Raw genomic sequence first — 141772 nt, forward strand, 5'->3', positions numbered from 1 at the left:
CAGGCCAGTCACTCCTACCTCCATGAAGGCTCTCCTCCGAGGTCCTGGGGTCCAATGATCCAGTGCTGTCCACTGCTCCACCTGCTGTAGGTGGAAAGTCCAAGACCAAAGCGCTGGCAGACTCCATGTCTGGTGAGACCCTACTTCCCTTTTCTTTTTTTTTAAAGATTTTATTTCTTTATTTGAGAGAGAGAAAGAGAGAGAGACAGCAGGAGTAGGAGGGGCAGAGGGAGACAGAGAGAGAGAGAATCTCAAGCAGACTCCATGCTGAGCCTGGAGCTTGACACAGGGCTCAATCCCAGGACCCCCGGATCATGACCTGAGCCGAAACCATGAGTCAGAGGTTCAACCGACTGAGCCACCCAGGCGTCCCCTCGAGACCCTACTTCCTGGTTCACAGCCTGCCATTCTCCTGTGCTCTGAGGCTTCTCTTTAAGGGCACTAGTCCTCTTCATGAGGGCTTCACCCTCACAACCAAAGTTCCTTCTACGCGCCCCACCTCCACCATCCACTGGGGGAATGAGGTTTCCATATAGAAATGGGGGTTGGATATAAACCTTCAGTGTATGGTCTACATAGCACTTATCCTGCTTGAATTGTCAGGGTGTTCTGCATTTGTTGTTCGGTATATTTCATCCTTCTGGAAAATTCTCAGACCACATTAAACATTGCATTTTATTGTTGTAAGATACACAGAACATATACTTGACTAGCTTACCTAGTAATAGAGGCAACTGTACAATGTGTGGTATGGAATACATTCACACTATCGGGCAACCCTCCCCACCATCCATCTCCAAAGTCCTCCTCTTGCAAACCCGGAACTCAGCACCCAGTAAACAATTTCTCCCCATTCCCTTCAGCAGCCTTGGGATACCCCAGTCTCTTCTCTGGCTTTTACGACTTTCCATTACCTGATTAACCATTTCCTTGTGCTAAATTATCTTTGTCAAAATAACTGTCATGGGGCCCGTGGTGTCTCAGTTGGTGAAGTGTCTGCCTTTGGCTCAGGTCATGATCCTGGGATCCTGGGATCGAGCCCCAAGTTGGCTCCCTGCTCATTGGTGAGTCTGCTTCTCCCTCTCCTTCTGCCCCTCCCCCTGCTTGTTCTCTCTCCCCGCCCCCCCCCCCCCAATAAATAGATAAAATCTTAAAAGAAAAAATAAAAGCAACTTGTAATTTCTGCTTTCTTGGCTGGAACTTGACTGACATCACTTGGTACTGAGAGTGGTCCCAGGACACAGACCCTTGAAGAAGGTACCCTAGGACTGATGTGGCCACATCCTCCTTCCTCGTGACAGTGCCAGCTGGATGGGATCTCAGCAGGGCTGGGCTGAACTGGGCTCCTTCCAGCTGGCAAGAGCCAATGGTGCACATCACTTCTCAACTATGTCCAGTGACATCCCATACATAAGCAGCTTAAAATCAGTCATGGTGGGAGTGTTTATACCACAGAAATCTGAAACAAGTACAAATCAGAGTTCATCTTTTTTCCAGAGGGCTAGTTTAGCACAGCAAAGTTTCCAAGGGGTCTCCAAGTAATACATGGGGGCATCACTACTCGTTACGTTATCATCCGCATTGGATGGTGACACGGTGCCCACAGAAGGCCTTGAAGAGCTGAGTGGCTGCTATGCCTTCTTAGTTGTGAGGACAGAGGACTGTGGCATGGGGTGGGGGTGGGGAGGCTGTGTCCGAATTCACTGGACTACTACAGAAAGAAAGGGACAAGCTCTTTAAACATGTAGCTTCTTAACTCACCGTCTTTGATTTCTAGCAGCTTTGGTTTTCACCCTTGCTGGAAATCATGCCCCAAATTTAATTAGGCAGGTTGCAGAATTATGACCTTCATAGATTTTCCAATGCACTTCATAGATTTTCCAAAATCTCAAGCGGTACATTTGGATGTCTACTTTGTCTGGCTGAGCTGTGACCTGAGAGCACAAATGTACCCTCACCAGCAGCTGGGGGCCAGGGACACACATGGCGGAACTGGGCTGGGGGAGAAGGAGGTATGGGAGGGACGTGGATGCTTCTCAGTGAGATAATACCTGCGTCCCATGTGAACGCCCACTCCAGTGCGTCCTTGGGAGCAGCGACTCTCAGTGCTCAAGTGGACCAGGTGACACAGTTTGCCGATGACAGTCCTTTTCCCCAGCTATGCCACTGCTCACTCACTGGGTTTATTTATGAAGTGGCCATGGTATCAGATGTGATTCTCGGCGTGGGCCTGAGAACACGGACTTCCCTCCTCCAGCAGACCTGGCCACTGTCATTGCCGAGTGCCCCAGGTGACCACCGTGGAGACCAGCCCTCACACCTCAAATGGCACCATTTCCTGGCGGAGGGACGGAAGCTAAAGCCAGCGTTAGAAATGGCCAACGTGACCACTGAGACATGCTAACAAATCAAAACAAAACAAAACCAGAACAAAACAAAATAGGACTAATAGACTTATAAAAACAAAAGCAAAAACAAAAAAACAAAAACTGAAATGAAAAATTCCTGGAACAGGTTTATCAGGAGCCTAAAGGAAAATGAGTGACTGGAGAGGAGGTCTGAAGAAATATCCGTGATACGGGATATAAAAATGAGAGATCCAGCTATGACAGAGAAGTAAAGAGATACGGAGAATGATATGTTTTACAGACTTCTCTCTGTTTCTCTTTCTCTCTCTCTTTACCACAGCCCATGGTAATAAATGCACTTTATTTGTGACTCGCTACGCAGATATATGTATAAGTATGTTAATAAATACAACTGAAAGAAAAGTTTTATGAAATAATACAACACGGTCTGATGTCTGCTATTTATTTTCTTTCTCAGTGCTGGTAACAACCTACTAAATTGATTTTATAAGTCACTCTTGGGAAACAACCTAGAGTTTGAATAACATGGGTTCAATAAACTACTAGTCAGACTTCCAGAAGAAAAGAGAAAGAATGAGGCTGGGGCAATATTTAAAAAAGATGTTGTCACACATACTCCAGTATGGATGAACCTGGAGGACGTTATGTTAAGTGAAATTCGGCAGATACAAAAGGACAAATAAATACGGTATGATTCCACTTCTGTGAGGTTTCTAGAATACTCAAATTCACAAAGTCAGAAGGTAGAGTAACCCCTGGTTACTAGGGGTTGCAGGAAGGTGGAATGGGGAGATATTGTTTACTGGGTGTGGAGTTCCAGATTTGCAAGAGGAAGACTTCTGGAGATGGATGGTGGGGAGGGTTGCCCGATAGTGTGAATGTATTCCATACCACACTGGGTAAGGTTACCTCTGTTACTAGGTAAGCTAGTCAAGTATATATTCTGCGTATCTTACAACAATAAAATGCAATGTTTAATGTGGTCTGAGAATTTTCCAGAAGGATGAAATATACCGAACAACAAATGCAGAACACCCTGACAATTCAAGCAGGCTAAGTGCTATGTAGACTATAGACTGAAGGTTTATATTCCCCTGCTCATTCCTATATGGAAACCTCATTCCCCCAGTGGAAGGTGTTGGGAGGTGGGGCGCGTAGGAGAAACTTTAGTCATGAGGGTGAAGCCCTCATGAAGAGGACTAAAGCCCTTGGAGAGAAACCCCAGAGCACAGGAGAATGGCAGGCTGTGAACCAGGATGTAGGGTCTCACCAGACATGGAGTCTGCCAGTGCTTTGGTCTTGGACTTCCTGGTCTCCCGAACCGTGAGAAATAAATGCTGTTACTTAAGCTATCCATTCCATGGCGTTTTGTTACAGCAGCCTGAATGGGCGAAGGCAATAAGTAAAAGCACACATCATGGTAAAACTGCAGAACCCCAGAATAGGTGGGAAAACAGATTATCCTTGAAGGTATGATGGGGAGATCGTGTCTGAATCTCCAGTAACAATGGTAGCTGGAAATGAGTGAGTGAATGGTATCTTTGGGGTGTTGAGAGAGACCTGTCGGCTTTAGTAAACTAGCCAAGGGCAAAATAAAGTGATTTTCACATTAACAAAAACTGAGAGAGTTTGGCCCAGCAAACCCTCAATGAAATAGAATTTAAAGAATGTACACATTCTTCAGGCACATGGAATGTGATCCTAGTTGTTCTGAGATGCAAGGAGAAAAGATGGACAAAGAAATTGGTAACTATGTGGTTGCGTTTAAACTAACATCAATTATATAAAACAATATAATAATGACTCATGAGATGAAAAGATTAAACCTGAAATACACCATAATTAAGGCATATAATTTGGGGGATGGGTGTTTAGAGGTAAAGAGTCCCAAAGTCCTTGTATTTTAAAGAAGCATGGTAAAGACATTTTAAAAATCGGATTTTCATAAGTACATCGCAGTTTCTATGGTAATCATGAAAACAACAGAGATAGTGTCTAAGAGGAAGAGAAGAGAATGAGGGGGGAAAAAATCAGCCCTAAGGAAGAAAGGCGAGGAAAAAGAAAAAAAAAAGACATGGCAAATAGCACAAAATAAGGTGGTAGAAATAAATGCAGACATATTAGTAAATATAATAAGTGTAAATGTACCAAATGCTCTAGCTAAAAGACAAAGATTATCTTTAAGAAAACTTATTCATTATGAAAAAATTCAAGTATACCGAAAAGTAGAAAGAATAGGACATAGAATACCCAGATGCCAACCACCGTAGAGTCAACATTAACTACCTGCTGTTTGTTTTCTCTCTGTAGATGTAGGAGATGATTAGAGCACATGTATTTTTTAAAAGATTTATTTATTTATTTGAAGGAAAGAGAGAGAGAGCAAGCGAGAGCACGAAAACACACGAACACACACTAGGTGGGGGGAGGCGCAAGGGAGTCAGACTGTGTGTGAGCGGGGGCTTTGTGTCATGGCTCTGAGATACCATCTGCGCTGAAATCAAGAGTTGGTCACTTCACCACTGAGCCACCCAGACTCCCCTTAATAATACATACTTTACAAACATTACATAATGACATACTATTTAAGCAGCAATAATGAGGTAATGTTCACTCCGGAGGCCAAGCAGATTTGGGTTCCCAGCAATTTTTAATTACAGTTTATTTGTGTGGTTATTTTTTCAGAGGCTGGCTCCCCAGCAGGCTCTAGGGAGAGGATCGGAACCAGGTCCATTTCTCTGATCATTGTATTTGTAAATGTTTGTTGCGTGGATGAGTAAAGGATGCAGCATAGTGCTTGCTACATAGTAAACATTTGATAGAGAGTAGCTTTCATTACATTCCATGGTGCTATTACTGAAAGTGTTCAGCAGAGTGGCACAAAAGCAGCAAGAAATAATTGGTAGCTTCCTGTGTATTTATTGTTTGAACACGTCACGTTGCCTAGCACACATCATTCACTTATAAACATGCTTATGATAAAACTTTGTCTCACAGTCTCTGCCAGTGCCTGGCAGTACGTAAGCAAGGGCAAAGTGGAATTTTCTTCTTTTTATTATTATTGACTAAAGCACTTTAACAACGGCTGGCCCGCATGGCCATGAGTAAATAACCTTCGCGACGCCTGTCCTCGCTTTTGAGCATCCCAGACGGCCCCGCCTCCAGACCTGCACGACGCCCCGCCCCCTGCCACCCGGTAGCCCCGCCCTTCGGCCCGCGCCGCGCCTGCGCAGAGCTCCGGGAGGGAGCTCCGCGCGCGCAGCTTCCCGCCGCCCGAGCGCGCGCAGGGCCGAGCCGGTCAGCCCGCTGCGTGCGTGCGTGCGTGCGTCGCTGCGTGCGTGCGTGCGTGCCGTGCGCTCGCCGGGCACCGCGGCCTCGCCCTCGCCCTCCGCCCCTGCGCCTGCACCGCGTAGGCCGTCCCCCCCCCCGCGCGCGCACCCCGTAGACGACCCCCGCCCGCGTCCCGGCCGGCCCCCCCTTTCTAGATTTAAAGGGGGCGCAGCATTAACGCCTCCTGCCTCAGGTGACCTCTCAGGGGGTCCCCCGGCAGAGGTGCCCCGCCGCTGAGGAACATGGCGAAGGTGGAGCAGGTCCTGAGCCTCGAGCCGCAGCACGAGCTCAAATTCCGAGGTAAGCCGGAGGCCCGCCATGTTCGGCCGCGGGCCCGGCCCGATCGCCCCGCGCCCCCGCCCGCGCTCGCAGGCACCGGCGGCGCGGCGGTGACGTGGGTGCCCGCCCGGCCCGCGGTCCCCGCCCCGCCCCGCCCGACGGCGCGCCCGCCCCGCGCTCCGAGCCCGTCGGGTCGCCGGGCGTCCCGGGCCCGCGCCTCGCCCCCAGGCTCCCCGCGCGCGCGCGCGCCGGGCCCTCGAGGCCCTGGGAGCGGTCACCGTCCAGCGGGGGGGTGGGGTGGGGTGGGTCCTCGGGCCGAGCTCACGCCGCCCTCCGCGGGGCCGCCCCGGGGCCGCCGCCTCCGGGGGGCGGGCGGCGGACACCTGCAGTCGTCCCCCGTCACACCTGCGTTCCGCGGCGGCGGGGCGCTCACGCCGCTCAAAGGACCGTTTTACGCACTTGTTTACTGCGTTCCTGCAGGAGAAGGGAAGCTCCATGAGGACAGGACCTGGCCGCTGGTCTGCCGGGCGCCCAGCGCGCTTCAGGAGCCCAGTGAACATCTGCTGCGCAAGCGAATGGAAGCGCTCCCGCAGCTGTGCTGGGACAGGGCTTTGCTTGCCTTCTGCTGGCCTCCTGCTGCCCGTGGCCCACTTTCGTGCGGCCGGGGCATGCGGGGGGCCGCCGGGGCGGAGGTCCTTCCCCCTGCCAGAGCAGCCTGGACCCAGAGTCAGGGCAGGCCCAGTGTGCCACCTGTGCTGGTGGCAAGCCAGGGCCCTCCGGGAAGTGCAGTTTTATACTTTTTATGGTTTTCTCCCCTGTCTTCCCCACTGAAGTGCCAGCGTCAAGGGGCAGTGGGGACCACGTCAGACTTTCCCAGTCCTTTAAAAACATGTTGAGTAACCGTGTAGTAGGTATGTGCTTGGCACTGGAGAGACAAGGAACGACTAAGAGACAAGTCCCCTGGCATCATAGAGCTTACCTTCTCCTGGGGGAGGCTGGGCGGCGGGCAGATCCGCAAACGAGAATATTTCAGGTAGTGGTAAGTTCAGTGAAGGAAGTACACCAGCTGATGTGATGAGAGTATTCTTAGCGTGGGATGGCCGGGTCTGCAGGGACCGGGGGCACTTGGCCCTCGGCAGGTGCTCGGTAGATGTCTGTGGGATGAGTGCTGGCCAGAGTTTATATGTATTGGCAGGAGTAGTATAGGGTGACTTACCCAAAGTTACCCAGTTGGCAACGTGGCACATTGGAACTCAGATTTTAGGGCTCACACTCTTCAACACTTAAGCTGTCTGACCCCTGGGACATAATCCAGAACTGTGGCTGTCACTTTGCCTCCTGAAGTAACAATGTGAAATGCCTCCAAATGGTATAAAGAACTAAAGGTTTTCCAGTGAAAACAAACAAAAAACCCCCACAGACCTAACCAGATTGTAGTTCTATGACCGTACTTTGGCTTGGGTGATGCTCTCATGGCCTTCTCGTAGAGCAGCCAGCCTGGGAAAGGAATCCAGGTAGCGAAAGTGAGGGTGGAGGGCGACGGTTTCCACTTGAATTACCCAAAGTTCTCTACCCCAGAAGCATGGTTGAGCCACTCCTGAGTACTGGCAGCTTTCATTCATTTAGTTCACAAACATTTACTGAGTGCCTGTTCCACGTGTCCGATACTAGGGAAGACGGATTACATTCTCCCTCAACCCTCCACCCCAGAACTTAAGTGTCAGGAAGGAGGCACGTGACAGAATCCTCCAGGACAGTGCAGCAGTGATAGAGGGTAATCACAGTGCTTGGAGAGCAGTAAGGTCAGTTCCTAAAAAGGTGTCATTTGAGCTGAGTTTAAAAGTCAAAGGAAACGGACTAAAAGAAGAAATGGTGGGGAGTATGTCAGGCAGAGGAAATCCCACGGCTAGAGGCAAGAAGACTGAGATGACTGATGCCACTAGTGGTTCTGAACGACAGCAGCAAAGAGCCTTTGTTGGGGTTGCAAGGCAAGGTAGGAGGTGAGGCCAGCTAGCAGATAGGAGTATGATCCCAGGCCTTCTGGGCACAGATACAACCAATATCCAAGTTCAAATTGTTTCTTTTCCTTAGCTAGTCTTTCCTTCATTGATACCCACCCGCCAGTACATATACTCCTCTAATATTATTTTATGGGAAGAGGTACTGACTTGAGAAAACTAAAGTTTTGGTACCAGTTCTTTCATGTTTGACTTAGGGCTGACAGCTTCATTCCTCAAGGTCGGATCATTCTTCAGTCCATGGCGATGGAACTTGCATCTGCCTTGCCCCCTGTAGGAAGTTTTGTAGGAGTGATAGTGTGTGGCTGTTCAGCAGCTTTGTAAATGCACAGTATTAGACAGAAATTGGTGGTTGTATTTAGACAGCTGGTTTCATCATTCAGCTCCTTTACCTGAGGGGTAAAGCAGAGAATTGTGATCTTGCTGTCACTGGGTTGGCCAAAATAATGATGGCCAAAGTCACTGGATATTTTTGCTAGGGAAGTGGTCCAAGAGAAGTCATGGTGTCAAACTGTTGAAAGCTGTTGGCTCCTGACTTGAGAAGAGGCCTCTGCAGGCATATGTAAACTGCTTTATGAGATGGTTTATTTGTTTCAAACTGAGCGCTAAGACAAAGCAGAATAGAGGCTCAGTACTCTGGCTTGCTGTGTAGAGTTCATTCATTTTAGGATGAGAGCTGCCACGTTTAACTGATCTCTTCCAAGTTACTCATGGTGACGACTCTGACTTCAGGTAGTTCACTTAGATGAATCAAACCTGCGAGCTAACTTGGTAAGAAGACAATAATTAAAACGTCTAAAATAATGCAACTTACCATCTAAAGGAAAAAACTTAATTGTGTTTTAAAGGGAAAAAAAAGAAGCATCTTCCAAATGCAGCTAAAGATGATATGGGGTTCTATATGTTGGATTCTTTTTCATCTTGGGCATATGGTGTGCTTGTGTTGAAGTCAAGGATGTCACGGAGAAAAAGCGAACGCAGACTTATGTGACTTTGTTCGGACTGCTAGAAGGTGCCAGGCTGTATTGTGTTAAGTATCAGAAAAGAAGCATGACACCGTGACATGTGGCCTGGTGAAATAGTACTAGCTCTTCAGGGGGCGGGGTGCTTCTGAAAGAGTTAAAGGTCTTTGGAAACCTTTGAAAAGTTTGTTTGCCGGCGTTACTCTTCCTGTTGCTCTCACGTCTTCCAAGGCCTAGCCCTTGCTTTCCCTTGCATCTTCTGACCTTGAGGTTCTACTTGTTGCCCAGCTCAAAGACCGCGTTCTGAGTGAGTCACTTTCAGCGCATTTTGTGTCTGTTCTGTTCTTTCTCCTCTCTGTCCGCTCCTATTAGAGTCCGTCTGTGGTAAATAGTATGTCTTGTGTTTTTTTTGGTCGTTGTCTGAGACCCAATCCTTCTTCACGTTCTAGCACCTCCTTTCTGCCCATGAGGCAGTCACGTGACTGCTCGTCAGGTGAGAGTGGCGTGTCAGCATCCTCATGAGCTGATTCGTTGAGGTTTAAACCCACCGTGGACCTTTGCTTTATTTTGAGACGAACCCAGTGACCTTCAGGACGTCTTACTGTTGGTCAGTAGGGATAGCACCAATGGATTGGTGTGGTTGATGACCAGTTTGGGGAGAAAATAGGAACTCGGGTGCTGAAGACGGAGGTCAGGTTAGTGACACTCTCTTGTGTGTGAGGAAAGCATGCTTGGAATCATTAGTTCACTCCCTTAAGTTAATGTGTAATTTAATATTGTCTAGGAAGCTAAAAAATATAAAACCCTACAGATAGAGTCCGTTCTGTGCAGTAATTATCTTTCAGATGCTAAGTACAGCATTAATTCTTTAGCTTTAGTATAGCACTGATTTCCTTAACATTTCATGAGCACATAGAACAGACTGTGTTTTACAGCACAACAAAATGTCAGCAGTGTGCTTAAGATTCTTTATGGTAGTGGTTTAAATCCATCCTGAATAGATTATCTTCATTTATTTAATTATTAACCAGCTTGCTCATCAAAAGCAAGTGGCATTAAATTTACTAAGCTTTAATCAAACTTAAATCTTCTTAGATTGTCCTGTTTACTTCTGAGTTTATGTTCCTGGGGAAAATGAATCAAAAGTTAATAAAAGTTTCTTTTATAAATTAAATAAATAAATAAATAAATAATAAAAGTGAATAAAAGTTTCTTTTATTCACTCGCTTACTTCTCTTCTTCACAGTTAACTCCTTAGGGGGAGAAATGGGTGGATGTGGCCATGGGCTGTTCCAGAAACATCTGGAACAGATGTTCCTTGACAAGTATGATTGTGACATGTACCATAGTTCTCTTCATGATTGCCTGGTAGTAGCTTTGCATCCGTGTGTGGCTTTATTAAAATAAGTCTGAATGGATGCTCATCAAAGGGGTGAATTCTTAAATATTATTAACACTGTCCTTTATTTATTAAAATTATATAGCGTTCTTTTTTCCAGTGCTGAGGAGAAAATACTGAGAACTTTGACCCTGCAGTATCACCACTTGGTAGTTGAAAATTAGGGAGGAGTCAAGGGAGTAAACTCTTCTGGTTATCAACTTAAGTACTACCCTTAGACTCAAATTTTAAGACCTGAAACTTGAATTTTTACATAAGGGATTACTTCCGAGATTGGTTCATCCATCCCCTGTTTGTATTTGAAAAATTTGCCGTCTGAAGGATGACCATGATTTGGAACAAACGAGCACAGCTTTCAGCAAGATGACAAGAAAGATGAACACAAGGAGCGCTGAGTTCCATTAGTCCAGACAAGGCTGCCGTAGAGTGTCTTTAATAAAATAAAATAAAAGCCTTCTGCGCAGTTATTTTGCAGCAGGGATTGTGTTAAAAACAAAGTCACATTATGGTTTCCAGACTGGCTTCCTCGTTTTCTGTCATTTTCGGCCCCTTTCAGGCTGTCATCAGCTTAGCACATCTAGGATTGCTTTGGCCCTTGCTCAGTGGATCTGTGCTGCCTTTGAAGTTTTTACCTGAGACCTGGGCTGCTGGCTTTACAAAAACAAAGAGTTGTTTAAAGAGCTTTGTTTATGGAAACAAAGTTACTGAACTTGACAGACATTTTAAGATTAGTTTAAAAAAAATCAGTGTGGCAAAAAAGTATATCTAGACTATCTCTTTTTCAAAATGTTAAATGTGTTAACAGAAGCCGTTGATGTCTAGGTACAATGCCTTAAAGTGCTTTAGCATTTTCTTCCTTACATGGAAAAGAAAAATCATTGAGAAAATGCCATAGTCCCATGGGAAACAGTCTTGAAGTGCTTTCTTTTAATAACATTTTAGCATTAATTGCACAAAAGTGTAAAGCTCTGGAAACTCCTGCTTAGAATTTTCCTTTATCCTTTCGGAGGGTTGTCGTCGGGTTTTGACTGGTGGCTTAGTATTTCTTTTCATTAGTGTTAGATAATGTCTGCAGTTAGACCTCTGGCTTGTGTGTTTGTGTACATGGCCATCTGGGTACCTCAAGTATGGCCCGTGGGTACACATTCCTACCCATAACTCATTGTGTGTTTGAATTAGTATGCATGGGCAGTTCGGCAAGCTCCTACAACATTAGCCTATCTGCGAAGGGTGGTTAGGGAAATAAATAATTTGGAGGAGAGAGAGACTGTTGTTTGTGTCTTTTGGATTGTACTTTAAGGCAGTGGAGTGGACCCCTGGACCATTTGCCTAGATTTGAATTGCTTGTGGTGTGGCTTGGGACCTTTAGAGCTGAGCTGCTCAGGTTGTCTCTACAGGCTGGAGGGCGCGCAGAGAATGGAGTGGAATAGAAAGCTGAACCTAGGGAGTGGGAGCGGAGGGTTTAGTTGTAAGGGGCCAAGTGGTAGACTCCCCCTGGGTTGGATCTGGAGCTCAGAGCAGCAACTGTGGTAGTGTGTTGAGGTTCATTTGGAAAGAAGAGGTAGGGAAGAATGAACATTTCTAGAAGATAGATGTTTACCCAGACGGTAGTCCACAAAGTGTAGGGACTGTTGTAGATGCTTTTTGTTCTTTACCTTGTTTATTAACCTATGGCATAATCTGGTAAGGTCAGTTACTCAGTCGTTAGACAACTGGCCCCTGAGTGAGGTTATAGTGGCACATGGGGGTGCGTGGGTTTAACCCTGGTGTCTAGCACCAAAGCCCATTTCTTTCCGGTATATCGCTGTCATTTCTTCAGTGTAAACTTACAAAGGGGTTCATTCTTGGAGGACGAAGGCAGAAAATTCATAAGTATTAGATGCTGTCATTAATTAATTAATTTAAAAGATTTTATTTATTTATTTGAGAGAGAACGCGTGCATGCATGTGCTGTGGGGAGGGGCAAAGGGAGAGGGAGAAGCAGACTCCCCCCTGATCATGCCTGATGTAGGGCATGATCCCCGGACCCTGAGATAATGACCTGAGCTGAAGGTAGACGCTTGACTGACCAAGCCACCCAAGCGTTCCTCTTTGTGGATTTTTTTTTAAATGAGGGATTTTGTACCATATTCTTAAAAAAGTTCATATTGATGACGAATGCTTTGGAAGCATTCTTTGGTTTACCTTGTGAATGTTCACTTTTTATATCAGATTTTGATGGTGTTTCATGATTCTGTATATTTAGAAAACATTAGCTTTCAAGTAATTTGCAGTCTGTTATTGAGTCTTTGGATGGTGGTGTGAAATGTACGTGTGATAGGGATGTCACAGGTTTGCAGGTTTGTGAGGGGGGAATTAGAGAAGTTCAAAGGGTGTTTATGAAGGTAGGAGTATCTAACATAAATGACCTTTATAGATGCCACCTTAAACTTTACAGGTAGGGCTGCAAAACCCTTAGTCCAGAGTTTTTCTGATAGGCCCCTTTCTTCAGCAGGAAGCAAACAGCATAAGTTAATATATTACGAGGGATTTCTCAAGTGCTGGAAGAGACTAACCCAAGGTGTGTAACAAAAAGTGCTCTTTTATTCTGTATGAGGTAGTCTGGACGACCCTGTTCCCCCAGGGGTAACCTGCAAAACTTACGAATCCGACTGGAGGGGGTTTAGAGACAGTCATAGACATGGTGATTGTGTGCATAACAGAAGGTCATCCAATTGTGAATATTTTGGGTTCCTTCTTCCTTTTCCACAACTCATCCTTTGAGGTTTTCTTAATGGACAGACAACCCCTTCTTGTCCAGTGGAATAAACATGACTGATTCCGGGTTGGTTCTGTTACCGCCTACCGAAAGTTTCCTCTGGGCCAGGCATTGGGTTAGGGACTGGGGCGGAGTCCTGGCTGTGAAAGCACCCAGCTACTAGGTGGTAGAGGGGAAGGAGACAGTGGGGACGGGACACTTATGTGTTGTCCCCAGTTGGGGGCCTAGAAAAAGCTGTGTTCTTTGGGATTTCAATCTCATGGAAAGGAGATGTGAGATGTTATGACTCAGTGGGCTTATGCTGTGTGCTAGGCATTTTTCTAAACTTGCTCATTTATTTAATTCTAACGACAGGCCTAGGGAGTAGACAGTTAGATTCAGGTTCATAAACCTGCCTTAGAGGTGGAGCTGGGTTTGGAACCAAGGTCTGTCTGACTACAAAGCGCATGTCCGTTATCACCATGTTGGCACCATTTCTTCCCTTAAACCATGTGTGGGGGCATGGCTGACTATGAAGGCCCTAGATTTTCTGATTTATTATGTTGTTAGGAAGATGAAAGAAGGACTGGAAATAGGACAGTGGGAATCCAGAATAAGTGAAAGAGAAATGAGGGGAAAAGAAAGGAATGATACTGGACCGTAATTGTAATCCAGTAATGACTTCCGTGGCATCTCTGATAGGGCTGCCACAGAGTACAGGGCTGTTCTGTAACTTGAGAGCGACTGACTTTCCTGACTCTACCACTTCTTTTTTCCCTTAAGAACTTCTGTTCTAACTTGATGACTTCTGATTGTGTCATTAATTTATTGGTGTTGAAAATTATGTGCTAATGTCGCTGTACCTTCCCTTTTGCCTACTAGAAGTCCTTTATTTTCTTAGTGCCTGGAGACCCCAGATGATGTCACTTGACTAGGGGACAAGTGTAGCCTTTTGTTTCACCATTCAGCAGTAGAGAGAAGGTAAGGAAAGGAATGGTACCTATCTCAGAAATCCTATTATCACCGTCTCCGGTTTATTTTTTATTATTTTTTTAAAGATTTATTTATTCATTGCGGGGGGAGGGAGGAAGGTCAGAGGCTTATTTGAGGGAGAGAAAGAGAATCTCAAACAGCTCCATGCTAGCACAGAACCAGAAGGTCTCAATCCCACGACTCTGAAATCATGTCCTGAGCTGAAACCAAGAGTCATACACTTAACTGACTGCCCCAGCTAGGCGCCCCACCATCTCTGGCTTAGAATTGAGAGAACGTAGGCCCCAGACTTGGCGAAAGGTGTAATTTGTACTGAAGTCTTTCAGCCTGCAAAGCATGTGTGCCCGTTATTACAAAGGGAGACTTTGTGCCTGCCCTTGCTGTCACTTGGAGACACTCAGCTGGGATCACTGGCTTTGATTTCATCTTCTGTTGGGGGAGGATGCTTGAACTGAACATCTCTTGGTGTTCCTTTCAGCTCTAGCCTTGAGAATGTGCGATTAAAGTTTATTTTAGCTGAAGAAAAGAGTTGGAAAGCTCCTTGAAGGCAGAAACTGGGGCTTGTATTTCCCATAGAATCCACCAGTGCTTTGTACTGTCAGGCACCTGAATATTTAATTAACAAACCCTCTTTTTCTGTTTAAAAGCTCATTCCATTGACCTTTCCTGAGTATTCTTGGGGATAGTCTTATCTAGTTTTTTCTGCTCTCCTCAAATTGTGTATCATTTGCATATTTTGTTTATGCCTTACTCTTGGGTGCTTCATTTTTTAAATGTTTTATTTTTTCTTCTAGAATGCAAACTCCTTTAGGTTCTGTTTCTTTAGTTTTTCCCAGTAGTGACTAACAGAATGTGTCTTCTTTTTTTCCAGGTACTTTTTAAGGACCACCCGCCCCCAGTTTTGGGGAGCAGTTTTAGACTCACAGTAAAATAAACAGTAAGGTAGAGGTTTTGGCTATACCCTTTGTTCCCACGTGCATAGCCTCCCCGGGTGTCAGTGTCCCCTAGCAGAATGGTACATCTGTTATGACTGATGACCCATCATTGTCACCCACAGCACGCCGTGGTCAGTAGGGTTCGCTCTCAGTGTCAGCTGCCTTTGGGTTTGGACACATGCATGGTGACAAGTGTCCACCATCATCATATCATACAGAGTATTTTTGCTGCCCTCAAAATCCTGTTCTCCACCTAGTCACCCCTCTCTCCTCTACAATCCCTGGCAACTACAGATCTTTTTACTGTCCCCGTAGTTTTTTTTCTTCAGAACGCCATAGAGTTGGAATTGGCCAGACTGTAGCCTTTTCAGACGAATATCTTTCACTTAGTAATGAATGTATTCTTTTCTTATCCTTTTCTTCTGCTAACTCCAAAGAAAGGATACAACCGTGGACATGGTCATCTTTTAGTGTTTGGTATGACCGTTTGAAATAAAAGCATACGTAAGAATAAAAAGAGTGATCTGCTGAAAAAAACCAGAGGTTTGTCCTTGTGGAGGCTTATTTGAATTCTCATTCTGCTGGTTGAATTGATTTGTCGGCATATAAATGTATCCTGCTGGGCTGCTCGGAGATCTAGATCCGTGCTTTTTGACCTTTTTAAAGTCAGACGCTGCTTTACTAATTGGATGAAGGAAAGCCATGAATCACTCCTTAGAGAATCTGCAGGTGTCTTCATTCAGAACTTCCTCCTGTGATTTGGGGACAGAAGGATCACAGTTACCGTGGGTGTCTAGCTGACCTCTAATCTCACTCAGAACAGCAGAGGTGGAAAGAACATGAGAGGTAATTTAGAGAAGTCCTGAGAAAACTTCCAACGTTCATTTGAGTCGTCTTATTTTATATTGTCACTAGGTGTTAAATGACTGCCTGTGCTGCCTTTTCCCTTCAAAAGCAAGATCATTTCTTTTTTTTCTGTACATATCCCGCTCGCTGGTCCTGAGCGCAGAGCCCGGCCAGTCAGCGGTCATCAGTAAGCCTCTGACCTTGGACTGCTTCCGGAGTCCTGACTGCCCTCTCTCCACACTCCCTTCTCGTTCCCTCGGGTCCGGACAGGCTTCTGGAGATCGCACTCTTCCTACCTCTTCTGACCCACCCCTGGCTCCTGCTGTTGGTGCCTACGACCCTCCTTACCACGGAGCGCCCACGCCTGTCGTCTGTCTCCGGGTCCCTGGCTTCCGGGCACCCTGTGGCGCTGACTGGTGCTACCCCGCCTCTGATGCTTTTCCTTCCCATCCCTCGTCCGTGGGGGCTCTCTCTGCCTTGCTGGCCCCTTTCGCCCACCCCTCAGGGAGTCCTTTGGTAGTGCAGAGGGCTACAGGGTTTCCTTCTCTGCCTCTCCTCACTTTTCTTTCTCAGGTTCCCTCCCTCTGTCTTCACTTTTCCCCGTTGGGGGTCTCTTCTGCTGGCATTTACAGATGACCCCAGGCCTGGCCTGAGCCCATACACAGGGCTGTGGGGCCCTCAAGTGCAGCAGGCCCCGTAGCACCCTCCCCGCTCCCTTCGCTTTTCCCCTTCCCGTCTCTTCCGCAGCGTCTCTGTGAGCAGGGCCCACGGCCACACAGTGGACCAGTTCAGTGACTCAGAGAGCCCGTGACTCAAATCTGCCCCTTCTTCCCTGTCCCCTCTGTGGCTGCCTCATTTCCCCCTGGATGACTGTAATAGCCTCTTGACTGGCCTTGCTGTGTGAGTCCTCTCTCTTCTCTCCATAACAACGAGTTTCAAATATGCAAATCTGAGCTCAGCTCTTGCTTGCTTAAAATCGTTAAATGTCTCTCCATTGTCAAAAGAAAGAAGTTTAAATTTTTTTAAAGATTTATTTATTTATTTTAGAGAGAGAGGAGGGGAGAGAAGAAGTGGGGGGAAGGGCCGATGGAGAGAGAGAAGCAGACTCCCCGCTGAGCACAGAGCCCAATGCTCGATCCCGGGCTCGATCCCACAACCCTGTGATCATGAGCTGAGCTGAAACCATCCAGATGCTCAACCAATGGAGCCACCCAGGCGCCCCTAACAAAATTTTTTTTTAAGATTTTATTTTTAAGTAAACTCTACACCCAACGTGGGGCTGGGACCTACAATCCTGTGTGTGGTCAAGAGTTGTGTACTCCACTGACTGAGCTGGCCAGGTGCCCCTGAAGTTTGAATTTTTAAACAAGACCTGGAAAATCACTTGTGCCTGTTGCCTTTGATCACCAGCATCGTCTTTGCTTCGCCTGTGTTCCAGCCTTTCTTCCTTCCTAGTCCTAGTGCTGCGTAGAGGTGTCCGCCACATAGAACAAGTGTGTTCCTCCTCCTGTCTGCTGCTCCTCCCACTTCCCTTCAGGGCTCAACCCCGCTTCATTCAGTTCTTGAGGTCGATGTCCTGTTGCTCTCTCCACTCTCATGTGTCTGGGTCCATACCGCCTCACCTTTCTTAGTAAGGTGTGGTTGGTTTCTTTTTTTTTTAATAAGATTTTTTAAATTTTTATTTATTTATTCGACAGACAGAGACCACAAATAGGCAGAGAGGCAGGCAGAGAGAGAGAGAGAGGAGGAAGCAGGCTCCCCGCTGAGCAGAGAGCCCGATGTGGGACTCGGTCCCAGGACCCTGAGATCATGACCTGAGCCGAAGGCTGAGGCTTAACACACTGAGCCACCCAGGCGCCCGTGGTTGCTTTCTTGACTCCCTTCCTCATTAATCAAGAAGACCTTTGCCTTTTTTGGACCATGTCTTTTGTCCCCAGATTCCCGTGCCTTGCACTGTGCATGGCACATGGCAGAGTCTCCGGTCATTCATAGTGTCTGGGTGGAAGAAGACTGAGTGAGGAGGGAAGTGGAAAAGAGAGGCGGGGACTCTGTGTGGAGAGGAACGGAGACCCACAGGACAGCGGGAACAGCTGATCCGTGTGGACACAGCGCCTTCCACTTGGAAATACGTAAGGGTTTTCTACCCCGTGCGGGCACTTGGCTCTCTGCTGCAGACTTCTCTTCTCACCCATCCGTGCCTCCTGTTTCGGAGCCAGACCGGCTTCTCACCCTGCGTTCTTGACCCATTCCTTTCCCATCACATACGGTATCTCGCTCCACTAGTCAGCCTGCGGTGGGGTCTCAGATTTCTCTTCTGCTTCACTCCCGCCCTGTGCCTACAGATAGACTGGTTTCCCCTTCCTGAAAAGAAACCGCATGCCCCTAGACCTTCCCCCACTGAAGGGAATGCCCAGTCTTCCATCACAACTACGTTTCTGGAAACAGTGAGTCTCAGTTACTGGTTTACATCTTCACTGTCCTTGGAGTTCTCAGGCCTCACCCTCCGCGGACACCATTCGTAGTTCAGCGGGTTTCTGTCTGCGACACTTACTGTTGACTCCCCTGGTGAACTGCCCACCTCTTTATCATTTATTTTATTGGGTGTTGACATTGCCTAGGCTCTGTCCTCCGTCTTCCCCATTGAAGTGCCATTCTCTTCACGGTTTCTCACTCACAGTGCCTTCAGCTGTCACTTCTGCAGAGAGAATTTCCAAGTCTGTATCTCTGAGCAGGTCTTTTGATCCCTGCCTGTCTGGTTGTCATGAAAGCACCTCAGACTCCGCATTGTCCATACTGCTCCAGGATTCATCCTCAGTTCCCACGGAATGTGCCTTTTCTATCTTGGGAATGGCCCTTGCTCTGTGCTCGGTTGTCCGGAAGTCCCAGACTCATCTCTCACTCCCCCTTCTGCACCTCGGTACCCTCTGCACCCCTGGGCTGCTTTTATCCCCACTGCCCTGTCCTGCAGGTAGGCCCTGTCACGGTCACTGCCCGTCTCCCTGCCCGTTTCTGCTCCTGCCTTCTTCCCCCGCCTTTCAGGATCTCCTGTGTACAATATTCAGAGCTGTTTTTCTAAAACAGAAGTTTGATCATGTCATTTCTTTATTTTAAAGCATCCATTGGCTTCCTAGATCTTACAGGTTAGCGTTCAGAATTCCTAGGCCAGGATCAAAGCCTTTCAAAATTGGGCCACACTTTTTCTTTTTTAAACAGTGTCAACTTTCGTTTTCCATCTTAAACGACTGTAGTATTTATAAGCTGTTTAGAGTAAGAAAGGCATGTGCAAATATGTCTTGTTTCTGGTTTTTACTACATGTGGTCAGTGCTGTGGAGGCAATGGCTGTTTTCAGAACCCACGTCGGAAAAGAGAGACCTGTTTTTGTTTTTTTTAATCTCACACCTATCTTCCTAGAACTATTTTTAATATTTTTCCTTTCATTTCCTCATGCTTCTGTGCATTTTTCAGCTTCATTCACTTCCCTAGTATCCCTCTGTGCCCCTGTGATGTCCCCTGTGAAGGCCCCACTTTGATCACACCACACACACCACATGAAGCTCTCAACGGGGCTTCCCTGCAGCTCAAAAGGCGCTCCTTCATCTTTTCAGACTCCAGGACTTCCTTCAGTGTTCAGGCCCCCACCCTCCCTGCCCTCCTGTTTGACACAAAGCATTCTGTATTCATTTTAATGCAGCATTCAGTACAATGAAGAGGTAGTGTGTAGCCCGCCAGTTCAGAGCTGAGCTCGGGGTCAGACTGGTTGGATGTGAATCCTGGACCCGTGACCTGAAAGTCACGTGACCTTGGATAAAGTCTGAAACTTCTCTGTGCCTCACAGTCTTCACTATGGGACATGTTAGCGTTAAATGAGTTAACACATGTGAAGTGCTTAGAATAGAAGATCTGGCACAATTTTTAAAAAGATTTTGTTTTTCACTTTCATTTGTGTAGTCTCTACCCACAACATGAGGCTCAAACTCATGCCTCTGAGATCAAGAGTCATATGCTGCACTGACTGAGCGAGCCAGGCGTCCCAGACCTGGCACGATTAAATGTTGGCGAATGTCACTATCTTTGGTAATTTCTCTCTCTCTCTCTCTTCTTTTTCTTCCCAAAATATATCATCTTAGAGCCTCAATCCCAGATTCTTATTTCTTAATTCTGGATGGGTCCTGGAGTCATCTCTGTAGCTGGAGGGCTTAGCACAGCACCTGGACAGTTCATTCATCAGTTACTTATGGAATGCCGGCAGTGTGCTCCAGTACTCTTCTGGATACTTGAGAGACCAAGGTGAAAAACTGAAAAAACCTTTGCCTTACTGAGCTCATCTCCTGGGGGAGAAGATGGCACGAAATAAAAAACCAGGAAATATATATAACATGGATAATAAAAAACCAGGAAATATATATAACATGGTGCTGGCCAACGGGACAGTGGAAGGGGAGGGTAGGTATTGGGCACAGCGTAGAGGGGTTTGGCGGTTCTGTATTAAAGAGGGTGATTAGAGAAGGCCGTTGTCCCTGAGAAGGTGATCTTTGAACTGAGACCTGTATCGAATGAGTGTGCAAGCCATACACACATTTGGGGGAAGAGCATCCCAGGCAGGGAGGGACAGGTGCCAGGCCTCAAGGTGGCATAGAGTTGGTGTGTTCAGGGACCAACAAGATCGTTGAGCCTGTGGAGGAGTGATGGAGTAGTTCAGGAGATGGACTCAGAAGGAATTTTCCTGGTGGGCCAGCCACAGGACAGACTTGGGATTTTGTTGTGCGATAAGAAGCCATGGAAGATTCAGAGCAGGAGTCCCTTTTTAAAAGACCACGGTGTGGGTTTAGGGAGAGTAGGCTCTGAGAGGTGTGAGATGCGTGGGTAATGGTATGTGTGCACGCTGTAAGGCTACTGCAAGTCTAGGCCCAGAGTGTGCGAGAGACTGCGGCGGTGGAGAGAATGTGGTGAGAAGTGCTCTGATTCCAGATCTCTTCTGAAGGTAGGTGTGGAGTGGGGAAGGAAGAGAGGAGTCTAGGATAACTGCTTTTGGCCCAAGCACCTTAGTGAGTGGTGGTTCCTTTTCCTGAGATGGGAATTGTGGGTTTGGGGAAGGGGAGTGGGATCTAAGAGTGTTGCTGGGGCTTCAGATGTTTAATACACCTGCAAGCCATGATTATGGAAGAGGAAGGACCAGGCACGGATATATATTTGGTTACCATTAGCCTGTTAGGATACAGTATTAGAGGGAATACTTTTTTTTAATTGAGAGATTAGGTAAGCCTTTCCAAAAAAGGCGTTTGAGCAGAACTTTGGAGAATGAGTATGATTTCTAAAGGCAGAAAAAGAGGGAAATGGAAGATATTTTTCATCTCTCACAGCCTTTCTCCTTGGTCCCTGGTTGAATTTGTTTAAGCTGCTGACCTGGTTGAGACTCTCTTTTCACTGATATAGCCACTTAGGTTCTCTATTGAAAAGGAAACCAGAGCAGATTACATACTGACCGATAAACCACATTCTGCTCTTCCTTGCTGTTCACAACCTGAAAATGTAGGGGAACCATAGAGGAGCAGAATGCGAAATGCGTTCTGCTTCACTCCGTGTGTCTGCTGTGAATTGGGATGTGTAGATTTTGATGTGGAAGCTTTTCATGTGCCTTCATCCTCACTAAAGATTGAACATTTGGGGGCAGTTTTTACTTCTACCGACCTTATGTCCTTAACTTGAGCTGCTAGTTTGTAACTCAGTCAAGTTAAAGCCGCAGCTACAACCATGAGGAACCGGGACCCCTTGCTGTGTTAACTGCTCGTACCCCTCACTTGGGCATAATGTCTGTCTTGACTCATCTTGCTTTGTGTGGAAAAAAAATGAGCCCTGTTTTGCCACTTTCCTGTCTAGGTGGGATTTTATTTGGATTGTGCATTGAAGGGCACCTGGGTGGCACAGTGGGTTAAAGCCTCTGCTTTCGGCTCGGGTCATGATCTCAGGGTCCTGGGATCGAGTCCTGCGTTGGGCTCTCTGCTCAGGGGGGAGCTTGCTTCCCCTCTCTCTCTGCCTGCCTTTCTGCCTACTTGTGATCTTTCTCTGCATGTCAAATAAATAAGTAATATCTTAAAAGAAAAAAAAGATTGTGCATTGAAAAAATTCAGGTTACTAAATGGTACAAGATGCTTTTAGAACTGAAAGATGAAATTCATACTAGTCAGGTGTACTATTACCTTAAAATAATCTTCAGCTGTTGACTCTGTCTAGTGCTGAGTATAGATAGGGTTATGCAGTTTTAGCCCCTCCGTAGTACTCGTAGCTATTTTTCTATTTAGAAAAAAACGTATTGCATTAAAGAAAAGTAGCCATAGTGTTTCTCTCTAGAGGGGTAAAGACTTCTAGTCTTCACAGTTCTAAAATAGACTTTGTCAAAAATTTTAGTTTTGGGTTTTTGTCTTAAATTAATGAGACCACTGTTACTTTAAACATGTTTTTGAATGATAGCCTTGGTTTTTATAAATTACACAAGAAAGGCTGTTGATGTAGCTGTACTGGCTTTAACAACTCCACAATTCAGGATTCCGGTATTTTAATATATATACAGGGCATTCTGGTTAAGAAAATGACCTCAGACATTGCCTGGGTCTGACATCAGCTACAGGTAGCTTTCTTTATGTGGGAAAACACTTAAGTGCAGAAAAATACAGATAATATAATAAATACCCAAATACAGAATTACTGGATGTTAATAATTTTGTTAAACTTGTTTTAAATCTTTCTTTAATAAGTACATTGCACTAAGAATGTGAAGGCATGTCTGCCCATTCACCCTCCTCTTTCCTTCACTCCCCAGAGGGTTTCGGGGGGGAACCGCTTCCACTGTTGTTAGACTTCGTGCGCTGTTAGAGCCTACGTGTCCCGTAACATGCGTTTGAGACCCATCTCCTGTAGAAATAAAGGTCTGGCTAATTCTTTTCAATTGTATAGTATTCCTTCGTAAGAATATGGCATATTTGTTTTGAACAATAATTTCTTTGTGTAGTCCAAATAATAAGTGCTTATCTGTTAACACAAGTTACAAAGAGCTTTCAGTTCAAAGCTGTCTTTTTCGGGTAGCTTTCCTGCGTTTGACCTTAGGCCGTGCACAGTACTGCTGTCTATTGAATTCTCAGAGTACAGTAGAGTGCTTTGTGGTCTAGCTTTCTCACCCATGGAGTTGGTGGCTGACTGACTTTTATTTCTTTCTGCTCCAAAGGAGCTAGAAGACTCAAGAGTTGAATAAACAGCCTGAAAGCTTGGTAGAGTCTGTGTCGGTGGCGCTGGCTTCTGGTGCGCCTTTGGGATCACCAGTGAGTGTTCCTGGTGTTGATTCTCCTGCTCCAGTAATGGGTATGACGTGTCTGTCTCCTGTGGGTATTTTATTTACTTTATTAATTTAAAGATTATTTTATTAATTGAGAGCACTTTGCATTCTAAGATTTCTTCAGGAACAGGATGTGTCTACGTAGGGTTCTTTATGTGCTGTTATTTCAAAATAGAGGTACGCAGTTAGGCTTTCTGTTGAAATATTGGAATCCAATGTCTGCCATTAAAAACACATTGGTTGCAAAGGTTTATTTTTGTTTCTAAAGCATTGATCTAATGTGTGAGCTAACAATTCAATCAAGAAAATAGATTTAAAAAAAAAACCACAACAACTTCTCCCAGTGTCCTTACTCTTGAATTCATTGTTATTTAAGAGCTCACCCTCTTTGACTGTCTGTTACTGTGATGTTTTTTTCATTTTTTTAGAGGGGGACGACTTTAAACAAAATTATCATAGAATAGTAATGATGAAAATATTATTGACTCAAGTGAACATTTTTAATACCTTCAGCCTGTATATGAACAGCATGAGTTTATCATGACTTCAGATCCCAGTAATGGAGTAAGCATCTGTTTACAGGAAATGTGCCAGAATCAGAGTTGAGTTGCCTCTAAGGAAGTCTGGCATTCATTGACGCTGTACACACTTACTGAGCCCCTTTACTGCTTAGGGTTGAGTGTTGTGGGCTCAGGGCCTCCAGTGATGAACAGGACAGGCACAGCTTCCTCTCACATGCGGGTTTACTCTAGGGGGGGCAGCAGGAGAGGAACCTATGAGGTGTCAGGTGACTGAAGTCCTGTGCTGAAGGTAGAAAGGGTGAGAGTGCTGGGGAGGGGGGCGGCAGCAGTCTCAGGCCTCCATTCCCCTGGCGCCCTGGTTGTGCATACAGGGGAGATGTGCATGAAGAGTAAAACCTTTGCTTGAAATAGCTAGGATCACGGTATGGCCATTCATTCATTCATTCAGAAAATTCACTGAGTATTTTGCTTTGTGTCTGGAAGAATTCTAGACGCTCATGATTAGTAGTGAACAAGAGGGACAGAAATGTCTGTTTTCGTGGAGTTTCAGTTTTGGAAGGGGAACACTTACATAAACAAGGGGAAAAAATGTGAGGATTGGTGCATTGCAGATGGTTAGGAAAAGCAGGAGGATACTGTAATGGAAATAGCCTGCCCAGGGATAAATTGTAAAGACATCTGTGAGATATCCAACAGACTTGACTCATGGTGTCCGCTTCTCCCTTTCCTATATACTTTTCCCACGCACAGGATCTGTTGTATTGATACCTCCAGCGTGATTTTATTGTCATCATTAGTCCTAGGGTGCTAGAGACAGATTATTACTTTCCCAGAAGGTACTCTTTTCAGAATTGAAGTGAAATATGGTTAAGTTATTTTTTGGAAGTGTTGAAGAAAGGAGAGATGCTGTACCTAAATTGTGTTTGCAAAAATATAAAGGAATGCAGCTCTTTTTATGCAGAGGGAGAAAAGCTATTGTGGAGCTACTAACTTGACGTTTCTATCTGGAAAGCTGAGACGTGATAGATTATGTATCAATTTGGTATATAAGTTATTTGGTAACACATATAGTTTTGAGTTTCAGAGTATTGTAACCATGTGAAGAACATATTACAAACGAAGGATGTGTATTTATTTCTAACACCAGAATTTCATGAACTCCAGATAAAGGAAAAAAAGCAATTTCTTTGCAAAGCAAAGCATCTTTCTTCATGTATATGTATGTGTGTGTGTATATGTATATTATGTTTACATGTATAAAATACATAAATACTTCAGAATTAATGTTTAGTATCAGAAATGTTGGGGGTGCTACCGGAACTTACTAATACAAAGTCCAAATATTTTTTTTCTCCTATTTTTGGGGGAAAAAAAAAAAAAAGCTCTGTCTTTTAAAGCAGTTTCAAGTTCACAGCAAAATTAAGCAGAAGGTAGAGATCCCATATACCCCAGCCTCCATAGGGGCCCGGCCTTCCCCACTGTCAGCATTCAGCAGCAGAGAGGTGCATCTCTTAAAACTGATAAGCCTGTATAAATAACATCATTATCCCCCGAAGTCCATAGTCTGCCTTAGGTCAGTCTTGGTGTTGTCCGTCCTGTGGGTTTTGACAAATAGATACAGAGATATGTGCCTGCCATTGTAGTATCCGACAGAAGAGTTTCACTGCCGCGACAGTCCCCCGTACTCCACCCCTTCAGTCCTTTTTCTCCCCTCAAGTCTGGGCAACCACTGGTCTTTTTCAGTTTCCATAGTTTTGCCTATTCTGGAATGTTATATAATTGAAATCATATGGGATATAGCCTTTTCAGATTGGCTTCTTTCACTTAGTAATATGCATTTAAGACTCCTCCATATCTGAATTATGGTATGATAGCTCATTTTAGCACAGAATAGTATTCCATTGTCTAGATGGACAAATTTATCCATTCACTTACTGAAGGACATCTTCGTTTCTTCCAAGTTTGACAAGGATGAATAAGCTGCTGTGAACGCTGATGATGTGCAGGCTTTTGTGTGCACATGAGTTTTTGGCTCGTTTTAGTGAATACCAAGGCGTTCAGTTGCTGGATTGTGTGGCAGGAGTATGTGTAGTTTTGTTTTTTTAAGAAGCAGACAGACTGTTCCATAGTGGCTGTGCCATTTTGTATTCCCAGCAGGAAGGAAGGAGAACTCCTGCTGCCCCACACCCTGGCCAGTGTTTGAGGGTGTCACTGCTGCAGATTTTGGCCCTCTTGGTGTGTGTTGATATCTCACTGTTTCATTATTACTTTAATGTGCAGTTTCCTAATTGACGTATGTTGAACATCTTTTCATTTGTATTTTTTTCCCGTTTATCTTATTTTCCATCTATATATCTTCTTTGGTGAGGTATCTCTTCAGATCTTCTGCATGTTTTTGTGTTGTTCCTTTTCTTACCGAGTTTTAAGAGTTCTTTGTATATTTGGATCACAGTCCTTTATCAGATACATCTTCCGCAAATATTTCCTCCCGGTCTGTGGCCTGCTTGTCTGCTTGTTCTCTGGACAGTGCCCATTGCAAAGCAGATGTTCATTTTAATGAAGTCCAGCTTGGGGTTACTGCTTTCATGGATGGTGCCTTTGGTGTTGTCTCTGAAAAGTCACCACCAAACCCAAGGCCATCTAGCTTTCTTCCATGTTATCTTCTGGGAGTCTTACAGTTTCTTGTTCTGTATGAGTGTCTGTGTGTTTCTATTCATTCTAGTTAAGCTGAATTGCTGAGTAAAAATGAAATGATGTATTTACCCCGTAAAAACTTCTGTCCTGCTTTCTGCCATGAGGTGATAAGATGTGCTTGAGGCCACACTGATGAGCAAGGCTAAGATGGAATTTTGAGCTCACTTGGCAGTTTTCCCTCTTACCTTGTACAGTCACTGGGACCTGAGCTCTTAACTTCCTCTTTTGTAAAAGTCCTATTTGCATTTCCTGAAAGGAAGACTGTTGTTGGTCTTTTTCTCTCTGGGTCTCTGAGTGAACTAATGAATGGTCACAGAAAAGAGGTACAATACTTGCACTGTGCATAGATTGGTGAAATGCTTAAGGATTTAATGGAATACTTTTTCCTACAAAGCGCTCTTGTGTTTCCTGCCTGGTAAGTTTATCCAGCCATTTTTGATGACATTTGCAGTACTTGGAACCTGACCTCTTCCCGTTGAGAAGTTTGCTGGATTGTGACCTTCTCTCCTTGGCCTTTAAACCAGCACTTTATGATTCCAAGGCTCCATGTTTGCAAGACTGAATCAATTAACTGTTCCTCCTTTCACTTCTGCTGGCTTTGTAGTCTCTGTATTCTTTGCTTTTAAGACAGGTGAGTTCCAGATCTTACTGTCTGAAAATACACACTTCAGAATGACAGCAAGTCACGCCATGGTGGAGAAAATAGTTTTTACTGTGCTTACTAGCTTTATCTAAATTCCATTTAGAGCATGTCAGGAAGACCATACCCAAGTTAGTCGTTGCTATTTGTGAGCAGCTACAAACTCAAGAATTTTCAAGATGAGTAGTGTAGTATAGGGCATAAAGAATATTACTCAAATTGTTAAGGCAAAAAATTAAAATGTTGGGCACCTGGGTGGCTCAGTGGGTTAAGCCGCTGCCTTCGGCTCAGGTCATGATCTCGGGGTCCCGGGATCGAGTCCCGCATCGGGCTCTCTGCTCGGCGGAGAGCCTGCTTCCTCCTCTCTCTCTCTCTCTCTGCCTGCCTCTCTGCCTACTTGTGATTTCTCTCTGTCAAATAAATAAATAAAATCTTTAAAAAAAAAAAAATTAAAATGTTAAGGACTATTCCCAATTTCTCCCAAGTTCATATTGCTGCATTTTTTTGGCCTTCATTTCATAGTTGAGATCCTTAGTTCCTAGTTTTTTAAAAAAATTATCTGAAATAAGGAAGAGAAAATTGGAAAGAAAAATGATTAAAAGTATGTGCTGTGGTTCTAGAGGTTCCAAATCATTTTTTCATTTCTTGGAGGGAAAAAGTCTAACTTTTGAAGGAGATTTCATTTATAAAATTGACTCTGTACTTTATAAGCAATGTTTAAATTCATTGGTGATAAATATGCATGTTGGTATAGTAAAATCCCATTTTTTACATAATGCTTTAATGGAAATGGCAGTTTTATGAAATGAAAGTGACTAGTAAAAATCAGAATGATGCCCATAAGCTCTTACATCATTTTTATTGAGGTTTTTGTATATTCTAATTCATTAATACAGGGGAAAAGGAGATCACTAACATGGTTTATTTCCTATAATTACTCAAATCGAATATAATTTATTTTCAATAAAATTCTTAGAGTACATTGCCCAGGGTGGGGAGAAGAGGGCTGGCCTGTTTTTACAAAATGTCTAGATTTTAACTCATGAGACTTCGCTGTTTTAACATTGTAGTTCACTTGCATGTGTTTTCAGTAAGTTTCCTCTAGATTTTTCCATGTAAAACTGTGTAAGTGCAAGAAATCCCAAACACTTAAAGGCCAGGATTGAGTGTTGAGGGAGAAATCTGGGTTATTTATTTATCCTGCTTATTACTACAAATATTGTTTGTCTTTTAATAATTTAGACTACTTTTTTTTTTGGTGATTCAAAATGTCAAACATTATTAAAATTACTGTGTAATAAATTAATTGGGGGGGATTTCCAAAGTCCACTTAGTATTTACAGTTAAATTTGGCTTATTTTGGGGGAATACCTAGAAGAACAGGTCAGTGTAAGGGGTAAACAGAACACCTAATTTTGGTGCACCCCCACCCCCAACTTCTTGAGGTGAGGCGAGGAGGAAGAGCACTACCAACTGAGTTGGAAACAAGTAAATATTTTCAACCTCATCACAGTGAAATCTTGCCAACAACCTGATTTTCTGCTCAGTATACTTCAGACCACCTTAGGAAAATCTGTATTTTTTTGGATGTGGTTGTGGACTATTACGAATTCTTGGCATTCCGATCTGAAGATGCTTCCATGTTCTTGAGACAGAATTTTGTTGAAACTAATAACTTTAAGTTTATATCTGGAAAACGTTAAGGCCTAATAGTTTTATAAATCTCCATCAAATGGTAAGTACCTGCTCTCCCAGGCCCCGCTCCCAGGGCTTACATGGGAAAGCCCACCCCTTTTCAGGTGTCTCTTTGTGTAAACACATGGTTTGTCTGTTTTCTTCTCTTTTGTCCCAGCAGTGTAGAGTTATTTGAGCTGGAGTTGTGCGTAGGTGGAGTTCTTGTGATTGGTAGTTGTTCTGTAAAGGCCAGAGAATGTGTACATGTGTGGTGTGTGTGCCTTTGTGCATGCGTGTGTGTGTGTGTGGGTGTGCGTGTTTGCTGTCTTTGACCCCAGAAAATCAGAGTTGTGTTTAGCTGTTCTTTTTTTCCTTTTATCACTGCTGAAGTGATCTCCACTCTTCAGCAAGTGAAGAGTCTTCCTGGGGGGTAAGTCAGACGGTGTGCTTTGTGGAGAGTGGAAAAGGGTAGAGTCACAGGGAGCTGCTGCCTTCATAATCTCTCAAACACCATTTTAGCATGAAGGATACTGTTTCTCCCTTGATGCCAAAAACTTGATACAAGGATGGAGTGTTGTCAGCATGTGGCTCACCCTCATCTTAGCTGAAACTCTTCTTAGGCCACAGAGTACCTGCCCTCTTGGGTAAGCTTTTGGTTCTCAGTAAGGAGATGACTTCGAGTGTAGTGAGAGGGTCGTTTGTGATGGGCGTCAGTAGGTGAGATGCACTGTCCAAGATGCTTTTACCCACATCTGGCTACAACTGCACCTACAAAATGCCGGATCCCAGAGGGCCAGAGGCAGGACTTACCAGAAGGATAACCAAATGGAAACACTCTCTTTAGGCATGTTATTCTTGAAGGTGCCATTGCCTGTGGAATGAGAAGAAATTCTAGTGTAAGTAACTTCATACGATAGATGACTCAGTGGTACCGTTGATTGTGCTATAATGCAACAACATATGCTTTCCTAAAAATCACCAGGCCACATAAAATAGCGTGATGAACACTGTAGGGCTTGCAAGAGGGAGGTGAACTTATAAGCGCACAACGTTCATAAACTTTGTCGATAAACTTTGTTGGTCCTCTGCATGCACAGACAGGAACCTGATTGTGGTTTTACACATATTAAATGGGTGGGAAACACAGTGTTGTATTTCAGTAAACATGGCACTTCACCTTGAAGAAGACGTGAAGTTCGCCTGTGGAGGTGTCGTTCGTGGGTCACTGTCCGGTGGGGGACGAGGGCGGGTGGTGACGCTGGGTGTGGGGGCGTGTGGCTGCCCGCCCGTAGGGAGCTGCGGTAGCTCATGGGGGTTGAGGTGTGTGTAGAGGGTGTAATTTGTGTATTTCTAGGCAGCTTGGTTCAGCTGCATGCACTTTTCCATGTTCACCTAGCATTTCTTGCAGATGAAATCATGCATAAGCAAATGTGAAATTTGTTTTATGCTCAGATTGTCCCCCTAATATGCACATCAATCACATTGGAACAAATTCACGAATTCAGACTCAGCTTTGTGGCAGAACTGGTCGTAGTTTATTTGATTTTGGAACTGAGTCCTTTTTCCTTTCTTCCTTTGCATCTTTATTGATTTCTTAATTTATATTTAAGTAAAACCCACATCAGATTGATTTTTTTTATACTCTGAGCACTTCTGAAGGTGAGAAAGTAGCGTGAGATTTTAATTTTGCTAGTGCTTATCCACCAGGTAGTTTCCTTCCTGCTTGTCTGTCTGTCTGTCATCGTCAATGTATTCTGGAGATACAAAAACTGGTAAGGTATCATCTTTACCTTAAGAAGCTTAGAGTTTCGTTGAAAAACTTTCAAGGCGCAGATTTGAATGTCTTTGTTGGGTTTCCTTAGGGAACAGATGAACCAACATTAGGTATTTCTTGGTTTGTGAACATAGCAGCACAGACCTTCCCACCCCGCCACTTATTTCTTTGTAAATGTAGAGATAGTAGTAAAGCGCTTGTGTGGAGGAAACACAGAGATACCACTGATTTACATGCTGAAAAGATGTCAGTTTGAAAAGAGGTTGAAAAGGACCTAGAAGGTCTTATAGTCAGCCCTCCCACTGACTCCTTAATAAATCTAGTGGTCAGGTATCCACAGTAGAGTGGTAAGTGGAAAAAAAGCAGGTTTCAGAGTAACCTGAATAGTGTGATCCCATTTGTTGTCTCCCTCCTCGTGTGTGTGTGTGTGTGTGTGCGTGCGTGTGCTGTTTGTAAAAGCATAGATGATGTGAGAAGATCTCCCCCGTTAGACCTCAGGGGACAAGGGAAAGCTTATTAACTTCCTCTTTATACATCTCTTATTGTTTGGCTTGTCTTAAGAAGCGTGTTTTACTTTTTTAATTAAAAAATCTAATAAAGTAGAAAATGAATAAATAATAATAATAAAAAATACCCTCAGGGCACTGAGCTTTGTTTCAGTCTTTCCAGTCGCCTGCATAGTTATAAAACCGAATGTGACGTTTCAGGTGTGGGCTGCCTAGCAGGACTCTGAACTTGCTCTGGTTAACGCCATGGCAGCAATACCATATTGTGTGTTCCTTGGCGGGGGGTGGGGGTGGATTCTGTGTTTATAGACCATTAAGACCTCAAAGTCTTTATTACATCTGCTACTCTTGGCACCCTCTACCCTTGATAATTTTGGGACCTAAGTTTAATCCTTCAGATTCTCCCTGGTAGAGTTTATCTTATTGTGGAAATCAGTATTAAATGTAGGTTAAGAACTGGTCTTAGATTCAGGCTGCCTGGTTCAGTTCCTAACTACCCACCACTAACTAGCATGAGTACTTAGACAAGAAACACATATTCTTGAGGCTCTGTTTTCTTTTAAATTTTTTTTTCTCCCTTTCTTTCCTCCTCCTCCTCCTCCTTCTTCTTTTTTTGAAATTATTGAGCGATAGTTTATTGAGCGATAGTTTATTGAGAGATAGTTTATTGAGAGATAGTTTATTGAGAGATAGTTATTGAGAGATTAGTTTAAAGCTCCTGAAGAGGGAGGGGACCTGAAAGGGTTGCCCAAGCCTCCATTTTCTTATTGGTAAAATGACAGTAACCATGAAGTTGTGAGGTTGCAAGGAAAGACTGGGCATTCGAGCGCCGACCTAGGTAGCCCGGTGCTGTGGGGAGAGCATGGTGACCTATTATGCTGCTGTTCGTGCGTTCACGTCAATGCCTTTCTCCCATCCGGGATAGGGAGCAACCTCCCCCGAACCCCATACTGTATCCCTCCCCACCCCAGAACGTAAATCAGTCAGTCTTCTAAACTTTCCTCACAAGGTGTCCAGTCAGTCTCTGCCTCGTTCCACAGGTCCCTTCACCGATGTCGTCACCACCAACCTAAAGCTCGGCAACCCAACAGACCGAAACGTGTGTTTTAAAGTGAAGACCACAGCACCACGTAGGTACTGCGTGAGACCCAACAGTGGGATCATCGATGCGGGGGCCTCCGTCAACGTGTCTGGTAAGTCCTGGAGCTGGAGGCCAAGGAGGGGGCTAAAAAGTGCCCCCTAGAGCCAGTAAGATTTCTTAAAATTTGCATTTGGTATAACAAAATAAGACAGTAGACGCCTCCCTTGTCCCCCACCCTCTGATTGAAAAGTTTCGTGGGTCCCACTCCTCTGTTGGTTTCCATTATTAATGCCTCTTTGGTTTAATGCTTACAGCCTTCTGCGCCTCGATAGTTAAAGCAAAAGTAAAGTGGTAACTTCAGACTTTGCTTCAGAATGAGTTTGGTTTTCACTCCCTTGAAATTAAATCTGCCCTTTGGCAATAAATAAAAAAGGGCTAAACAAACTTAATTTTACTTTGTGGTAGAACGCTAAATGGAGTTATTTTCTTATTTAAGCTAAATGGTTTCTGACATTAGGCTCATGTCATTCCCAATGATTGGTAACTGCGCTTTACTGGTGGTGGAAAGCTCGGGGAGGTGAGGACAGAGGAGACAGGAATATATCCAAGGGTGAAAGTTCTGTGCGCGTCTGATGGGTTTTCCCCTTTCTGTCTGAGAATGCATCTATTTTCCAAAGTCCAGCTTTTGAAAAGATGCTGGTGAAGTGCCCAGATTGAGAATTGGATTTTAGAATTAAGGAGATGTAAGTGATGGGTTTGAGTTTCAATGTTTTTTTTAGAAATGGAATAAACTTTCAGCTCATTAGAACTTCTGGATCCAAGATGCCTTTTGTATTTGTGGAGGAGCTGTGGGGGAGTGTGTGTTTATCCTGTAAAAATCAGGAGACTGTGTGTCACAGAGGGTTCTGCATCATTAGAAGCTACTACTCATTGAAATGGGTACCTGACTGGCTTTTTCCATGACAGATTTTGATTGTGATGCATTTGGCTATTCATTTGACACGTAAGAGAAAATGATTCATCTCTTTGGAAAGATATAAGGTGTTTCATTATCTGATCATTTCTGCAAATTCTTACTCCCCACATCCATTGGTTTCTCTCATTATGGTGCTCCCTCACCAGCTCTCCCCCGTGTGCTTCTCTCAGAGGCTGCGAGAGCTGATCAGGACTCTTGAATTGGGTTGTTATTCAGGAAGTCAGGAGAATGAGAGCCAGATTCCATCGAGGGTGTCCTTTATGCTGAACCAGCACACGCATTATCTCCAGTAGTTTCTGTCGTTTGGCCTGTGAGGATGCATCGTTACCTGCCCCGCACTGAGGAGGAGACCAGTGGCTGTGGGCTTACAGAGCCGGCAAGTGACCCCGCCTGGATGGGGGTCGCTGGGTCTGGCTCCGAAGCCCAGACTAAAGGCAGTGTGCTGGCTCAGGGAAGGGGTCTGAGGGGTTGGCATTTCTGTGCCTCTTGGATCCATATGGTTTCCATTTGGCTATTGTAATCAAGGGCACCTGAAATCTTTATTCCCTTCTTTTACTGACTTTGGTTTTCCTCTTGATTTCTTTGCCCATATCAGATTTGAGCAAGGTTGTCAGTAGATGAGGATTACCAATTTTCATGGTAAATAAGAGGGCAGCAACATCATTTCTGAATAAAATGGCCTCAACAGGCAGTTGTACAGTATAGGTATACTTTCCAGTATGAAATATAAATGCGTGTCTCTTTCAGAAAGATTCATCCCTCCCCCCATCATAGGAATGTTTTTTAAGATTTTATTTATTCATTTCTTTGAGGGAGAGAGAGAAAGAGAATCTGAAGTAGACTTCCTGTTGAGCACGGAGCCTGATGTGGGGCTTGATCTCATGACCCCGAGATCATGACGTGAGCTGAAACCAAGACTCAGATGCTTCACTGACGGAGCTACCCAAGTGCCCCTATTTCAATTTCTTTTAATTAAAAAAATTTTTTTTGGAATTTTTTTGAGGTAACGACCCTGGGCATTTGGTTTGATTTATAATTCCCAACTTAAGGAACACGAAGATTGTGTGGCTGCGGCGCTTCTTCTGCAGATAAGGACGGGGGCACAGAGAGTGGGTGTCATCATCTCGAGTCGCATGAGTGATTAGTGGCAGAGCTGGTACTTGAAGCCAGTTCTGCTCCTGCCTCGGTGGCTCTTTGGTGATATGAAGCTGCCTCACCATTGGTTATGGTGGCCCCCATTCATTTACAATGCATGTGAAATACAAAGTAGCGTGGTTCTCGAAATGTTATGTACTTGGGGGAAAGTAATTGAATAATAGAATGCCCATGTGTCTGCAGGCCTTACTCCTGCATGTTTGCACATGAGACAGGGCTCCCTTGTTTCTGTTTGGTGTGTACTTACCTCACTGCACGAGGTGCACCACTTGCATTTCCGGGCCGGCATCACCAGCTGGCAAAGGAGGCTGCCACGCATTTTTGTAGTTTTCTGTGCAGAGGGACCATTGTATCATTGGTTAGACATTCCTATCTTGAGGTGGAAAGCGCTGGGGTTTTCAGGGTCCTCTTCAAACGCAGCGGTATGATGACATCGTGGTGAGTACGTAGAGTTTCTAGGTTCTTCTGGGAGAGAAGCCTCAGGGAGCCTCAGGACACGAAAGACACCAGCAGACAGGCAGTGCCGATTGTCCAAAGGCCAGGTGTGTACATGGCCACGTTTGCTGTCGCCCGCTCTCCTCAGAGATCACTAGCTGTGGGGTCTGGAGCCTGAATGGGGAGCTTAGTTGTGCTGTTTAACCTGCTGGGTGATCTTTGTTTGGCCGATTCATTCATGTCTCTAGGTTCTAGTTTTCTCATCCGTCAAATGGAAGAAGTAGTATCTGCCTCACGGAGTACTCTCCAGTGCCGTGTTAACTGAACGCATGGCACAGGATGGGATTATGTTATTTTCCCACTAGCTTTGACAAAAACTGGCTAGTTTTTGTTGAATGTAGATTGTACAGAATTGAATTGCCTTTTTAGAAAAAATTAATTCCATACATATTATTAATTGACTTTTTCTAATTTTAAGAAGAAATATATACCTTTTTCTTTCTAGGATATGCATTTCTTTTCTGGTGAAAAGCCACTAGTGAATTTTCAAATGTAATTTACAAAAAGGTGGCCATCAAATCAACTTAAAATACTACCAGCATTGCCCTGTCTACCACACAGAATGTCACGGCATACTCGCAAAGGACATGCCTAGTACATTATTTCTCTCCCATTTCTGAACACCCTTGGGATGTGCTAGCTGTTAGGGAAGGTTATAAATCATCCTTTGACAGAAGGGAGCAGGGAGGGAGGGGAGGAGGAGGAGGAGGAGGAGGAGGAGGAGGAGGAGGAGGTCCGCCCACATAGCTGGCCCGGGGCACTGAGGTTTGGAAGGCACACAAATCAGGGTCGTGCGGGTGGGGACTCAGGGAGGCTTTGTAGCTGTCAGATACCTTTCTGACACACCCTCCGAGACTCTTCTTGGCTTTCAAGGGAGCTTTTGTTGTGCTTCAGAAGTCCAGACACTGGCCTATCGTGTTATTTTCTCCAGAAGGTGGCAAATTACTTATTGAGTCCTTAAAAAATAACAGCTCTGTTTTAAAAACTTAGGTGGTAAAGTAATGGTTAGAAACAGGCATAACCTAAACTTTTTGTGTCTGTAGGTGAAAATGTGTGGATTTCCCAAAGGGATGGTTTGGGGTCCAGTCCCCTGGGTCTACGACGGGCGTCCTTTTCTTTGTCCTTCATGGGGGCGCCCGTCTGTCTCGTCCCCTCTCGTTCTTTGAGCGGCTCCCTCTGCAGTCTACCTACTGGAGGAGGCATTGTAGTAGGTGACGGGGTGCGGAGTGCTTTTTCTTTGCATTGATTGGCCCAGAATGCCATGGTTTTGGCCTTTGCTCCTTGGTACACCCCATCTACTAGAGATGGTTTTGAATTATTCCATTCTGGACCTCGGCAAAATAGCTACACTTAAATGGAGATTGGAGAAGAGGAGATTGGATTTCCCCCGAGATTTTAAATGCAAGGGAAATAGAACTTTCTGAATTAATGAATTGTTTGAAGCAGTGAGGGGGGCTCCCCATTTGTTCTACCTTTACAAAATTAAATCTATTTTCTGAACTGTCTGGTGGGAAAATATTTTTAAGGTAGATAATTTCTGAAAATGTCTTCGTGGTAAGCTGTTAGTGGTTGTAGGGTTGTTTTCTTTTTTTTAATACTGCAGTTTAATAATGAGGGAGTTTTCCATTAATATTCCAAACCATGTTTGCCAGCAGATACAGCAGGTGAAGTGGTAAAATTATGGGCCCATCAAAAATACTTATGCTTCCTGTAATATGATATTAAGTTTAATATTTTTATAACCTTCACTGAATTCTAATTTCACTAAAGTAGCAAGCGTGCTTCCATTTGCAGTTCAATTATGCACATTGGTTGCCTTTGTACCAGGCAAATTAGAAATGCAAAATCTCTGTGTGGGGGGGCATTGGAAAGAGTCATTAAAGATACCAATATTTAGGTACAGATACACTTTACTAAGTGAACCCTGGGAATTGAAAATGGATGAAAGACAAACACACACCAATCTGCTAGTGTCTGAATCAGTATTTTAAATTAAAATTCAGAGAATTAAGGAGCAGTGTTCGCTTCTGACGCACAACCCTTTCCAGCACTCCTTTCAATCACGTTAAAGCCTAAAGTTCTTCCAGTAAAATCCTGAGGACAGAGAATGCATATCAGCAGCTCTTCTTGGATGGAAACATTGGTCAATTAATGTAATTGGGTAGTATTGCAATTGATAATTAATCCTTTTAAGATTTTGCTGACTCAGTTTAATGGAGCTGCTTGCCTGCCCTGGATCAGTCAACCTTGGGCTGAGCTTTTAGGTGATTAGCACCAGCGTGTAAGTGCACTGCCCGTAGAGAAAGAAGCCAGGCATTCGCCTGTCAAGTGCTGATAGCAGGAGCTCAATTTGAGGGGTTTGGGCATTTTAACAGCAACATTGTTCTTTGTTTGATCATTTGCTTTGGAAGTCACTGATAAGGGAAACCTTTTTATAAATGGTTTTCATGAACCAAGTTTAATCTTCTCATATAAGAACAACTTACATTCATACCTAAAAGACATCTTTAGTCTTTATTACCACATAAATGAGAAATTGTTTTTTTACAAAAGGAAATTAATTAAAATTCAGGCTAATTATGCTTTTTAAAGATTTTTTAAAAAGTTTACTGTGATATTCAAGTTTCTTACGACTCCCGTGTTTTACTTTTTAGGAGTATGACACTATTTATTTATTTGGGGCACTGGGGTGGCTCAGTTGGTAATTGGTTAAGTGGCTGCCTTCTGCTCAGGTCATGATCCCAGGGTCCTGGGATAGAGCCCCGAGTCTAAGTCCGGCTTCCTGCTCAGTGGGGAGTCAGCTTCTCACTCTCAGTAAATAAGAGAGCATAAGCATGGGGAGTAGTAGAGTGAGAGGGAGAAGCAGACTCCCCCACTGAGCAGGAAGCCCCTCCTGAGGCTCGAGTCCTGGGATTGTGACCCAAGCCAAAAGCAGATGCATAACCAACTAAGGCACCCAGGCACCCCTATTCTTTATATTTTCAAAGATCATGATCAAGAGGACTTATCAGGTACACTGAACATCTCACTTAGTGAATGGTAACTTCAGCTTTCTGCAGAAATTAAGCTCAATTTCGAGCAGCCAAGAGTTATGTTCTTTTCTCTCATTATAGCATCTTGCATATTTATATTGTTTGAGAGAGGGAAAAAGAGAGAGAGAAGACACAGAGAGAGGGGGAGGGAGAAGCAGACTCCCAGTTGAGCAGAGAACCTGACGTGGGGCTCGATCCCAGGACCCTGAGACCTGAGCTATAGGCAGAGACGTAACCGAGTGAGCCACCCAGGTGCCCCAGTTTCTTGCATATGTAAACACTTGAGCTCCTCATCTTGACTCTCTTGTTTACTCTTGCTTTATTTTTGAAATTGAAAAAAAATTTTTTTAAAGAGTTTATTTATTTTTGAGAAAGAGCACATGAGCACACTTGGGGGAGGGGTAGAAGGAGAAACTGGTTCCCCGCTGAGCAGGGAGCCCAGAGTGGGACTCGATCCCAGGATTTAGGGATCATGACCTGAGCTGAAGGCAGATGCTTAACTGTCTGAACCACCCAGGGGCCCTTTTTTAAAAATATTTTATTTTTTTTGGGAATCTTTACACCCAGTGTGGGGCTTAAACTTAAAACTCTGAGATCAAGAGTCACATGCTCCCCCGACTGAGTCAGCCAGGCACCGCTTCTCTTACTTTTGCCTCACTGTTAGCCTTGTCCTGGTGTTCTGCCCATCACAGGTCAGGATGAAGTGAAAGGGCTTGAGAGATAGCCACAGTGAGGGACTGGATAGGAACGCCACGAAGGGTGAGTGGGGAGAATGTTCAGAAGTAACCGAGGGACCTGGAATTATGTAAGCCTCAGGGCAGCCTGTTCTCGGTATTTCGGTTCATCGGTCCCAAGAGCCATGGCTTGTAGGTCTTTCTAAGAGAGAATGTAATGTGTGTTCATAATCCCAAGAGTTAATCAGGAAAAGGCTGTGTCGTGTCATTCCATTTACATTATAAAATATTATAGGAAACAGGAAAGTGTGTTGGAATTTTTAAAAAGATGTATGTTTTAAATACATTTATAAAAAGGAGTGAGTGAGGTCTGTTCTTTGGTCAGTGCTTTGCATCTGGCACATCTCATCTTCCAGTGACACCGAGGTACGTTTGCACTGGTCTCTGCATGAGGAAGTCAGCCGGACGAGGAGGAGTTCACCATCTAAAATGGGCCGTACTGAATTGGAAAATCCCATAGCGAACACAGAGATAATTCAGTGTTAACTTACTTATAAGTAGATACAGTCATTTGCCTGCTAGACTCGTAGTTTCATCCGTAGGTATCTGTAGGCAGAGTCCCAGGAAGCAGTTGTATTTTCAGCATTTTGAGAATCCTAAAAGAAGTATTGAGTTTACTCATGATGAGGGTACACAGCCCACAGTGCTGAGCTGCTTTGCTTTCGGCTAGAATTACTTCACCTCAGTGTGGTAATGACATTGGTCTTTTAAGCTGATCAGGTTCTGTCTTGTTTCTGGTCACCTTAAAAAACTAGAGCAGGAACTACATTACTCTGCCATGAATGCAGTGTGGTAGAGAAGAGCCTTTTGATTATTACATATAGAAATTATATGGAGGGGACAGTTGTGAACCTACCTGAACCTATGGGTGGGAGAGAGTGGCTCTGGGAGAGAGGACAGAAGGGAAGCCACATGGGTAAGGGTAAAAGAAGGCCTCCTCTCTTTGTGCTACCCCAAGGAGTTTTTTAGAGGGAGCATGCTTCAAGAGTTCTTCGAATGTTGGGAGGGAAGAAGGTACCCATCTGCCAAGCAGTTAAAAACTAGTACCCAGAATGTGAACTATCAAAGCATGAAGTTCTGGTCTCAGTCTCAGTCGGATTGGGTCGAAGGGCAGACGTGTGGAGAGAAGCTTAGGCATTTCCGTGTCAGCAGGTGTCCACCAGCAGAGTCCAGTGCCCAAAGAAGAACGAGGGTGTGGGGTAGCGTCCTGGTGGCGGCCGCAGCGTTTGGGGATACACTGAATGTGCCTTCTCCGGGAGTGGTCCCCGGGCTGGCAACATCAGTGTTGTGTTAGAAATACATGTTCTCAGCCCCACCCCACCCCAGATGTTTGAATCGGAAACCCTGGAGGTGGGATCCCATCACCTGTGTTTTAACAAGAACTTCAGGTGATCCCGATGCGCGCCGGACTTTGAGACGCCCCTCATTACCAAGTCGGATTAGGGGATGAAGTTCTGAAAGGTTGGTATATTGAGATGTGAGTAGGGCAGGAGGACCGGGAGAGACGTGCCAACACGACCAGACCAACATGATGGGAAGAGACCTCGGTGATGCCAGAGCACCCTGGGACTGGGGGTGTGGCCAGCGTGTGTGGACCTGTTCTGGGGCCATACCAGGAAAGCTGAGGAGACTGGGAAGAGTTGAACGGATCGTCTTTTACTTGGGAAAAGGGCTTTTTTTTTTTGAGGGGGCTTTTGGTCAGGAATGTGGTGAAGGTGAGTAGGGCACGCAGGGGAAAGCAGACTGACAGGGTCTGCGTCGGAGCTGTGCGGGGTGATCTGACGGGAGAGTCACTGGGAGCAAGAGCTAGTTGGACGAAGCGAGGTGTCAGTGGGGCCTGAGCTGTGATTGCGGCCGTGGAAATCGAGGAGAGGGACATCCCGAAGGTAAGATTCTGAGACCAAACAAATCCTAACGCACGTGCTATGCTGCTTGTTAGCCTTGCACACCTTTGCTCTGCTCACACTGCTGCACGTGGAAGGGCGGGGGCCTGCCTGGGTTCTCCTGGGGAGCCACTGTGCTCCCCAGAAATGAGGTCATCATTTCTCTGAGGGGGGCTGTTTAGGAACATATATTCTGCATTTCCTCTCTTTTGAAGAAAGTCTGATCTTACTGACCTACCGTTTTATTACCCCCCAAAGACCCTTTCCTAACAGGACCCCACTTTTGCCGTCTGACACGGCAGACACTGACTCACGAGGCATTAACGCTGGCGAATGGTGAGCGGTCTCCTGGTAACCGGCTGCTTTTTAATGTAGTATCAGCAGATATGTTTTAAAAGTAGGATAGATGGTTTGTTTAAGAGGGTTTTATCATCAGTGTCTCTGATATTCAAGTGAAATAAATTAAGTTAATGGGAAGCTCTTTTATAGCCTGTCACGGAAAAAAGTACATAATTTCTGTCACAATTTGCATGTGTGGAGCCGCAAGAACAAACGATGAACAACATTTTTTCTGTCATGTCCTCGTAAAGTTCTAGCCAATCGGGTACAGCAGATCGAATTGGACAGGGGATGATAGTAGCTGAGAAACACAGACTTTTCGACCTGAGTTGGGGGCAGAGGAGGATGTGGATACTGAGGCCCAGCGAGGGTTCGTGAAGGCTCTCGGGGTCTGGGTGGCCACTTGATTCGCTCACTCTTGCTTGCCGATGGGGAGCCCCCGCGGAAGGAGAGCTGATGGGTGCAAAGCCTTCCTTGCCACTCGCTGCTGCAGCTGCCGGGAGAGTGGCTGCGGTGGGGGAGGGGCCGAGGCCACCCCAGAGCCTGCGGGAGCTTCCTGGAGGTTCACCGGCAGACCACGGTGGTCACTCCCAGTTTCACGTGTTCAGCTCGCCAGCCTCATGCTTGTTTATATTTCACAAGCCCCGGCCTCTGGCTGTGTCCAGCGTTCTTGTAAGGTGGTCTGATAGCTGTCAGTAGCCGCTGCTTTGTGTCTCCGCATTCTTGTCGAACCCAAAGGTCCACGTGTAAGTGATAAACTTGCAGCTGTCCTTCCAGATCTGCACCGTGGCAGCGTGGGAGGTAGGCAGCTCTCTTAGGCCTGCAGCTGTGTGGGTGACCCCTGCGACACCCAGCGGCGCCTGTGGACCCCCACAGCCCTCTGCAGAGGTGGAGCAGGCCGCTGCCGGGTGGTTGGGTAGAGGAGCACAGGGAACCCTAGACCCCTTCCTGTAGCAGATACGCGTGCGTGCCTGCGCGTGTGCTTTTGTCTCTACCCCAGGCCTGGATGCATGCCGTCCATGCAGACTCAGGCTTTGTATGAAGTTGCTTTCTCCTTTATTTATTTATCTGTTCGTTTAAAGATTATGTTTTTAAGTAATCTCTATACCCAACATGGGGCTCGAACTTACAACCCGGAGATCAAGAGTTGCAGGCACTATCCACCGACTGAGCAAGCCAGGTACCCGGTTGCTTTCTCTTTTAAACTGTGCTTTCTCCCAAGAGGCACTACACAAAGCCGATGCCTTAACTTGAATTATTTAGCCACTTTATTTTTCTCCTGGAGGGGCTCAGGCTTTTGGTCTCAAGACCCCCTTTATACTCGAAATTGTAGACCCAAAGAACCTTTTCATTTGGGGGTTATATCAATATTTATCATGTTGTAAGTTAAACTGGGAAATTTAAGGAGTATTAGTTCACTTAATAACATTAGTAAGTCAATTACATGCTAAAAAGTGACATTTTTAATGAAAAATAACTTCAAAAATTCAGTGAGAAGATGGGCATTATGTGACATGTTTTGCAAATCTCTTGTATCGTCTGGCTTAGAAGATAGGTTGGATTCTCTTGTTCTGCTTTTACACTTGTTCAGTCTGTTACAAGGTGTTATTTTAGCCATTTTGCCTCACCATTGTAGTTGGGAAAGGGGAGAGTTTTCAGTAGCTTTTTCAGATAATTGTGGACATGATACTTTGATAACACACCAAAACTTAACAAGTGGCGCTTTTCTTAAAGTTTAGTACAATGTGGAATCTTGAAACCATGATGGTGAACTGTTTGAACTTTGTTTCACTAAAATGCACTGGGCTCCCTTGCACTCTGAATGGGTTTTGCGATACTATATGTTAGTGGAGTTATGTAGATCTGCCAAATGTTGACACATTTTATGACACAATATCCGAAACATCACTGATCTCATCAGAAAAGTCTTCAAGTATTTGGGAAACTGAGCTCTTGAGGTCAGATAGATGTTTTTCAAGGGTCTCCTTTTGGTAGAAAGCCTGGATTTTATCACTGGCAACAACTACTTTAAGTTGTTTCCCTTGAAATACAGGTGCGGTTCATTCCTTTTTTTTAAAAGATTTTATTTATTTTATTTGACAGAGAGAAATCACAAGTAGGCAGAGAGGCAGGCAGAGACAGAGGGGGAAGCAGGCTCCCCGCTGAGCAGAGAGCCCGATTCGGGCCTCGATCCCAGGACACTGAGATCATGACCTAAGCTGAAGGCAGCGGCTTAACCTACTGGGCCACCCAGGCGCCCCGGTTCATTCCTTTTTGAGCAGATACCTGCCATCTGCTTAGCTCTGCATAACCATTGTTTGTCTGTCCATTGTTCTTTCTAGTAACTGGTGTTCCAGGAGAAGCCTTCTAGTTCAGCTCACCGTCTAAACGTGGGGGAGCCGCCTTTCCCAAGACAGTGGAGCACTTCATGTGTGTCTGCATTTCCTCACACAGAGTGATAAGATGTGTTGTCAAGGGTTGAAGTTTGGCAGAATGAATCCTTTTTGTTTCTTCTCCAGGATATTAAAAGCGAAAATGGTCTTTTAAAAAAAGCTGCAAGTGTGTAGCGATGCCTGATGAGGTGACCCTGCCTCGCAGCACAGAGTTTTACTTTGGCTCTGCACCAGCCATCACCGTAGAGCTCGGCACCAGCAGAGGGACAGAATGTCGTGGTGTTCTCATGTCCGTGCTGTTGACTTTATGGATCAACTCATGGGGGGACCCTTGGGGTCTGTGGGTAGTACCTTGAGAACCTGGGTGTGGAATCTGACTCTGGAAGCAAAGCCAGTGTGGGGCTCTAGCTCTGTCTTCTAATATGTTGGCCGTGGGGTCTGAGTGAGACTGGGCTGCTTTGGTGGATTGTTGTGAAGACTGGATGGGAGATGCAGTGCAAGCGTGCCTTCTCTGGTGCCTGTACGTAGTCAGCACTAGTCAGGTCCTGTTCCTTTCCTTCCTGGGGCGCTGTGAAGGTACTGCGGATTGGGAGACTTGGCTGGGGTGGAGAGGTGGAAAGGGTCAGTTTTGCCTTAGTGCATGCCTGGTATCCACAGGATAGTCTCTTGGCTCTTTTTTCTTACGTGCACTGCAGGGGTTTGCAGGGGGAAGAGCAGATCTTTCTGAGGCTGTTTGCAGGTGGAGGGGGCTTTGGTTCTCTGGACCTGTTGGTTGTCTGTGTGTGTCCCAATGTAGTTTGAGTTACAGAGCCCACTCTGAAAATTAACGACGACTTCTGATTACTGTCCTCTCCTGTGCGCTGGGTGCTTTTTACAGATAATGCTGGTTCAGTCCAAGAGCTCTCCATGGTGGCAGACCCTAGGGGGCCTTTCACGGCTGGAAAAATAAACTCAAGGATGAGGCGGTTGTGCTTCTAGAGCTTGTGTGCTGCTGGGGGTCTGAGTGTCGTCTAAGGCAGAGTTCTCTTTTTTCCTGTACTAAACAAATACCAGGGCAGGGTTTTATCACAGCCAAGTGAAATCTGAAATTCTCAAAACCTAATTCACATTAATTTTTAAAACTAACATTAATCTAGGATTAATGGTTGGTTGGGGACTGCCTTCGGCTCGGGTCTGGGGTCCTGGGACGGGGCCCTGTGTCTGTGTCCCTGCTCGGCGGGGGTCTGCTTCTCCTCTTACTCCCTGCCATCCACTCGTGCTGGCTCTCTCATTCTCTCACAGAAAAGTTGTAAAGAAAGGAACATTCATCAGACAGTAGTTGGAACACCGTGACCCAACTTCAAAAAAGGTTGTCAGTCCCTGTCCAAGAAAGATCACAGCACATGTGAAGGCATTGGCCCTCTAGTTTATCAGGTGTATTTTCCCTGTTGCATTATTCCTGGAGGTGGACAAAGCGCGATGGCAGTTTAGCTTTCAGGAGAAGAGTCTGTGGGGCTGACCTGCTCGTCTGCTCATTTGTTCCCAGGGTTAAGTGTTGAGCCCACGTGTGTAACAATGCCCCAGGTCTGTCCACAGGAGAGCTCTTGCTAACTTGGTGGTGCCAGAAAGGGCAATAGTTGTGTTCCAGGTCCAAAGCCACCAGCAAGAACTGCTTTTTTGGGAGGGAGCTGTGCTTCTCTACCTGGAAGAGTGAAATTCCAGGTGGAGTGATCTTGGGTTTTAAATGACCTTTTGTTCTCTCTGCTGATGGTTTCACTTAGGATTTGGGGTACTCAGAATATCTCTGTTGCTATTTAGACTTGATGTCTTGTGTGTATAAGTCCTGAATTTTTTCTTTTAAAGATTTATTTGTTTTAGAGAGCTCACTCCCGATGGGAGGACGGACAGAGGGAGGGAGAAGCCCACTTAGCTGTGAGTGTGGAGCCTGACGCAGGGCTTGATCTAATGACCCTGAGATCGTGATCTGAGCTGAATCAGGAGTTGAATGTGCAACTGACTGACAGGTCGAGTGCCCCGTAGAAAGCCCGAATTGAAGAATGTTTGTAGATATACTGATTTTTGTCCTGAAGGAGTCTCCCCGTAGAGTGCCGTAGCTGAGAGCACATGACATGGATGGTGTGGGTGGCAGAACTGCCCGGATGACTGCGTATACCGAAACCCCGAAGTCCGCTGTGGTATGGGATTGTGGTAGACTTTCTCTGTCCCCAGGGTCGAGGGGACACTCGCATTCTGTGCCGTGTCATGTATACTTTTATAAGATGTGATGGGGAAAGTGAATTTACAGAATGTGCCTCTGTCTCTTATTGGAGTGACCAGTGTGTGGCGGAAGGGTGCTGGGCTGCCCTTGGCTCTTTCTTGAAGTTTTGCTGCTTGAGCAAGTCACGTCACTTCATTTCGCCTCAGGTTCTTCATTTGTGAACTGGCGTTCAGGACAAACTGAGGTTTAGGACACGTGCCCTTTATCTCCCGCAGCGGGTAGTTGATGGTGAAGCTTTGGGGGAAGCCGTGAGATGGGGCTCAGAGGCCAGAGAACCCTGGTTGGGTGCCCTGCACGAAAGGTGCTGGAGAGGGGCGCCTGGGTGGCTCAGTGGGTTAAGCCGCTGCCTTCGGCTCGGGTCATGATCTCGGGGTCCTGGGATCGAGTCCCACATCGGGCTCTCTGCTCGGCGGGGAGCCTGCTTCCTCCTCTCTCTCTCTCTGCCTGCCTCTCCGACTACTTGTGATTTCTCTCTGTCAAATAAATAAATAAAATCTTTAAAAAAAAAAAATGATTAAAAAAAAAAAAAAAAAAAAAGAAAGGTGCTGGAGAAGGACAGCACTTGGACTGGTAGAGCACAGGGAAGTCCCTCATGGCGGGCCACCCACAGGTGAGCAGCCCCTTTCGTGGTGTGAGCTGGGGCAACTTAGTTAACCGTCCCGTGCTCCGGATTGCTTGCCTGAAAACAAACCGGCGTTAAAATAACCTCCACAGCAGTACCTACCTCTTCAAGTTTAGATGTGGTCCTAACAGACGTGCCGTCTGTGGCCAGGTTTCTGGCTCACGGGGATGCTGAATCCGTGTTCACGCTTTTCATGGTCGGGGTGATAGGAGCCTTTTCCTGTGTGAGAAGAAGGTGTGTGTCAGGGAGCTTAACCGGATGTGTGCTTTTGCCTGCGCCTTGCAGCAGGTCGCGCATCTTAAAGGAGCCGCCATTTAACAAGGGTGGTCGTTTCTTTTTTTTTTTTTTTTAAGATTTTATTTATTTATTTGACAGACAGAGACCACAAGTAGGCAGTGAGGCAGAGAGAGAGTGAGGAGGATGCATGCTCCCTGCTGAGCAGAGAGCCTGATGTGGGGCTCGATCCCAGGACCCTGAGACCATGACCTGAGCCGAAGGCAGAGGCTTAACCCACTGAGCCACCCAGGTGCCCCAGGGTGGTGGTTTCTAAGGAAGCCAGTAGGAGCGGGGAGGCGCCTCAGTGCAGTGGGCGTGACTTGTCTGCGGGAGCTTTTCGGTGCCATTCCTCTCGGTTCTTGGGGAGGAAAGGTGGGGTGTACGCTGGTGGTGTTTTTCCTATGCTGTGAGTGTGCTGGTTGTGAAAATTTCCCAACATTGCATGGGCGAAATTGTATTTGAAGCAGTAAAGAATACTTTGATAAGGGAAATGGACAAAGAAAACTAAAATGATACCATCACATGTCTTGGATTATTCTAGTTCACTTAAGAAATCATTTCGCTCTGTTGTCTTGAGCAAAAAGGCATGTGATGTTTACACCTGGTTTACCTGGTCTGTAGGCCCTGTGGCCGACCTCTGTGTCAGGCGGGCGGTGGTGAAAGACCCCGGGGCTAGGAATCAGAAGACCCGAATTCCAAACCCACGTCCCAGCTCTGCCACTACCTACTGTTTGACTTGCGGCAAGTCCCCCGACTTCCCAGGATCTCAGGTTTGAGACCTGAAAAGCGGAGAAGATGCCGGGCACCTTGCCCTGCTGGCCTCACCCGGGTCGTTGTAAGGCTCAGATGAGAATCCTGGTAAACTGCTGTACAACCGAGATACAAGTTTTAACATAAATGGCTGCTGGTAACCAAGCTCTGACCCACCTAATGAAATATTTTCTTTCTCAGTGATGTTACAGCCTTTCGATTATGACCCCAATGAGAAAAGTAAACACAAGTTTATGGTTCAGTCTATGTTTGCTCCGACTGACACTTCTGATATGGAAGCAGTAGTAAGTACTGAATGCTTCTTACTTTCTTTTAGTAATTAAAATGATTAGGTACAGAATTTTGGGTGCATGCATTTCAAGATATGTCAAAATTGTTTTAAAAGGGGAATGGTGTTTGCAAGGAGGTTTGTACTTTGACTACCTTTATGGTTTTTCTCAAACTTTGATTTTAACATTGTATGTGACTTAACAGAACACTACTGTTTCCTGACGTCTACCTCTCAGTTCGCTTCAGCAGCTGCTTGTTCTGATGGGTTGTGTCTGGAATAGTTTCAGGATTCCTTCCTTCCCTTTATAACCCCTTCCATCTCCCATAGAAAAGGGTGTTTCTTAGTCTAGGGAATGCCTTGACCATGTCTCCCTGCGCCCACCCCCATCCCCAAGAGCCCGGATGTGAGGGAGTGGGATGCTCAATGTCCTGCAGCGCTTGAGGGTTTGCTTTTCACTTGGTTCTGCTAAGCAGGATTTTTTTTTCCCCTTCCCTTTCCCCCCCCCCCCCCCCCCCCCCCCCCCCCCCCCCGCCCTGCTTAAATACATGTTTAACTCTGTCTCTTGATTTTGGTAAAAATAAGATAACTTTGTTTTTATAAAATAAATGATATTATATTATTGTTTTTACTGGGAAAAGATTGTAATGGAAATTCTCCTTAAAGTGAGCTTTTTTTTTTTTTTTTAAACATTTGAATGAATCAGCTGGCATTCTGGTGTCTGCGGGAATCACACTGTACAGATAAACCTTACCTTGCACAGTCCCAGCGAGGACAGCATGGCCAGCCCTCAAGCGTACAGATAGGAAAAAGAAGGCGGGGCTCCCTCAACACCCCACATCGCTTTGCCGCTTGCCGGTCCAAGCTAGGGGACCGGCCCCCCGGGGAGCACCTGCACATGGGAGTCAGCCGTGGCTCGCGAGGCACTATGGTTTTTCTCTTTCAAAAGTTTTATGCGAGGGGCTTTCTATGCACTGCTTCCCTTCACATCCCAATGTCACCACTCAGCCTTTTCTGTTAGTGTTAGAAAAGCATTAAATGACCATCTTTGTGGATGTTCAAGTTTGGGGCAGGAGATGAGGGCGAGCTGGATACTTGGAGATTTGAGAGAGATGAGTGACCATAGGGGACCTTCCCCTTTCATAAGAATGATTATTGAGGCATTTACTACTTTCTCTTTTGTTTCCCAGAACATGGGTGTCCCTTCATGTTAATTTGTGTGAGCAAGGAAATGTATGGCAAATACAAAATTTGGAATATCCAAGATTGTGTTCTGCTTGGCTTTTGCTGCATGGCTTAGCAACAAGAGCACGGGCTTGGCGTCTCGGGCGTGGGACTGAGCTCTGCCTTGTACTAATGTTGTGGCCTTGGGCAGTTTTCATTAACTCTCTGTAGGGTTGGGTCAGCTGTAAAAGGGGTTTAAAAACCTGGTTCACACATTGTTGTGGGAATTAGTGTGCTCTGGGTGTCAAGCACCTGGCACAGTGTCCAGAGCCGCTGATCTGAGTGCTGCTGTGGTCCAGGCCTCTGTATCCAATAAAGATGAATTTCTCTCCTTTTATGATAGTTTGTGTAACAGTTAAAATCTTTTATATAAACGTACATTGGAAGAGATTTTGGAGATACACAAATAAGCAAAAATAAAACTAAAAGTGACCTATAATTTGTTTATACTAGACCTAACCATTGTCGTTAGAGCCTCGTGCTATTTTTTTTTATTTTAAACTATTTTTTGGTATTTTGATACACAGAAAGCAGAAAAAATTACACAGTGATCAGGTCTGTGACCTTCACGTAGACTCGCCATTGAGCACTTCGCCGCATTTGCTTCATTTCTGCCGTAAATTGTTTTTGCCCGACCACTTAACTCTTAAGACACAGACTTCATGGCACTCACTCCTACTCCCTTCAGCACAAGGACAGTGTCTTACATCGTCCCAGCACTGTCCTCATACCTGGGAAAGTTGACATTCATCCAGTCATACTATCTAACAGAGAAACCTATATGTAGCATTTTCTAGTTGCTTCAAAATGACCATAGTTGTTACTCTATTGAAGTATAATACCCTCAAGGCTTGTGTTTTTCATGACTTTGAATATTTGAGTCCAGGCCAGTTCTGGGATTGTCTGGTTATTTCTTCATGATTAAATTGAGGTTAAATGTTTTTGGCAAGAACATTCCATAAGTAATGTCATTGTATGCATCTCATCAGAAGGCATTAAGTACTGGGTTGTCCCTCTATTGACGATGCTAAGTTGGATTACTTGGTTAAGATGGTGACTGCCAACTTTCTGGTATCAAGGCGCAACTGCCCCTTGTGGTTAATAGGTCATCTGTGACACTCCGGAGTGATGGGATACTCGGAGAGCACGTGAATGTCCTGCTCACCAGCGGTCGCACCTGGTGGTTTTGGTCTGGTGATGAGCCTTGCTTACTGCCCTTTCGACACAAGCACACAGGCACACGTGTGCTCGTGTGTGTGTGTCCATAGAACAGACTAAAATATAGTCTGTGGCTTCCTTCCTTACGATTCTGTGCATTTTCCCTATGTACTGTTCAGTCTCATTGGAGTGGCCTGCTAGTCCACTGAAGGGGTCTCCTGGGGCTTATTTGGCAGTTCCTGTTGTTCGCCACACACACGGTCTCCTGGTTTTGGCTCTTGGTACCTGTGTTGCGCTAGCTGCCTCCTGCATGGTCCTGGGGCAAGGGTGGAAGAGTTTATTCTTGTTTTCCATACTATAACCTTCCTGCTGTGCTGGTCTGCCCTCCACTGCCCAGAGGAGGATTAAGCCAAGAGTACGTGCTCCTGGAGCCTGGAGTTAGCCAGGAAGGACTCCCCACTAGCAGGCTGGAGGGATTGGGGGTCAGCCCAGACAGCGGCATGCTCCTGAATGTGCCCCGTTAGTAGTTGGCAGTGAAGTTCTCAAACCACTCCCCCGTGGTATACACTTACTCTAAGAGGGGTGCCCCCTGCAGAGTAAGTTTTATTTTCCTAAGGAGAGCCAGAGTTACCTCTGACCGCTCAGACATAATTTAGAAAATTCCTCTTCCTTCAGCGGTGGTTGTCTCTGTTCCATGTGCTTCCCACAGACTAGCAACAGGAGCAGCACTGGTTGGCTTGGAGGAATCAGCAGCAGGGCTGGGGTTCGTGAAGTGTAATAAATATTCAGGAAAGCTACTGTATTTAATCTTGTCCTGTTAAAAATACTGAAATCTCAGCAGACGTAAGTTCTTTATTTGATATACACCCGGGCTTTCTCATTAAGAATATTTTTTTGAAATTGTCAGTTATAGGAAGAAAATTATTCTTCCAGCAGCTTTATAATATCCTGATTATTAAATTTAAATTGTTTTAGTGGAAGGAGGCAAAACCGGAAGACCTTATGGATTCAAAACTTAGATGTGTGTTTGAATTGCCAGCAGAAAATGATAAACCAGTAAGTATGTTTATCGTTAACAATAATTGAATGTTGCAAGCTGATACTCATTTGCATACCATCTCCTGCAAAACCAAGATTTAAGTTGGCAAATTATTTTCCTACTTCTGATGTCTGATGAAAAAAATAAGCTGAAGTCAACAAATAAGGGGCCTTCATGAAATCAGCCTCTGAGAGACTGGTGGAAAGACAACTAATTGAAACAATTTTTTTTCTTGGGAAGTGCAACCTGTTGGCTGGTGAAATGTCATAAATCCTAAAGAGCTTCTCTGACTTGGCAAAGTTATAGTTTGCTGTAAAGAGTGGGTAGGTCCCCAGCAGGGAGTGATTTGCCGTTTATCATGGGGCTCGACGGACAGGTGGTAAGCTCTCGGGTTCTCTGGTTTCACAGACTACTGTCCTAGGTCTCCTGTCTGCTCTTTCCCTGAACGCCACCTCGCCACCCCCTTAACCCTCCTGCCTCTTTCGTTAAACCTGCTTTTAGATTTAGGGTTTCTCAACCTCAGCACTGTTAACACTGGGGCCGTCTCGGGCCATGTGGGATGTTGAGCAGCAACCCTGGCCTCTCCTCACCGGATAACCGGTCTTCACTCATCTTGCGTGACAACCAAAACTGTCCCCAGACGTTGCCCGGGATGCACTGGTGGGGGCAGAACCGCCTCCCGCTGGGAGGCCCCCCCCACCCCCATGCTGCGGGAGGGGGCGATGGCAAGAACTAGCTGCCCCCGAGCTATCCGCTCGTTTTTCTCTGTGAAGCCATGGGGCAGACCTCTCGTGGCCCTTGCTCATGCCCTGTTGAGAGAGCAGACTGTGTCTGAAATGCAGATTTGGACCTTCCTTCAGCCTAGTCAGAGGAGCTTAAATTGTTTCAAAAACCACCCTACAGAAAATCTCACTACCCCGGCCATTAGTCGCAGGAGTTGGGGAGTCGAGAAGCTCACATTCTGTGAGCTTGGTCCGTAGCGGTCTGCAGGCTCACCGCTGGCGTGGGCCTCTGCTACTCAGTGTTTCCTTCCTGCTCGGCCACTGACCGCCGTCCTGATCCCGCCTCTTTGAATGGGTAATGGGAGTTTTTTGTTGTCGATTTTGTCTCTACCCATTGCATATTTTGTCCCGGGAAGATCATTTTGGGAACCTGTGAGACCTGTGCTCTGTTCCTGGCTCTTTGCGGTACCAGCTCTGTAGATGGGGGCCTCGCCCTTTGCGGGGCTCCCGTCTTCTCATCTGGAAGAGGAAGGGTCAAGCCCAAGAGTACGATAGGGAGAGCCGGTCGTTTTCTGTGAGCGGCGTGGAACCCCCAGGCCAGTGATCCCCAGCACACCTGACCACCCCCGTGCCCTCCCGGGTACCGGCTCCTCCTCGCTCACTCTCCAGAGACGGTCATAACTGTCTTGGAAGCGAAGTGGGGGGATGTGCGGCTCCCCTCAATTGAAATATTGCAGACAAGGAGCTAGTTTCACCTTCAGCCCAGCTCCAAGTTCTGACTTGGTGAAATAAATCGCCCTCTGTGTAATGTCCTCCCTGGCTTCCCACCTCCCCCGTCCAGGCCCATCCTGGGGATGTTGAGGTCTTCCTGGTGACAGTAATTTGTGGCTAATAACTCCTGAGCTTGCACGATTATGATATGCTAATTTTTGCATGGCAGGAATTTGATAGTGCGGTATGCACAGCCCTTTTTCTCTTCCTTTGAAGTATTAGTCTCAGCCGGACTTCATTATTTGCTCTTATCCATAACTTCTGGGGCCCAGTCGCTCTAGATTATTAAGATACTAGATAAAGTGATCCATTTTTAAAATAAATGTGACATGTTACAGTGTGGATGAAACGCTACCACGTGTGGTGTTTGCTGAGAACTACTTTACTTTGCATAAAAAAGTCCTTTATTACATAGTTGGTGACACTTGGGCTTTCATTTATTTCTGAACAGCATGATGTAGAAATAAATAAAATTTTACCCACAACTGCATCAAAGACAGAAACACCAGCGGTGTCTAAAGCTCTGAGCTCTTCTTTGGACGACAGCGAAGTGAAGAAGGTGCTGGAGGAGTGTAAGAGGCTGCAGGGGGAGGTGCAGAGGCTCCGGGACGAGAACAAGCAGTTCAAGGTAATGGCGTCTTTTCTTTCCTTTAAGATTTTATTCTTTCAAGTAACCTCCACGCCGAGCACGGGGCTTGAACTCACAAGCCCAACAGCAAGAGTCACATGCTGTACAGACCGGGCCAGCCAGGCGCCCGCGGTGGCGTTTCATTTCCTGCTCCTCTACCGAAAACAAGGGCTATTCCGCTGTGATCTTGTGTCGGGAAGTTGACCCATCCCTGGTTTTTTGAATTGTTTTGTATTTACATATTCTTTCCCTAGAGAGAAATTTCTGTGGCTTTCATCAAGTTCTGAAAGAGCTCTGATGCGTGTCCCCCAAGTTTCTCAACTATTCAAATTCTTGTTCGCTGGTACTTGACATGTTATAATTCATTTAATCTTCTAAACCCTTCTGTGAGGTAGGGTTTTTACCATCCCCAGCTTACAGATGAAGACACTGAGGAACAGGGAGGTTAAGTGACTGGCAGGTCACACTTGCCGTGGGACCTGAACCCAGGCTTTGTGTCTCAGAGTCCACATCCGTCCTGTTCTCCTCCGCAGTGTGCAGGCTCTCGTCCTCTTGTAAGGAAACAAAGCCCCTCTTGCCCTCCCATGAGTATAAACTGAAGACAAACTCTGAGATTAAACACAAAAGAGCAGTGGTTACCTTGAATTCACAGTGTCAAACCCTGCTCCATCCCGGGTGGGTGAGAATCTTTCCTCAGTAGAGGAAATAGGTAAACACCGACCTGTACTCCTTTAACACGGGCATAATTCTGGTCTTTGAAGATTCTAGGTGGGTCTGGGCAGTAGGGTCTCCTCAGACTGGACACATGATGATGAGACTGGAGATGGGGAGTCGGTGCAGTCGACAGGTGGAGATTATAGAAGGAGAAATGCGAGTCTCCAGCTTGTGGCTGTTGACGAGGTAGCTGGCGTTGGTGTTAGAAGGTCAGGTCGCACTGGGCGGTGAAGGCAAGCGGGCTGCACTTCATTTGGCCTTGGCGGCCTGAGATGTTGTGCCGGTGACTGCCCACACTTGACTGGCTTTGAGTCTGTGGTGGTCACAGCATCTCCCGGCCTCTGCTCGCAAAACATGTTGAAGGCCCCTTTCAGCTTTAAAAGTATGTCTGTTTCTGACAAGGTCTTGAAGAGAATGTTTCCGAACATCTAGTCATAGGAACTTCTGTTGCCGCTTAACTCTGAGGCTGGTCTGGTCCCTTCTTCTCGATCATGCCACTCACCCATGCCCTAGGCTTTTGCTCTTTAACCACCAAAGCAGCAGACACACGTAATAATCCATCCCATTCAGGTGACTTCTTCTTGTATTCTGACAGTGCCGTCAATACAGGAAAATCAACAGTGCCTGGAGAATGGCATCATTTTCTTTCTTTGCAGTAATCTTAATTTGCCTCCTTCAGTAACTTCTTTTAGTATGGAGTAAATTATGAAGCTGACACTTTACTTTTTGGCTAAAAATCCAAGATATGCCTAAAGCTTCTCCTTGAGTGTATTTCTCTTCAGAAACAGAGTCCTGTGCTGTTTAAAGTGATAAATAGGTAGAAATAGCTTCTATATAAACCCAATAAAATAAATGCTGTATTTTGCTCTGCCCATTTTTTTTGGGGGAAGTTAATCGAATAACATCGGTCGTTTATCACTATGCAGCGATATTGGCCATGCCCCATGAGCAGAATATCTTTAAAATATTATCAGACTAGTCTTGACAATAGAAGATTCTTTATCCTGCCAAACACTGATTTCTTGTTTCGTGTTGTTTCATTCTTTCATTTGGCCAACACATTTCCCAAGGCCCTCCCATGTTCCCGGTGCTGTGGGCGCGAACACGAGCTGTCCCTGCCGCTGAGGAGCTCTTTGCTGACTAGGGTCACTGGGGACGCAAATACTGATGACCCAAGTAATGAGTGGCCCCACAGAGACGGCCACAAGTGCCATGGAGACTCAGCTCAACGGGCTGGCTGGCTGCCTGTTGTTTGCAGGACTGACAAGTGTGGGGACGAGTAGATGAGGTAGTTAGCCCCTGAGCCCGAGAAGGGAGGCCTTGCTGCGCGCCATGTTGAGGAGTGTGGACTTGGCCTTGGGAGCAGTAAAGGAGGAAAAGGCCCCTATTCCGTGCATTAAGTAGGCAATGTCCGAGATGCATAGATCAGCTTCGGTCACATTTTAATATTCCACTTACCATGTCTTCTGCACAGCAGTCTGCACGTAACTCACCGATACAGAGCTCTGCGTTTGAAAGCTTCTGGGCCTCCCATTTTGTAGCTTCTTGTGATCTTTATGTTTGTGCTTTGGGAAGTACCTGTCATTTGAAAACCTTTGGTTTGGTTAGGGAGGCCTGCTCAGTAGAGGAAAGGAAGACAGAGGGTTGGAGTGATGTAGGAGAGGGGCTGGGAGGCGTGGCCAGGGCGGTGTGGGTGGTCCCAGGGTGCCAAGGACCTGGCTGACCCTCTCAAGGGGAAAGCGATGGGGAGCCAGGGCGAGCCTGTTCAGATGCCTGGTGTAAAAAGGTGCCTGGCCGTGTCGTGTGGGTGGGTGGCAGGGAAGAGGGGCTTCTGGTAATGTTTTCTCAGTGGCCTCACGCCAGTGCCTTCTCCGTGGGATTCACTTCTCCCTTTGAAAACTGAGGAGGCCGGCCCACACCATGAGGTTCAGGTCTGCTTACAAGCGCACCCTGCGAAGCTGGACGCTTGACTGCTGCTCCTGGTCTGTTGGGTTGTCTTTGAAATGTGCATTTGCTCCCGTAGGAAGAAGATGGACTTCGGATGCGGAAGACCGTGCAGAGCAACAGCCCCGTTCCTGCGTTCGCTGCGGCTGGGAAGGAGGAGGGCCCCAGTGCCCGGCTCCTGGCGCTCGTGGTGTTGTTCTTCATCGTTGGCGTCATCATAGGGAAGATCGCCTTGTAGAGGCGGCCGGCGGAGGGTGGCTTTACTGGATTGATGGCCCGCCATACCGTGGGCTTTGAATTGATCATAACCATGTGTAAAAAGAAGTTAATGTGTGATGACATCTCACAGGTCTTGCCTTTAAATTACCCCCTCCCTGCGCGTGCGCACGCGTGCACATACACACACACACACAATTATAATGTAACAATCTTTTAGAAAGTGAAAAATGTATAGTAAATGATGGGGGAAAGACTGGTCTTTATTAATGACGAGGGAAACCGTGATTAAATCGTAATGGCATGTCGTAAGTGTCACTTTAAACATTTGTAGCCTTGGTACCTGTGGCTGGGTTGATTACCTCTCTCAGAACAAGACACTCTTCCTGCCTGTTGGTGCTGGCCCTTGGGGAGCGGGAGCCCAGTGCGGTGGGAGGGCCGTCCCCTCCACGTAGCAACCCCCGCCCCTGCTCACTCACCCCTGGGCTGGGCTGCTGCTCCATGTCCTGCTCTGCTCTGCCCCTGGCCGTGGTTCCCTGGGACTGATGAACGGGGTCAGAAGCCAATGGCGTTGTGCTGTGGCAGCGTTGGATATGCCCGTCGGGAGTGGGAGGCGGATGCTGACCGACTAGCCCAACACTTTGGAAATCAAAGTCAATGCTTTGTTCTCTTAAAGGGACCAAGCTAAATTACTGTGGGTTCATGTAGCGAGATTCACTTGTTATTCAGAGATGTTTAATGCATATTTAACTTATTTCATGTATCTCATCTCATGTTTCCTTATTGCCACAAGATTATAATTACTGCTGTGGGCTACACATCACCTGTGCCCCTTGGTGCCGGTGGGAGCTGCTGGCATTGCGGCTGGAGAGCTGTGGGCTCCTCTCGGGAGGTTCTCCGGGCCCTGCGTACATGTGGAGGGGTGGTTTGTCTGACTGTGGGAGAAGAGCTGCCAGGAAGGTTTGTCTGTGTGAATAGAGGACAGCCGTCCGAGAGGGGAGGTTCTTAGTGGCAGCAGTCAGCTCTGTTCCCCTTCGAGTGGAGAAGACTGGCCGGGCTTCTGTGTTGTTCCTCATTGCCCCTCCGCTTCCTGTGCTCCCTCCAGCACACGTGCCCCTCGTCTGGTACTGACCTCTCCCGTGTGGCCCTCGCTAGGAGTGGGGCGGCAGGGGCGGCCGCAGACAGGGAACCAGTGGGGTGGGGGCGGGGAGAGGGGTGAGAGTCTCTTCAGGTAATCGTCAAGTAGTGATTGAGAGTTTGACTGTAAATTAATTTTATGCCATAAAAGACCAATCCAATTCTGTTTGACTATGTAGCATCTTAAAAAGGAAAAAAAAAAAATAAAGCCCCAGAACTAAGAGTTCTTTTGTCATTTTGTCACACTTGCTATGGGGGGGATTATTATTCTTATGATCTTTGTTATTGTTTTGTCACTGAAAGGTTGGTTCTAAAATGAGCCCTATCAGTGAGCAATCTGTATGTTTAATGATGGAATATATATAATCGTGTGTGTGTGTGTGTGTGTGTGTGTGTGTGTGGTTGGCTTCAACGGAGAGCATAAAAATAAAACTGCTGAAAATCTTAAGCAGCTGGTCACCCTTGCCCTTCCATTGCTTTGCCCCTGGGTAGAAAGAACTCTCTTCTCTGGGTCAAGAAACCGAGCAGAAGAGACGAGGGACAAGTGTGCTGAGCGTGGCTGCGGGGAGCAGGTGGGTTTGAAAAGACAGAGCCATCAAAAGGAAGACAGTTCTTAGAAGTCGTCCGCTTGACTCATTCCTCCTGAGCTTGGCTGGGGCGGGAGGGCCTTGGTTCTGGCCCTGAGGATCTGGTCAGGGACCTAGAGCCTGGGAGCTGGGCATCTGCGTCCAAGTAAGTAGCTTCTGTCTTCGTGTGCGGTTCCTGGGTCCCGAGTGCTCGCGGTTCCGGGACGTGGAGCGGACCTAGTTCGCAGCCACACACCTGGTGCTCGGACGGCGTTGAGTGCGTGCATGGGGTGGGCGGCCCAGTAGAAGTTAGGCTCCGGTATTCTCTTGTCCTCGTGGATCCAGGGACTTACGGAACGGGGTGGAAAGATGGTGCCTTCTGGCATTGATTTTCTGTGAGTGGACTGCGGTCTTCCCAGGTGTGGGAGCTGCAGCGAACCGGTCCTGGTAGCTTCCAGCCTCTCACAGCCTCGAAAGGACCAGGGTTGGGTAGGTCTCGGACTGTTCCTCGGAGTGCGGCACGGTCCCGTTTCTCTGGAGCAGGACTCCCCAGGCATTTTCTCAAGGGGTGTGGCTGTGTGTTCCCATAAAACCCGATGCGCAGGAACAGCTGGTGGCATTTGGCGCAGGACGCCCGAGCTTGCCTGCGCTTGCACTGGGGCGACCGAGTTCTTAAAGACGGCGCCTCGGATATCTGTTCTGTTCTCGAACCTGGCAAGGTACTTTGTGTTTTGTGTATATGCAGGAGACGGCATTCAGCTTCTCAGAAGATGTGGACCTTTTGTTTGTAGCTGAAAATGAGAATTTAAAACCCACCGTTGCCTTCTTTCTCACTAATCATCCTGTAAGATCTCTCGCTCCTTTAGAGGTTGAGATTCAGCGAACGCAGGTTAGTTTACAGGGCTTTTTGACTGAGCAGAAGAAGGGAGCTCCCCAGGGAGAGAAGGAAGGCAGTGCCGGGAAGATTGGATATTATGTAAATCATCCAGGCAGTAAAGAGCGAGCCGGGAGAGGGAGCGTGCGGCACAGCACGGCTAAGGGTCAGGGACCGTTTGAAGAGCCACAAACACTCAAAATCTCAAACGTGGGCAGGGATGCACCTTTTGAGTGTCTTTCTTGGAATGACAGGAAAGGAAGCATGAGAGTCAGGCAGAGAGGTAGATGCACGGTCCCTCCCATGGCCTGGCCTGGCCGAGGAGGAAACGAGTCAAAGAATCAGAACAAACTGGCCCAGCCTGAGCAGGGCTGACTAAGTGAGCCCTCCCGCCTCCTGCCTGCCGCTCGGGCACCCCTTGACAGCAGCTCGGAGAGCGGTGCCTTTGTTTCAGAAATCTGCCACCGAGCCCACAAATACATAAGGAGGCGTAAGCAATAACAGGGTCCTGTAAATTTTTATGGATTGAATTTTTTAATTGATAATTTAAGCTCCCTCCGCACAATACAGAATGCTTCTTAAAGTACAAATTCTTATTAAAATACAAAGTACTTCTTAAAATACAAACTACTTCTTAAAGGCAGCAGGATGTATTATTTGTAGGTATGAGGACCCGGCTTTATTATTTTTTATCCTTCTAGTTTGCATGTTTTCCTTCTCTCGTCTTCTAAATTGCCTGCACCAGCAGTAATAAATACTGATAAAATCAAAATTGATTTTTAGCAGTGGACAGTTTATGCCTAGAGAGACGGCTTATACCTACATAACACAGAAGTGGGAAAAATGAGGAACCGCCAGTGATCCGTGAAAACCTAAACGCTTTCGAACAAATCCCAGGAACAGAACTGCTATCCACTGATATCAGTGCCGTCTTGCAGGCTCTGCTGGGTCAGATACAACTGAATGCAGTGATAGCTCAGAGCTAAATAGCCTTTCAAATTAATTTGAAAACAAACTGTGTGTGTGTGTGTGTGTGTGTGTAGCATATGTATCATATGTAAGTAGCTTAACATTTTTCAAATGGTGCCTCTATTTTTTGCACACACAAATCTTTATATTTGCAAACTCAGAAATCCATGCCAAAACACAATACCGTTTGTCATTTTCAGTCCCTCCTCTAAACTGGACCATTCACAAGTTTCTGGTTACGGTTTGTGGAATTCTTGGTTTGAAAGGCAAAAACAGGGAGTGAGATGGGGCCCAGGCGTCCCTGTCCCCTTGAGCGTGGATCTGCCAGTCCCCCCCGCCCTGGGAGCCTGCCTCAGGTGACGAGGCCGCTGCGCCCTCTGCTGGCGGTGGCCGCTCCCTGAGGGCATCTCGCGGGCTCGGGGGTCCAGGGCGGCCTCCCCTGTCCCTGTCCGCGATCCGTCTGGCTAGAGGAGGAGCAGAACGAGGTCCAGCTCCGGAGTTACGAAGTGACCACCGCGAGGTGTCCGCCTGCAGTTAAGCGCGGGCTCCCCTGCCCTTGGTGCGAGCACTGGTGGGAGGTCGCCGGGACGGGACCTGTCCTGAGAAAGTCCCCTGACGCACAGACGGGGGGTGGCTCCGGTTCCCACGCACAGATCTGCTAGGGCCTGTGGTCACCACAGGTGCCACACGTCGAGAGGGGCCCCTCGGGGTGTCCGTGGCCCGACTGGCTTTGTGGACGGCTCGTTTCCTTTTTTAACCTTCCTCCGGTGGAACTGCGTTGATAGGAACCTCTCGGGGAAAGTAGCTGCTGTTCCAGTGCTGCCTCGGCCTTGTGCAGAGCCCTTCCAGAACGTTCCAGAACGTTTGCTCAAACAGCTGCGATGGGAGGGCGGGGCTGCAGGATGAGGGCTTTGTTTCGAAAGGGAGGAAATGAAGTCTCCAAGAGGCTACACTGAGCAACTTCTCAGAGCCTCTCATTAGGAACGAATTGGGTCTCAGGGAGCCCACGGGGAGGCCGGCATGGCCACGGCGGGGTCTGGCCCGTGGTCCCACACAGACGGGCCGTGCGGAGGCTCTGCTGAGTGAGCTCGCGGGCTCGGGCGCTCCCACCGCTTGTGCCCTCACGTGTCTGTCTTCCTACCTCACGCAGTTGCCCTGAAGATCCAGTGGACAGAAGCCGGACACTGAGATGCTTTTTTTTTCTTTTTGAAACCAAACACGCTCAGACAGGGAGGGACAGGTCTGCTTTCCATTTTCTCGTTGCCTGAAGAGCTCTGCCTGATGCTCGTGGGGGGTGAATTGGGGGGAAGGAGATGCCCAGTCCGTCTCGGCGAGCGGGGCACGAGGCTGCTCTCTGCGGGGCTTGGCATAGCTCGTAAATTCAGTGTGAAGCGAGGGCAGTCCATTGAGGTTGGCGTCACAGCAGTGGCCTGCGGGGTTTCAGAACAGCCAAGCTTCTGGGTGCGGACCTCTCCCCGAGTTAGCGCTGCCTTTCTCTGGGAGAGCCTGGGAGGAAGCAAGTCCCAGGGCCCAGAGGCGGGCTCGGGAGGCCGTGAAAAATGGGCCTCCAGCAAGACTTCCAACCCTCTCACTCCAGTAGCTGAGTCCCGTCTGCCACACGCACAGTCCACAGGCTCAACCTCCCTAGAATGTCAGTTTGGGTGCACGAGAGCCCCCCCCCCCCCGCACCGACCCCTGCAGCGGGATCCAGACCTCCCTCTGCGGGGTGTTAGTGACGTCATCTAGGCCACCGAGAAGTTTTCGTCTTACTACTTTTCATTACAGGGGTATTTTGGAAAATGTAGAAGACATGAACACACACGAATGGTTGTGTATAATAGTTGCAAGTGAAACCCGCAGAGGTAGATGAGAGGTTGTCTTGGGTAAGATAATTACTTGAGATTTTTTTCCTAATGGAATTAATTCATTAGAAAATATCTGCATTGACTCGGTAGAAGAGGAGGAAAAGCTAGCAACAAGAGCATAGCTGTTACCCGACTTGCCGTGGATATTCACAGTTGCGATACTTTGGAATGTTGCCACAATATGGATTGCTTTGATTAAAAGATGCCAGTTGCATAAAACAGGACCATGGGGTAATAGTTTTCTGCCGCTAGATAAATGCTAATGTTCATTTTTAAACCAGGAAACACTGATCCTGTGACAACGCCCTATTAGAATTACTTCATTAGACCACAGGGTTGATGTCTATTTAATCATTCGGCTAACGGACGTGGGTGCGGGACCACCGTGTGCCCACTGCGTCCCGCTGGGCCCCGGAGTGTCCATGTCCCTCCTGCCCAGCGCCGCAGCCGGCCCCAGTGGATCCCATCTACTTCTTGTTTCCCTTCAGTCCATGCCAAATAGGGTAGACAGATCTGATGATCTGTCAGATCAGTTTCCTTAAGGCTTAGTGCTCGCAAGGATGCATAGCTTTTTGTGACTTAAAACACTAATAAACTAGCATGCTTGCTTCTCATGTCAACTCAGTGGCTTTCCGTGTGATACGAAGAGGTCTGGTTGTTTCTGTGAACTGGACACCTGCATTACCGTCTTTCTTTTGTACTTACGAAGTCAACTACATTCAGCTGTGACCTTCCACTGCGGCATTCTTTTAAAACGAGGCTTTTCCCTTGACTCTTGTAGTTGGATTCAGAGGTCAGAATTTATTGTCTGTAATCCCGAGACCATGAGTGCAAGAACCGCTTGCCTTCAACGTTCCTGTGTTTAGCAAACATTTTATCGGTTTACCTTCGGTATGTTAGATACTGGAGGAGACGCTGAGGAATTAATCAACAGGAGTGATCTGTTTTTGTGCGTTTCATTCGTAAGCACCCTCAGTAAAGTGCTCCAAGCTTACGTGTAGAGAGCCGACTGCAAAGTACATTGGGTTCTCATGTCTGCTGCTTACTTTTTAAAGAATTTATAAACTGCTGCCGTTGGGAACTTCTCTAAGAAACTTAGAATGATCTATTTAAATGACCCCTTTACCACCTCTCTCCTTTGTGAGAAAAGAAGTCATTTCAGTGGCGCACGCTGTCCCCTCTGCTTTACAGCTTTCTTCCTGTGTCGGGGAAAAAAAAAAAATCTCTGCAGTTTATAGTGTGTGTTTTCATTCTGACTTCAATGTACATTAACATTTTGGGGGATCGCGTCTTTTAAGAGCTGTCTTACAATGCTATTGTTTCCATAATTTTTCTTTTCTGTATTTTGAGTTGTATTTCCTGTTTTGACTGAGAATTCATTTAAAAAGTTGGTGCAGGAAAGGACTCTACCATCATCCATTCTGGTTATCTGATACGTAATAAATTCATGGTTTTATGGCTGACTTTCCATTTCCCAGAGGGAAGGAGATGTATTTCTGCAGTGTCCAGATCGAAAGAGCTGTTCAGAGCGTGTTCTCACATGTTCTGCCGTGTCGGCCTGATGAAGCCCGCCCTGCGAAGGCGTAAACTTTTGTACTAGCTGTCTCCGCATTCTGGTCAATAAATTCTGTGCTCTGAATATGTTTAAAGGATGCTTCGGTGTAAAATTATTTCGAAGAGATGGCTTAAGAGCATTTGGATATGCTTTAGAGAAAACACCAGAGCCCATCGCCTTGCTCTGCCACTGAGTCTTAGGAACATAAAATCGGTTTAAAATGAAAAATCTTAGATATCTCGTGTGACGGAAACAGACCGAAGGGAACTTCCTCATTTTACTGATGAGGAAACTTTTGCCCAGTGTGGGAGCCAGGCACGTATTCTCGTCCTTCCTGCCTGTTGGGGGTGGGTGGGGAGGATTCGTCATGGACTGACAGAGCCCTGGCTGGTGGATGTTGCTAGCAAGTCTGCAAGGTGGGGCAGCCTCTGGCTTTAAGCGGTGGTGGGCAGCTCTCCATCATATGGTGTTATCCGGGTGAAGCGTGAGTGACAACATTTCCATTTCTTTTGAAGAAGCGACACGCAAACGTTAAGACTTAACACCGGTCCAAGAGACAGCATGAAGATCCACCGGCTCCCCTGCCCCTGCCACCAACCAGCCCACACACCCACTGCTCTTCTCCAGAAACTCCTGAATGTCCCATTTCCCGTTTGCCTCTTTCCGGAGATCCTCTCCGCACATGTGTCTGAGCACACACCAGCCCGTGTCCCCTTCCTTACACACAGAGGGCAGCACACGGAGACTGCCCTGTCATGACTGTTTTTTGACTTTGTCACATGTTGGAGATCATTTCCTGTCCACACACATTTTCTTGATGGCTCTGTCGTTTTTCTCTGTGATGTGCCCATAATTGACTGAACCAGTCCTCCACAGAGGTGCACGTCTCCTGTTGCTAGTCTTGGCTGCTACAAACACAGCTACAGCGGGACCCCTGCCCACGAGCGGGAATAATGGGGCACAGTTCCTTGGGGTGCCTGCATTTAAAATTTGATCCCGTGACTTCCCCACCGGGTTTCGTGGAGGACATGCCAGCTTCTGTTCCAGCACCGTCTGCCCGTCCCCCGCCCACTGCTAGCACGTTGCCATGTCAGATTTTTGCCTTTCTTTGCTCATCAGGAAAGGGCACACGGTTTCTTGGCTTCAGTCCCCATTTCTTTGCATGAGGTTGAGCCGCTTGTTCGTGTAAAGGTGGTTTGACCACACACGTGATGATCAGGAATGAAGGACGTTCAAAGGAAGGGGAGTCTTAACCACGGAAAGGGCCAGGGCTGAAACAGCAGAAATGCAATTGTAAAGGGGTACATTTACGAATGTGGAAATAGGAATGTACAGTATTTTGGTCCTGGGAAGAGCACTTGCCGCAGAGGATATAGAAATGGATTGGGCGGGGGGCGGGGGTGATAACACTTTATTGCCAACTGATCAGGCTCTCGTTCCTGACCTCTGCTAGCGACGTCCTGATGGCGTTAGTCTAATGAGCCTGTCGTCTTGCTGCCCAGGGGTCCTTATCACAGAGGCCATAAGTGAGGCACATTTCAGTGTTCCAGACCCCAGGGGGTTCTGGAAGAGGGACTAGAGATGGTGGTCATTCTTAAAGCTGTGAAATAGAGGTGTTTTCTGCTCAGCAGTCACAGGAGCTGTTCTGGCATTATCTGTCGTGAGCATCTCGTTATTAGCGCATCAGGAAGACAGACACTGTCTGGGAAGTTGCCAGGGTCCTGTGATTGGGGGGAGATGTGCCCTGCCAGAAACAGATCCCCCCGCCACCGAATCTGCACTGAGAGTGGAGGCTTTCCCTTGTCCAAGTAGAACTTCTCTTTGTTTTCTTAGCAATGCTTGACCACTAAAAGAAAAAAAAGAGTAAAAATGTCGAGAAACACATAAGTGCTACAGACTTTTCGAAGAACGGACCTTTATGCTACTTCAAAAACATTACGAGAATGTGTACGGCAGGCAGGAGGCTTTTGAAAGTCAAGCCAAGACCCATTGTTCTATCTTGACCCCAGCCTTGCAGTCGCAGTGCCCGACCTCAGTGCAGCTCCAAAGCACAGGAAGTGTTTCCCGTTCGTAATGGTAAAACCACCCAAGGGTATCTCTCCACTCGCTGAGAGCTCACGGCTGGTGCTTTGGGCATTTTCTCCCTTGTTTCCTTCAGTCTCAGACTCTGAGGATGAGTCTGATTTGTACAAACTCAGCTGCTCCCTCTCCCCCACCCTGGGATGCCTGCTCCACCAGCCCTGTCCCCCAAAGCATTTTGATGCCTCTCTTGCCATAGTCTGTCCATACTGGATTGAAAGCAATTTGAAGGGAAGTTCTAGGTTTTGTTGTTGGATTTGGTTTTGCATTTTTTAAAAAGTTTTTTATTGAAAGTCCAGCTAGCCAACATGCAGTGTTACGTTAGCGTCTGCTGTTAATACGGAGACTCAGCACTCCCATTCATCGCCCGGCACTCATCACAAGTGTGCGTCTTCATCCCCATGCCCCCCGCCTCCTGCCCCTTGAGAACCGCCTTTGTGTTCTCTGTAGTTAAGAATCTGTTTCTTGGTTTTTCCTCTCTCTTTTTTACCCCTGTTGTTCATTGTTTCTTAAGTTCCACATATGAGTGACATGATATGGTATTCGTCTTCCCCTGAAATACGTTGTCGAGCACAATATTCTCTAGCTCCATCTTTGTCACTGCAAGTGGCAAGATTTCACACTTTTTTGTGGCTGAGTAACGTTCCCGCATATGCATACACCACATTTTCTTTATCCGCTCCTCTGTTGGTGAACGCTTGGGCTACATTCACAATTTGACTATTGTAAGTAGTGCTGCTGTAGGCATCGGGGTGCACGTGTCCCTCTGGATTCGTGTTTTGGTGTTCTTTGGGTAAAAACCGAGTATTGCAGTTGCTGGGTCCTAGGGAAGCTCTATTTAACTTCCTGAGGCACCTCCGTGCTGTTTTCCACAGTCGCTGCACCAGTGTGCATTCCCACCCACCGTGCATGAGGGTTCCTTTTTCTCCACGTCCTCGCCAACACGTCTTTTTTCTTGGGTATTGTTGAGTTTAGCTGTTCTGACAGGTGTGAGGTGGCATCTCGTTGTGGTTTTGACTTGCGTTTTCCTGGTGTTGAGTGATGCAGAGCCATCTTTTCATGTGTGATGTGTTTTGCAGCATTTTTCATTTTACCTTCTACCAAAGCATTTCATGTGCGTCGTATAAAATGCCAGATAGTTCTAACAGGCTCATAGTGAAAACCAGCAGACCCTCCTGGCCCTGTGCTTCCATTTCTGGGAGGAAGCATTTTAGCACTTTCTGTCTTCTCGTATTAACATCTATATTTCTCAGTTGTGTGCTTATATTACCTTTTCTTTCACTTCTAGATCTTATCTGTTGATTTCCTTCTAAGGAAGGTAAGGAAGTGGCTCCAGCAACCTTTCTCTCCACCCTTGTCTGAAACACAGTCTCCTTCCCCTCCCCCTCAGAGTGTTATGTCATGATTTTTGGCTATGTCAGTATCCTTTTGCTTGATGGAGACTTAAATATTGTTCACAGCAAGGTATTGTCTGTTCTGTGATTTTATTTCCTTTTTATACTTAATCCTGCACCTCTCCACTGCTTACTTTCTTACATATCTTTCATTAATTCAGCCCCAGACTCTGACAGACGTGTAAGAGCATTTACACATTTGGTATACTATGATTCTTATGTATTTTCTCAGGAAGGTCCCTCCTAGAGAGCACCCTGTTCTCTTGTTACTCTGTGGACTGACTGGCCTCCAGAGCTGCTGCCTGACTTTTATCCCAGGAAGGCCCTTTCTTCACCATCATCTGGGGAATTCCCTGTGTTCTCTTCTGGGTGGATCTCCTGTTTCCTGGATCTCTAGCGTCTTCATTCTTGTTTTACCTCCTGGTTGCGGTGGAATACATCCTCAGGCTGGTTTCTGAGAAAGGAGCATGTGGGTGATAACTTTTCTGAGAAGGTTACATATCTGAACATGTTCCATTCAGCCCTTTCACTAAACTGATAGTTGTACTGGGTATAAAAATCATGTTCAGGATCCCAAAAATGTTTGCTGATTGCCAGCTTCCAGTGTTGGCCTTAAGAAGGTTAATGCCATTAACTCCTGATCCTTTTTTTTAAAATTTCTAGAGAAATTCAGCTTTAATTTCCAACTTTCTCTTGCTTTGTCTGTCATCATATTCATAATTTTCAAGAATTCTTTCCTTTCTAAATACTAGTATTTGTTTTTTAACAACCTGCTTTTGCTAGATAGTTTATATTCTTTTCACTAAGGATGTTCTAGTTCCTTTTTTTTTTTTTGTTCTTTTTCTGTAAATAGGAGGGACTGAAAAATGTTGATGGTCTTTAAAAGGTTAGCATTGTTTTCACCCAGGGTGGTATAGGTCTTTTTGTTGTTCTGTCCTCTGCATTATCTGCTTCTTACTGGTTACTTTGAGTGTTCTTTAAGTTCATTTATTTATTTTTCAGTAATCTCTACACCCAGTATGGGGCTCTTACTAGTCTCTTTGGGTTGGGTTTTCGTCTCTAGCATTTTGGAGGCTTTCCTTAAATGCCTGGTAACCCTTTTATGTCCTTTAATGTATTTATGAGTGAGGCCCTGAAGAGCTATGTTTGTGTAGGTGGGATTTGCTGGGTTTTGGGTCTCTGTGCAAGCGAAGGGCCTGGGGACCACTCAGGCGCCTCCTTGGGGGAACTTCCAGCTGTCAGTATCTGCAGTTAGTTCAGTATGGGCTCGTTTCTTGGGAATCTTCCTGTCTCCTGCCTGGCAACAGAAGACTGGCCGCTATGTCTCAAGGAGAAGGAGGCTGTGCAACCCAGCCATTTAATGGGTAGAATTTTCTTTGATATCTCTATTTTTAGTGTGACACCTTGCTCTGGATGGTCTCCCAAGTCCAGACATCTGTTTGACCTTCTGGTTTCATACAGGGGTTGGGAAGAGGATCTGGGGATAAAACTCCTTTGTAGACTTTTGCATAGTCCTGTTTTCAGCCCCAGTGCTCTCCTACCCTCAGACTTCCTTGGACCACTGCTTCCTAAGACTTTGGGGGCATGAGTGGACTTGCTTCTGACCCCTGCTCCGAAACTGGCCAGGCAGCACCTTTCTCCCTGCTCTCTGTCACCTCTCAGCTTCTTGCCCATGAGCCCTCCAGACTCTGGAAGTTTGCTACCATCTCTTCTTGACTCTTCTCCTTTCCTGTGTATCTGTGTGCCCTTGTGCCTCTATTCCTTTCCCAGAATTTACTGGGGGCTTCAGAAAGAAGTAGATGTGAAAGTGTGTGCTCCCCCTGGCCTGTGCCGGGTACTCAGTACCTACGTGGAATTCTTAATAAACTGACTGTTGATGTTAACAGCGCTAATGACCAAGAAAAATAAGTTTTCTGTTAATTATTTTTCTCTTGTGGGATTGAAAAAATACCAAGTGTAGGAGTGAGAGTAGCAGATTATTAATTAATAACTCTTAGGAAGTAAACACGGCATTGCTGGGAGAAGACCCATCCTCCCAGAGAGTTTTGTTTCAAGCCATTCCTCTTATAAAAGGACATTGCTGCTTCGTGAATCTCCTGCCAGGCGTGGACCTTCCAGGTGTTCGAGTTCATTTTCCTGGTGAGGAAACTGCAGCCGGGTGCTCCGTAGCTAAGGACGTAAAGTCTTAGGTGCCTGCACAAGGCTGAGGGTCTCCCTGTCTCCATGACCTTTATACATGTGAAACCTGAGGGGGGCTGTCAGGATCCTGCCGATGTCAGGCTGTGTGGCCCCCTATTCTGGGACAGCAGCTGGCCCCAGTACCCTTCCTAGGAAGAGCCTGGGTAGGAGAAAACAGATTTGCTCAAGTTCATAGCTCTGGGCTCTGCTCTGCCAATCTTATAATAATAATGATGATGATAATCAGTGTCAAAAATTCCAAGCCAGATTTAGACAGAGTATGTGGCTGTCCTCTGGCTGCTTGAGTTCATAGCCTCCAGTCAGCCTTCAGAGGGTTTACTCCCCCAGCCCGTGTTTACTGAGCTCCCGCTGTGTGTCAGGCGCTGTCCACGTGCTGGGGGCGTGGTGGGCGACAAGATGGACAAGGGCGAGCCGTCAAGGGACACCTAGAGGCGAGAGGCCAATGATGAGGAAGTGAAGCTCAGGGTCCTCCATGGTGACTGGTGAGACTAAGGTGCTGAAGCTTTCCAGGCAGCGGGGGGTTTAAGAGAAGGCCCTGACGGGGGGGGGGGCAGGTTAGCCCTCGGTCCTCACACCCGGCTAGTGGGGTTTGTGTGAGGGGGATCAGCTTCCAGGCGCTCAGGCCAAGCTCAACCCCACGGAGCGGAAACAGCCCCCCAAGCCCTCCTGGGGCCCCACTGATGGCCCTGATGCACCTCCCCACTCCTCTGCATCAGGAGCTGCCGCTCCCCCCACCGCCCCGGTCCTCTCCAGCCTCCCTAACGCCTGAGTCACCAAGGCCCCATGAGACCGGCCTGAGTGCGGCAGAGCCCGCGTCACTGCAAGCTGCTCTTTCTCAGGCCGGGAGCACCATGGGGAGATTAAACACATTCGCTTAGAAGAAGCAAAGAAATAGCTTCTTTTGATAACCAGCATCTGTTAGTTAATGGGCCTCCGAGAGCTGTATACAATTTAAACTTTTTATTAAAAAAAAAAAAAAAGCAAGCCTCATTTACTCTCCTGGGAGCTTGCACTATGAAATTATAAACTGCACGGGTTTTTTTTTCCCTTCCCTTTTAAACGTGACTGAACACGGAATGGAGAACATTAATTTTGTTTTTGTTTTGTTTTGAACTAGAAGTATGGGTTTTACTTTCCCCTCTGTTGATTAAAGCTATCTTGGGTTTTATGTGGAGGGTTCTCCAAGGAGCCAAGAAAGGGGCCAGAAGGCTGGTGTCTGCGGGCTTCTCCCCCAAACCCCTCGGCCCCCTGGGTCCTCAGATGACGCCTTCTGGTTTCAGCCCAAGGGGAAAGAGATTGTTGTCCTTTCTCTAGCCGTGATTCTTTCTGTCGGCGTCCACTGCTGCAGAACCAAGAGGCCCGGGGAGGGAGGGCATCTCGGTCCTGTCAGGAAGACTTGAATTTGAAACGACTCATGCTTTGTCCCATGAAGCAGCTCTGACTTCCTTTCCCCAAATGCAGTCAAGGAGTCCTACCCCTATGAAGAGAACTAGAACCCTGGAAGGACACCCCAGGACAGATGTGCAGCCCTCGGGGTCTGGGGCCCGGCTGCTGGCGACCTTGGGCAAAGCCCATTCTCCTCTGTGAGCCTTCAGCATCCCCAAGAGCAGATACACCCCTCACCTTGTGGGGTGCCCACCCACCCGCCCTGCTGCGCCTGGAGGGGTTATGCCAGCCATGTGCCTGTGTCCTCGTCGTGGGTCTTGGTGTGAGGATTAACTGGGACCGTAAACATTTGTTTCCTCGATTGTGGTTCTGAGCATGTGCAAGCTCTGCTGGAGAAGATGGCAGAGACTGACTTGGTCCTTCCCTGTTGCACCGAGCCTACGGGTGTGGTAGAGGAGGCGGAGAATAAGCAAGAACCGATGAGGTCATCTCCGACAGTGAGCAGTAAGCGTTAGAAAGAAGGGTCCTCATGATGGGATGGGTGGACAGACAGAAGGACAGAAGGGGAAGGGAGGCTGCCATTTGGGGGTACTGATGGCTGACATCCCTAAGCAGGTGGCATCTGGTCTGAGACTTGAAAAGGTCAAGCTTCTGAGCATCTGGGGGATGAGAAGCAGCAGTGACATGCAAAGGCCCCGAGGTAGGGAAATAGTTTGTTGTAATCCAGAGCCAGAAGGGAGGCCGGTGTGGCCTGTGTGTGGGGGAGGCACTGCTGGACCTTGCAGACAGCACTGACCCAGGAGCAGGGATTTTCTTCCCAGTGCATTGGAAGTTTCCAGAGAATTTGCAACAGGGGAGGGCAGTCCCCTGAACCGAAGGGGCGTAACAGAGAGCCGGGGTTTACCTCCACTGGTTTTATTCTCTTTCACACATTCCCTTGAAGACACTTCACTTCCTTTCTTTAGAACCGTAATCCCCTTGGTTGACTTTAATAACCGGCAAGAACATTTTTCAGGCTGTTTAATTTTATTAAAAGATTCAAATTTGATGACAAATGGCGTCACGGTCGCCTGGAGCCTCAGACACGAGACTTGCCGAGCCACGGCCACACCACCACCCCCAGCCTCAGCCCCACCGGGAACTGCACCCCCGCCCGCGCAGTCGGAGACCGTAAATAATCTAATTATTTCTTGTACTTCGGTAAATACTCCGGAAACACACGTAGCTCTCTGAGACCTACAGAGAATATTAACTTGGTGGGTCTTTCTTCTTTTCAAGAACAACGGGTAGATAAGTTGGAGCCATTTCAGTGGGCTGATGGAACCCCACACAGTCTAACGGAGGACCAGGGCTTCCCTCTGAAAGCCCCGTTAACCTCACAGACAGTTGTTCAAGATCAGTGATAAGAGCCAGAGATAGGGATCGGGGGAGAAAGGAGGGGCGAGTCCTAGGCACAGAGTCCCCCAAACCCTCAAGCCCATGAGGATCCCAGTCAATTTCGCAGCGTGCAGATGAGGCCTCGGGAACACGGGCAGGGTCCCTGCAGAGGCACAGACTGTCCCCCACCTGGATGACAGCCCCCTCCTAGCAGAGGAGGACGTCGGCACCTCAGCACAGGGGCGAGCAGGCTGTGTCCCCCTCCAGAGGTTGCCATGCAGCCTGGTGACCCCAACCTCTCCTTAGGGTGGTTCCAAAGACCCGTTCAGAGGTCTCTGCCTCCTCGTCAGTTGAATGCAAAGAATCCTGAAAACAGAGGACGCCTGTACAAGGCTGATTACGGAGCACCTTAGTGTCACCGCTGTCGTTAGTATTAATTACTTTCTGAAGGCGGCAGGTGCTGTGCTCCTCCACAGACCTGCCCCCAGCAGCCAGCCGGGTGTGGGCGAGGCGGGCGCCCTTGTGGGCCCCAACGGGCGGCTTCCTTCGCATCCTGGCCCGGGAGGGCCGGATTCAGCTGCATGCGGTGTCGACAGCTCCGGGCTTGACTCACCGACGCACAGTCAAACCCAGGAAAGCCGAGTCGCCCCAAAGAGACAGGCGCTCTTCCAGAAAGCCGCCAAGCACCGAAAGCCCGAAGCAGCATCTTTAATTCATAGCCCTGGTTTGAGTTTGTATTGCTAAATTCAAATTAATAAACTTTAAAATAAGAATCCACAGGCTCAGCAGAGCGGCGGTGGCCTCCCCGTGCAGGGCCTCACTCCCGTCCCCAAAACGCCAAGGACGGGGTGGGAGAAGGGCCTGCTGTCCTCCAACCGCCCCGGAAAACCAGGAGCTCGCATTTAGAGCCATAGAGCCCTGGCCATGGCCACGCCCACGCCCAGGTGCACGGCCAGTTCTCGAGGGCAGACCTTGCAGGTGCCGTGGGACTCGGGGGCTGAGCACTGTGGGGCCCAAGGCTGGTGGACAGCAGTAGGCGGGGAGGATCCGCAGTCGAGCGGAGGTTAGAGCGGGCCCTTCTCGCCGACGCAAGAGGAGTCTGTGCCTGGAGGGAGGCCACGGAGCACCTAGTGTCCCAAGCAGCGGTCTAGAGCTCAGAGACCGATTTCAGAGCCCCTTGAGGAAGGCCAGCCCTAGAGCCAGGGGCAGGACTGGGAGAGGGGCCGCTGGAGGACATGGCCCCCCACCACGGAAGGGCTTCGGCAGAGGTCTGTGCTGCAGGGGTCCGGACACCGCCTCGGCCACCCCGTCGCAGAGCACCAGGGGCGCTTGGTAGGACGTGGGGCGCTTCTCTGGGGTGTCGGGACTTGACCCGTCCGTGGGCCTTTGTCCGATGAAGAGCAGGCTTTGCCCGAGGGGGTCTAGCTCCATCTTGAAAAGCTCGTACTCCACGTGGGGGAGCCTGATGCCCAGCGGAAGACACCCGTTGGTGGCTGTGACGTCCCGCTCGGTCCCCAGGGACCAGGCCCCCGGGCCCCCGCAGCTGCTTGGTTCAGAGAAGTTGAGCATGGCCGTGGTGACCTGGTCCATGGGAGTCACTCGGGCCCGGGTGACCTGAAACACCAGTTCGGTGCCGCCGAGGACCTTGCTGGAGGGCCTGCCCCTGGTGTAGTGGCCCGCAGCGTAGACCGTGAAGGTGGGCTGGCGGCAGGCGGGGTCTGAGAAGTGGCGGTAATACCCTTCCCAGGAGCGGTTGTGCCCGTGGAACGTGAAGAGCCTGGTGAGGAAGAGCACGGCGGGGCGCACCTCGCACCCGGGGCTGACCCACCGGCCCCCCAGGCGCAGGGGCAGGGCCGCCTGGGGGGGCAGCACGGGCGGGTGGTGCTCGTCCGAGCGCGCGATGAGGCTGCACGCGGGGCAGGGGCGGGCGTGGTGCTGGCAGGAGACAAACAGAAACAGGACAGCGATCGTCCGAGCTGCGGGAGCAGTCGGGGTGCGGCCGGGGGTGGGGGTATCGCGGGGTCCCGCCTGTGGGTCACTCCCCGCCTCCCACCGCAGTGGCCACTTCGCTCTTGTTGGATCTCAGGGAAGTCCTCCCTCTTCTGGGCCTGTGCACCTGCTGGCCCTCTACCTGGAAATCCCCCCACATGGGGCCTGGTGGGCTGCTTCTGGTCTGGGTCTCGGCTCAGTGAGGTCTTAGCGAGAGCTCTGCAGGTCACGGACCTGTCCCTTCCTGCCTCCTTCCTGTCCGCCCCTCTGCCTCGCTGGATGGTAGGCTCCCCAAGCCGGGGGGTCCCTGTGGCTACTTCTTCCAGCCCCTGGGCCTGGCACAGGGCCTAGCTCATAGTAGCCCCATGCTGATGGGATGAATGGGTGGACGGATGAAGGAGAAAGGCCTTGGGGTTTGGAAGGGACCTTTTCCACACCTATCCGGCTTGGTCCTGGGATTCGACTGTTCAAGTTTATCTCCCTTCTCCTGGCTCACTGTGACTCCCCCTTCCCCTGAGCCCAAGCGCCAGGTGTTGGGCTCAGCCCTCCTCAGGCAGGTGTTACGTGTCCGGGCCGAAGATGCCGGGCTTCAGTGGACCTGGCAGCCTGCCGCGTCTCCAGCCCGAAGTGGTGGACACAGGCTAGAACGTGCCTCCTGGTGCCCCTTCCGCATCCCCTCCATACTGAGAGCTTCCGTGCTCTCACAGAGGTGCCTTCCCCACCTTGGGTGGAGAGGCTCTTCTAGCTCCAAGAACCTCTCCCGGGGAAGGCGAGCATCGTTCCCTCACTGCCTTGGAGAGTGCACATGGTAACAGGGACAAAGTCCCATTTAAATACCCCTGCAGGTGTGCCTGCCCCCGCTAGAGTCTGCCCTGAGGAGGTCGTGGGAAAGAGATGGCGCGCAGAGGTGTTCACTGTAGTGTTATTTATAATGGGGGAAACCAGCCGCCCTCCAGTGGCCAGCTGGACCTTGGTCCCCGTTGTCCCAGGCTGTGCATTGCTTTGCCTTCTCTGTGGCCTCATTTACAGTTGTCCGTGCGTTCCGGAGTCATGGAGCTGGGCTCACCGTGAAGCACGTCAACGGGGAACAGATGCCAAACCGAAGTGTGTGGGCGTGGTCACTCTGCATTTTGGAGGGAAAAAGCTCAACGGAGGGTCAAAAAGGAACCAGATAGAGACACCTTGGTGGGGTTTTTTTGTTTTGTTTGTTTTTGTTTTGTTTTATTTTGTGTTTTGAAAGGGAGCTCTTGCCCAGAGTTCAGTCCAGAGCATCACTCTGAAAGGTAAACACCCTGGGAACAATGGCTTGTCTAAGCAAGGTTGATGCGGGTACTAGCAGGCGTCCCCTGCTTTTGCCATTCGAGAAGGAAACCTCAGGCCAGGGGCGCAGGCAGGACGGACAAGGACGAAGAGGGGCATTTGGAGAGCCCAGCTGGGAAACAGCTCCGTTTTTTCTTTTCCTTGCAAAAAAAAGAAGATTTCTGCAGGTTGCTGTTGGGTGAGTTTTATGCCAGACAAGTGGCGTTCAGGACTTATTGTCTAGAAAGGAACTATCGGAGGACTAAGAAACTATTTGTGTTCTTTTTCAGTTTGTCACATATTCAGCTCTTATTTGTGTCTGTGATAAACCTAAACTTGCCTTGATCTCCATAATATGGAAGATTATATTATTTTTGGTTTGGGGGATTTTGACTCGAGGACAGAGGCCTCGAAGGCACTTGGAAATGCTAGTAAATGGGTCCAAAAGTGTGATGGGAAGAAATGAGCCGGCTGGGTGGTAAGCTGGAGTGCTGGTAATTGGAAGTCCGGCTGATCGGAGTCTAATTTAGGCATTTTAACCCACATTCCGACTGTTGTCACGCTGATGTGTATTGACAGAGCAGAAAGCCTTACATCAAAATACCAGGGCTGTCTTCCCCGCCTCGCCCTCTCCTGCAGGCAGGACATTTGAAATCCTAGTTGGTCGTTGGGGCAGGGCAAGTGGCTTTCTGCATAACAGAAACAAACTGAGAGCTAGTGAGCCATTCAGGTGAGAGATGCGAGAACAGGCATCTCCTCCAGTTTCAAAGGGGATGAAAACCAGCCCCTTCTGGCGTCATTCTGCAGGGGTCCGGAGATGCATGTGTTAATAAGCAAGGCCCCAGCCAGCAGAATTCACACTTGCGAGGGAGCCAAACTCTTACTGGTTCAAACCTGTTACATAAAGTTATTTCTCGAACAGCACATAACAGTTTCTAATTAACCCCCAGAGGTGACACCAGGCTTAGATGATTTTGGTTGAGTGTTGGCTGATTGATTAGGATTCTACATCCAGGCAATGAATTTGGGGATCAAATTGGTTTTAAATTAACTTCTAAAAATGTTCATGTGTACCATCTGGTTTGGGTCATGGACAAGGCTCAGACCCTGGAGAGCATAAGGTAACGACTGATTCGTTACTTGGGGGTTTATATGCAGCATTTTCTTCTTTGAAATTGTGTCTCTCTCTCTCCTTTTTTTTTTCCCCCGGGTGGGGCGGGGGCAGTTGCTGAGCAGGTATTTGATTTAAGGTGCGCACATCTGGCACGGCTCGTCTCTGCTCACATTCCGGCTCTGCGGCGCGATCACGGGCTGGGCTGTGTCAGCCGTGCTGGCTGGTGAGGCAGCAGGAGCGCAGAGGTCTCCAGCCCCACAGCCCTGCCTGGGGAGACAGGACAACTGTCATCTGCTGTGCCCCAGGGGGCCATCCTGTCCATGTTCTGAGCAGTTTGCCCTCCTAATGGGGGGGGGGGTGCCTGTCATCACCCCGCTGCCGGCACCTTCTCCTAAGTAGGATTAACGTCAGACCAGCCTAGAATGCTGGTTGCCAAAGAGAGCATAATTTTGAGGTCATGGAAAGAACTCAGGCTGATTTTCTGATTATGAGGACTTCTGTGCTTCTTCTCTGCTCCCCAGAGGAGGGGGTGGGGGAGGAGAGGGCAGTGGGGCTCATTCCTAGGACGCTTCTTTGGGGTCCTTTGACAAGTAGCTGCTCCCAGAGGTGAGAAATTGCCCATCTGGTTTAGTTCCTTGAGTACTGAGTACACAGTAGGCACTCAATACTTGCTGAATGACCTGAGGGTTGCCCAAGGGCTCACTTGATAGGGGCTCCTGAACTCATGCCTCCAGTCTCTTCATTCTCACTTTTGAAAAATATTCCTGGGTTACGTAGTAGAGACATTCTCCTCATGGCATCCTACCTTGACTTCAGTTTCAAGAAACCCCAACTGATAAAAGTTAACTTGTAATTGTGGGTGTAGACAAGGGAGCCCTGCAATTTCTGGAACCTCTGGCTTTGTTTCCTGTCTCCTAGTAACAATGTTGCAGATACTGGGAACATGTTTACACTCAATTAGGGAGAATAAAGGTTCCTGTGTCACAAATTAATGCTGTAAGACTTGGGTAGCTATTTTAATAGAATTGGTTTCTGTCTAAATTCGCTATTTGATGCTTCTGCAAACATTTTCCTGGGGGTGGGGGTGGTGTGGTGGTCCCAAGTCGTCAACCAGCTGCACTGGAGAAGTCCTGAGCCTCCATGCCTTGAGGGCCAGGCTCTATGCCACGTGCCCAGAGTACATCTCACACACAAGAAGAGCGGATTCTTTCTGCCTGTGTGCTCATCAGGCAGAGAAGGGCTACCAGGTCTCCCCCAAATGGGGGCAGTGTGCTGTGATCACTTAATTTAAAATCTAGGTTAAGGACCTCAAGTGAAATTCACACTGGAGCTGGGTTGGGGGAAGTACATCTCCCTTCACAGGGCAGCCTTCTGCCCAGAGGGCAGTCCGTGGGCCATCTGGGAGCCTGTTGGAAATGCAGAGTCCCAGGCCCCACCCCAGACCCCCCCCCCCCCCCAGGACCTGACCCTGCATTCTCAGAAGATGCCCAGGTAATGGCATCTTGAGAACAGGGGCTGAGGAGTGCTGCTTTACCCGGCATTAGTGTGAATGGGTACACTCAGCATCTCTGGCTCCAGACACCAAAGAGGTGCACGTGGGGCTCTTGGGGTCACCTTCTCTGGGTTCTGTGGCCGTCCAGCAGAGCCTTGGAGAAGGGACTGACCTCTCCTGCATTCATTCACTAAGCTTTATTGGCCCCCACTGTGTGCCAGACCCTGGGCCGTGTGCAGGGACCCAGGAGAGGACAGGGCCCCACCCATGCAGAGTCTACTGCTAGAGAAAGTGGCAGTTAACAAGTAAACAAACCATGCAGCCCCGGGAAGCTGAGTGCTGGAAAATGTGCAGAGTGGGGATCGGTGGGAACAGCTGATCTGAGAACTGAGACACACTTGCCCAAGTGCCCAGCACGAGCAGAAGAGGACCCTGTGGGGACCACAAGAAGGATGTCAGGAGGACCAGGCACAGACAAGCTGAGCAGTGGTTCCTTTGGAAAAAGCCAGCCCTGTACAGACCTGTCTCAAGCAAAGGGAACAGCATGTGCAAATGCCCTGAGGCCAGCAGGCCAGCAAGGGGGTACGGAGAGGGTCTGAGGCAGGGACCAGACCGTAGAGGGCCCACTGGGTTGGGGCCCGGAGCTCGCCCTCCCAGGGCCCCAGACTCACCAGGGCACTCTGCAGCGGGCGCTGGTAGCCTGTCGGCCGGTAGTGCCACCTCTCCCCTCGGTCGGTGTGGATGTCCCCCAGGTAGAGCTCCTCCACCAGCCGGGGCCCAGCCCGAGGCTGCGGCTGCAGGTGCCGCAGCATGCGGACCAGGCTGAGCTCGTGCATGGTGAAGCCCAGGGCTTCTGTGCAGTCCTGCTTGGCCCGGGCGCTCAGCAGCTCGTACAGGGCCCCGGGCAGCCAGGCCCGGGCTGGGGGCAGCCGCTGGGCACAGTCCTGGCCCACCCGGGTCTGGTTGAGACTCCCGGTGACATCGAGCAGGCCATGGCGGCTGTGAAAGACGATGCCCACCTTGTGCAGGTGGTAGTCGGCCTCAGTGGCCCCTCTCGTGACCCAGGAGGCCCGACGCAGGCGGACTTTGCCCTTGATGAGCAGGGAGTGGGCAGGCTCCCGGCAGAAAGGGTCTCTGTAGTAGAACTGGTAGGCTCGGAAGAGGCGGTTAGGGTAGAAGGTGTAGGAGCGGGTGAGGAACTCAGGTCCCGGGCGCACCTCACAGCTGTCAGAGAGAGAGAGAGAGAGAGAGACGGGGGTTGGGCAGAGCAGGGAGAGCCTACACGGTGAGCCCCTCTCCCTCCAGGTTGGACTCTGCTCCCACAGCCTCTATTTCAGACCTCAGTCCAGAGCTGGGCCCTGACAAGCCTCGGTTTCCCTAATTGGTCTCAGCCACCCCCTTTGGGGCCGAGGGCCTTTCACTTGCCTTGTGGCCTCCACAAAAGCCTCCTCTGCTTCCTCCAATCCTCACTGCCTCCTTTGGCTGTCAGCCTCCCTCACGGCATGGGTCCTCATACCTGTGGATACTTGGGCCTCTTGTGGCCCAAGAAGTACGCAGACTCTGCAGCCAGAGGGCCCAGGTTCAAATCCCATTCCTGTCCCTCAGCGGCTGGGGATAATGCACAGCTCCTTCCTCTGTGACACGGAGGCGTCAGACCCGCAGTCAGGGTCTCCAGGAAACATGAAGAATGGTGGTGGTGCCCAGGAGGTGCTTAGGAAACGGGCTCTTTTGCATCATTTGGGGGGCCCCATGCCATGAGCCCCAGCAGGCAGTGGCCTCCTTGTTCTTGGTCGAGTAGATCCTTGACCCCTGGCTCAGAGCAGACCCTCCCCAGGGCCTCATGGAGGGAATCGTGGCTAATGCGCAGTCACTTCCGGTCTCCCCTTCGGTTGACTTCCCTGACCAAGTTCCATTCGTGCCTGTGACAGGTTTGTCGATCTAAACCAGGGATCACCAAGCTTTTTCTGTAAAGGGTCAGGTAATAAGTATTTCTGTTTGGGTGCGTGAGCCGGTCTCTAGCACTAAAGCAGCCAGGGTCAATAAGTAAGTGGGGTGAGGTGGGGCATAGCTGTGTGCCAATAAAACTTTATTTACAAAACAGGTGGTGGGCCAGACCTGGCCCCCAGGATCACTTCTGCTGGTGGTAAAGCAAGCACGTGGGGTTGGGCACAAAGGGAAGCTGAATGACTCCTAGATCCACGGCCACAGCCGGGTTTGGGGGCAGGGGAGCCTCTGAGACTGCGTTGAGGGTGCAGACAGGGGGGCGGCTGGGTGAGTTCTAGGGGGAAACAGCGGGCAGGGCCCCCTTCACACGCTGCTGAGAACTCTCATAGTAGTTTTCATAGCAAGACGGATGGAGCGAAAGAAACATGTTCTTACCCAGCACGAAAACAGTTCCTTTTTCTTTTCTTCCAATCTTTCTGATTATGTTAAGGAGAAAGTCTCTGTTGGAGCTAACGTGTCTGTAACTCCCACCTCCCTTCTCTCCCCGAGAAAGCGGACTCGGGGCCCAAGGCAGGCAACGAATCTAGTGAGAATCTAATTATGTTGTTTTGTTTTCATTGACTTTCTTTTTTACAGTTGCCTCCTATTTATGGCAGGTGGTTCTGCCCTCCCTCTCCGGGATGATACTACGCTTCCTTTAAAAATAATTGCAGTACGCTGTAAAGGCGTACAGTTTACTGTTTACCAATTATGCCTCAGTAAAGCTGGAAAAATAAATGAATATATTTCGGTAAGCGAAAGCAAGCCGGTGTAAAGAAAAATGGTAAAGAATTGCCAGGACAGGAGGTTGTTGAACACGGAGAGAGGTGACTCACACACATGAGCGGGGTGCCGTAGTCCTGTCCTCACCTGCGTCTCGGACAGGGCCGGGGGCAAGAGATTTGCCTAACGGGACGCAGCAGGTCACAGTGAACAACCTCAGTGGGCCCCGCACTCTAGATCATTCCCTGCATTGCCTCCAGGAAGCAGCAAAGCCTGTCTGGAGAACATGAGGAGGAACTTTCTAGGAAGACAGTTCTAGAAGTTTCTAGAAGAACTGTCCTGGAACGCTGTTATCTCAGGGCAAAAGGAGCCTGGACCCAGTTCTGACCTTCCCCACAGCCCAGTTCTGTCTTGGGGTGACCCACACCAGTGGCGCCTGGATCTCACCTGGACTGGGGAGTCAGGATGGGGACAGAGCCTGGGAATGCATCCAAAGTGGCTTAGGAGCGCTCACGTCCCCTCCCTCACCAACAGAGTGCTAACAGATGTTTGGCAGTTGAGTTTCTGCCTGACCCCAGGAGGTACATGGAGGACGTGGAGAGGCCAGTCCCTGACTGCAGAAGAGGACGGGCCCGCAGGGGGTGGCGGGGGAGGAAAGGGTGTACTAGGTGTGGAGGAGGCCACGGCCACCCTTCGCCGTCTCCCAGGAGGGAGGACTTAGACAGCTGTTGTAGCGTCTGTGCCCCATGGTTGAGGGTTAGAGCACAAATCCCATTGGCCGGAACAGCTAACAGGGCCTCTGAAATGTCAGGCAAGCCTGTCCGGTTAGGAAGAAAATTCGACAGACAAGCGGGATGCCTGGACCCTCTCCACCCTCTCCTCTGCCTCGTCCTGCCTCAGGACCTTTGCGCCAGCTTCTCCCTCTGCCTGGCTCCTCCCCTGGGCCTCTGGATAGCTGATTCTTCTTTCAGCTCTCAGTGGAACATTGCCACCTCCGAGAAGCCCCCCCGGGTTGCTGGCTCTCACATCCGTGGCTCCATGTCCTTTGTGGCAGAGCTTAGCACCATCTCAGGCTCACCACACTTACTTTTGGGTCCGCATGTCTGCTGCCTGTTCCCACAGTGGCTCCCCCGTCCCTAGTGGGCACTCAGTAAGTCCTGTAGCCTGGGTGCTCAGTATGTCGCACACATGGATTTCATCCATGGCCGCGTGCGACTAGGACACATTCCACATTCCGCCCACCGGGCTCGTGCTGTGGAGGGGGGTCAGCAGGGCCACACGTTTGGCAGGTAGCAGGCATCTTGGACGACCAGTTGAATCGGGTTGTGTGGACACTGAGGCCCAGAGTGTGTGCAGTTTCCCTGCCCAGGGGCCTGTGATCAGGGTGACCTCAGGGTCTTACCCGGTAGAGACCCAGGGCCCGTCGAGGCGTGGGGGCAGCAGCACAGTGACGGGGGCTCTGCTGGGCGCGGGCTGTTGGCAGCGGGGTTCCCAGTGTAGACGGCCACCCCTGGCGGTCCCAGTCGCCTCTGTGGTGCGGGCTGCAAAGCAGACAGAGAGGAGTTAGGGGTCCTGACATGCTCCAGAAACTCTGCCTGCCCTCCCCAGCCATCCTGGGCCACAGCGGAGTCAGAGGCCAGCTGGGGTCTGCCTCCCCCTGCACCGTGGCCCTGCCCTGGGCATCCAGCTCCGCCTCAGCCACACCTGAGTCTGGGTGCCTGGGTCAGCGCCTGGAATTGTCACCTGTGTCTCCACCATGGAGGGGCATGACCCCAGGCTCCTGAGCTGCTGTGCAGCCAGGCACTGGCATGTGGTGACTGAAGGACTCCACACTCCGGGACAAGGGGCCTCTAGACTCAGCCCAAGGTGCTGGGGCAGTGGGACTCCTCCCCGCCCCCCACCGCCCCAAAGAGCCTAGGTTCTCCTTGACCTCTGCCCTGCGGAACAGACCAGAACTGCCGCCAGCCTCTGGAGGCCGCTCGTGGAACGGTCCCTCCTTGGTGCCAGGCCCGTGTGTTGCCCGCCTGCGCAGCACGGGCCCCAGGCAGGTGCCCGGGAAGCGTGTGGTGGGTAGCAGGGCTGATGCGTGCAGCTGGCGGGGGGCGGGGGACAGGGAGGACTCGGAGGCTCAGGGAGGACGGCCGTGAGCAGCCGGGGCCTCACACCCTCCTGAGTGACCCCCATGTGCTCATCTCATGGAGACAAGCCAGGCACGGCCTTGGGAGTACGCCCGGTCTCTTCTACGTGTTGCCCCAAGGCGAGAGCACCAGGGCCTTCAGCTGCTAAAGAGCAGCGATTTCCCCAGAAACCGTCATCTCCACTCAGAGGGCTGGGCTTGACAGAGCCCAGATGGCGGGATGTGTGGGAAGCCTGGCGGCCAGCGAGGTCCAAATATTACAGCAACAGGCTGTGCTGAGGGGCGGCCTTGACCTGCTGGCCGCCCCCGCCGCAGGCCTGCCAAAGACACTTCCTCCCGCCGAACCTGTGGGCCAAGTGCTTGGGGGCCGGCTTGGTGACACAGGCCCAGAGGGGCCCCGGGGGACACCCAGGAAGCTTGTGGGCTGCATGGAGAAGCACGTGAAAGGTACACTCTGCCCCCTTCTCCACCGCACACCGCAGCTTCCCGGCGCCACCAGAGAAGGCCTGGGGAGGCCTGAGGTCCCCACACTGTCCCTCGGCAGCTGTCTGATGGGGCGGGTGGCCCCGGACAGCTTCTCCAAAAAATGAGACAGAGTAGATCCCTCCCCTCCTGGAGGCCTGGAGGCTCCTGTGGAGACTCAGGGGGTCCCCAGAGACCCACAGACACAGAGAAAGCGCAGGTGGGACCTGCCACAGCAGGCACGGCAGCCACTGGTCCTGTAAACCGTGTATCCATCCCACGGGGTTTTGCGGCCTCCTGATCTTCGCGACGACACTTGGAGACGGCCGTGAGCGTTCGCTTCCTTTCTGGGACAGAGAGACAGCCTGGGGGACCCCAGATGCTGCTCAGATGTGACAAAGGACAAAGCTCAGATGGTCAGATCGGCCTGATGGTTCCACCGTTGGCCGTCTTCCATCACAGCCAGGGGGAAGGGGCTTTTTTCAAGACTTGTGGGGGATGAATTTGCTGAATGAATGAATGAATGAATGAGCAAGCAGACGTGCTGGTGCAGCTCAGGGTCCTTGCTGTATTCCTGCTTTGTCCTCCCTGGTTTTAACCAGCCAAATAGGAGAAACGAAAACCACCAGCCAGTCAGCCGGGGCTGGTCTGGCCCCAGACGACACAGGGCCACTCTGCGGGGAGCTCACGGGGAGCACGTGGCGAGGGGAGTCTTGAGAAAGAAGCTTGCGGATAGTTCCGCAGTATCTTGGGCACATCTCATTTCTTGAGGACCAGAAGCAGGACCTTGTGGCATGTGGGCAGGCACTGAAATCAGGCCAGATGGCCAGCATGGCCCTGTCAGGGAACCCGAGCCAGGGCCGCCTCCGAGTCAGCTTCTCCAACCTTCTCGTGCTCCTGCAAGCCCCCTCCTCGGGAGACACGGGGTCCCCTGGATTCAGTTCTGCGGGTTCACGCGAACACCATCAGTGTCAAGGAGACCTATCCGAATGTTTCGATTTGGGGAATGTTGATTCGGAGAAGCACAGGGAAGAAAAGGACCAAAAGGGTCAGCGTTACTTGCCTGGTCGGAAGATCGAGATTGTATCTCAGGAAAAAAGAGCAAACGGGCCCTGAAAATTATATTGACATTGTTTCCACAAAGCTCTGTTTCTTGAGGAAATGTTTTCTGTTGAAAGCAAAACAGGCCTTCTCCCCTGTACTCCCTGAAGCACCGAGAAAGCCCTAGATACTGCTTTTTTGCTTTGAATTCTCAGATGGCATGTTCCTGCGGAGGGTGTTTCAGTCTGTTTTGTTTTTCAGTGAGAAACTGGGATTTAATGAAGTCAGGAGACGACGCGAAATCTCGCTGTATCCACAACAGACACACAAAATGCAAAACCCAACTGGAGGCCTTTGTGGAAGGACCGGAGCGGAGCCGGCCTTGGCCTCGTGGCCGTTTGCAGAGCTTCAATTTAAAGGTTGCAAAAATTAAATTAATTACAAATGAACCCGGGCAAGTTGTTCTGTTGTAGCTTTTGAAGTAGCTTTTTAATTTTTTTCTTTCCCTCCCCTTTTCTTAACCCCCCCCAGCTGGCCCCCCTCCCCCGCCCCAAACAGTCTCTGCTAAAGGAACATCTGAAAGCAGATGGTACCGCAGGCCAATTGCACAACTTTTCACAGGGACCTGTTAGACTGAGTTCAAAGCACGGGCCAAATTGATTTTTATCAACCATGGATTTTTAATTAACAGCAGTGTCCACTTACCGCCATCCATTATTTACTGTTTACCCACTAATTAAAAATTATGCTGCTTTTGCACTCGTAAGAGCAGGGACATTTGAAATTAGATAGCCTCGTTCAAATTACCTGCAGAATTACATCCAGAGCGCCCAACTGCTCAGAGCGAGCTTCTGGGGTTTAAAATATGATCTGCTCCAACCTTTACGTGTTACCGTGAGTCAGGATGCCAGAGACAGCCCACACAGGCCCGCACCGTAGGGAGCCTGCCTGGGATCTTAAGGGGGAAGGATGCTTGATTTTCTCGGCTGAGCGCAGACACCCAGCGGAGACCATCTCCAGATCAGTGGCTGCTGAGTCCTTGTAGCAATCCCAGAGGGAGCGGCCTGTCTGTGCCTTCCATGTGCCCATCATGTCTGTGGACCAGCAGGCGTGGTCTCACTACTACCCAGGGCATAGGTTCTGTCCATGCCCCCATTCTGCAGATGAGGAAACAGGTTCAGAGAGTGGAGATAACTTGGCTGGTGTCACTTACCCCAGGCAGACGCTTCTTATCCAATTAAAAAATAAATTTTGGCGAAATAAACCCAACGTACAACTCGTTGTTTTAACCCTTGTAAAGCCTACAGGTTAAAATTCAGTAGCATGTAGGCCATTCCCCAGGCCGTGCAGCTCTTACCACTGTCTGGCTCCAGAATGTTCTTATCACCCCAAAAGGAGGCTCTGTACGCATCAGTGGTCACTCTCCATTCTCTCCTCTCAAACCCCAGCAACCACTAATCTGCTTTCTATCCCCGTGGATGGGCCTATTCTGGGTTTTTCCTAGAAATGGCATTACAAATAGGTGCCCTTCTCATATCTAGCCTTTCGAGCACGTCTGTTCGGTGGATGTGGTGATCCTCATTTTAGAGATGAAAATGAAGGCTTAGAGAGGTTCACACCCCGCTCCACGATGAGTGTTTTTTTTAAAGATCACGACAAATATGGGGCCGAGAGACAAGGGGAGGAGGTAGAGAGAGACACGGGGTGCCTAGGCAGCAAAACATTAGGTCTTTGGAGGTCATTCTTTTGGGGACAAAAAAGCAACAGAAAAGCAGTCATATCTCCTATCCTAATTGGCTTGTGCCGGGGTCCCAGGAGGTGAGCCCGGTGATTTGGGGGCGGCGGCGAGCACTCAGCCGGCTGGTTTTGCACCGATTTCAGAGGGTGTTAAAAAGCAGCCACAGTTCCCATAGCAAACTTGGGCTGCACGGTCCACATTGCTGAGGACAAGACTGAATTTTAAAAGGGGCTTGGTCTGTGCTTGATTTGAAAATATTAAAGAGTGCTTTACGTGAATAATCCCTAATGAGTAAATGCATAAGTGACTCGTCTATAGCGCAAGGGGCACACAGAACGAGGGGGGACGGGCGTGAGGTTCACTCATCACTGCACACCAGCCATGCAGAAGGGCAGTGGCTGTGTGTCCTAGAGCAGCTCTTTCAAAAGACCCAAGTGGGGTGACCTAAACAACACGACTTCATTCTGTCAAAGCCGGCAGACTGGAGGTCTGAAATCAAGGTGTGGGCAGGGCCATGCTCTCCTGAGGCCGTAGGGGAGGATTGTTCTGGTATCTTCTGGCTTCTGATGGCTCCAGCCATTCCTTGGCTTGGAGGTGCATCGCTCTGGGTTCTGTCTCCGTCGACACATGGACTTCTTTCCTGTCTTTCCAGCATCATCCGACACATCCCATCATAGTTCTTTATGGAGTGTTCCTAGGGAAGGACAGGGATGAAACTTTCCTGCCTCAGGGCTGTTGTTCATGCTGTTCCTTGGGCAGAGCACTGTTCTTCTGCTTAGTGCTGTGTTCTCCCTCTGTGCGGAGGTCTGAGGATACATGGCAGTTCCCAGCAGGTTGACATCGGACACTCCCTTCTGCTATTTTCTGCTCCCTTTTTGTTCTGTGCGGCACTCACTGCAGCTGACAATTATTTTTTTTTGCTTTCTGTCTTTTATGTACTTTTATTTTTTGACTTTTCCATTTGAAATCATTTCAGACTTACGAAAATGTTGCAAAAGTAATAGAAAGTTCTAGCAAACTTCCTCCAGTTCTCCAAATGTCACTATCACCCACAGACATGGTACTTGATCAAAACTCGGACACTGACATTGGTAAGGTGTTACTAAGTAACCTACAAGCCCTAGGCAGGTTTCACCAACTCCCCCATGAGTTTCTCCTTTTTTGGTGTAGGATCCAGTTCAGGATCACACAGCACATTTATTTTTCACGTCTCTAGTCTCCTTTAACCAAGAACTTCCTTGGTCTTTGTCTTTCACAACCTTGACACCTTTTGAAGACCTCTGGCCTTGTATTTTGTAGTGTGTTTTCCAACTTGGGCTTGTCTGATGTTTCTTTATGATTCAATTCAGCTTTTGCAGTTTTGGTAAGAATGTTATGGAGGTGATGTGTGACTCTCAGGACAACATCTCAGGAAGCACACGGTCTCACTTTATCCCAATACTGGTGATGTTCACTTTGGTCAGTTGCTTTAGGAGGTGTCTGCCACGTTTCTCCACACTGTTAAATTACTACATTTCTCTTTATAATTAACAATTATCTTATGGGGATAGACTTAGATAATGTAAATGGTTTGTTTCTCATTATACGTTCCCCCCACTAATTTTAGCATCTGTTGATGACCATTGATGATTCTTGCCTACAACAGTTATTCCTGCAGTGTTTTCCAAATGGGCGTTCCCGAATTCCGTCATCTTTTCTGAATGTACTGATTGGAATTGTGCTGTAAGGAAGCACTTTCTTTTCTCCTACACATCTCTTTGTTTAATTGTTATTTGCATTAGTATGAACCCAGATATATATGTTTTATAGGTTATGACCCTTTGCTATCATCTATTCACTTTGTTGCTGAATTGTCCCTGACTTGGTTTTAGGCGATCATTCAACTTAGCTCTTATGTAACTTCCTACATGACTTTGTCATTTTTTGTGAGCACTTCCTTATTTTCTGGTACTGAAAGACCTTCTAGGCTCATTGCTCTGGAATCAACCATTTCTTCAAGCAGTCCTGGTTCTTTTTCTTTTTTTGGAGGATGGTGTTTAGAAACCAAGATCTGGGTGCTAGGTGTGCTCGCTGCTGCTGGGGTGTCCCTCTAGGTTCCTCAATTTTTTCTTTCCTTCCTTCCTTCCCTCTCTCCCTCTCTTTCTTTTTTTTTTTTTTTCTTCTCTTTCCCTTTCTTTCTTTCCCTTTCCTCTTTTCTTCCTTCCTTTCTCTCATTGTCTTCCCACTAATCTGCCTGTTCATGAGGACAGGTCTTTATCTCTCTTGCTTTCTGCTGATTCTTCAGCACCTAGCATAGTGCCTGATGGATGCTCAATTCATATTTTTTGTCATGGCATGAAAGCACTTAGAATAACATCTGTACATCGTAGGTGCTCAATAAACATTAGGTATAATTGCACCTTTAGTTGAATGAATGAATGAATGAATGACTTGTGTACCAGAAGACTGATGCCCGTGAGCTCCTTGTTGACACTTCTCCCACCCTTTGGGTTTCTTCTCTTAAAAATCACTGGTAATTTCCATTATGTGTGTGGCTATTAGAGTCAGGCTTATTAGAGAAAGGCTTATTAGTCAGGCTATTAGAGAAGGAGAAGGCTTATAGTTGTTGGGATAACTAACAGCCTGGCTAAGGGTGGAAGGATGGTTAGTAAGGGAGTTCCCAGCAGGCTGGGGATCTTGGATGAACCAAGAAAATAGAGAAGAAAGAGAAGTAGGTGGAGATATAAGTGTGGGCATTGAATTCTGCTGAGAGCTTTGAGGACAGGCTGGATCCAGCACCAGGACCTGATGCCAGGTACTTTGCTCAAAAGCCTTTGTTGAACCTTGGAGCCCACCCCAGCTAAACCAGGACCCTGCTGTGGTTGCACACCCCAGCGAAGGCTCCATCTAGCTCCTGGCACTGTTCAGTAGAAACAGAATGGAAGTCACAAATGCGAGCCGTGTATGGGATTTTACATTTTCTAGTAGCCACGTTAAAACAGCTAAAAGGTAACAGGTGAGATTAATTTTAATGATATTTTGTTCAGCCCCAAATACTGTGTTTTAACATGTAGTAAGTATGAAAACAACTAAGATAAATGCTTTTTCTTCATAAAAGACTTGGAAATGAGTTATGTATTGACAGTCTTGACACAACTCAATTTAGACTGACTGCGTTTCAGGGGCTTGGGGCCACATGCGGCTGGTGGCTGCCGTCTTGGGCAGCCTAGCTCTGGCTCAGGCATGGAGTGTGTGTCCCCCCATTTTGTGGTATTGGAGTTTTTCAAGCTGGTTTCTGAAGACCACTGGCATCTGAGGGGGGAGCAGAGGGGAAACCTAGTGAGTGGAGCTCTAGCCCCACCCCCAGCTTTAGCCCAAGTAGCCCCTCGTTTATATAGTGGGATGCTGATTAAAAGATCTGCTTTGGGGGAAAAAAATAAAGTGTTCTCTTGCTTAAAAAAAAAAGTCTGAAATCCTCTGGTTTATTTCAAAATCCTCAGCTTGAGGTAATTCACCTAGAATGTTTGGACTTGGAAGCTTATGCACATTTTAAATGAAAATCCCCCCCCCAGAAAACAACCTCTCTTGATTAGAGGTGACTGCCCTTTACAGACTGAGATGTGCTGGCGTGTAACGGTGCGCGCCGGCAGCTTGGCCAACAAGCTTCAGAAACCGGCTGTTGAAATGGTGGCCGTCGCTGTGTTGTGCTTTCCAATGAAGTCATTGCACAAAAGGCACGCAGAGTTTCCATTTAAACTCCCCCGAGAAGACTACAGATCGTCATGCTACGACAGTACCAGGCAATCGCAGAAATATGAAGACAAACTCAGAATCCCAAGGAGTCTAAACTTCCTTTTTGGTGTGGATGGCTGCTTTCGGATCCCTTCTATGTCCCTCATTTGGCCGTAACTGAAACTCATCATCCATCTAATCCGAGGCCTTCGTGTTCAAGGCCAAGTGCTGGGGCGGGGGAAGAGATGGGCTTGCGTTCTTAGGAAATGCAGAGATGGTGTGCACAAGACGAAGTCCGCTCCACCGTCCACGCCCCGCAGCATCCTGGACCCCGAAGCAGGCCCTCCTTTGCTGGCAGAGCTGGGAGAGTGGAAAGTTGCCCCCTGGGCCTTCTGGAGGGATTAGGTGCCCGGAGAAGCAGATTCCCAGCTGGCGGGAAGGAAGAGGGCATGAGAGTCAGATGTCAGTTATTGAAAGGCTGGTGACGGGTCGAGCGTGGTTTGCCCCCATCTACCCAGTTCTCCGTGAAAAGTCCCAGGTCAGACGCGACCATGGGCGGGGTGGGTGGATAAAGGTGGGTCTCCCTCGGTGCTGCCTGGAAGAGGGGATTGCTTTATGTTGGTTTCCAAAATTGGAAACATTTCATATGGGGAGCGGCCGCTCACACAGCCGCCCCACCCCCCACTCCAGCCTGCGCTGAGCATTTTCTGCAGAGGGAGAAGGAACCGTACAGCTCCTGGGCTGGGAAAGGAATGCGGGGGTTTGGGAGACGAGTCTCGCCCACCAGGCCTGGCTCATCAGCCAGCGTTTTTTTGTTTGTTTGTTTAGGAATGTTCCAGAACAAAACCGGTTCACCTCAAAACTCTCCCTCGGCCCCATGATAATGCTAATTACTGCTCGTTCTGGCTGGGACTTCCACCCAGATGAAGACTGGGAAAGCCCAGCCAAAGCCCAGCTGTTAGCAAATAGCCAAGGCATTAGGGTGATTGATGGAAGGTTTTGCTTTTTCACCCAGATGTTCTGGTGACTTGGAGACAAGGCCTCGTCAGCTCAGTTCTAGTGCTTGTGTTCCCAGATGTGCATGCTGGCCCTCTGATGTTCATAATTCATGCCGAATCCAGTCAGCGCTGTCCACTGATAGCAGCGTTCCGTCCTGGGCTTTGAGGAGGGGGCGACGGGTGTAGGGGCTTGGAAAGAAAGCGCGTGGGCTTCCCCAGGCCTTCTGAGTGTGCCCGGGCCAGACGCCCTGGTGTCTGCCATGAGGGTGTAAGTTACAAGTCAGGATTTGCTCAACAGAATGTGTCTCTCGAAAGTCTCCCTTGTTCGCCCTCTTGGCAGAAGACTGAAGCTTCCATTGTTCTACAGAACAGGAATTTGGTAAGATAATCACTAGGTTTTGACATATTCAATAAGAAGGAAGACACGTGTGTCATCGCGGTGAAGACTCTGGTAAAAAGTAAAGGAAAAGGGATCTTCGGGCCGAACGTTGAGGAGCTCGACTCTTCATGGGGCCTTGGGAGCTGCTTCTCCACCAGTTCTTCCCTGGAGGGGCCAAGAACATTCTTGTCCCACGGAAATGTTAGGTCTTGAAGAGAGAAGGATGGAGTTTGGTGGTTTCTATTGAGCGTCTTTGGGCCTGAGAACTCCCGGGAGATGTGGGGGGTCCCAGGGAGCAACCCGGCGTTGGGGGGGAAGTACACCACTTACTGGGCTGTTTGTGGGAGTCTCCACAAGGGGGCCCTCTTGAGCTTTGGTTGGGGTGGTTGGGCGCCCTGGGTGCGTCGGAGAACCACCTCCTCCAGCACCGGCCTCTAGTCCCGGGCCACCAAGGCTCCCTCATCCAACCTGACATTGGTGAAGAGCGAGCCCATGGAAGGCCAGCGCTGGGCCCCATGCTTTCTCCCATGGGGCATCATGTCTGCTCCCAAAGAACATATTTGGAGACTGAAGGACATGGGTAATGGGGTCACTTAGCCTTGCCTCCTTTCAAAGAAGTTTGCAGCACAGAACAGAAACTCCAATGGGAACCACAAGAAAGAGCATCTAGGAAGCTTCATAAACAATGAAACAAAACATCCTGCCTCCTCGGGCCTTTCCCTAAAGATGCAGGTGGGGGAGGGGGTCCTTTGGGTCAGCGGCGACAGGAAGCACGGAGATTTTAAATGCAGGAAAATTATTGTAATTTCACAAATCAATTTTTCTTACATTGTGTTGAGATTAAGTTCGTGGTCTCTTCCATACGTTGAAAATAACGAATTTCCCTAGAGAGCAATTTTGTGGGAAAACCTACATCATGTTTCGAAAAACCCATTTTGTTAGGAGTTACCAGATTTTATTTTAAGAGAAATGGTAATATTTAATTATGGCATTATTTTACCGTCTAGAAAATTAATGTGCTTTCAGAGTTTCAGGAGAAAAGCCTGCTGTAAGTCCAAACCCTATTTTTAAATTACCATACAAATAGAATCCCAAAGACGCAAATATTGGCTTAAGTGTTGCAGATGAGGTCCAGGAAAATGCGTTGGTTCCTAAATGTTAAATAAACAGGCTTGTAATTCTTGCTTTCCCCTGCGACCCTGGGCCAGGGCAGTCTCAGGCCACTGGGGAGACACACACAGCTCACAGCGGGGACGCAGTCGGTGCACGGGGGACGGTCACCACCGATTCGTCATCCATGTCCTGCGACCGTCCCGGGAATGATCCCACATTTCTGTAAAGCTCTAACGTCTGCAAAGCCTGCATTTACTTCTCCGATCGGTTGTGCCAACGAGCCTTTGGGGCTGGGAACTGTGATCGCCCCATCTTCCAGATGGGGAAACAGAGGTACGGGGAAGGAGAGTCTGAGAATGTTACCCAGGTCAGTGGGTGGAAAGTCCCAAACTCCAAACCAGGTCTGTTACCTGTCCCTCCCGGCTTCCTTCAAACTCCCTGCAGCCCCTGGTCCTCCTCCCCATTTATTGAACACCTACTGTGTGCCTGGCCTCTCACCGTAGCAAAGATGCTTCTACGGCGGCTCAGGGTCTGCCATTCCGAGCGTGGCGATCAATAGAACCTTGGAGATGTTCTGCCCGATGCTGATCCCCTTTGCTGATGGGAGATACAAGGAGGGGCCTCGAGGAGGGGCCTCACTGCCCACATGCTCCCTGAGAGCCTTGCAGGGCGAGGAGCTGCTTGACAGGTGGACGAGAGCCGTAATGGGCACTCGGGCTGAGGCTGCGAAGGTGGCAGGGAGGTGTGAAGCAGCAGACAGGCTGAGGGAGACGTAATTAGTCCCTGTGACGTGCGGGCACAGGGCGAGGGCTGTCGGGGGGGCGAGGGGGAGGCAGGCAGCTCTGGGAGCCCTGCGGGGGGCCCTGTGAGCCACTTCGGAGATTCTGGAGTGTTCCTCAAACAGAGGGAGCCATGCGGGGGGCTGAGGTCAGGTGGGCGTTCTGAAAGACAGTGCTTTCCAAGGACTCTGTGCCCATCTGGGGAGACGCTGGCCGGGATTCGGGGGGAGCGTGCTGGACAGCTTGCATCTGACTAGTGACATGTCCCCATTTTGATTCGGTTCGATAACTGACACATGCGGCCAGGGATTCTGTTAGCACGAGGCTAACGCATACAGGGTTAGGTTGTTTTTTCTGAAATAAGTGAAAATGAGTTACTTGCTTTAGAGAGAAACGGTGACCCAATTATGGACAGTAGCGGTCAGATGTGGCCAAATTGTCATGGAGGCATAGGCTGATAGGCGGGGGCCAAGGCTCAAAGGTCTCCTGACTCGGGTTGAGGAGATCTTGTGTGTGTGTGTGTGTGTGTGTGTGTCTGTGTGTGTGTGAAGGGTGCGAGGTGGTGAAGGAAGGGCTCTAGCCCGTGAGTGACCACCTCAAATCCCAGGCCCTGAGGCCAGGCCGGGACAGGCAGCATGGAGGGGCCAGCGCTGCTGAGATGTGGGGCGAGGGCAGGGGAGAGGTGTTGTGGGTGTGTGGGTTTGCAGCCTGGAGCCTGGAGGGGACGGACGGGGGGGCCACTCTCCAGACTGAGGCCTAGGGAGCTCTGTTGCTGGGCTGTGCTGTTTGAGGAGGGGCCGCGACATCCAGGAGGAGGCAGCCTTCCCCTGGGGTCTCCCTGGGGCCACCCACCTGTCCACGATGCTCACACAGGGCGAGGGTGGAAGTCAGCCAGGGGTGGTGGACCCAAGGGAAGGGCCAGATGGGGCCCAAGGAGGGCCACCCAGAGAGGGGCACAAGTGCTGGGCGCAGGTTCTTTAAAAGTAGGGTCACAGCTAAAACACAAGACGCACGCTTAACATTTGATTTCCGGGTACATAACGCAACACTTTTTAGTAGTAGAGTATCTCTGATATCACACTGATGACTGTAGGCGTTTGCAGGAGAGAGACACAAAACCAGAGGGATAGAGAGATTGTGTTTTATGACTTAATTATTATTTTTATATAAGATCTTTTATGACATACACAGGGCAAGAAAAAAATGAATCAGAAGATACAGAAGGGCATGAAGGTGATGGAAAAGCTCACCCACATTTGCCTCAGCCACAGTGTATTGCCATTAACCTGCTGGCACACAGGCCCCTTCAGACCCTGGAGGCTGGGCGGCAGGGAGAGGCAGAGCGTGGGGACTGTGGTACCTTTTGAACTTCTGTTTCTGTAACAATGCCCGGCCCATGGCAGGCACATAATTCGTTTCTGCTGAATGAATGCATAAATCTTTCTGCACTTTATTTTCTTTTATACACAGATACATGCATTAGTTCCATTATTATTTACAAAAATGGGACTGTTGTATGCATATTATTTGAAATTGATGTTTTTAACTTCGTAATAGATTTTAGAAATCTTTGAGGAAGGTGGGCATTTTAGGACCGGAGGGACTCAGGCATATTCACCGTTTTCAGGGGAGGAACTGGAGAAAATAATGAAGTGCCACGAGCAGGAGATGTAATAACCAAGAGAAGCAGGTTCCCTAATCAAGAAGAGTCCAATAAAAATGGGCTAAACTCTTCAAACAAAAGCAATACGTGGCTTGCAGTGGAATTTTCAAAATGTATAAAAAGGTATAAAATGAAAAGCGAAAGTTGCTTTCTACCCCGAAGCCCTGGTTGCTTTCTCCAATGTGAATCATTTTAAGTTTCTTGTGCATTCTCCCAGAAAATAGTTTCGTGCCGATCTCTGCATATAAATGTATATGTTTTTTATTTGGCTATTAAAAATTTTTTATGAATGCAATCTTTCTATACACATCGTTCTGCATTTTGCTTTTTACACTTAAATTATCAGGGCTATCTTTCCACCGTAGACATACCCCTTTGTGGAAAGGTAAGAGTATGCCTTTACATAGATGAACCTCGATTTAGCTAGCCAGCCCTTTGCAGATGGTCATTTAGATCGTGGTGTGGTTTTTGGTTGGTTTGTCTGTTGCTATTATTACATAAGACAGTATGTTGGACATCGTTTTAATGTTTTAACATAGCTGGTGTACATTTTGCATGTGTCCTTTGGAGAAATTCCTAACAAAGAAATTGTACATTCAATATTCTACTAGATTGAACCAAATGGTCCTCCAAAAATGCTATTTCAACTTAGCCTCCACCAATGGTATAGAGAGAATTTGGCCACACTGGGTATGATCAAAATTTTCACTTTCTGCTATCTCGCATATGAATAGTAGAAGAGAAATTAAAAATTAATGAACATTTGTGGCTAATTGCACATTTTTGTGCCTGCAAATAAATGAGGGACACAAGTTAATAAGCAGATACTCCAGTAACTTGGATTTCCACCCCTCGGTTTATTCTCACCGCCACCACTCTCGGGCAAGCCACTATCATCTCTCGCCTGAAAACCTGACAGTTGCCCCTCACCATTCTCCCAGCATCTGCTCTGCCCCCTGTAATCCATTCTCCATGGAGCAGCAAGTGCAATCATTAAAAAATGTAAGTCAGCCTCCTGTTTCTGCAGTGTGGCTCTCTGCCTCTTCTGAAGACACTCTCACTGTGCACAGGTAGATTTGAGGTAATGTATAATTTTTCAGACAGTAGGGAAGCCCCCAAGATCCCTTGCCCCCAAACAGAGCTGAAGTGGGACCAATGGAACCCGTTCTGAGGGCGAATGTCAAAGTCAGCATTGCTTGTGGTGAGAACCAGGGGGCAAACCAGAGGTTACAGCAGTCCCCAATTAGTTCCACCCCTTGGCTCCTGGGAGATGCAAATATGAATGTTCTTTTGAGAAAAGCATGATCACTTTTTCCAAGAGTTTTCATGGGTTAAGACCAAACAAACATGACTTCCCAATTAAAGATCACCAAATACACAAGTAAACAGCTCACTACAGACTAAGAGTTAGAAGAGAGAAAAAACTTACATCCCAAGAGCATCAAATATTGGAATTCCTATCACAGAAAAAAAGAAAAGTGTGTATGAGATGTTCCATAAACTAAAGCCTAGAATGAAAAAAAAAAAGATGAGCACCAAACAAGAGCCTATAAAAAACGACTAAGCAGATTTGGAAAGAGAGTCAAATAGAACCTTAAGAAATAAAAAATATAATTATTGATACAAAAACTTAGTGGCTGGATCACAGAGCAGGTTAGACACGGTTGAAAAGGGAATTAGTGAACTGGAAAATAGATGTAAAGAAATTACCCAAAGTTCAGGAAAGAAAGAGAGGGGACTGAAAACTTAGGAAAGGCAGTGGAGAGACAGAGCAGCTGTAGGGGGAAAGTCTAATGTCTCCAGGAAGGAGAGAAAAGGCAGCTTATCAGAGAAGCAGCAGGTGGAGAAAGAAGATCTGAAATTTTTCCAGAAGTGATCAGGACAACAAAAACCACAGGTGCCAGGAAGAACAGTGAGTACCAAGCAAGATTAATAAAAATAAATGAACCTTTGAACCTCTAGAACACTAAGAGTAAAAAGAGGAGAAAAGACCCCTCAGCCTAGATTTGTGCACCCAGCAAAATAATCTTTCAAGAACAAGGATAAAACAAAGGCATCTTCAACTAAATGGTACCAAGTGTGGCAGGGACCAAGAGGACCACTACCTTAATAACATTTTATGCAAAGGAACTGAAGAAGGAAGGTCTGATTTTTAGAAAGATTTAATGAACAAAGAATTTGAAAATATTGTAAATACACACACACACAACACAAGTAAACTAATAATCTCTAATTTTGTGGGGTCAATCCCCCCCCCAAAGAACCACCAGACATGACTAAAATACTGGAAAATAGCAGTACATGATTTTGGAGAGGAATATTTAGGGTTAGTGTTCTAAATTCTTTGTGTTATCAGAAAACAGTGAAGATATTAAGTGTTGAGGTGTTAAAATTTCAGAGGGAGCCAATAAATAATAGAAGTACCATATAACTTCTAAACCAGAAGAAGGGGGAAAAAAGTAATAGGAACAAACACAACCCAACTCATTTTTAAAATATATATATATGTCATATATGTGTGTGTGTGTGTGTACATACACACACATATGACAAGAAAGGAGGAAAAAAGCATCAAAACACAATTTGTAGAAAATAAGAAGAGAATAGAAACAAATCTGACTTGCTTGCCAGTTAGCAGACATTATCAAATTGGATTTTTCAGAACTCCTGCTCTGTTACTTAGATTCCTGAAGCATAAGGACACAAAAAGGTTGAAAGTAAAGTGAGTGAAAGCCACTTACTTACTAATACTAAATAAAAGGAAACTGAATTCAGATAAAACAGGATAGACTATAAAAGCATTATTAAGGACAGAAGCCACTCCACAAATGGTTCAATTTGCCAGGAAGATATGATCATAAAGCAGCATGAAAATATACAAAGCAAAAATTGCTATAGACATACAGAACTATTGACAAATCCATCATCCTGATGGAGGATTACATGGCACAATGTTTTCAATTATTTATAGGGCAAACAGACCAAAGTTAGTAGCATGCAGGAGATTTAAAAGCACAATGAATAAATCTAATTCATTTTACATGTGTGTGTACATGCACAAACGGGCATGTATGCATACGTGTGTGTATTGTGTAAGTGTCTCTGTGTATAAAACCATGCTCAACAATGAAAGAATACACATTCTTTCCAAGCACACGTGCAGTATTTATAAAAACTGATCCTGTAGTCTGTCAAAGTCAGCAAATTCAAATAATTGGTATCACAGAGGCATAATTCCTGATCACAATGCAACTAAATTAAAAATCAGAAAGTAAAACATTTGAAAAAGTCTATGTGTCTGCAAGCTAAAAACACTTCTTCTTCCACTCCGCCAAGATTTATTTAGTTATTTTAGAGAAAGAGAACAAGTGGTGGGGGAGGGTGGCAGAGAGAGTCTTAATCAGACTCCACGCTGAGCGCCAGAGTCCAACCTGGAGCTCGATCTCACAACCCTGAGATGGCAACCTGAACCACACTTGATCTTAGCCAAAAGGCCGAGAAGCGATGGCAACCTGAACCAAAACCAAGAGTCAGACGCTTCGCGCACTGTGCCACCCGCGTGCCCCCAAACATTTCTAAAACACCCAGTTATCAATGAGTACATCAATATAAAAAATATAGTTTAAAAAATACAGAACTTACAGCTAATGAAAATTGAAAATAGCACCTACCTAAACTTGTGGAAGGCAGGGAAAACAAGGCTTTTAGGCATATAAAATAAAGGCTTATAAGCATGTTTAAAAGAGGAAGGCCTGAAAATTAAAGATACTTATCCAATTTAAAAAGTTAGAACCAGAAAAATAGAATAAGCCCAAATAAGGTAAAAGGAAAGAGATTAAAAAAAAAAAAAGCAGACATTAATAAAAGAATAAACGAGGCCCAAGTTGGTTCTCTGAAATCCTTAATAAATTAGATAAATCTCTGGTAAGACTTAACAAAAAAAGAAAGAAAGAAAAGAACAGAACAATGGTGGGTGGGAGAGATGAGCAGAGAAATAAAATCGGGAATGAAAGGGGGCATAACTACAGGTCCAGCAGAAGGATTTTTGTGAAAAGGAGCTTAGGATTCAGCTGCCAATGAACAGGTTCATGACTGAGAAATTGAGCACTGATTTGAAATCGTCCCTCCCCCAAATCAACAGAAAACAAAACAAAAGGAAATGAACCAAAAAGCCCAGGCCAAAGTGTTTCTACATGAGTTCTGCTAAACTTTATTACATAAACTCTTGCAACGAAGTAGAAAAAGAGAGGGCGCCCCACTTCCTGCGTGAGCCCTTTGTACCGAGGGCAGGGCCCAAAGTTTATTCAATTTGGGAAACACTCTTCAGAAAAAAGGGCAAATGTATACAAACATCAAATAAAAGTAGATATTGACTTGGAAGGAGAAAAACAGCACAAGAAATTACAAATTTTATAAAGTTGGAAGAGACCACAAATAGTACAACAGCCAGGAAAAAAGCACTGTCCTTATCAATCAAACATTTTTGGGATCATATTGTCTTCGGTCACCTCTTCGTATGACAAAGATTTTGTACTTTCATTTTCTGTGGCAAGAGTAGAAAGGTCATTCAGGCTTTCTGCCGTCTTTGTTGACTGAAACGATTTTTGGTTATTGATAGTTTAGAAACTTTTTTTTTCTTTTCTTTTTTAAGCCTCGTGAACTCACTGCTAGAGGTCATGCATTTTGCGGGGTGTTATCAAAGTTTGGAAGTCTCTACCACATTTCTGTCACACACGAGCTATGTGATGCAAAGTACTTTGCATATGCTCCCTCTGGATCTCTGTGTCTCACGCCTTATCTCTACACCACCTATGTGGTTTGGGTGACTGTGCCAGAGGACGGATCCAAATGGAGGGTCCTTCATGACGGTAGCTCCTACTTCCTCCCCAGAAGCAAGAGTCCTCCTGAAGCCAGTCCCACGCAGGCTCAGATAACAGTAATTAACCACACAGAGAAATGGCTGCAAAGCCCACGAACATATTCCACGGAGTACAAGGATTCCCAACTCAACTGCTCCTTCAGCTGGATCCCCAAAGTGCCTGTGGTCACTGCAACACTTCACAGCAAGAGGCAGGGATGGAAGGAAGTCCGTGTGGACAGAGCCCGCAAGGAGCAGGAAGAGAAGGTCTTCTAACTGGCTAATGTTATACTAGTTTCCATTTCCAAAGTCTGCAGACCCTGGTGTCCCTGTGAACACGTGGCTAGGGCTCCTGCCTCTCTCCGGGTTTGGAAAAGGACCCTGAAGCCTTTTGAAGACAGTGTGGGGAAAGAAAATGAAGGACGGGGTGAGAAAGGAAAGTCATGAGACAACCTCATTTTGGGACATGGTCGCGAAAATCCCAAATAAAATATTACCAAGTGGAATGCAGTAGTATATAAAAAAAAATCAGGCATTATGTCCATGTTGGGTCCATCCCAACGATGCAAACATATTTAATGCTAGAACAATTTGTCAGTGTCATTCCATTTACAGATTAAAAGAGGAAAACCATATGACCTACTATTCATAGATGGACTAAAAGCATTTGATAAAATCCCACACCCAGTCACAATTTAAAAAACTCCTATCAGGGGCACCTGGGTGGCTCAGTGGGTTGGGCCTCTGCCTTCAGCTTGGGTCGTGATCCCAGCCAGGGTCCTGGGATCGAGCCCCACATCGGGCTCTCTGTCAGCAGGGAGCCTGCTTCCTCCCTATCTCTCTGCCTGCCTCTCTGCCTGCTTGTGATCTCTGTCTGTCAAATAAACAAATAAAATCTTAAAAAAAAACCTCTTATCAAAAGAGAAATAGTTTTGAAATTTCCTTATGCTGATTAAGGGCCTTACTAAAATTTATACATTAAGTGACATTTCTTAATGGTGAAATACTGAACTTTTGAGATCCGGAAAAAGAAAAGATGCCACCAGTTAGTTCCAACATTTACTGAGGGTCCTAGGAGTAAGGGGGGAAAAAGGCATGAGGATAAGAAAAGGAATAAAGTGATCACTATTTGTAGATGACATAATTATCTTTGTACAGAACTCAACATCTACAGAAAAATGGAAACAATGTGAGCATTTAGCAAGATGACTGGATAAAAGAAATCAATGTAAAAAAATCAATTATATTCTATAACAGCAACAAATAGTTGGAGGGAAAAGACACCACTTGCAACAGTAGTAAAAAGTAGAATGTACCTAGGAATACATCTCATAAAAGTAAGAAAGACACATTTGGGGAAAATTATAAAAATGTATTGCGAGACAATAAAGATATAAAAAATGAAGTGATGTATTAATGGATAGAAGTATCAAGAGATGTCTGTTCTCTTCAGATCCACAGATACAACTCATTCAAGTCAAAAATCCCATTTTTGAGGATCTTGACAAGGTGGTTATAAAATTTATATGAAAGAGCAACGTTGCCAGAAATTGAAGAAAAATAGGATATGGGGGCACACTGTATCAGAGATCAAGATTTACGGAAAACTTGAGTAATTATAACATTGTATATTCTGTGAAGAGATAAGTTGACCAATAGAATAGAGAACCCAGATACTGGCTTATGAAATTTATGAGCTTGATATAGGATGGGACTCCTGATCACTGGGGAAGAGATATCTAGCCAACAGTCAGGCCCAGGACAATGGTTATCCATGCAGAGAATGAAAAGACATCAGAGCCCTTCCTCACACCATAGCCCCAAGTCAATTTCCAGTGGATGAAAGACTTACATGTCAATGCAAAACACTAAAACTTTTAGAAGAAAATGTGAAAGAATATGTTTAGGACCTCAAAGTAGCAAAGGATTTCTGAAACAAAATGCAAAGAGTGTTAATGCTGAAAGACAAGATAAATATGATTACATTAAAATTAGGACCTTCTGGGGGCGCCTGGGTGGCTCAGTGGGTTAAGCCGCTGCCTTCGGCTCAGGTCATGATCTCAGGGTCCTGGGATCGAGTCCCGCATCGGGCTCTCTGCTCAGCCGGGAGCCTGCTTCCTCCCCTCTCTCTCTCTGCCTGCCTCTCTGCCTACTTGTGATCTCTCTCTGTCAAATAAATAAATAAAATCTTAAAAAAAAAATAAAAATAAAATTAGGACCTTCTGTGACTCAAAAGACACCGTAAAGTGAATGAGAAGGAAAGCTACAAACTGGGAGAAGATGTTCGCCACACAATAACCAGCAAAGAATTAATATACACAATATGAAAAGAAGTCCTCCACATCTTAAGGAAAAGACAAACAATACAATAGAAAAATAAGCATAATGCACAAGCCAGTATTTCACAGAAGAGGAAATGAAATAGTAAATAAAGCCATGTGGAGACATTCAGACCCATTAATAGTCAGGGCCATACAAATGAAGACCCAACAAAGTAACATTTTATACTCATTAGATTAGCAAGAATTATAAATCCCCAAAATAGCAAGTGTAGCTGGAGATTGGTGGGAGCCTTGCCAGGGGGAGCGTAAATTGGAATAATTACTTTGTAAAGCAACCCTTGTAAATCAACTTTATAAAAAGTTTACAATGTGAGATCTGTGGCTTACAAGCGGTTTCTGTGACTCCCAGTTAGAAATATGTTTAACATTAACACCCACTAGGCTGCCCACAAATGCACACTCATGCACATACACACGTGTCCATGCATATAACGGAAATAGACATTTTAGGAAACAACGCCGGCTCTCACTATTCGATCTCTGCTCTGCAGCATTCCCGCTGGGGGGGGCCCGCCAGTGTGACTTCCTAACCCATCAATAAATCACCACTCTGATTGTATAATTCTTGCACAGGTGTTCTGCACATGTGTTCCCTACCCGGTCACCTCACGAGTCCAGGGGTGTTTGTAACAAACTTGCTTCTAAGAGCCCAACACCAGAAACAAATTGAATGTTTGTTGACCCAGGAACTGAGGAATAACTTGTAGCCGCCTTATATACTGGAGAATTAGACAGCAGGGAAAAATGGATCCACTGTGCCCACATCCAACCACACCCACATCCTAAGAACATTCTAGAAACAGTACGGAGTGACAAAAGTGTGCAGAATAACAAACACATGCCGGTCCCAATAGCTCTGAGATCGCTCAACAATAAGCAGTAGCTACAAAATATATGCAGGGCACCCCTGTCCTGAGGAGGCCGGGGAAGGACAAGCACAAGGCAGGGAAGGTGACGGGTGGGTAAAGTCACTGGCCACGTCCTGGTTCATCGTGTGAGAAGAGGGTTCATGGTGACACGTTGTATATTTCAGAGGACACAGAATCTTGCTCTTACCGAGTATTGGAAAATGAAAACATACATACAATTGAGTTGCTCTCCTAGTTAAAACTCTTCCCATTTGCAAGTCCTACAAAATCCACTCTTTGCCCGGGATTCCTCTCATTGTCTTCTCCTGGAGCTCCGTGGACCGTGCACACTGACCTCCCGTGATTTTTTTTTAAAACGCACCCGGTGTGATGTGCTGAGTGTTTGTGCCCTCCCCAAATTCGTAGGCTCAAGCCCTGCTCCCCCAGTGTGATGGCATGTGTAGGTGGTGCCTTGGGGAGACAGGAAGTTTCGATGTGGTCATGGGGATGGATCCCCCATGTGATGGGATTATAGTTCCCTTGCAAGAATAGCAAGACACCCACTGAGGACATAACAAGAAGGTAAACCAGCAAGTGGGCTCTGACCAGACGGAGAATTTTCTGGCGCCTGCATCTTGGGCCTGCTAGGCTCCCAAACTTCAAGAGCTATATGTTTAAGCCTTTCTGTCTATGGCATTTTCTGTAGCAGCCTGAAATGACTGACACACCTATCTTGTACTCACCCCAGGGCCTTTGCACTTGGTACTGTCCCAGGGATGCTCTTTTTGGGTCTTCTGGCTCATTCTCATCCTTCAGCTCAAGGATCACCTCTTTGGTGAGAACTTACCCATGACCCTACTTCGAGTTGGGCTCTTCTGGTGCCCCTGGAGTCTGCTCCTCCCTCCCCCTTCCCCAGCAGGGGACAATGGGAGTACCAGTCACTACCTTCTCGGCACTGACCGCTGTTAGTGCAGGTCAGGGCACTTCTGATCGTGGGCCTCTTCAGGAGACTGTGAGGTTGGGGAGGGCTGGGATGCCTCTGTCTCACTCTCCTTGTCACCTGCCAAGTCTGGTGCCACGTCTGCCGGAGTCTCACAGTGAACACGGCTGCCGGAACCAGCCACCTGGTTTTTGGGGCCCAGTGCATATTTGAAAACATGGGGTCCATATTCAGAAACCAAGGAATTTCAGGACAGTGATAGCAGAGCTTTAAACCCAGTGCGGGGCCCTTCTCAGCATGGGACTCTGTGGGCCCACCCAAGCCCCATGCCCACGAGGCCGGCACTTTTGCAGATAAGTGTAGCAAGACCTGAAGCCTTAGCACAGCATGGGGCCTTGGGGTCGCAGTGCGTGACCTAACCATGAACAGGCCTGAACTCACTGCCGAAGGCTGGCTTCTCTGAGGGGAGCCGGCGGGGGTCTCCCTGCTTCCCAAGCCCGGCACACACCGCTCTTCCTCCTCCCTGTGCCCGAGGCTCCTCGAAGGCAAGGACCGTGTCCATCAGGTCCCGTGGCTGGAGTCCAGGCTGGGTCAGCCAAAGCTAGCTTGGAATCCAGCGCACGTGGCCTCATGTGAGATGCCCCTGCTTTGCCCCAAGAAGGCTCAATGTCTTCATCTGTTCAGTGGGTTCAGAAGCTTGCTGTGGGGAAAGAGGTCACATAGGGGAGGGGCTTCCCGTGCTGACTGTAGGGAAAGCCTCGGCGTGTGTGTGTGTGTGTGTGTGTGTGTGTGTGTGTGTGTGGCGGGGGTTCCTGTGCCGCACAGAAGGAGAAAGGTGCAGGCCCCTTGCTCTGGGCGGGGGTGTGACATCCTAGCCACCAATGGCACTCTTGGCACTCAGCTGGCTGGAGGAGGCCAGGACCCCCAGCTCGAAGGTCACTGCTCGCTTGACTGTGGGCACCTGGCCCCCTCCCCACACCTGTTCCCTCATCCCGAGCCTGGGGCTAATGCAGCCACATCACTCATTCCCGGAGCCGGGAGTGCAGACCACATGACGGAGGGCGGCGGAGAGCTGCTCACTCTTTATGACTATTTTTACGAGCAGATGAGGGCAAGGGGCATTTCTATTCAGTCCCGCTTCCCTCAAGGTTAATGAGTTCAGGTTGGTTTTCTGAATCCTGAAAAGGAATTTTAGCGCATGCAATTACTTCTTTTATTCAGCCACAACCTGCGCCCAGCTCCGGGCCAGGCGTGGGAGGGCCACGAAGGGGGCTACAACACAGAGGGGCACAGAGGGGCTCCCAGCCCTCCTCGGAAGCCAGACCCCAGAGGAATCGTGGCTGGGCAGTGGGCCGGTGGGGGGTGGGGAGGTGATGATGCCATGGGGGGGGGGCCTGGCCTGTTCTCCACGTGGTGGGGAAGCAGGGCCCACGTGCAGATGGCCCACGTGCAGATGCCCCACTGCGGGCCGCGTGAGAGCCCGCCTGGCCCCGCAGGTGTCTGTGGGGACAGATGTTGTTCAAATAATCGCACAGATCAAATGTAACGACAAACCTGGCGTGAACGTGCAGATAAGAGCGGTGCCTTTGAGGAAGGCAAGCCCGGAGGGCTCCTGTTTGGGGCCCCGGGAAGGGCCTTTGGGGTGTGACCCATGAGGAGGAAGTCAGGACTGCCTAGGTGGGGCCCAGCGTGATGGGGGAACAGCACATGCAAGGACCCCAAGGAGGGGCCGAGCCCGGGCCTGCTCGGGCGTGGAGGAGAGAGAGGCCGTGGCTGGAGCCCCGGCTGCCGTGGGACGGTGGGCCGGGAGGCTCGCGCATGGGGCCGTTTTGGACTTTATCCAGAGGCATCAGAAGCCCTGGGAGGGCGCAGGGAGCCGAGGCAGCCCAGGAAGCCTGAGCCTACAGGGGGAGGGTACAGGAACAGGAGAGCCCTGGGGGGCTTTCTGGTGGGGGAGGCCTGGGCTGGGCGTGGAAGAAGGAGGTGTCCGTGGTAAGACTCTGATCTACTGTGAAGTGGGAGAAAAAGAAAGATTACCCAAACTCTGCGAAACAGAAAAGCCACTATTCGAATTTGCATGCACGCGTGACAACGCCCGAGCAAGCAGGCCTGGTCATGAGGTGCCCGTAGACCGACGCTGGGGGAGGGGGTGTGCGCAGGGGCCACAAGGCCAGCTGTGGGGGTGGGGGCTGTGGCCACTGCATGGACTGGGTGGGGGACGGCTCGGGAGCCCCTTGGAGCTGAGAGCCCTGGAGGCAGAGCGGGTTTCGGGGGGAGGGTGATGGCGGTTTGAGGAGTTGAGTCTGAGCTGTCTGGGGGCCCCCAGTGTGCATGAGGGGTGGAGGCCTGCGGGGCAGGTATGGGCCTAAGTCTGGCCCCGGGGACTGACTTCTCTTTGAGTCTCCAGGGAAGCCTACTGGGGTGGGGTCCACAGGGAAGTCCCGAGGAATGGGCTGGGAAGGGCGCGCCCGAGTCCTTCTCTCTCCAAGGCCAGACTGGGCAACGTGGGTGTCCGCTTGAGCGGGGGTGGGGGGGTGGGGGGTGGACACGCCCTGAGGCCACTGCCTGTGCCGGTGGGCACCTAGGCCTGGCCAGGGTGACCGAGGAGCTGACACTTGGAATTACGAATAAACTTTAAATTTAGCAGAGTTCCAGATTTACTGAAAAGTTGGGAAGACAGTGCAGAGCCCTCACACCTCCCCACGCTTCCAGACTAGTACCATCGTCCATCATAGTAATACATCGTCACTAACGGAAGTTTATTCTTCATTCAGATTTCCTTAGTTCTTGCCTCGCGCCCCTGTTTTAAATGGGATTTTACATTTAATTTAAGTGTGAACATTAAAATTCAGTAGAGTGATGGGTAGGTGCTTGTCCTTTTCAACTGTGAACTGTATGAAACCGAAATACCGATCAAGGATTTCTGATGGAAATCTTGCGTCTGAAACGGTACGTGCCGTGAGGGGTAGACTACATGCCAGGGTTTGAAGACTTCACTGTGAAAAACGAATGTGAGCCGGCTCAGTAATTCTACAATATTGATTCCATTTTGAAATAACAATATTTTGGCTCTGTTGGGTTAAAGAAAATGTTGAATTAAATATATAATTAAACATGAATTAAAATAACATAGTTAAAGAATTTCATCTCATTCTGTTTACCCTTTAAAAAGGTGCCAGCTAGGCCGGTTAAAATTGCCTACGTGGCCGGTGTTCGGTGCCCACTGGCCACTCTGCTTTAAGGGGCAGCGGCCTGCGAGAGACAGAGGCGCAGGAGCAAAACCACAAGGAAGCAGAGCTGTCAGAGCCGATGATGGGGAGCTGGGTGGGCCTCCTTGGCGCTTGTGGGGGGGCCTCTGGAAACAGAGAGGGAGGAGGAGGGCAGGGCATGCTCAGAAGGAGCCCTGTGGAGGCGGTGGGGATGAGATCAGTCTGGGGAACCCTGGGAGAGGGCCCAGAAGGCCTGACAAGATGTTCCAGGGATTGTAGGCGTCTGTCTGAGGATTGAACAAGAGAAGGCAGAGAACGGTGCGGGGCTCTGGGGGTGGCCAGTGTGGGTGAGATCTGGCGATACAGATCCTTCCCAAATCGCTCACCTCGTGTGCAAGATGCTGGCGTGGTGGCAGAGCTGGTGGGAGGGCAGGTGGAAGGGCAGGTGCACGGCAGCCTGGGTGGAGGCTAGAGGAGGTGGTGTTGGGGGGATGAACAGGAGGCCCGCATCCGTGTAGGGCCACGCCTGTAGCTCCATGTCCAGCTCGGGTCCACCCCGACACCCCACTCCACAGACGGACCTGGACCCCCTCGTGACTTAGCTGGATGCCTGGAACAAAGCACCATACACTGGGGTGCTTCCACCACAGAAATGGGATTCTTTGCAGGTTCTGGAGTCTGGAAGTCCCAGATCAAGGTGTGGGCAGGGTTAGTTCCTTCGCAAGCTTCTCTCCTGGGCATATGGAAGGTCGTCTTCTATTTCCTGTGTCTCCATGTGCCTTTCAAGTGTCCCCTCCTTGGAAACCGGCCCTGGTGGAGGAGGGCCCAACCCAGTGACCTCAGTCTCACTCTGTCAGCTCTGTAAAGACCCTATTGCAAATAAGGCTGCATTCTGAGCTACTGGGGTTGACCCTTCAACATATGAATTTGGAGGAGGGGGGACGTGGTTCAACCTGCGTCACTTACCCAAGCTCACACTGTTGATCGGAGCCCTGGCTCACTATCTGGCCTTCACTGATACACGTTCTCATTATTAAAAACATAATCCAGCATGGGGAAGCAGACTCTCCTATTAGTATCCTCAACACTCTTCCCTCTTCTTGGCAACAACCCTTATGATTAGGCTGTGTATCTTTCAGGCCTTTTTAAATGGAGGAATATACATAAATTTGTGTTGTTGGGTTGAGGGAGGGGGCCTGCTGTTTTTAAAAATAAAATTTAAATCCTTGTTACGGTGAAAAACCTGGCTAATGAAAATTGTGTTTCAAAACAGACTGAGGCGTTCTTTGTGCTAAATATGGTGTTCTTTGTCTCATTTGCAATGGAAAAGTCCCTTGTTTCAAAAAAAAAAATACATTATTGAGAGGCCTTACAATACAAACTACATTTTCCAATTCAATAGCGTACAAGGTCAGCCAAGCAAAGACAATGTAAACTAGCTTCAGAAGTGTCTTGTTCAATAATGAAATTTGTTCCAAGGGGCCAGCATTCTGATCAGAGCCTGGTGGAGGCTGGCCGTGCGCAGCTCTGGTCTTAGCCCCCGCTCGGTAACTGGGAACCTATGAAAGGCTGCTTAAGGCCAGTCCGCAGGCCACGGTGCCGGGTTAATGAGCGTCTGATGCCGCTCACAGCCTCCGTTTTCCCCAGTTGGCCTCTGAAAACAGGCCACGTGGCACTGGTCGAGGTGGGAGGGGGCAGGGGCGCGCTTGACCAGAAGCAGGGTCCTAAGGGGCCAGCGGGATCAAGGGAGCACTTTTAGGAGAGTCCGTGTGCAGTGGCCGCCTGAGCTCTGGCCAGGTCTGGACGCTGGCCGAACCCACAGCTCCATCCCTGATTGCCTCGCTCTCCACCCGTGTGTCTGTGTCCCCGACCGCAGACCCTAAGCTAGTGCAGCTTCCAGAACCTGCCTCCTCCTCCCTCAGGCCAAAGCAACCTTGTCGCTGGAGGCGTCTCCGCTGTCTCCAGCCACGGGCACCACTCTCACATCTCCCTCCCCTTCCCTGGAGTCTCGGGTCTGTCCTGTGTCCATCTGGGTGGCCGGTCCCCACCGTGGCTCCAGAAGCCTCTTCTTCCTCCCTTCCTGCACCTTCAGTGTTGACAAGGACACAGCTGTGGCTGCTATGGTGGTGGTGGTGGTGGGGGGGCGCTGAGGAACGGTCGAGGAAGCAGGTGGAAGTCTGTTTCTGCTCTGCCCCCTGCCTGGGTGTGACCGTCACCCGCGTGTCCCGCCAACCAGGCTCCGAGCGTGTCTGCCTCTCCACCGGGGAAAGGAGGAGCGAGCTGTTAGTCGCACACATGGCCAAGCCGGTGGCCCGCCAGCGGCGAGGGAGGCTGGAGGACGCTGTGTTGCCTCCGACGGCCTCGAGGCCAACAGAAGGGGCTTGAGAATGGTAGGAGAGGAAGGAGAAGGGATATTGGGGCGCCTCTCCCCCACTGGTCACACCCACGCCAACCCCCCGATTTCTCAGTCTTGGTTGCCACCAGCCTTCCCAGAGCCAGCGCCTCAGTGCTGGGCCTCACAGCGACCAGTCACGGGACCCACCTTCCTTGCCCCAGCAGCTGCTGGAGAGAAGCCCCAGACGCGCCCGAGTTCTGGCTGAGGCTCCTCCTCGTCAGCTCCTTCCCTTTCCCTGATTGTCCTGCTCGGGGGGGGGGGTGACATCCCACCTCCTTCAGCAAGACATGTTCTCAGGGTCGTGGAGTGCAGCGACCCCTGTGCTCCAGAGTCCCCCTTTCTGGGCCCCTCCCCAGCAGCTCCTCTCCCGAGCTCTCTGCCCCTCTCCTCCACAACCTTCTACGCTTTTCAGAGACACCCATGCCTGCTAAGCTCCGTCACCCACCTTGGCCTCACTTCCTGTCTGGAAACACCACAATTCCTCCACTTAGCCTTCCAACAGGTGTCCTGTGTGCGTGCCTACTACGTGCCCGGCACGTCTGTCTCTCACAAGATCATGCGATTGAGAAACCTGGTATTTTGGCTTTTAACAAAGATAATACCTAGTTAAAAAACTACAGAAAGCTGCCCTCTTAGACCACACAGGCTGTCCAAGTGAACTTGGTACGAGCTTGCTGTGCCAACCCAAGGGTGTCGCTCCTTGGCTGCACACTGACAAGCCCCCCACCAGCCCGGATGGAGCCCAGGCTCCTGCGCCAGGCTGGGGGCCACTGCCACGTGCCTCTTCCATCCGTCTGCCTCCTACCACAGCTGGAAGCCAGAAATGATGGTGGTACGGGGCGTCCTTCCTCCTGTCCTCTTGGCCAACTCCCACTTATCCCTCGAGACTTCACCCAAACACCTGTGCTCAGGGAGGCCTTTTTCTGATTCTCCAAGGGGAGACGCTCTTGGAGCGTCTCCCACCTGCACTGGGATTTTGTAACTGCTGTCATTCACACATCTCTCTCTCTGCAGCCTCCTCTGTGAGTTCTGGGAAGGAGGGACCGCAGCTTCAGTCGGGAGGCAGAGCCTTCTGGGGGTGCTAACATAGCTAAGACCATCCCTGCTCTTGGGTAACTGAAGCGCTTCCCCGCCAAACAGGATTCTTGATCTCCCCCTCTCCAGGCAGCCCACATGGGCTCCAGCTAGCCCGTAAGGCTAGTAAGGAAGTTAGAAAGTGAGTTAGAAAAAGGCGTCCCTCTGGGTAGGCATAGCCCCCACCAGGGCCCTTGGCTGGGCTTGTGGAGCACAGATAGCATTTCACTCTTGTAGAGTGAACAACCTACCCAACAGTACATGGTGGTTCAGCCGCCGCAATCTTCATCCCCCTGCCCCAGGTTCCATTATCCTCCCAATATTAGACCACACATCTGGGAGTCATCTCTTTATCGCCTGTTGTGGGTTGAATTGTATTGCCCAAAAAGACACGAGTCTTCACTCCCAGTACCTATGAGTATAATCTTGGAAATGGGGTTTTGGCAGAGGCAATCAAGCTAAGATGATGTCATGCTGGCTGAGGGTGGGCCCTATAGCTGGTGTCCTGAGAAGAAGACAGGGATTTGGACACAGACCCAGAAGACGCAGGGAACGATGCCGTGGGAAGACAGAGGTGGAGATCGCAAGGACATGGCCACACGCCGAGCAATGCTTGGAATAATCAGAAGCTGGAGGAGGTGAGGAAGGAGCCTCCTGGGAGCCTCTGGCGGGAGCACAGCCCTGCTGAGACCTTGACTTTGGGACTTCCAGCCTCCAGAATAGGAACGAATACATTTCCGTTGTTTTAAGCCCCCTAGTTGGTAGTACCTTGTTCCGGCAGCCCCAGGACATTCACACGACCCCCCACATCCAATCAGGGACAAGTCCTGGTGTCCAGCCTTTGCTTTTGTTCGGAGATAGTCCTACCTCTGTCCGTCTCTGCCCCTGCAGCCCCGCCTTCCCTGCTGTCCGCCAGTGATCCATTCTCCGTCCAGCAAAGGGAGAGCCTTTTTGAGCCCCTAAACTTGCCACTGGACTTGACCACAACCTTGTCGGAGGCCGTCCACTCCCACACGAGTGGGCCCACCCACCTTTCTGACTTGTCTCCATCACCCTCTCCCATGCGGGCTGTTCTGATTTTCCTCCCGTTCCTTAAACCGCCCGAAGTGCCTTCTGTCTTAAGGCCTCCTCTCCTGCTGGGGTCGACTTCTTGACATTTTGTCTTTTTGGAGTGAGCCTCAAAGTCACCTCCTTCCAGGGACGCCTCATCTGGAAGCTCCCCCTCCCCTGCAATCGCACCACCCCCTTGCTTTTCTCCGTTTCGTAGAGATGTCTCCACTGGTCATTTTCTCGTCTGTTTTCCGATTTAATGACTGTGTCCCCCTCCCCGCGCCAACCCCAGCACCCAACTAGAATGTGGACCCCCCGAGGACCACACAGCCCATCTTGTTCACGGTCACGTCACCCTGCCCCAGGGTGGAGAGCACGCGCCCCTGAGTGCCCTGTGGAGGGAACAGAGTATTTGAACGGAGAGTTATTTCCACCACTGAGTCGAAGTTGCGGGACGTTACCTGAACACCCAGTACCTACATGGTCATTCCTTTGAGTTCCCAAATTAGACTCTGGAGGAGGGAGAGAGAGAAATTTGTCTTTGTACTTAAGTGGGATATAAAAAAAGAAAAGAACTTTCTGGGCAATTTATCTGTATAAACCGGGAGTATGTTTCACCTGTTAGTCATGGACTCCAGCAGCCCAGCCTAGACACTTGGAGGATCTCTCTGGTGATGAATGTGCAAGAGCCAAGGTGAATCTGGGTCCTCTGCGAACCCCTTACAGGATGTGGGGCCGGGGATGGGGCTCAGGGCCCCCACCTGTCTTCCCGCCCGGGGAATAATAAATGTAATAATGGAAGCAATAATGGTTGCGCTGGATAGGAATGGACTTAGCCCTTCGCCTGTACCCGGGCACGCCAACGTTTCAGGAAGTCAGGCGGTCCCCTGCACCGTCAGCATCGGAGCTACGGTTTCTGAACTGCCCTGAGCAGGCACTTACAGTCCCTGAACGCTTGGGGTGGGGCCGCTGTCACTCGGTCACCAAGTTGTTACCTTCTCTGAGGTATCAATGTTTACCTTCTCTGTTTTCAGTGGTTACTTTAAGTCGATCCTTTTTGTAAAAGGCAGATGCAGAAGTCTTGGAAGACCACAGAAGCGAAAACGAGCCTGAACGTCAATCGCTGTAAGATGCCCGGCACTCCTAATCACGGGCAAGCTGGTTTTCATTTCAGTAACTGCGGGTCACTGTTAAGGAAATTAGAGCCCGACAGCCTTGGATAAAGCTGATGGGCTAAACAGTAGACTTAAGTTTCAAACTATCTAGAAACCACACCCAACCACCAAAAACACATGTTAAAACAACTCTAATTGTATATTTCAAAGAACAAGTAATTTCGTTTTACTGTGGTCACTGGTGATTCCAAGCTAAATATATCCATGTCTTGCTCTCTGTTTTTATGCCTTTTTTTGGGGGGGGGGGAAGAGTGGGGTTGGGTGTGAGCTAATGCTTTTCTTCCCCTTCTCCATATAACTTAACACTGAGACTGGGGGATGGTAACTCAGATTTTGTAATGCACACCGAGCTCTGGGGATGGCCAACAGTGGAGGACCAGAGTGTGGACGGCACTTAGCTAACTCAAAGTGGGCTCCGGAGGCTTTGGGTAGGTGCTGTGGTCATCAGCAACAGAGACCACGCCTGACTCACGCAAACTGAAACGGAGCCCCTTCAAAGGGCATGGGGGCTCACCGACCTAAGGGCTGCCCCGGGAATCCAGTTGGTGGGAACGACTCTGTGGTGCCTCTGAGACCCCCTCGGCGGGCATGACCCACTCAAGCTTCCAGTCAGGGCACCAAGATTCAAGGTCCTGGAGCAAGTACCCAACTTGTCCAGCCCGAGACTCTGGCCAGCCGGAGGGGAGGTTCCTTGACCGCCACGTCCTCCAGGATGAGAGCCAATGGGGGGATCTCGCTGTTCGCCAAATGGGGCGTTTGTCCAACGCATTTTGCTTCAAGCCAAGAGGACCCAAGAAGGGGGTCTGGGAGCGGGGATTCTTCGGGGCCAAGGGACCAACAAATAGCATAGCGACTCTCCCTGGCGACGGTGAGGGACCCCACCTCACGGACATCGGGCTCCATCATGACCTGAGCCAGAGATCGTGACCTGAGCAGAAATCAAGAGTGGGCCGCTTAACCGACTGAGCCACCTGGGTGCGCCCTTCTAGTTCATTTTTACAGAATAGGGGGGCCCCTGCCAAGGCACATAAAACCAAGATCAAAGCTACAGACACTGTGGTTTTGTTCTAACGTTATGTCAGAAATATCTTCCATATCACCCAGTGTTTTTTGTGACGTGGAACTCTTTGTGGGGGATTTTCCCTCACAATTTACGCAGGCCATTGCCTAATGGTGGAATATTTCGGTTTCGGTCTCCTGGCCTCCCTTCCCTCCCTGGGTCCCTGGATGAGGCTTGACACGCCCCCTCCCCCCGCCCCGCACACTCTCAGCTGCAGGCTCATCATGTAACTTCTAGAACCTCCACTTCCCAGAAACGCCCGCTGCCATCCACCCACCAGTGGGTCCTTCACATACAACACGAGGTGTCGGGGGCTGATTTGCCTCCCTCCCACCCAATATATTCAAGTCCTAACCCCCAGTACCTCAAGACATGACCTTATTTAGAAATAGGGTCATTACGGATGTAACTAGTTAAGAAGAGGCCCTGCGTGTGTGATGAGGGTGCCCTTGTCCAAGGTGACTGGGTTCCTTCCAGGAAGGGGTGCGGAGGCTCAGATAGACGGGGACAGGCAGACACAGGAGGGGCGCATCTGAAGTCAAGGAAGGCCACAGATTGCCAGCAAACAGCGGAAGCTACGCGTGGGCTTCTGACCTCCCTACCCGTGCTACGCACGCCTACCCACCTCTGACCCTGTCCAGCCGTCATCTCGGATCCTTCCTCCCCGCCCCGCCCCGCCGCCCCAGCCATGCACTTTTGTCCCAGAATGCCTTGCAGCTATCAGGAAGAACCAGTAGCTTGCTCCCAAGGCTGGAACGGGCAGGCAGTGTCCTATCCCTTGGTGATGGGGGGAGTGATCCCCACAAAGCACTGTGCTGACATTTCCCCCCGGACAGTCTCACTGACTCCTCACAGCAGCCCCCTGTGTAGGTGTGATTCTGCAAAGGAGGAAACTGAGGCAAGAATGATCAAATAATTAGCAAGTCAGGGAGCAGCTGGAGTTTGAATGTGGGAAGGGGCTTCCAGAGCCCAGCACACTCTGCCATCTTTGCAGATGGACAGTCAGGGTCCTTCCTGCTTCCACGACTCTTGGATTAGCCAGCATGCCTCTCTGCTCCGTGCTCCCTACATGAGAAACCACCAGCCCAGATGCCTCAGGCGAGCACATCTCTCAGTGCCCAGACTTGGTACCCAACCCTGGCTCTTTGAGAGGGGCAACAGGGCAGGGAAGTCCTTGCCTGGGCTTGGAGTTGGACCATCACTGGCAGGGGGCAGTTGAGGCACGAAGCTCCATGGCCCATGAGTCTGGGCCCTGGGCTTGCTGCCGGGTGGCCCTAGGTATCTCTGTCTTCCATAAAATATGCCCATCACACTGGGTGGGGAGGGGGTCATGAGAATCAAAGCAGGGAAAACATCCAGTGCCCTTGGCACAGCACTTGAGTTGTGCTCCTCTCTGCAGTGAAAGTCAGTCTCTCTGTCTCTCTGTCTCTCTCTCGCACAACACTCAATGTGTGGTCAGTTATGGTAAGAATACCCGACCATCTAGTCTCGCCTCTGGGGAAACATGCGCACTTAGCTGGTGATGTGTGCTGCTGTGTGTGAGAAGGAGGTGGAAAGCTTGGGAGGACAAATGCTAGCCTGAAAAAAACTGCAATATCCACAGGACACAGTTGATCTTCTATATATAAAGAGCACCAACAAATCAACAAGAAGATTTTTTTTCAGAGGTCCAATACAAAAATGGGCAAAGGACATGACCAGAGAGACCCTAAGGAAATCAATAAAAGGAGTCCATAAAAATACAATTAGATGTTCCTGTCTGCTTGTAATCAAAGGATTGCAAACCTAAACAACCAAGCATTACTGCCAGCAAGATTCTTAAAGAATGATAATGACCAGGGTTGGCCAGGGCGGAAACTGGCGCTCCCGTGGGCTGTCTGTGCGGAGTGTGGACTGGGGCAATCCCTTGGGAAGGAAGCCCAGTGCAAGAATGTCACACACGTTCTGCTGTGGCAATTCCACTGTTAGGGATTTATACCCAGATGAGCAGGTGACAGGAAGGCTGGGGGAAGGGAACAGAGTTGTAAGCAGGAGGAACAGCCTGTGTGTGCGTGGAGAGGGCAGTAGAAAGGACTTCATGTGACTGCGTCACGGTGGTAGCTAGAGACCACAGTCTTCTCCGAGGGGGAGAAAGCTAGTCTGTGACACGCGTGGAGGTGAGGTCACCTGGGGCCGAGGAGCACCCGAAGGGGAGGAGAGAAGAGGGATGGGGGGGACCACGGCTGCGCTGGACGGAGGGTGTGGCTGAGACCGAGTCCCACACTTCCTGAGTGATGCCATCGGGACGCTTTCCTCCACCCTACATCTTGACAGAATGGGAGCACTTTTTTTTTTTTTTTTTTTTTTTTTAAGATTTAATTTATTTATTTGACAGACAGAGATCACAAGTAGGCAGAGAGGCAGGCAGAGAGAGAGGAGAAAGCAGGCTCCCTGCCGAGCAGAGAGCCCGATGTGGGGCTCGATCCCAGGACCCTGAGATCATGACCTGAGCTGAAGGCAGAGGCTTTAACCCACTGAGCCACCCAGGCGCCCCCGAATGGGAGCACTTTAAACCTCAGTGTGCCCCGGAACGGTCTGAGAGCCGCCACTAGATGCATCAGCAACGGGGTAGAGAAGAGGTGAGGAACGGGAGCCAGAGCGATGACCGAGCGGCGGTGGCTGGGGAGGGGCTGTGTGTCCCACCGGTCCTCACCCCGGGAGCCCCGTAAGCGGGGGGTCACACCAGGACTGCCTCCGTGGGTCCTGTGGCTGACACGGGTGCCACGTGGAACGTGGGCCTGGGGGACATGTGGGCCACTGGGCAGTGAAGCCCACCCCCCTTCCTAGCATTACCACCAGGCTCTGGATTTGGGGGTCTGGATCTGTGGGGGGCCAGAGACAACAGTCGAAAGCCTGTGTCCTGTGCCAGGAGGGTGGTGGGGCTCCTTTTACTCAGGGACGTCCGGGGATGGAAGCAAGTCCAGGCAACTTCCTATCAGCACTGCCCCCCACATCATTCGGTTTGCTCTCGGATGCCTCCGGTGATGGGAAACTCGCTCATTCTGGAGCCATCCCATTCCTCCGCTGCCAAAAAGCCTTCAGTGGATGCTCCACTGCCCTTGACACAAAACGCAGCTCCTTCCCGAGGCCCCCAGGGTCCTCCGTGACGGACCCTGATCACCTCTGCACTCACATCTGCCCCGACCCCTCCCTCTCCTCTCTCCAGCCCCAGGGGCCTCCTCCGTGGTCCCCCCCACGACACGGATTCTTCCACACCTAGGCCTTTGCACCTGCTGGCCCCTCTGCCCCAATGCTGTTCCTCTTCCTCCAGTTAACCCTTGCTCTTTCGTCAGGCTTCACCTGCCATGTCACCTCCCAGCCTCGGCTAGATGCCCCTGGACACACTCTGTGTGGCGCTCGCCACTCCCATCATGGATCGCTCATTTAGGATCTCGTCGCCCATTTGACTCAGACTTCCGTGAGGACAGGGAGCTGCTTCCTTTGATCCTGTCTTCAGCGCCGCCTCCCAGCAGGTGACGCGTAGACAGCGAGACACCCAGGGCCGGGCCGCTGAGCCGAGCCTCCCGTGGGCTCAGCGCTGGCCTCACCCGACACCGTCAGTACGTGCTGCCCGAGTTCCCATTCCACAGAGAAGGGGACCGGGGACGGCGGCTGAGGCTTCGGGATCATAGGAGGCAGCGTACAAGGACAGCTGAGCCTGCCTCACCCCTAAAGGAGAGCAATGTCTCATTTTGTCACAGTGGTCGGTACCATTCCAGCAGCCACGGTGTCTTGGGGACACCCAGGACAGCACAGTGGGAAGGAGATGGACATTAAGAGACTCAGGCAAACGCAGGTTGGACCGGCGACCAGAGCAGGGGCCTGCCTCTCCCCTCCGTGGGGGTGGGGGGGGGTGTGCTGGCGAGTTTCGTGCCGGGTCTGGTAGGAGCTCGGAGGGTTCACCAGGGTCTCCATCAAGCCCTGACCCCAGATCGTATCACTGAACCCTTCTAGCACAGCTTGAGGCTACACCAGTCACTCTTCCCAACTCACTGGTGGGGATGGAGTGGGGAGAAGGAGGCGGTGACGGAGCTGGGACGGGAACTGGGCCCCCCCGCTGCTGCTCTCCCCGAGCACACACAGCCGCATGGGACTCAGCCCAGCCCGCCTCAGGGCGCGCAGGTGGAGGTCGCGGTTCCACAGCAGTCCTGTCCCTCCGGCCCCTGCCCTTGCGAGACCCCAGGCTGGCCCTCCCCCTGGGAGGTCTGACATTGTTTGGGACACGCCGGTCGCTCTGACACCCTCACACCCGACCTTGCTCTGCAGCTCACTTACTAGCATGTACGGTTTCCTGTATCAGGGTCTTTTGGAAATTCTCTGACTCTCCCAGGAGGACAGGGGACCGGCTTTGCACAGAGGGATCCTGAAAGCCATTCTGGTTTAAGGAACCACTGCACCAACCCCCTGATCACAATTCACAGCCACCCCCCAGGTGCCAGCTTCAGAATTTAGGTCTTCCCCTACTCTCCCCCCAGCTCGGCTCTGTTGTCCTCAAGTTCAAACTGATTTCCGTGCCCTCCCTTCCTTTGCACGGGGCTACTGATCTTCATTTCCCAGGGCGGCTCTGGTGGTGAAAGCTGTGTGTCTTGGAAGGTTTTATCAGGGGCTCATTCTGGCTTGAAGCTTTCATTAACATAGTTAACTTCCAGTACATTGCCCAAGTGTTTCTTCATGTGTGGCTTCTAACAGGTCTGCCATCCAGATGGTTTTGAAATTAAGGAAGTGGCTCTATTTGCCTTGAGCTGGTTATTTGGAATTTGGAGATTAGAGCCCTGGTCAGGAGATAAGCTAAACAGCCACCATGACCCGTCCCCAGCAAGGGAAAGTTTCCGATGGCAATTTTCTTTGTTTTGAATAACTAATTCAATTACCGTTCTTTATTCACATTTGATTTTCGGATGAGCCCATTAAAGTCCATTCTCTTCCCAGTTTTTATTCCCGGTTTCGAAATGGAGCCCCACGTCAACGACTCATTTATTATGGAATAGCCTGTCCCTCAGTGCTAGTTAATCTGGCTCGAAATGATAACTTGCCATCCCCAAGTCTAGGCTCGAGATAAAAGCACGACTGAAATTAGCAAAGAGAAATACAAATGAGGGGGGGGAGAAAAAGAAAAAGAAGCTGTGGGTTTTTTTTTTTTTCATTTTTCCCCCCTCAAGCATAACTTGTTGAGTAAGGAGATTTTTAAAAGCCAGAAATTGCTGTGGAGCGAACCCAAGCCAGAGGCTGGCGACCTGGCACAGGATGCGTCTGGCACTGTGGGGCCTGGGGGATGGTCTGCTGCGGCGGGAGCTAACCGCGACCCACGGCCCTGCTCCCGTCATCCCCCGAGGAGGACATTTTCAGAGACAAGAGGGAGGGAGAAATCAGCGTCCAAATTAGAAACTACCTAAGCTGTGTTGTTTTTCTTGGGGCCTCACTGTGCCTTTGATTTCCTGATTGCTTAGAGCAAAAATAACAAAAATTCATCTGACCCGGTGATTTTGACAATCATTGGAAAAGCTACCAGTTGAGAGTTGGCTCTCGCCACACCAGTGGGTCTCCATCAGAGGTGGTTTTGCCCCTGCCCCCTTTCCAACCTACCCCCGGCCCCAGGGGACACCAGGGCGGTGTCTGGAGACCTTTGTGATTGTCATAACCGGGAAGATGCTGCTGCTGGCCTCTGGTAGGGGAGGGGTCAGAGATGCTGCAGAACATCCTACAGGGCACAGGCCGGCTTCCACCACAGAGGACGGGCTGGATCTTGGTTATCAGTTGTGCTGAGGTTGAGAAGCCGTGTGTGTGTGTGTGTGTGTGTGTGTGTGTGTGTGTGCTCAGTAGGAACTCACTGGGGGGTGGGGGGCTGCTCGTGTGCCACCCTATACCGCATCCGCACAACTGCAGACCTGATGTTCGGGCATGCCCCAGCTCAGGTACCGAGATTATGTAAGCATCTCAAGGATTAAGTGGGTTCTGTTTCCTTTCACGAAAGCAAAAGGATCTGGTGTGTGGCGATGCAGCCAGTGGAGAAGAGAACTTTGGAAGAAAAGCGTCCAGTGGGGAAGGGTGCCCGAATCGGGAGCAGGGAGTGTGAAGCTGCCCGCATGGGACCCTTCCCCTCTCTAGGGTCTGTGTCTGCCTTGAGGAGCGGCGGGCTATGGAGGGGCCTCCGTCTGCCCACCCGGGGCCACCGCCCCCCCCCCCCCCCCCCCCCCCCCCGGCGTCTCTCTTGTGGCCTCTGTGGCACTTGCTGTGGCGAAAAGTCGCCAGGGAGAGAAGTGGCGGCGCTCCCCAAGAGCAAGCCGCGATGCGAGACCTCCGGTGGTTTCATTGGCATGACGAGACTTCGGGGCCTGCCAAAGACAACAGCCCTGTGCTGTGACCAAGACCGAAGGTTTCTGGGGTGTTCGGCCCTATTGCTGTCCATGGCACCGTGCCAGGGAGGTGGAGGGCTTCCTCCCTGCCCTCGTCCCACATCCGTATCCAGAGGAAAGTGCGGGACCTCCGTGCACAGCTCTCACCCTGCCCTCTGTCCTCGCCTGCTCCCTCCGCCCCTCGGGGGACCAGCAGGGTGGCCCGGCCTGGTTTTGCACTGATGGCGGACTCCAAGGCAAAGGATAGCTGTGGGATGCTCCCTTCCAGCCCCGGCAGGAGGCAAAGGAGCCCCTTCCGGTGGGTGGATGTCGTGGATATCGCTGTGAGGGTCTCGCACTGCTAACCCAGCCCTCCCTTGACCTTCCCGCAGGCGCCTCGTCTCTTCTTCAAATATCCTGCTTAGAAATTGGGGGTTGGGAAGCAAAGAGCGTAGCTGATGAGCTCCTGTGGGTAGAGCAGACGCGCCTAGACATGGAGCAGGGAGCCTGGTGGGAGCCGACAGCCCTATCCCACCGGCTGCCCCTCACTGAGTACTTCCCTAGTGCAGACAGTGCGCTTAGTGCTTCCCTGCGGACCTCACAACAGTCCTAGGTGAAGGGGCGATTCTGTAAGCCCACTGGACTGATTGGAAGGTTGAAACTAAGACAGCTAATGGACATGCCTGCCCGAGGCCACGCAGGTTGAAGGTGATCTGGGTTCTGAGCCGGGTGCTCTGACTCCAGGGCCAGAATTCTTAATCCTGAACCATGTGAGGGTGCTCGGGGCTGAGCCCAGGGCTGTACACCCTTCCACGGCTATGGTTGTTATTGTCCTTTTGGCTAATGGTGACACACCGTGGTCAGGTGGCACTTGCAGAGAGTTTGTCCATGCCCACGCCCTACAGAGGGCTAGCAGGAGAGCAGTTAGTCCTGGAGAAGGCACTGCCTCCTCTCCCGGGGGTCCTCTGGCTGCCCTCCCTCCACGCCATCAGGCTCACTGGACAGCAGCATGGGCTCAGGGGCACTGCACGCTCCAAGCTCGGCTGCAGGGCACAGACCCTGAGCACCCACAGCTTCGGGATTCAGTGGGCGAGACTGAACCTGCAGCTCTGGGTTAAGGGATCCGGGGCTCAGAACTTGCCACTGGGCTGCTCAGTGGGCCTGGGATCCTCCTGCGTCTCCTTGGAGGCCCCGCCCCCCCCCCCCCCCCCCCCCCCCGGGCCTGGCACAAGGGGTTGCCCCAGGCGCCTGGAGACCAGGCCCCCATAGGTGCACAGCGCGGAGCACTGCCCGGTGGTGCAGGACCCTGGAGGTGCTGTAGGCGCACGCCAGGTGAGGCCAGAGAAGAGCGCCGCCCCCCCCCCAAGAGCGCGCAGAGCGCAGCATCACCTGCCCAGCCCACAGGCCCACACAGCAGTCCCCTCGGGCTTCCCAGTAACATCCGACGGCGAGCTCCCTCCCTTCCGAACTCGGGCAGCGGGCAGCGAGCCGGTGGAGGGAGGGAGGGCAGCACCTACCTCCCAAAAGCACCAGGACGCAGGCGTAGGGGAGCATGGCTGTGGGCATCCCGTCCGGGCTGGCAGGACGGCCCCCCCGGGACGCCTCCGCTGTTATGGAGAGGAGGCGCGCGCGGAGTTCTCCTGCGGCGGACGCTGGCCTTGCGGCGGTCCCGAGAAGAAGTTGCAAGGGTCCTGAGCCCCCCTCGGCGCTCACACGCGCTCACCCGCCCAGGCTGTTCCCAGTTGTAAGTCGAGCTGCGCACTCATAGGTCCAACTTGCCAGAAGAGGTGGAGACAGCCCCAGGCGTTGCGCGCATACCCCAGCCGCGCGCCCAGCCCTCTGGCAAGGCTCCTCCTGCCATTCGGAGCCCCCAGCCGACCCCCTCCGTCCTCTGTCCTCGCCTCCCCCAAAGTCTTCGCAGTGAGCCCAGAGGCCTCCCTCAAACTCTTGCCCAGGCCGAGCCAGAGCCCTGCGTGCGTCTACAGCCAAAGAGCACCCCTAGCCACAGGCGAATCCCTGGAAGGGCGAGGGGTTGCTGGGAGGCTCTTCTCGGCCCGCTGGGTCCCAGGACCCCCAATGTTTTAGTCAGGCGGTTCAGATACTCTTAGAAAAGTTTCCTCAACTTGGAGCCTGGTAAGCGCAGGAACACAGTGAAAGTGGCCAACCCGGGCGCCGCGCAGCCAGCGGCCTCCCTGTAATTAGCGCGTCCTGCTCCAGAGAACATCTCGGCACACAGTGTGGAGGACCAGGGCCGGTTCCCTTCCCCCAGCCCAGCTCCTCCTCCAGCCACCCCCCTTCTCATCCCAGTGAGTCAGTTTAGGGTGGCAGCCCAGGGGCAAGGCAGCTGGGAGGGGGAGGAGGAGGAGGGGACAGACACCCTGCCCCCAAACTAGGCACCTCCTGCCCCCCACCCGAGGCCGGGGCACCTCTCTGAGTGGCAGGCAAGCCTTGAATGGAGGTGGTGAGCATCTGGGAAGGAGGTTCTCTGCCAGCTGTTGGATTTGTGAATGAGGCAGAGAGAAAGCATCACTTGGGTTGGAAGGTTTCAGCCGGGTTGTTCCTGCCCGCATGGACCGTTTGGGTGCCGGAAAGCAAAGCTGTGCGGGGCAGGCCTGGTGAGGGGGGGAGGGTTGGGGTGCGTGGATCAGGATCCGTCCATGCTGGTCGCCTTTCGCTGGGAGGACAGAGGAGAGGGAGAAACCAGAGAGACCCAGAGCGGAGGGAGGGAGGAAGGACTGGAAGGCAGAGAGGGGGCCACAGAGACAAAGAAGGAAGCAGGAGACTCAGGAAAGAGAGAAGGAGGAGAGCCGGACCCGGGGAGGAAGTGTGAGGCGAGCGAAGGGGAGGGAAGACGAGAGACGGAGGCTACGCCCGAGGTGGGCGAGGGGACCGCAGGAGCCATCTGTGCCCCGGCTGCACTCCAAGCCATCGGCTGCCCTTCGAAGGATTCGTAGACCGATGGGTCCGCACCTGTCGTGGGGGGGGCTCCAAGACAGCACCCCTCCTTTGGCTTCCTTGCCAGAAGCGTAGGTGAGGTCCCTGGGAGCCCTGCAGCTAACTGCAATGTCAGGGACCCCGGATCTGGGGACACTCCCACCCAGCTCGGGCTCCACGTCCCTCTTCTCCGGGCGCAGCAGAGATGAGTGGAGAGTGCTGAATGAGGCCACAGCATGATCCTACACGAATGGAGATGTGAGAGAAACCATCAGTTCCCTTCCTGAAAATGAAAATTTTTGTGGGCTCTCTGCTTTGCAGGGGACAGCACGAGACCAGAGCAGCCTTGCCGTCACTGGCCAGTCCAGCCCTCCGCGGGCACCTGGGCTGTTGCACAGACAAACCTGGAGTGGCACGGCTGACTTCCGTGGCGGGAGGGGAGTTGCTCAGGATGATTGTTTATGATTGCATAATTGTGGTTATTCGTGGCAAGTATGTGTCTTTACATCTGTGGAACGTATACCTCCGGATAATTGCAAGACCTGCGTGCTGTCCCGGCCAGAACTGAGGGAGGCTCTCGGGGCTTTCCGAAGGCAGGTGCTTTCAAGTCTCAGACGGCTGATGGGGTTTGGCGTGGGGAGGGTCTGTGACATGGATGTCCCAGGTGCGGTGATAATCTGGGGCTTTTAGAACTTACTGTACTGCTCTTAGATGTGGGACTTCCTGAGAAGTATGGTGCCCATTTAGGAATTGCTGGGCTGGCTTATTTATAAATGAGAGGGATTGCCAAGGGTGTAGCGAGAGCCTGGGCCGGGCGAGGTGCCTTAGGCGCGCGTAGCTTACATCCAAAGGACCCGATGAGAAGTAGGAATTATTGTGGCCCCGTTTTACAGAATGGAGAAACTGAGTTTGGAGAGGTTGGGCTGCTGTCCCCAGGCCACACAGCTGGAAGGTGGCAGAGATGCTGCTGTGACCAGGACGCTCTGTGTCTCCTTGGGGGTGTCCGTCTCCCTGCGCTGTTCCCTCCCTTCCGAGCCTGAAGATCCTCAAGGGGAAAGCCCATGCTATAATAACAGCCTTTTTGGGAAGAGGCTTCGGGATGAGGGGGAAGCATGGGGACAGAGCACTTCCTAAGTCCTAGCTAGACCCCCCTGCGGAGACCGGCCCTCATCAAGGGAATGGCAGGGGGCCCCTTGGGAGAGGGCATCTGGAGAGGACAGGATGCCCCCTCCTCCCCCGGTGAGGGAACAGAAGGGCAGGGAGGTGAGCTACCGGTTTTAAGGCAGATTTTACTCCCGAAAACAAAAAAAAAGGAAAGAAAATGAACAGTGTTTGAACAAGACTCTGCTCTCGTTACAAGGAGATCAAACAAGACAAAGAAGGAGCCAGCGCTCAAACTTACGGCTTTCAAACATATATTTATTTTTAACCAAAAAGAAAAAAAAGATTATATTGTCCTGACTGTGCATTTTGCCAGAGGAAGGGGGGGTATATGCCCCGCCCCTCACCCCTTTCTTGCATACCGAGCAGTCCCCTGAGAACATCTGAAATGCTGGTAATTAGAAGGCTGTGTGGGGGACAAACAAATTATTTCTCAAGCCCCCACTCTGGCTGAGTCACATCCATGGGCATGATCCCATTTTGGCCTCTAGAGCTGGGCTTTTCCGGTTGTTAACTGCAGGGACCCTCCCCAGGCGATCAGAGTCAGGGGGGAATGGGGGGGGCATGGAGGTGGAGGAGGTGGGCCAGGGGATGTTGCTTTGGGTCCATGCACAGCCAGCGTGAGGGAGGCCGCCCTGAGCCGGGGGACCATGATGGCAGAGGAGGAGGCCGGCCGGGCAGGCTTGGCTCTTTCCTCCCTCCTCCCTCCCCCCAGATCCACGGCTGGGGGCGAGGGGTCAATGGAAAGCGCCGCAGAACAGAGCCTCTTCGTTCCCCGCCCCCCCACACACCTACCTCCTCATCCTTGTCTCTGCTGAAAACACTGTGGGAAGGTGCGATCGCCCCATGAAATCTCGCTATAAAACGGTCTGTTTGCTCTGCTTGTTATCAGGGGTGTCTGATCAAAGAAACAGTGCCCAGACCTGGTTATCTAATAACCAAATAAACAGCCAGGCTGGCTTCCCTGGTTGGGGAGGGTGGGGGGCAGCCCCGGATGAAGTGAGGGACCGGCCAGAGTGGCTGGACCCCTCTTGGTGACCATTCCTGCCTACAGAGTGTCACACTGGCCAGATCCTCACAGGGGCCTCCATGTTCCAGATGGAGAAACTGAGGCAGGGAAACCATGTTCTGCCCTGCAGGGGAGCCCAAGGCCGTCAGGTAATTGCCATGGTGCTGGCCTTCCTCCCCTTGCCCCAGTGCACGCCTGTGCCCAGCTCGTGCCTTGTGTGTCACGGAGGCTCACTGCATCTTTGCTGCGCGGAATGAGCAGAGCCGCTCTACAGAATGAGCGCTGGGTTTGCCTCAGAAGACGCGCTCGTGCGTCTTAATGCTACGACTTAGCAGCTGGCTGGGGCTGGGGCTAGGACCAGGCAAGCAAGACACCGAGGGTGCAACACGGAAGGGGTTACTCGCTCTCAGACGCTCACCCTGCACCTATATGAGCCCGAGAGTGAGTGCCCCCTCACGTGTTGAGTCCCGGGCATCTCACTGGCCTCACCCTAGCTGCAGCTCCGCCGCTCACTCTGACTCCTGGTTTCTTCCTCTGAAAATGGGTATGATGCTCGCGCTGCCCAGTGGGACTAAGAAGTCGGTGTCTGCAGACATGAGCTTGGGGCAGAGGATCCAGTCTTCTCTGGTCCTGAGGCTCTGGAGAAGAGTCAGAGGTCACACAGCCGGTGTGAGATGGAGCCTGGATGACGATGTGGTCTGGGACTTGACAGTCTGGCTGCTCAGCCTTATTCTAAACAGCTCCGGTCCTGAATGGATTCTTGTTCACCTGCCTTCCCCGGAGAAGATGCCTTGGGCTTCCCAGAAACTCCCCCTACCCAGGATTCCTCATACCTGTCCGTCTGCTTGCTCCATCAGGCGGTGGTAGGAGCTGGGAGACATTAGAGGACTTAGCCCAGCACCCGGCATAAGTGTTCATTGAACATGGGTAGATGGATGGATGGATGGATGGATGGATGGATGGATGGATGGGTGGATGGATGCGTGCGTGGGTGGGCAGATGGATGGATGGGGGGACAGATGGATGGATGGATGACCAGGGGGATGGGTAGGTAGATGGGTAGATGGAAGGATGGATGGAAGGAAGGATGGATGGATGGATGGATGGATGGATGGGAGGCAGGTACAGTGGGCAGGTGGATAGACGAGTAGAATGACTAACATCACAGTTGTCACAATTGTTCTGGGTGGTACCTAAGCTGAATCATTTGTTCATTGTATCTTCACATTTATTAATTAGTAGTGTTCACTAATGCATTCATACACCCTTGGATTACAGCTCCCCAAACTGGGGAGCTGCATCATAGTTCCTGCGCGGAAAGGGCACTCTTCCAAGGGTGGGACCCTGTGTTCCCCTAGGAGTAGCCACACAGCCAGCATGGTGGGGAGGGTTGAAGCCTCTCGCTGAGTGAAGAGGAGGTTGCGGCTCTAGGGTTGCCGGGCTTGCTTAACTGGAGGCTTGGGGTTGGCTTTCCCTCTAAATCTCCAGGTGCCCCCACCCAGCCCAGCCTCTGTGATGCCAGGGCTGCTCATGCTTGGCTGTGGGATCACTGGAAGAGCCACCCAGTCCAATGCCAGTAGGTCTGTCCACAGAACACCCAGTCAGTCCTCACCATTCAGGACTGATGGACAAGTTGGAGCTACTTAGACCCACCAGGGCTCACAGGTGGATTGTAGAGAGAATGGGTTGGTCCAGTCCATTTCACCTGAGAACATTCAGTGTTGAGGCACCTGGGTGGCTCAGTTGGTTAAGCGTCTGCCTTCAGATCGGGGTCATGATCCCGGGGTCTGGGGATGGAGTCCCCGGTCAGGCTTCTTGCTCAGCAGGGAGCCTACTTCTCCCTCTGCCTGCCACTCCCCCTGCTTGTGCTCTCTCTTTCTCCATCTCTCTGAAAAATAACTAAAATCTTAAAAGAAAAAAAGATTCATAGGAATCTTCCCTGTGGCATAATCTTTTAAAAAATGAAAATAAAAAAGAACATTCAGTGTCAATACCAAGGCTGAGGAGAGGCTCCTGCCTGAGGGGAGAAGGGAGGCTTTGGGTGTCTGAGGGGGTTCTCCTGGCATTGCCATTGACGGGCAGCATGACTTTGGGCAATGTTTCTGAGCCTTTGACTCATCAAAAGTGAGACTTCTTGGAGGGTTTGGGGGTGGATCCTGGGAGGTGATGCGATAAGCCCCTTAGCGTGAGGCCTGGTGGGTGGAGTGTCCTTGGTAAGACGGTAGCTGTTGTGGCTGTGTCCCCCAAACACAGAGATGTAGGACCTCACACTGGGCTCTGTTCTGCAGGGTGTCAGAGCGGGAGGGCCTCAGGAGGTCTTCTAGCTCGTTCTTTTTCAGATGGTTCCTTGGGGGCCTCCTCAGGAGGAGGACATGGGAAAGGAGGCAGCTCTCCCTCTTCCCTGGCCTCAGCGGCATCCTCCGCAGCCTTAGCTGTACTGGGGCGCTCTTTGTGGGGTGGGGGGGAGCGGCGGTCCCCTACGCATTTCTGTCAAACATGAGCTCCTCGGCCATTGGAGCAATGAATGAGACAAATGCGACGTGGAGCCATCTAGGAGGCGCAGCGTGTCAGGAAAGAATCAGAAGGGCTCTCTCCTGTAAACTTCAAGCACAGGACTGTACACAGCAGACAACATGCCTTTCAGGTATGTGTGTCTCTGAGGCAGGACATCCGGCATGTTTGACTGGCGGGCGGGCACGGGAGCCGGAGGCGGGAAGGGAGAAATTGCCATCAATACACGTGCGGGCCCTTACACAGATAAATTTAGTAATATTATGGCAACTTTCTGTGTCTGAGCAACAGAGGTGAGAAACCATGGACTCCCTCTTCTCAAACACGGAGAAACGGAGGCACGGCAAGGGGCAGAGGGATTACCAGGATGGCGGTGGGGGAGTCAGAATTGTTCCCTCCGTGCCTAGACCCAGCAGCGTGGTCCAGCCCCCTCCCCACTCCTGCAAGTGTTTGCAGAACAGGCTGCCCAGAGTGTGGGGAGGGGGGTGTCTCCCCTTTCCACCGCCGCCGGCCACCCGCTGAGTGGCATGGCCCAAACCTCTTGTGACGATTCCTCTGGTCTGAGGGGCTTTTCGTGGAAGAGGCAAATCAAAAGGAAGGCAGGGACATGCATGGCTTCCGACTGTGGATGTTTTTCCCCCAGCAATAATGTTTATTGTTTTCTTCCCATTATGAAAAGCACCTCACAGAGCTAATTTATTAGCTAATATATCTAATACGTTTAGAAAGCACAAAGTTTATTATTTCTCTCCCATTATAAAATCAACAGTGCTCTTCATACACTCTTTGGAAAACGCAGAGAGAAGGAATGCAAATCAGAGTCCCGCACGGCACCACCTGAGGACAAGCCCACACGCCACAACTTGTTTTCTGCCCTTACATAAATTTTCTTCCGATCTGTTATCACATTTAATAACGCAAATGTCTAAATAAACCACTCATTCCCCCAATTTCATCTTTTGGGCTAATTTACCAGCCTTTCAGGCCTGGGCACGTGCAGGGCCGCGGGAGAAGGGGGCACCGAAGGGCAGAAAGCAAAGTCATCCTCTCTTTTTGGATCCCGATATCCCGCATATTGCTTTGCCCGTGTTTTGTTTTGTCTGAACCTTTCACCGTACTAGGTCACGAACTTTCCTCTGCTTCGGATTTCAGGCTGGAGGCAGCAAATTGATTTTAAATAGAAATACCCGATAGGTGGGGTTGCTTGGGAGTTTCACAATCCATCCAAAGGTGCCCCCACCATCAACTGAGAGTCAGTGGAGAGGCTGGGCCACGTGCGGTGAGGAGGTACGCTACCTTCAAGGTGAAAGGCACGCCCTTGGGGACGGAGGAGCCTACAGGTGCTGCTGGACAGGCGAGGCAGAAGACCCTTACCTATTTCTTCTTTCCTTCTTTTTTTCAGTTTACAATTAACATTCAGGGTTTCGTCTGCACCCTCCCTCTTGAAATGGAATTTTTATCTCTTGATTCATGCTACAAGATAAAATCCCTGTTTATTCGGCTGCATGAATAATTGATAAGCTCTTTCCAACTTGCCGGCAGGAACTTAGCGGTCTCGCCTTGCGGCCTGGAACCCGTGGCAATTTCCTGAGCACCAGCAAGAGACCTTTGCACAGTTTCTGCTTGGAGTCCACCGACTCTGTGTCCCGGGGGGGGGGGGGGGTTATCTCTTGATCCAGATTCAGAAGTCACAGATCAGGCACTCAGGGTTCTAGCACGGGGGTGCGGGGACGGGGGCGGGGGCACACGTCTGTGCTCCCTTAGATTTCCTACGTCGCATCTGTGACAGGTGTGGATTCCGATGGGAACCTCCCGGCTGGCGGTTTCAGAGTTCACGGCATTAATTAACTCTAATCTGTTCCCTGATAGCTTAAACCAGACCCAAGATGTGAAGGCATTTTTCTTTCCTACATATTTAATGGACTTAATGAGATAACAGTAAGAACCTGTGTTTGGCCGCCTTTCGATGATAAAACGCGGTGGGGGGTTGTTTATGTGCTTGGCTGGGGTTTCTCCTTCTGAAACAGGCCTGGACAGATACCTGGTATGTTGGGCTCCTGCTAAGCTTCCAAAAAAGAGGATTTCCAGCTTGTTCTGTAGAACGTCCCAGTTCTTCAAGGCCAAGGTAGCTGTGTGTTGCGATGGCGGTCATGGTGCAAAGGCCCCGGAGAGAAAGGGTCCACAGGCTGTGGTGTTCCTTCCTCTCCCTTCTTCCCCACCCCCACTCGAAGAGTCGTCCCACCGGCTGGGAGGTGGGGAACACTTGGGTTTGACGCTGCGGGGACTCACCTGCGCCCCTGTGGCCGGCGGGGTCCTCGGATCGAAACCCGGAGGGAGAGCGGGCGTCCGGGTCCCTCGGGAGCTGCGCCGGCCTGTCCCGCCTCGAGGAGCTGAGGCCTTGATTCAAGCCCCTCAACGGTCCTCAGCCAGACACGAGTTCGGCTTTCTCTTTCGTTCGCGGAAGGTGGCGAGAAAAGGAATCGGAGTCTGGTTTTTCTCCCCCGAGCCTGTTTTCCCCAAAGCTCCAGGAAATTAAGAAACGTGCCGTTGGTTTTCGCAAACACTTGGAACAAACGAACACCAGATACCCGGGCAAAGGCCTGGGTTCTCCACGCAGACCCCAAGCTCAGCGCCCCCGGCCCCCCGCGCTGGAGCCGCTGGCCCAGGCAGAGGCGCCCATGGGTGGAAGGGAGGCCGCAGTGTTGCCGAGCGCTAGTTGCCGTTCTTCTAGTACCTTCTCCACATTTCTCATAGGTCGGACATTTGTTTGTGGTCTCCCGGCTACCATGGAAGGGGAACAGAAGGGGTTTCAGGGGCTACGTGACCAGACCTCAGGCCTGGCCGTGGAGGGGAAGCTGGTGGGCATCTGTGTGCCACGAGTGAGCCCCCTGCGGACCCCTAAGACCGGCGGGCATTTCCTTGGAAGCTGGTTCCCAAGGTGACGCTGGGTGGCCAGCCCCGTGTCCCCTAAAACCGCTGGCTGCTGCTGGGTCTAAGGTCGCGTGGTTTGTTGGGAAGCAGAGTGTGTGATGGGTTTGCGTCGTCTGTTCTCCCGCAGAAGCTTCGAGGCTGGGGAGGGAACCACAGGACTCTCACCGGCGGTCCTGCCTCTTGAAGGGAGCTCTGCCCCGGCCCAGGGCGAGTCCCGTGGGCTCTGCTGGAGGGCTAGGACGGCCCCACGAGCCGGCCTTGTGTGGTTCTCAGAGGGCTGTTCTGGATCAATAAGACTCATGTGAGGCCACAACCCAGTGCGTGGCACGAGGTGGTTGTTGGAGAATGTTGGCTTTGGTGAGGTGGAGGCAGAGGCGGGAGGAGTCGGGGTCCTGGCTCCCTCCTCGCTGAACCACTGACTCCTGTGTGCCCTTCCCAGGTCCCTGTCCCCCTCTGGATTAGCTTGTTCATCCTAAAACTGCCCCAGCGCGTTGGAAGGAGGTGTGACGCGTACGGTTGCCGATCTTGAGAAACGGACCTTCCACAACTGGCAGACGCCTTGGGTGCAGGTTTGTCTCCTCTCTTTTTTCCGGATTCCAACATAAAACACGTTCCCATGATGGAAAACTGAGGAAAGCAGGAAACCACCTCCAGGAAGGGTGGAGGGTGTCTCTCCATCAGTAGCCAGTTGTTCAATGGATGCTTGGGAGAGGGCTGGAGAAGAGCCCCGCGAGGAGGCAGCAATCGGGAAGTCTGTTCCCAGAGGTTGGCAGGGGCCGTGTAGACGGGGTTGGAGTCTCATGGCCTCCTTTCTCAGGTGTTCCGTCAAAGAGAACATCTCTGTTGGGAGCTGGTGTGTCTTCAACACCTCTCTAACACTTTCGAGTTCTCCCTGTAGCCAAGGGAAAGGAACCCTCTGCGTCAGCCTGGGTTTCCCTGATGGGCCAGTGATGGTCAGCCCGTTCTCCTGGGCTTCTCTGGAATCCATCTACTTTCTTTTCTGAGGTATCTGATCGGATCTTGCTCCATTTTTTTTATTTAGGTGGTTTGCTTTCTTTTTGTTGAGCTCTGAGTGTTCTTTATATATTAAGTCCTTTCCTAGATAATGTGACTAGCAAATATTTTCTCCTAGTCTGTAGCATTCCTATTAATTTTTTTGAATGGTGTCTTTTGCAGCACAAAAATTGTTCATTGTGAAGTATATTTTATCATTTTTTTCTTTTGTAGATTGTACTTTGGGGGCCATACCTAAGAAATACTTATCTAAGCCAAGATCACAAATATTTTCTTCTATGTGTTCTCCCAAAGTTTTTTTTTTTTTAAATAGTTTTAGTTTTGTACTTAGATCTTGGATCTATTTTGAGTGAATTTTTTAATATATGGTATGAGATCCAGATCAAATTTTTTTGATGGATACTATTTACATTTTATTTTATTTGAAAGAGAGGAGGAGGAAGCAGGCTCCCAGCTGAGCAGAGAGCCCGATGCGGGGCTTGATCCCAGGACCCTGAGACCATGACCAGAGCCGAAGGCAGAGACCTTAACCCACTGAGCCATCCAGGTGCCCCGGATAGTGTTTGTTTGTTTGTTTGTTTATTTATTTATAATAATTTTTTTAAAAAAATTATTTATATATTTACTTGACAGACAGAGATCACAAGTAGGCAGAGAGGCAGGCAGAGAGAGGAGGAAGCAGGCTCCCCGCTGAGCAGAGAGCCCGATGTGGGGCTCCATCCCAGCACCCTCGGATCATGACCCGAGCTGAAGGCAGAGGTTTTAACCCACTGAGCCACCCAGGCGCCCCCTATTGTTTATTTTTATATGGTGTGAGATACAGGTTGAATTTCTTTTGATGGATATTGTTTTTTTGATGGATAGTATTCCTATAACATTTGTTGAAAAGACTATCCTTTCTTCATTTAATTTTCTTTGCAACTCTAAAGGAAATTAATTGACCCATAGAGATAGGTTTATTTCTGGACTTTCTATTCTGTTCCTCTCTCCCATCTATCTACCTTCTCTTCAAATAATTTCTCCATTGTCTTGGCTACGCTAGCCATTAGCCTTATAGGAAGCCTGGAAACCAGGTAGTGTGGTTCTGTTCTCTAACGTTTATTATTTTACTCTAAATGTATTCTTCTTTTTCAAAATTGTTTTCATTATTCCTCCTTTGCCTGTTCATATACATTTTAGAATTGACTTATTGATTTATTAAAAAAAAAAAATCCTGCTAAGGTTTTGAATGGAACTGGGTTGATGGTAAGGATTGGTTTTGGTGGAATTGACCCCTTAACAGCATTGTCTTCCAAGCCATTGACATGGCATAGGCCTCTGTCTCTTTAGGTCTTTAATTTCTTTCATCTCTGGGTTTTTTGTTTGTTTGTTTGTTTTTGGTTTTTGGTTTACAGCATAGGGAGAATGCATGTGCTTAAGATTCATATGTCAGTATTTGAGGGTTTGTGTTATTGTAAATGGTACCCTAAAAACTTAAATTTTCAACTATTCATTGCTAGTACGTAGAAATACAATTAATTTTTGTATGTGGACTTTGTGTTCTGAGACCTTGCTATACTCAGCTTTTATGCCTAAGAGCTTTTTTAGAAAAAAGGATTTTATTTATTTAGTTATTTGACAGATAGATTGAGAGAGCAGAGGGAGAGGGAGAAGCAGGCTCCCTGTAAGTAGGGCTGATGCGGGGCTCCATCCCCAGGACCCTGAGATCATGACCTGAGCTGAAGGCAGACACTTAACAGAGGCACTCCGCTGCCCCAATGCCTAGTAGCTTTTTAATAGATTTTTTGGAATTTTATATGTAAATAATGATGTAGTCTATGAATAGTGATAGTTTTATTTCTTCCTTTCAGTGTGGATGACTTTTTCTCCCCTTGACTTAATGCACTAGTACAATTTTGAGTAAGAGTGAGGAGAGCAATATCTTTGCTTTGTTCTTGATCTGAGGGAAAAAGCACTCAGGATTTCACCGCTGTATATGCTGTTTGTTGTAGGTTGTAAATCCTTGCTTTCTGAAAGTTTTTATCATGGGTGTGTGCATATAAAATGCTTTTTTGGGTCACTCTTGTGATGATGATACAGTTTTCCTTCTTTAGTCTGCTGATATAGTGAGTTATGTTGACTGATTTTGGAGTGTTGAACCAGCCTTGCCTTCCGGGGATGAAGCCCACTTGGTCCTGATGAATCACCCTTCTTATTTGATTGTTGGATTTGATTTGCTTATGTTTTGTTAAGGATTTTATCTACATTCATGAAGGTTATGGATCTGTAGTTTTGTTGTAATATCTTTGTGCGATTTTGGCATCAGGATAAATGCTGGTCTCGTAAAATGAGTTAGGAAGTATTCCCTCTTCTTTAGTACTCCAGGCAAATATGTGTAAAATTAGTATTATTTCTTTCTTAAATATTTGGTAGAATTCACTGGTAAGGCCATCTTGATCTGGAACTTTCTTTTTTGAAAGGTTTTGAGTATGGATTTAATTTCTTTAAAAGATAAAGAATTATTCAGGTTATTTATTTCTTACTGAGTGAGCTTTGATATTTTGTGTCTTTCAGGGAATTTCTCTATTTCATTTACGTTGTCAAGCTTGGGGACATAGGGTTGATTATAATATTGTCTTAATCTTTGCAATGTGATGTCTGATCTTTCATTCCAAAAATTGATCATTTCTCTTGTTCTCTTTTTTCTTGGTTAGTCTGATTAACATTTTATCTTTAGTTTTATTTATCTTTTTTCAAAGAAGCAGCTTTGGGTTTTATTTATTTGCTCTATTATTTTTCTGCTAACAATTTCAGTAATTTCTACTCATTATTATTTTCCTCCTTCTGTTTATGATTCTTCATTATTGGCTTATTATTTGTATCTCTTTAAACAATTTTAGTGGTTGCCCTAGGTTTTATAATATGAATCTTTAATTAAAAATTCCAACTTCAAATAATAGGATACTGCTTTACGTCTAGTCTAAGAAACTTACAACAATATGCTAATAATTCTTCCCTCTAATGCTCTGAGCCACGGGTGCCATATATTCTACTTCTACGTATGCTGGCTACTGCTTTTGCTTTTGCAACTACTCGTTTGAGTCCCTTATCCTTTAGAAGGGGAGTTGGAAGACCCTGTAAAAAGTCATGTAATAAAACTTTTAGGTTTTACAGGCCATATGGTATTTGTCACAACTTCTTAACTCTGCCATTGTTGTGTGAAAGCAGTCATAGACAATATATAGATGAATTTTATAAATTCAATACAACTGTATTTACAAAAATGGAGAGCAGGCTGCAGATGTCCCACAGGCTGGGAATAAGTTTTGAGTTGACAGTTTTTTCTTTTGGCACTCCAAAGACATCATTTCCATCAGTTTCTGGCTTCTCTAGTTCTGGTGAGAGGTTTGATATGATTCTTCTTTGCCCCTCTGTATGTAATGCATTTCCCCCCTCTGCTACTTTTGATTTTTCTCTTTGTCCTTCATCCTTCCTTTTCAACCATGCTGATATGGTGGCTGAGGTGTCTGTTCTGTTTGACTTCCTGGGTCGGTGTTCTCTGAGCTTCTTGGATCTGTGATTTGGTGTTCATCATTAGTTTTGGAAAATTATTATTGTCTATTTTTACTTATTTTAAGTATTTAGAAATCTTACCATTGTTTTCATGGTCTAGTATATGGTTTGTCTTGGTGAATGTTCCTCGTTTAGTTAGGTAGAGTTTTCTATAAATGCCAGTTAGATGATTATTTTCTCAAACCCTTCTTTTCTGCCTCATTCTCTCTTCTCCTTCTGAGAATCCAACTATATTTGTTACCTTTATTAGTGTCCCCCAATTCTTCTGTTTAAAACTTTAAAAAAGATTTTATTTATTTATTTTATACACACAGAGAGAGGAGAGAGAGAGAGATATCACAAGTTAGACAGAGAGGCAGGCAGAGGGGGAGGGGGAAAGCAGGAACCTGCTGAGCAGAGAGCCCTAAGGGGGGCTTGATCCCAGGATGCTGGGATCATGACCTGAGCTGAAGGCAGAGGCGTAACCCACTGAGCCACCTAGGTGCCCCATGTCCCCCAATTCTTGAATGCTGTTTCTCCTTTAGTAAGAAAAAAACTCTTTTCCACTTTGAGTTTCTATTTGAATAATTTCTATTGGACTATCTTCAATTTTATTACTTGTGTTACATTTACTAGTGAGTCCATCAAAATCATGCTTTATCTTTGTTGCTAGGTCTTTATTTCCAACATTTCCTTTTGATTTTCTCTTATAGTTCCTACCCCTTTGTTGAAATTGCCCTTGGGATGATTTATAGTGTCTTTACTTTCACTAGAGACTTTAACATGCTAATGAGTTATTTTAAATTCCTGTCTCATAACTCCAACATCTGTACCATTTTAGTCTGATTCTGTTGATTCTTTTGTCCCTTGACAACATGTTGCATTTTCTCACTTCTTTGAAGGATTCACCTTTTTTTTTTTTTTTTTTTTTACCAAAAGCCATACATCTGATATAGGACAGTAGACACTGGGGTAAATAACTTTTATATCTGGAAATGGAGCATGGCTTTATTTCTGCTAGACCTTTAGTATGGGGGAGTTGAGTCAACATACTTAGGAGTTGAGCTGGGTTGAGGTTTGTTGTAACTATGGTTTCCCTCAGTGCACACTAGCTTCAACGTCCACTTATCTGGGCTTTGGTATAGGTTGGGGGCTGGCTTGCTAGAGGGCTTTCCTCAATATTTGCTCTGCTCTCCATTTTAAGTCTTTTTTTTTTTTTTTTTTTTTTTTTTGCACTTTGCCAAAGTGAGTGTCTGTCCCCACATTCCTGCCCCTCTGCCAGCAGTAGATGCTGGTTTGCATAGTGGGGGGTGTTCTTTGCTGTTCTGAGTATGCTTCAGTCTCATCCAGGCACTGTGTGAGCAGGTCCAAACCCCAGTCACAAGTCTGGGCTCAGGATGTCTTCCTGCCTATCATGTCCACCCCACGAATAGAGGGGTTTTGTTGTAGTTGCCTTTTGTCAGGTACACTGCTTTCACTGGTGCCCTATGGGGAAGAAGAATCTCAGTGGGGCTTTGTGTTTTTCCTATAGTGGCTGCTGTTCCTCTCCCTCAGGTATACACGGGGAGGGAAATTTCTCAGAGTTCTCATCCTGCCCTTTCTTATCTTTTTGTAAGTGTCAGTTCAGCCATGGGAACAGACCCTTGTATAGAATGAATTCCTCTTGTGTGTGTAGCTCTCAGAAATGCTAGATTGCCTCACCAGCCCACACTCAATCTTTAGCAATTTGTTAAATATTTTAGCTTATTTTTTCCTACCAGTGTCCAGTGGCATTTACCCCAGCTAAGCAAGTGCTCCTGTCTCTCCTTGGAGGCACCTATCTTTCCTTATATTTCAAGGTAGTTGGTTGCCTGGCAACCTCAGCTCTCTGCTGGATTAAAGAAAAGTTGCAAGATTTCAAATTATCTGGCCTGTTTCCTTGTGGTGGTGGTAAGAATGGGAGTGATGCTCTTTCCAGCTTTCTACATCTGAAGTTGTCTGATTTAAAAAAAAATTATTTTTCAGTAAAAATAATGTGTCTTTTCAATAATAAGTTAATGATACAAAGCAAAGGAAAGTATAGGTAAAGACAATAGGGGTGGTTGGTGAGGCCATGTTCTGGGACAATGTTATATTAAGGACAAGAGCTTTGGAACCTGTGTGCCACCCATCGCCTGCTTCCATATGACCTTGGGTAAGAGTCTTGACCTTGATGAGTTTTAGTTTCTTTTTTCTCTTTTGTACAATGGAGATCAAATGTAATCTACTCCAGAGGATTAAAAGAGCTAATATATAAACAGTGCTTGGCATGGGGCTTGGCTCATGTTAAGTGTTCCGTAAATGGTGGCTATTAATTTTCATAGATCTGAAGACCGTATCTGTGGTGTAAGAGGCAGTTCCAGATGTACACAGATGAGAAAAGAAGGGTTGTTGTTCTTGTTGTTTTCTGTACCATTCCCACATCTCCTGGACTCTGGCTGGTGTGTGTGTGTGTGTGTGTGTGTGTGTGTGTGTGCGTGCGCAGCGTGTGAGTTTGAGGCTTTGGTGAAATTCTCTGAAGTAGCTTCTGCCACTACTTCCACATTGGAAACCTATCCTAAGACAAAGGAAAATGTGTAGATCAGGAAATATTTAAAGAGAGCATGAAAGTATTTAGTCTAGCCCTGGGCACATAGGAAGGACTCAGTAAACATTTGCAAAATGACAAGAGAGAAATCCTCAGACAGAGAGAGGCTGGAGCTGGGAAGAGACCCCAGCAGCTGAGTCTCCCTCTCATCAGCTGTGTGTCGGCTTGACCTGGGGCGAGATCCTTGACTTCTCTGAGCCTCAGTTTCTCACCAGCAAGATGGCAGAAATCTCTGCTGCCCTCCCTCACCTCAGATGGTTGCTATGAAGTTGAGACGAGAGGATGTCTGTGACCATCTGAAAACTACAAACATAAGGCCTTAGTGTTAAAAATGATCACTCGAATGCATTCTGAAAGGTTGAAGGATACGTGGAAAGTGGACCTTGGGGCCTTTTCAATTATGGCTTCAGAAATAGTTAAGGTAAAGTCAGGCAGCAAGTGATCAATTCTTCTAGAAGTTTCTATCCCAAGGAGGCTCTCAGATTTTTGCGGCTGCCCGACATGTTTCTTAACAAGTTACGTCCAACTGGAGAAACATCAGTAGTTGTCGAGGCCACAGTTTGTCTGGCTGATTTATACAAATCGGCGAAACAATATCTCCAGCCCCTGCTTTGATCTTGGTTTGAAGCAAGTCAACTTAAACGCTCGTGGGAGCTGGAAGGAATCCTTCATATAAATGTGTCCACAAATCTCTCTTGGATGCTCAGGCTGAGGCCTCCGTTAGTTGCTTCAAAGGCCTCATCCATCACAACAGGGGGAGTAAAAACTCGAGTTGGGCTTTATTAATCTTATTGATTGCTACCCTTGACCCAACTCAACCCGTATCCAAATGCAGCAGGAATTTCTAACTCAACTTTTGCTGTAGTAGAACTTCACTTACTTTACCGCAGCCCCCTCCTCATCCCCCACCCCCCCGGTGGCCATCCATCCTTCTGGGTGGGGATGGAGGGTTCGGTACTAGAGGTCGAGCCCTATGGTGGGTGTCAGTGCCGGCTGTGGAATTGATTGCCTGGGTTCCAATCCCAGCTCCAGCATATACACACGTACATGTATGTGCGATCTTCGACAAACTACAGAAACCTGCTGCTGCCTCAGTTTCCCTTTTTAAAGTTTAGACGGTATATTGGTCAGGGTTATACCAGAGAAACAGAATCCGTAGGATGTATATATGAGGAGATGTTTGTTAAGGAACCAGCTGTCAGGGTGGGGGTCTGGCTAGGTAAGTTGAAATCTGCAGGGCAGGCCAGCAGGCTGGAGACCTTCAGGCAGGAGCTGAGGCCACTGAAGAATTTCTTCTTCAAGGAAACTTAACTTTCGCCTTTCAACTGATTGGATGAGACCCTCCAGATTATTAAGGATCACCTCCTTTATTTAAAGTCATCTGTTCTTGCTAACCTACCTATAAAATACCTTCATAGTAACACGTAGGTTGGTGTTTGAAGGAATAACAGTCCCATAGCCCAGCCGAGTTGGACCACGACACTGACCATGACAGATGGTGTAGGATGGAAGCGAACAATAGAAGAGGTGTTATATGGAGAGGGTCTGGGATAGGACCTGGCTTAGAGTGTGCATTGCCATAAATGGCAGCTATTACTGTTGCTGAGGGGATTAGATGAGAAGGCTCACGATAGCTTGGCACTTCCAAGTGCTCAGAAAACATTAGCTCTTTATGAGGTCTCCAAAGTTTCACTCAATATATATGTATTAAGCTTCTGCCCTGTGCTGGGCATCGTTAAGCGGGAGATACAATGGTTTGGTGATGACTTGGGCCTGTGGTAACCAACAGTTGCACACATAGCTGCACACACACGTACACACAGAGCTGACGACAAACAGGGACTTCACAGGGTGACATGACAGCTCCTGACAGAGGACCAACAAAGTCTGGGGGTTTGGGGACACTTCCTTGAGAATGTGAGTTTGGAGCTGAGGTTTGAGGGATGGGTGGGCATGTGCTGGGGCATGGCTGGTGGGGTGGAGGGGGTGAGCTGGAGAAGCACATCTTGTGGAGAAGGACAGACGTAAGCACTGACCCCACTCAGGGCCCCGGGACTGCGAGCTGTCCCCACCCAACACATGATATTGGACACCCACCGTGGATGCTTGATTGCTTTAGTTTTGTGTTTGCAGTCCTTTTCTGTCTTCGGCTAAAAATAATTTAAAGAATTGCTTATTGGCTCTGTCTGTTTCAAAATGACAATGCCGGTGCCATTGTCAACAATATTATTATTGCTGAAGGCCATTTAAAACTTCTGTTTATCCCACCAGGAAAGCACACCCAGGTTCGTGTATTTTAAAAACACGAAATGATTCTTCTTGGATTGGTTAAAAGAGGAATTGGCAAACCTTTTCTTAAAAGGCCAGAGAGCCCCTCTACAAAATGGGCTCCCTCTTGAGAGAAATGAGGAAGGCAGAGGTGCTTGGTGTGCACAGACCTAGGCACCGTGCTTGGCCCCCTCTGTTGGCTGCGCCACGTCAGGTCTGTCTCATCTGGTCCACGTTCACTCATCCACCTTCTGTCTTCCTGCCGTGCAGCCTGGGCCCTCCTCACCTCTCGCCTGACAAGTGCCACAGCCTCTGAAATGGTCTCGCGGATCCTATTGCTGCCCAGGCCCCACCCACATTCTACCTCCACCAGAGCCAAGGTAAATTTTCTTTCCCCCAGTTGAAATGTCACGTCATCCTGAGATTGCATGGCCATTGTAGGTCAGCTGGGGCCTCCGCCCCTCTGTGAAATCTCAACCTGGATCGTGAGGTCACCTTGCTCCATCCTGGAAAACGACCCCCCCTTCCCTCCCAAAGAGAACCACTGTTTGACACCCAGGACTACAGTTTCATTTGGCCTGCTGTGGGGCTTTCTTTAGATGGAGTAATTCAGACCCCCAGCTTTTGCATCTAGCTGCATTTGCGTAACATCTTTTCTTTTCAAGTAGGCTCCACACCCAATGTGGAGCTTGAGTGGCTGACCCTGAGACCAAGAGTTGGCTGCTATACTGCTTGAGTCCCCCGGGCACCCCTTGCATAATTTTTGAGACTCAAGCAAGCTATCGTGTGTGGCTCCATTCAGTTATTTGATTGTCTTTGCTGGATAGTATTCTGCTTATGATTGTGTTGTAGTGCTTTTACCCGTTTGCTTAATGGGAATTTGGGTTATTTCCTTTTAGCGCCCACCACCAACACATAAACATTCTCTTGCAATTTTGTTTCTGATGGGCAGAGGTTGATTCTCTTTGTTTCAGGGTATGATATGTTTTTACAGACATTGCCAAACACTTTAGCAGAACGGCAGTCCTATGCGATCCTCCTGCCTTCGGGTGAAGAGTTCTAGCCATTCTATGCCCTTGAAAGACTTGCTGTTGTCCAGTGGTTTGGGGTCTGTTTTGTTTTTGTTTCTTTAGTATGCCATTCTCTCGGTGGGCAGAGTATCTTACTATACTTTTAATTTGCATTTCCCTGAGGGCTAATGAGGCTGAGTCTCTTCTCATGAGCTTTTGGCCATTTGGAGATCTTTTTGTGAAGTGCCTGTTCAAGTCTTTTGCTCATTTTTGTGCAAAAGTATTTTCTCATTGACTTGTACTAATCCTTCATCTGGATATGTCCTTTATCATTTATATGTGATTCAATGATCAAAGAGAATCTGCTCAAAACAGAAATCTGATCATGTCACCCTCATGGCTTGTCCCTCTTTCTGTCAGCTTGTGGAAAGGCCCTATGTGTTCTGACCTGCTGACTTCTCCAGCCTCCCCTTGGACCACCTGTTCTTTGGCTTCTCTCCTTTAGCCACAGTGGACTCTCTCGAACACTCTGCTGCTCTGTTCCAGAACCCCACAAGAGGCAGAGTAACTTAGAGGCTTAGGGCAGAGACTCTGGAGCCAGACTTCCTTGGGTCTCATTCTTCATGCGTTCAGGGATGACAATGATAATTGCCCCCTCATAGAGTTGCTGCGAGGAGCTGATGTACAGGAGAGCTTAGCACAGTGCTTAGCTTGTGGTAAGGGGGATGTGAATATTAGTATCATAGATCAGCTGTTGATTGTCTGCTTTCTGGGATGTCCCTTTCTTTCATCCCCCATGACTCCAGTCCTCCTGGACTAATCCCTACCCATCCTGTAAGTATCAGGTAAAGATCACCTCCTCAGAGAAGCCTCCGGTATCAGTCAGCACAGCTCAGTGAAGTTCTCAAACAATGAAGCTCTCAATGGGTTTAAAACAGTAAGGATTTATTTCCCACTCAGCCTGATGTCCATTGTGGGTTGGCTGGGGGCTCTGCTCTCAACTTTGTACATCCTTGTTCCACGTTCTGGTCCTTTGGATCAGCTGGTACCTGGAACACCACCAGGCATAGCAGCAGAGGGAAAGGCGGCTCTGGCAAGTCTCACACCAGGCATTAAGTGCTCAGCCCAGAAATGACACTCGTGTCCCTTCCTCTCTTACCTTCTGGACTGGAATTAGCCACATGGCCACACCCACCACAGGAGGCTAGGAAGTTCAGTCCTTGCCATGTGTTCAAGAATGTTTGGTGAGCAGCATCAAAGACAGAGGACACCTTGTGTCACCCCTGCACTCTCAGGTCAGGCCACCCTACTGCATGCTCTGACCCCCTGCTTTCCTTTCCAAAACTTGTAGTTGCGTTTGTGTAATTATCTGGTGGTCATTTGCTTCCTGCCCAAGAGTGTGAATTCCACAAGGGCAGGGACCTGTCTGAATTGTTCCTTGCTCTCTCTTGGTTTCTCTTATTTGCTCCCTGTGGACAGTTGAGTTTTCAATCCCTTCTATGGGGAGTTTGGACTCCATATCAGTCAGTTTTTGAGGTACATTGAGGAACAGTGGGACAGGTTCTGGATTCTTCATCCTTCCATCTTCAGATACCCCTTTTTTCTTTGATCGTTGTCAAAATTTTTGGTTCTATAAAAAAGTAGAGAGAATAATACAGTGAATCCTCATGTACCCATCACCCAGCTTCGACAGTTACCACATGCCAATCTTGTTTTATCCAATGCCTCCATTTCCTCCCCACTGGTTATTT

General features: G+C 49.0%; 2 protein-coding genes across 4 annotated transcripts; one reads left to right on the plus strand and one right to left on the minus strand.

Moving 5' to 3' along the window:
• Nucleotides 1–5673: 5673 nt before the first annotated feature.
• On the plus strand, nt 5674–62763 carry VAPB (VAMP associated protein B and C). 3 transcript variants are annotated; one of them, XM_004759927.3, is made up of 6 exons: nt 5682–5999; nt 32046–32198; nt 47200–47303; nt 50645–50725; nt 52653–52829; nt 55567–62763. In XM_004759927.3, exons 1-6 carry the CDS (start codon nt 5942–5944, stop codon nt 55723–55725), a joined length of 732 nt encoding a protein of 243 aa, XP_004759984.1. In that variant the 5' UTR covers nt 5682–5941; the 3' UTR covers nt 55726–62763. The 3 variants fall into 3 exon arrangements, with proteins under 3 accessions (XP_012915607.1, XP_004759984.1, XP_044926661.1); XM_045070726.1 differs by lacking the exon at nt 5682–5999 and adding an exon at nt 22744–22792; XM_013060153.2 differs by lacking the exon at nt 50645–50725 and having other exon boundaries at nt 5674–5999.
• A 7977-nt stretch (nt 62764–70740) lies between these two features.
• APCDD1L (APC down-regulated 1 like) lies at nt 70741–120890 on the minus strand. Its single transcript, XM_004759928.3, has 4 exons — nt 120565–120890; nt 81107–81245; nt 77670–78222; nt 70741–73039 (listed from the first exon to the last, which is right to left on the minus strand). The coding sequence occupies exons 1-4, from the start codon at nt 120611–120613 to the stop codon at nt 72272–72274; spliced, it is 1509 nt and encodes a 502-aa protein (XP_004759985.1). The 5' UTR covers nt 120614–120890; the 3' UTR covers nt 70741–72271.
• Nucleotides 120891–141772: the final 20882 nt, after the last annotated feature.

This window comes from Mustela putorius, unplaced genomic scaffold, assembly GCF_011764305.1.
Source record: "Mustela putorius furo isolate JIRA1106 unplaced genomic scaffold, ASM1176430v1.1 tig00003972_pilon_pilon_pilon, whole genome shotgun sequence".
Classification (NCBI taxonomy): Eukaryota; Metazoa; Chordata; class Mammalia; order Carnivora; family Mustelidae; genus Mustela; species Mustela putorius.

What these genes read in the sequence shown, in the direction of transcription:
- VAPB (XM_004759927.3), top strand. Translation starts at nt 5,942, where the DNA reads ATGGCGAAGGTGGAGCAGGTCCTGAGCCTCGAGCCGCAGCACGAGCTC. An exon ending in GGCCTCCGTCAACGTGTCTG is followed by an intron (nt 32,199 to 47,199) that starts GTAAGTCCTGGA and finishes TTTCTTTCTCAG; the next exon opens with TGATGTTACAGCCTTTCGAT. An exon ending in CAGCAGAAAATGATAAACCA is followed by an intron (nt 50,726 to 52,652) that starts GTAAGTATGTTT and finishes ATTTCTGAACAG; the next exon opens with CATGATGTAGAAATAAATAA.
- APCDD1L (XM_004759928.3), bottom strand. Translation starts at nt 120,613, where the DNA reads ATGCCCACAGCCATGCTCCCCTACGCCTGCGTCCTGGTGCTTTTGGGA. An exon ending in CGTCCTGGTGCTTTTGGGAG is followed by an intron (nt 81,246 to 120,564) that starts GTAGGTGCTGCC and finishes TCTGCTTTGCAG; the next exon opens with CCCGCACCACAGAGGCGACT. An exon ending in GGGCCCTGGGTCTCTACCGG is followed by an intron (nt 78,223 to 81,106) that starts GTAAGACCCTGA and finishes TCTCTCTGACAG; the next exon opens with CTGTGAGGTGCGCCCGGGAC.